At 36.6% G+C, this 144,179-nt stretch overlaps 1 protein-coding gene and 1 long non-coding RNA gene across 2 annotated transcripts; one reads left to right on the plus strand and one right to left on the minus strand.

Moving 5' to 3' along the window:
• Positions 1-9,083: 9,083 nt before the first annotated feature.
• LOC144617218 (uncharacterized) lies at positions 9,084-97,459 on the plus strand. Its single transcript, XR_013557471.2, has 9 exons — positions 9,084-9,189; positions 49,119-49,165; positions 53,052-53,336; positions 64,002-64,135; positions 78,127-78,260; positions 78,659-78,766; positions 85,766-85,836; positions 96,156-96,192; positions 97,425-97,459. It is a non-coding gene; the product is annotated as an uncharacterized LOC144617218 (long non-coding RNA).
• PLPPR4 (phospholipid phosphatase related 4) lies at positions 47,819-90,137 on the minus strand. Its single transcript, XM_060626641.3, has 7 exons — positions 89,381-90,137; positions 67,115-67,300; positions 59,606-59,735; positions 57,348-57,543; positions 55,660-55,717; positions 54,712-54,885; positions 47,819-51,683 (listed from the first exon to the last, which is right to left on the minus strand). The coding sequence occupies exons 1-7, from the start codon at positions 89,600-89,602 to the stop codon at positions 50,358-50,360; spliced, it is 2,292 nt and encodes a 763-aa protein (XP_060482624.1). The 5' UTR covers positions 89,603-90,137; the 3' UTR covers positions 47,819-50,357.
• Positions 97,460-144,179: the final 46,720 nt, after the last annotated feature.

Raw genomic sequence — 144,179 nt, forward strand, 5'->3', positions numbered from 1 at the left:
TCAACCAGAAAATGCTATCAATCTGGCTCAGCAGCAAGTGGTCATTCATCTAAAATATGCAAGTTGCAACTCCATTTGGTGACACAGGGAAGGAGATGAGCCTGAGGTACTGATGTGTGGCTGTTTCCCAGTAGCATTACAATGCTACTGGGAACACGTTGTGTGTCTGAGTAAAAAGACAATTTGTTAACATTCGACATTAACCTTTGCTTTAAGAGAAAACACATAAATTTTTGATGTCATTTCAATGAACACCTTAGTAACTGGAAGAAAAAATAGTTATATTATACTGGAACATCAGAAGTAAAATGTAATCTGAGAATTTTAAGTGATGTATATAGTAAGTGACTATAGAGATATTCATGCACCCCATGGACAGTCAAGTTTTCATCAAATTATACATAATAAAACTCAGAGAAATGAAGCATACGTAAACTCTTGAGAAGTTTCCAAATAGAAAAGGTAGCATTGATTTTTTTTCCTAGGTGCTACTTGTGAGTTCTGCTCTACTTGTGAGTAATCTTTTTTTAAAAATCTTTGTCCATATACGTACTATACTTCTTTATCCAAACCAGTGACACAGCTTTATAAGACTCTGCTCCCTCTATTTGAAGTGAGAAATTGAAACAAGTAGAAAAGATGAGTTGAAAAGCAAAAGAAATATGAAATAAATTGTTACAAGGAATTCAGTAAGGTCTCAGGTCCAAATGTAATTCCTTTTTCATATTTTAATAGTAAAGTTTTAAAAGATAGAATAAACATGGAAAATTCAAATGGATAATTATTGGCAGTAAAAGAAAATGAGTCAAAATCATTGGGAATATTAAAATTTATGTTCTTATATTCTGGTTTCTCTTGATTATTAAGTGTCTACTTTCCAACCCTTTGCCTAATCCCCCTATTCTTAGAAAAGGTAGATGGCTAAGAGAAAAAAAAGTATGTGTGATGTTCTTTCTGCCTTAATGGTAGCTTCCTAGTATCCTTCAGCCTCTACCTCTTAGAATGCTACACATCCATGCCTTGTGAAGAACTCAGTCTCCTTCAGACTCTTTCCTTCTCCCAATCTAAATACAAATATATTCTAAATTCTTAGTGCCATCTGGGGCTCTTGCTGTATCACACTGTATATCATATTTCTGTGTCTACTATTTTTACCCAAGAGTATTTAAACTATAAAATATAATAAAGTAAACATTAAAGGGAGCCTAAGTGTGAGAAAGTAAGGAATATAATGTCATATAATATCAACATTTTCTACACTCTTGTGGACCACACTCAACAGAAGAGACTCAGACTTCTATTGTCTTTGTTCTATAAGTCTGCCCATCATCTTATGGCTCACAGATCCATCCCTCCCAACCCCAACCTGTCAGTTCCCTGAGGACACTGTTTCTGCACACAGAATTCCCGTGGTGCCTCTTTGCTCCTACACTGGCCCTAACTAGAAGCAGGATAGTTATTCTTGTTCCTCTACTTCCAGCCCATTGTTCCTTTTCTCCACTTAAAGAATCCCAACCTCTTTTCAATGCATATCAAGAAACAACAAACACTTCACTTGGCCAAACTTCCCTTTCCAGCTTCTGCCTCAGATCTCTGTTTTCTTTTACTGAAAATTTCTTGGTAACCTTATATTTCCTGCTGTCACTAGTTCATGTCTCACTCTCTGAGAAAACCATCACATAGGCTTTCGAAGGTGGCATGAAGCTGCTGTCATCCATCAGCCTCTCTTATGACTTCATATAACCAAATCAAGTCTAATTTCTCATTTGCTCTACTTTCTGTTTCATTCAACACAGTTGAGGGGCACCTGGGTGGCTCAGTTGGTTAAGTGTCTGACTCTTAATTTTGGCTCAGGTCATAATCTCATGGTTTGTGAGATCAAGTCACATGTTGGGCACCTTGCTGGGTTTGGAACCTCTTGAAGTTCTCTTTCTCCCTCTGCCCATCTTTTGCACATGCTTGCTCTCTCTGAAAAACAAAACAAAACAAAACAAAACAAACACAAAACCACACAGTTGACCACTCCCTCCTTGAAATCCTTTGTTTACTCAGCTTGCAGGACACTCAACTCTTGTGGTTCTCATCCTATCTCACCAGTCTTTTTCAATCTTCTTTTCCAGCTCCTGTTCTCTTCACCAATTCTAAGTTTTGGAGTGCCCCCATGACTTAGAACTTTTCTTATTTCTAAATTCATTCCATAGTTGATCACATGTAGACACCCAACTTTGAATACCATCCACTTACCAACCATTCCTATCTGAATTTCTGACTCATATGTTTAACTGTCCACTCCATAACACATATTCCTGTCAAAAACAGAGCTCTTGATTCTTTCCAAAAACTCTCTTTGTCTTTTCATTTTTGTTAATGTCATTCCTCTTCCTCTATTTGCTCAGGCCCCTCCTACACCTCTTCCAATCCATCAGCAAACCCTGTTGGCTCTACCTTCAGATTGTATCCCGAGTTCTACGCTTCTAACTGTGCAACTACTGTCATCCTTCAGGCCATTATCATTTCTTTCCTGGATTGCTGTAATAGGTTCCTAACTCACTCCTCTGCTTTTGACTTTGTTTCCCTGATGTCTTATTTCCTCATGGAAACCAGAGTGACACTTCTAACATGGAGATCATATCATGTCACTGCTGAATCTCCAGTACCTACAGTACTTTCTGACACATAGTTGGCACACAACAAATATTTGTTGAATGGATGAAAAAGAAAGGTTCTTTAGGGAAAAAGGTTAAATATGGTTGTTAGCCCCAATATGTATATATATTTTAGCTCCTTTGGGAGCCCAGTCTCATAACCACTCATAAACTGCCTTCCTGAATTTTTTAGACATCATTCACCTTCTATCATTCTTCTTTAACATCCAACAGATTAGCACCCCATATATAATATTGAGAGTAAACTTGTGGTTTACCACAATATAGGGCTTGGGTATTGATGTCCTCCCTTTCGTTCACTACCATCCACTAAGGGAATTCACTGACAAGTAGTTCATTAAGGTAAGAGGTAATGTATTCTCATGGTACTTCAAGTTACTTTTCAGAAAACAACATATTTGTGCTGCAGTTCAAGGTGTCAGACATGTAGAGGCCATAATGTAAATCAAACTATACTAGGTGGCATCATAGAGGTTTGGGGAAGAGGATTTGCAGACCAGTGAGAGAACTTGTGTTGTTCCTCAAATCATACAACGTACTTAACACACCAACATGGATCAGTTTTTTTTTTAATTTTTTAAAAATGTTTATTTATTATTGAGAGAAAGAGAGAGACGGAGTATGAGCATGGGAGGGACAGAGAGAGAGGGAGACACATGTCTGAAGCAGGCTCCAGGCTCTGAGCTGTCAGCACAGAGCCTGATGCGGGGCTCAAACTCACAAACCACCAGATCATGACCTGAGCCGAAGTCAGATGCTTAACTGACTGAGCCACCCAGGCACCCCATCAACCTTTTTTTTTTAAGTTTATTTATTTATTTTGAGAGAGAGAAAGAATGTGGAGGGGCAGAGAGAGAGAATCTCATGCAGGCTCTGTACTGTCAGCACAGAGTCCAGTGTGGGGCTCAATCTCACGAACATGAGATCATGACTTGAGCCGAAACCAAGAGTTGGTTGCTTAACTGACTGAGCCAGCCAGACACTCCTGTATCATCAGTCTTAACCTTGACATTCATTATTCAGAAATGTGGATATTTTAGGAGGTTAGCATTCAGATTGGGTTCAGTAGTTTGTCATTTTTCTAAAGTGCACATACTACAAAATATGAAAAACCAAGGTCTCTTTTTCCCAGTAAAACTAAATTTCTGTAATCAATCCACTGACTAGTTAATTAACAAGAGTGGAATTAAGCTCTCAGGCCATGAAGCATTTAATTTGCCTTGGAGTCCTAATCTAGTTAAATGCCAACCCTCCAGGGAAAGACACTATCTTCCTGCATTTTAGTCTTGGTAAACTGGAATTAGAAAGAATAAGGAAGCCCAGAAAGAAGAAGTAGGTTTTGGCCCAAGCAGCCCTTTGGCAAGATTGAACTGTATGCTTACATTTGATGATCTCAGTTAATTACTAAGAAAAAAAAGATTTAGGAAAATCAATTTATATATTTGAAAGTCCTCATCTATATAACGCAAGGCAAACCAAATTAGTAAAAATACCAATACAGGTTTGTCTCAATATTTTCCTGTGACCTTGTAGTAATGAATGGGAAAAAATAAGAGAAAGCTGTTGCCTTTTCACTAAATCTATTTTAAGATCATGAATTACTTCAATATATAAGAGAAAAGCAAAAACACTTTTCATTGTGAAACAATGGTGCCAAGATTTTATGGCTCTAGAGTCATCCTCCTGAAGAAAGTTCAGTCACAAAAAGAGCAGACAATTTAAAGTCTATAATTAGCACTCTTCCCTTTATTTTTGGCTGTATCTGATGCTAGGGGACCCACGGTGAACCATGCCAGGTCTCATATTCAGAGAGGAGTAGAGTGAAGGCTAGTGTTCTGTGCGGTACCAACAGCAGCTTCCACTAAATTTCGTTTGGGATGCCAACTTTAAATGTTGCTGAGTTTGACACCAATTTAGTGATATTTAAGAAGCTTGCTTTGTGTCAATACCTTTCACTTTCTTTGAGTCACTGTAAAGAATGACACATCTGCTTACCAAGTAAAAGTGAATGGCAGTTCATGCCAGTCAGAAATTTATTTAAAGAATTTAAAGTCTTTCAGAAATCTACCATTCTTTACTTAAAGAGATCTATTTCAGTCCAGTGGCAGAAATCATGAATGCAATCAATTATTGAAAAGAGAAAGTAGCATGCTGCTGAAAATGTACAGAAAAATAAGAAAATAAAGGGACTGCTGTAATAATATAAAGGATTGTTCTCAGGGCCCAGACCCAGCACCAAACAGGATTATTATCAGTGAGCATGAGATAGAGCCAAAGACTCCTTGCTCACAGTCTGGCTGAGACAGAGGAAGACGGGGACATGAGAAACAAGGCAGGAGATAGTGGATTGGAATTAGTAAGGCCAGCATATAGATGAATATTAAACCACGTGCTTGTTTGTGCAGAAAGTAAAGCACAAATAAAAACTATGGAAATAAAATACTATTTTGCCACAAACAGAAACTGAATCTTGAGTTTATCCTTGCCAAGTGCAAGATAGCGAGAGGACAGCTCAAGAACAGACTGAAGCATATAATTTGATTTTAAAAAGTGAACACAGTTCTCTTTCTTTGAGCTCAGATGCTACACATGCCAAGGGAAATGATCTCCCAAATTTCAAGCTTCATCACTGAAAAGGACTAGAGGGTTGTATTTATACATTAACTTTGATTCTGCAAATGAAAGTTTCCTTTTGGTAAGAAATAAACAAACCGCCCATCAAAGAGCATTTTGTTTGCTCCCCTGAAGATTCTAAGTACAAAAAGGATGGACCACTTTTGTTTCCTTTAGGGAATCAGGACAGCTTTATCAGTCTTTGCATGTGGGTCTTTGAAGTAGGCAACAATCACATATTCTTTCTGTCTTTCACATGGGAAATCTTTGGCCGTTGGAGTTAATGGGCCTCTGAACCTCAACAGTAGTCTGTTTATACTACTACAAGGATCCACTGATTTAAAATGCTCTAGATTAGAGTCTTAAACTCAAGGATTTTGTTAGCTTGGCATGTAGTACTTAAAATACTATTTAAAGATGCAGATGATGAAAGCATTTGGGCCTTTTGTTGGACATATGTCTTGAAAGGCTGAAATTGGAATTAATTTCAATATTTGAAAGATGACTTACTTTTATCTGGGCTTTTCCCCAACAACTTCTAGCATGAACATTATAAATGTGTACAGTCTTCAGCATGAATAAAAGATTATCATCTTTTGGCCCAAGGGAGAAGTAAGAATTTTAAGAGTATATTGATGTATATTCAAAATGCCTATGGGTATACTAAAAAAAGAATACATTAAGTTGTAGTAAAGTGTCTTTAAGGACATTAGGTTAGTGCTGAAGAAGGTGGAGCTATGCTGTATCCCAAATTTGCTAAAAGTCGTAGTCAATTCTTGTTCTGAATATTTTCCTAGTTAGTGATTTTGGTGACAGTGACACAAGATAGATGGAATCTTTCTTTTCCCCCCTCCAAACTGCAAATCCACCTTTTACCACTGCTAAGTATGTTGTTTCAAACAAGTTAAGTTGTCTTGGCTTCCTTATTCCTAAACAAAGATGATATCACTTATCCTAGAGTGTTGTTTGAGGATTACATGAGAAAAGAGGTGTGTAGCAGAAACTGAAGCTAAGACTTGCATGAGATTTTATGTGCGTAGGCGATATTATGTCATCACCCCACCTCCATTAGATGTTTGCATTCTATACGGTCTAATTTACTGTACTGAAAATGTCTGAGGCCTGGTTACATCCTATCCTTTGCATATGACAACTCAGACTGCAGAGAAAGAACTTAAAACTTGCTGATTGCTACAATTTAGCTTTGGGCTTATGTAGGTCCAATTGATATACATGGGTGAGGGGGGAGGGGGACACAAAGGTATTATGAATAGATAGCAGAGCATTATTACAGGGACCTTTGGAGGAGTTCCTCATGAATGAGGTAGAGATCTGATGGTTTCAGTCGGATCTCTACCTTCTGAGGTGTCCTGCATGTATACCAAACAAGCTCCACCTTGGTTCCAGGGAAAGCTGTAGGGCAGGGGCCAAGAAGATGTGGATATCTGATGTGGAACAAGAGTGTAGTGGGTTCACCATTAAGCAAGGATCAGCTTCTGGCTGCAGATTTGGCTGCAGGCAATGGTACAGAGGTTGACAAAGACAGCAGTGAACACAGAGCCACAAGCATTGCTCACCTGCCCTCCTTAGAAGCTCCAAGACAGTTAGATGAATGGGGAGCAGCAGCTGGAACTTATCATTAAGTGGATGCAGGGGAAAACTATTTAAATGACTGAGCTTAGTGGGGCACCTGGGTGGCTCAGTCGGTTAAGCAGTTAAGCATCTAACTCTTGATTTTGGCTCAGGTCATGGCCTCACAGTTAGTTGGTTATTTCAACCCACCACTGGGCTCTGTGCTGACAGTGCAGAGCCTGTTTGGGATTCTCTCTCTCTCCCTGTCTCCCTTTTTTCCTCTCCCTCTGCCCCCACCCCCAAAAATAAATAAACTTAAAAAAAATGACCGGGCTTAGCATTCTACAGTAGGTCACATTTGGACAGCTCATGGAAGGGCCACTGAAAGTTCCTGGTGATCATCGTGGAAAGAACTCTTAGAAAGGTATCTAGAATTCTTTTAGCATCATGAATTGGCATTTCCTTATAAATGTGACCCTATTCGTTTCACTAACCAGTGAAGCCCAAGACATGCATATAAAAAATATAGTCCGGGAATGGCACCGAGCAAGCAGTTAAGAACCAGATGTTGCTGTTATTATTGTTGTTGTTATCAGTTTTTAATCCTAGCATAGTCCATATCTACCATTTCTGTCAACATATATTAAGTGTGTTAAATAAACTTTTAAAAAATGTGTCACAGATCACTCCTGAGATCTGTACAGCTCTTCTGTAGCAATCTGAAATTATAAAGTTACTGCACAGAAAGTATTATATAGAAAATGAATTCAGAATCAAGGAAAAAGGCAAACCTGGCTACATCCAGTACTTACCATCCTATTTCATGTTTGTTCCCTCCATGGCATCTGTCAGCATTAGTTTAATGCTACTTTCCCACTATTACTGTCAATGGCAGTCTATTACTATGATCACCAAAGCCATGATCCTGGTGCTCCTTCCGTACTGGGAGTGGGTTGTTGAGTTGCTGTGCACTATAGCATGAGATGTGGTCCTTATTCCTATCCTTCCTGGACTCACTTATAGAATTTGTGCTTCCTGTCTGCTCTGTGTGATTAGAGGTCCTGGTTCCCAAGGGACTGAGGGTGATACTTCTAACCAGGGGGCATAACGAAGGGCCCACTAAACCCCAAGCTATGGCTTATGCCTATTTATTTAGGGCCTCACATACCAAAAGTTATCAGGCAAAGAAATTAGATGCTCCACTGGCAGATAATGGGAGTCACTATGGTGTCTCTTGATGCTTTTATGCCCAGTGATAATAGCAAATGGGCTACTCCAGCAACCACAGCCTTGACAAGGATTTTGTATTTAGGGGTTTAGACACCGTAGTTTTGAGATAGGTTGGCATCATGCCACAGGGGCAGCAGACCTGGACTAGTCAAAGTGCTGTCTGAGTTTGATTATAACCTAAAATAGGTGGTGGAGGAGATAGGTAATCAGTGTAAATTACAGCCCCAACAAATACAACAGTGCAACAAGAATTGTAGTTTGTACCATTAATCTTCCTACTGTCTTTTTTTTTTTTTTTCCAAAAGAAATTGTGACAGTTATCCATTTTAAATATCTGTGGTGGACTGAGGATTGAGTACATTTAATTTGGATCATGAGTGTTTCAAGTGCTGGGCTGTAGCAAAAGCTGTCAGTCGACATTTATGTCTCCCTGGCACAAACTCTATACACATTGATGGCTGCAAACATCTGTCAGCAATCTGCCCGAGTACTTTTTCTGGTTGAAGGAATGTGCTTGGCTTGTGTGCAGAATAGGCTGGAAATGACTCAAATTAACAACCAACTTGTGGATGGAGTTGGTAGAGAAATGCCATAGTTTCCTCACGTCTCAGATAGAACAACTCTGAGGGGTGTTCTACAGAGTCTCTCAGAGGACCTAAGAGAGAGCCTCAATTGCTCACAATAGGGAACTGTTCAGTAATGTACCCTATTTTGGCTTTGTTCCCTTCCCCGTCTTACTTTCTCATTCCCTATTGGTGCTCCTTGGAATCATTTCCCCAGCAAATTATTTTCATACAATTCTTTGCCTCAAAGAACCCAACCCAGGACAAGTGACAAAGCAAGTCAGAGTTTTGAACCTCCTACCACTAAGGGTCTAGTAGAGGAGAAAGACATTACTCAAGTCATTACATCATAATTGTAAAATTGCAATTGTGACAGTATTGCGCATTAAGACAATTTGTATGTGTGTCTGTGTGTGCGTGTACTGGACTTAGGAAAGGTCTTCCCCAAGGAAGAGATCTTGGAGCTGATAAATGCTACAGTTTCCTCATGTGAAATAACTATAACTATATATTATAATAGTGATTAGAACACTGTATGACACGTGGTAAGTACAATACAAGTGTTAGGTACTATCAACATTATTATGATCTTCTGATACATCAAAGATGAAAACCGATGAATTTTAAGATGGATTATTGTCCAGAAACTTTCATTTTATTTTAGTATATACAGCTGCTGCTTTAACAGGGCTAGTGGAAGGCACTGTAGCAGAAGGTCTGGAATCAAATACAGGCCTCAGTGCTTGCCTCTGAATAACCTTGAGCAAGTTACTTCACTCCTGTATTCTTTTCTTTTCTCTATTATGGAGAGGGAGCTAATAATAGTACCTACTTCACCGGGTTATTTTAGGAGAAATGAGCTATTATCCACTAAATACAGGTAAGTAGGTGACATATAGTATGCTTTATAGCAGTGGGAGCTACTCTGATATGCACTTTTAGCCATCGTTCTCATTAGTTCATTCTTCTTCCATTGTGATCCTCTGATAACATTTCAATAAGCATCTAAGATAACACTTGGGAATAACTTTTAACTTTGGAAGAGCCCTTAGTGTAGAAAGCCCTGCCTTTACTACTGTGATACAAATTTTATATTTTCTATGACTTTAATGTCTTTAGATTAAAATGTCACACTGCTACTGTTGTATTATCATTGCAATAAGGTCCTTATGAAAATGACTCTTATTTTGTGTGTCTATGAGCGAAATAATCACTCTGAAGTGAATGGTATTGTCACATTGCTAAGAGCCTCTCAGGTATTTTATGCTTTTCTCTTTGGCTTCAATGATTTCATCATAATTACTACAGCAAAATACCACATATTTTGCGCATGAGCCTAAAACCCTGTGTTCTTATACAATTATCTTTCAAGGACTGATTGTAATGTTTCATGAGGTAGAAGAAAAACATTTTTTTTACTTGCAACTTGTGTTTAAAAAGAGAATTATGAGTACTCCTATACAATTTTTTATTAGAGCACATTAAATTTTTGGCAAGCATTGTTTATTTATTGCAAGTGGCCTTTTTTTCTTTAAACTCTAATATGATACTGAGATATTGGGAAACAATTCCCCTTTTAGATCAGTTCCTACTGTTATATGCTTTTAGTGCATTTCTTTGTGTATACACTTTACTTTCTCCATTGTTTTTTTAAATTTCTTTAAAAATCAGATTAAAGTTTCTCACTTTTAGATAAGGATCTATGAAACTGAAGATTGTTTTCTAATTGAACTTTGCTCTACTAAACAACTGGGCATATGTAATAGTATTAAGATGATAAAATTTGGTTTGAATAATAATGTACATTATTAATATATCCTAACATGTTTTCCTTCATGTTGCAAAAATATTCCTAATATATTTGGTTTAAGAAATTTTCCTATTATTGACTCAACTTTCTAGCTCCAAAAGGAGATTTCTAAAATCGATTGATTTTGCTTTTGATACTTCAATAGTTTCTGAAATCCCTTTTGGTTCTAGTATCTATGACACTTAACTGAAAATACTTTGAAAAGAGCATTGTTGAGTTTTTAATACTAAAAAATGTGCATCAAGCTTACTTTAATGTTCTTGTGTTGTATCTGACAAGTTACTCCAAATCTTTAATGGCTTGATTTTTATAGAATGTATTTGTAAAAATTCTTGGAAACATCTAACTCTCCTTTAGCATTATATTGCATCTTGAGTGAGCAGGAGGTGTGGTAATCAGTCTCACTGTGAGTACTGTCATAGAGTCTAGCCTGAGGCACCAATAGGTACAGAAACGTACCCTTTACTATGAGGTTTCTCTGGTCTGTCCATTCAATATACATGACTGAATATTAAAAGAAGAAAAATCCATGTGTCCTTTAAATAACCTTTAAGCTTCAATATATGTAAATTCATTGAGTAGTCATTTCAGTTTTAATTTTTGTGAAAAGGCATTTTCAAAGATGGAACATCTGAAATTCTATTTCAGATCAGTTTGACAAATGAACATTTGCCATCAGTTTTGATGATAGAGAACACTACCTTGAATCCCAATGAAGAAAACGTATTCCCTCAAAATAATTACTTTCTTTTCATAGTGTACCTGTATCATAAGAAAATTGTGTTCAGTTATTATTATAGTTTGAATTCTGTCAGTAAAAATTATGTCAAAATGTGTCTTTTCTTATAAGAGTGCCTACATAATATCTTTGATTTTGCCTCTTGTCCTACAAAACCTAAAATATTTACTATATGACCTTTTATGGAAAAAAGTGTTATGACTGCTGCTTTAAGGAAATCATTGTGGTTGTAGGGAGGTGAGGAATCAGGTAAGATGTTAATGCAGCAGTTTAGGAGAGAGGGGATGGTGTTCAAAAATGAGTAGGAGAGTCAGAGTGGTCCTCTGCCTAAAAAAGAGAATGCTGAGTCTTTTCCATGTCTCCGTGGCAAAAGGGGGTGTAGGATGAGAGTCATATTCCCTGATCTGAAAAAAGAGATGTTAAAACAACCACTAATAAAAATTGGAGTTGATAATAGACAACATATATCAAATGGTTCTTTTTATCAGGTACTGTTATAAGAGTATGACATGAATTAACTTATTCAGTCTTCAGAATAACCCTAAGTGGTTCAAACTATTTTATCTCCATTTTGTAGATGAGGTGTCTGAGGTACAGAGAAATTTAAAAACTTGCCTGGTGTCATAGGAGCAGTAAATAGAGACACTGGGATTTGAACTCAAGCAGTCTGATACAAATACTTAGCCCTTAGGCACTGCTACACTCCCTCCTCCATAAACAAGGGAGGCAGTTAGCTCAAGTCCTAGATGGCTATCTTCTGAGGCATGTTTGTTTTACGGCCCCCTTACCTAGTAGAACAAGGGGAGAGGAGTAGGGAAGAGATGGCAGGGAGGATAGAGAAAAGTGTGAGAGAATTCTGCATTTTCAATGCTCAGTGTTACAAGGATGGAGGAGGGTTATGTAGACTCTGTGGAAGAAAGTTGGGTTGTAGTTATCTTGTGAGGACCTGATGGCAGAGATGCCTGCTGAGATTAAGATCCAAAAAGCAAGAGGTAGAGAGAGAACTGGGGGAGGTTAAGCTGGAGAGTATCTTTTATATCAGCAAACTGCAGTGTGGAGACTCCTATATATTTTTCTGAAGAACCCACACATGTGCCCTTGTTAGGGGGTGGGGCAGAATTAGGACACCTGCCATGGTGTTTAGTAACACGAGGTATTTTTTAAAAGGGGTCTCTTTTTCTTGAACATGTTTCCTACCCCACGTCACCTCCAACAGTGAAATAAATGTAATGCAAGCAAGATTGGGTTGTTGGGGGTAGGCAAGGTGGGGGTGCAAACTGGTGGTGTGAGAGAAGCAGAAACAGAATGAGGGTAGGAAAAGATGGGAAAGATAAAACCAGCCTCCTTCTCACTTTAGTTCCTTTACATTGTCTCTGAGCCTGTCCAAGCTGAGGGGAGGCCCAAATTTTTTCCTACAAAGGCATCACATACTCAGAGAGTGTGAATCAATTTTACTATGGAATAATGCCAATAAATAGTTCTGGTTCTACAGCACTGCTGCAAAAGAATTTCATGAAACAAGTTGGGGCAGAGCATCTTTGGTGGTAGTATTGACTTTAAGTCATGTCATATAAATTCTCTTTGCAAATAAATTTGCCATGATTTTTAAAACTCATCAATGAAAATTCGTGGCTCTGCTCACTGTATAATGTCGCTCCCTATGTCTATCCTTAGTTTCAATCTGCGACGAGCCCAAACTGATGGAGACAAAGGTAAAGTGAAGTGAAACAGCCTGATCTGTGCTAACGAGCTGTTCATCCTAGAATCTGGGAGAACCGAGTCTGTGTAGGACTTGAAGAATTATTATCATTATTGCTCTGCCACTTAATATATTCACCAAAGCAGTAAGATCAATAAAACTGGGGAAATTGGAGGTGTGCTCTTAATATTCAAAAAGCCAAACTTTCTCATCAAATTTCATCCATTCAAGCAATGTCAAAATATTGTAAACACTAAGTTCATTCATTTATTCAACAAAATTTTATTGAATGCTTAGTATGTACCAGGCTCTGTTTTAAATACTGAGGTTTTAGTAGTGAAAAAAAATTAAGCAAAATTCCTTTCTCTCATAAAGCTTATATTTAGTATATATGGGTAGGGGTGGTTGGCAGGAAGGAGACAAAGAGACAGACAATAAACAAAACATGTAAGTAAATTATATACTATGCCAGAAGGTGATATATATTATGGGGGGAAATTAAAGCAAAGTTGGGAGAGTAAGGCTATGTAGAGAAATGGTTTGCAATTATACCTGGTTTTTGTCCAGGTAATATATGTATAAAGCAAAATTACTTTGCACATAGCAAAACATCACACAAAGTCTACTTGTTTTAATCAGTTGGGAGAATCACAATATAGGCATCTGTTTTTCAGGGTGGGAACATGTAATTTTGTAATGAAGAGAGTACAAAGGGACAGAACAGCCTAGCTGAGCATTGTATACTCACCAAGCATCTCTGCACCCTGGTCCCTGGTCTTCCAATGAAGTGATAAAACTATTTCGTTGGAAGTGAGTGTTCTCATAGTGCTTGTAAAGGATTTAAGGAAAGGTTTAGAGTGGAAGACTGAGGTCAGATACATTTATCTCTATACTAGTTTTCCAAAGCATCCAAATATCAAGGTATCCATCCATCCATCTATCCATCCATTCCAAATTATTGATTATGTATCATATCCCAGGAATTTTGAATAAGTGCTGAAACAATTATAGAGGTGTTCATGTTCTAGGTTGAGAAATGAATAATAGGATTAATTAGGGGTTATGTTCTAGAGATTTCATTTGGTGCTACTATTTAAGGAAAATGTTTGAAAATTTCATTTGACATTAAAACAAAAATACAAATGATCCCTTAAGAAGTGGAACCCTTGAAGAGTATATAAAAGCATATACTTTTTATATAGTGTGTGCAGAAGATCTTTAGTTTAATGGTAAAAGTGATGAGCCAGTATAGACTTCCATAGAAAATTTAATTTCAGAGTGTGAGAAGTATTATAAAAATAAAGCTTAAATGGAAAATAAGAGGGCTTAGCAGTTGAAATATCATCTAAATAGTATTAATAGTAAGAAGAATTCTAATTATTGATACAATAAAAGCCATCTTTGAGTAGAAATAGTTTTATTTCATTTAGTGTCATTTTTAAGATGGCCCTGACAGCTTCATATTAATATACCATTTTCAAATTCCTGTGTTTATAATCATTATAATCTCTTTAAAGGTAAATATTGTAATTATAGAAACATTTAATAAATGTATTCTCATATACTTTCAAAATACTCAAATAAAATAATAGTTTCAGTTGCCACAATTAGTTTAGTTTTCTATATATCTGTTACATATACGTGTACATAAAGAATATATAGTTTGGGTAACTAGTTTGTAAAATAAATGGTATTACACTGTGAATATTGGTCTATAATTTGCATTTTTACCTTATAGTTATACCTTGGAGATCCTTCCACATTGTCTAAATATGAATATATCTTATTCTGTTCAGGAGCTGCATTGTATGACTTTTCATAATCTTTTTGTTGTTGTTGTTGATGGGGATTTAAACTGTTTTCAATTTTCAGTGTCACAATGTCACAAAGAATGTCATTGTATATGTCTTCTTCCACACACAGATAGTTATTTCTTTAGGGAAGATATTAAACAGTACAATTGCTGGGTGATAGGGTGTTCATATTTGAACTTCTAGTGGTACTGATGAATTATTCTCTAAAAGGACTGTGCCAATTTACATTCCTATCAATAGTGTATGACAATATCAAATACCCCCAAAACCCAACATATAATAGTATCAAACTTTAAAATGATTTTCTAACTACTATGGTTTTTAAATTGATTTGTATGAGCTTTGTATCTAATGTGGGAAATAATCTTTGTCCCATTATAAAGACTGAAAAATATGCTCTTTTCATCTGTAGCTTATCTATTCTGGATATTAATCCCTCTCTGTTTGTTATATAAGTTGATAATACATTTTCCTCAGTCTGTAGCTTTGTTTCCTAATTTTTAATTTTTTTCAGAGTTATGCAATCATTTAATGTTTACAAATAACAAAATATAAAATATTATACATATAATTTAAAAAGTTTATGATATGAATGAAGTTCATGTGATTTAAAAAGTTTATGATATGAATGAAGTTAAGTGAAAAAGAAGGATATGAAGTTAAGTGAAAAAGTAAGCTGGGGCTTGGGCAAAGAAAAGCGGGTCTTACTCTTCCTGCTGCTAAAGTTTTTTGCTAAAGTCTAGGTTATTGATTCTTTTAAATTTTAAAATATTCTTTAAAAATTATTTTAATTTACTTTTTATTTTATTATTTTTTTACAGAATTTTTTAATGTTTATTTTTAAGAGAGAGAGAGAGACAGAATGTGAGTGGGCGAGGGGCAGAGAGAGAGAGGGAGACATAGAATTCGAAGCAGGCTCCAGGCTCTGAGCTGTCAGCACAGAGCCCGATACTGGGCTCCAACTCACGGACGGTGAGATCACGATGTGAACCGAAGTCGGACGCTTAACTGACTGAGCCACCCAGGTGCCCCATATTTTTATTTTTAAAACTTTTTATTTTGCTCACCCAGTGCTCATCACCACATGCACATTCCTTAATCCCCATCACCCATTTCACCCATGCCCCCATCCACCTCCCCTCTGGTAACCATCATTTTGTTCTCTATAGTTAATAATCTGCTTCTTGGCTTGCCTCTCTCTTTCCCTTTCTCTCTCTCTCTCTCTTTCCCTTGCTCATTTGTTGTGTTTCTTAAATTCCACATATGAGTGAAATCGTATGGTATTTGTCCTTTGACAGGCTTATTTTATTTAAAATTTTAAATTGTAGTCAAAATTATGAACTTTCTCTTTATGGCTTCTGTGTTTTACATATTATTTTTAAAAGCATCTTTTATTCCAAAGTTATAAACATGGATTCCTATGTTTCTTATAATGTGTTTGCGGCTTTGACTTTTACCTTTATATTTTTAATCCAAGTGGATTTACTTTTGCAAAGGTATAAAATGTTCAACTTAATTTTTTCTCTCAATTTACTGAGAAAAAAATCTATTCATGACTATCCCCTCCCCACTGAGTTATTTTATTACCACTATCAATTATTGTGCAATTATCTATACGTGGGCCTATTTCTGCAATCTATTGTTACAATAATCCATTTATCTCTTCCTGAATCAATACCATAAGGTTTTAGTTTCTACTTCCTTTTGACTTTACACTGCCTGCCACTTGCATGTTAATATTAGCAAACTAAATACCATGTTTCCCAGAAAGGATCCTGGCATAGAGTAGGAGTTAAATTGACATTTATTGAATTTTTTTCTTTAAAATCTGAGTTGCCTTTGGCAGACTAAAAAAGTAATGTATTTGATGATAAGAGAAATTGGCTTCTTTATTCTCTTTTGCTGCATTTCATCTTAAAATTTTTGGATTACAGTAAACCCATTTTATGAGACTCCTCCTAGGGGAGAAGCTAGCAGGTCATGACTTCTGCATTTGTAGATAGCTGTGTTTACAGAAAGATATAGTGATCTAGAACCCCCTGTAGCCCTTTTTGGTTAAGGGTTTAAAGAAACCCCCATTCTTCCTTTTGATTGTTGTCATATACCTTTAAAGAAAACATGATTTAGACATGTTAAGTAACTGAGAAAACATTGTTTTCAAATGTTTTATTGATGATTTTATTTTTTATTTTTTAAAATATTTATTTATTTTGAGAGAGGGAGAGAGAGAATGCGCTCATGTGATGTAGGGCTTGATCGCATGAGCTGTGAAAGTATGACTGAGCTGGAATCAAGAGTAGGGCACTCAACCAACTGAGCCACCCAGGGGCCCCATTTTATTGATGGCTTTAAAATTTAGGTAAATATCTGCAACACAGCAGAATACACAGCATGAAGTAATCAAAATTAAAATAATTTTAAACTTTTACTAAAAAGGTCTATTATGTTAATAAGAATATTGTGAAAAGATGCCCTGAAAAAAGGCAGAAAAGGAGATAAACCTAAGGAGAGTAGGGGCAGAAGCAAAATAACCCTAGAGACAACTACCCTGTTAGGCAATTAAGTCATTTCTCATTGTTGGGAGAAAAGTAATTTTATTTTTATTTTTTATTAACTGTAATCTCTTTATAAAACCATTTGGATTTAGGTCAGGATAAAGAGCAACTTACTTCTAAGTGTTTCTGAAATGCACATTAGAATAAATGCTTAAGTGAACTAATTAATGAGTAATAACATTTCCCCTCTTGCATTCTTATAAACTTTCTTTCTTGTTAGTCATCATAGAACTGTTTGGTCTTTATATTCTATATCCTTTTGGAATTACTGTGATAAAGAAATAAATTTGATATGCTTGATATTGTTATTCAAAGAAACAACGACTACAAGTGAATACGTCATTGGTCATTATAATTCATCAGGCATTATAGACAGTAGGAGTTAGATTATGAGTAGTAGGTTGAGAAAAGCAAAGGTCCCTGTAGGCTGGGGCTTGGGGAAAAGGAAAGTGGGTCTTACTCTTTCTGCTGCTAACGTCTTTTGCTAAAGTCTAGGTTATTTATTCTTTGTAAAAAATTTTTTAACATTTATTTATCTTTTTTGAGAGACAGAGGATGAGCAGGGGATGGGCAGAGAGAGAGGGAGACACAGAATCTGAAGCAGGCTCCAGGCTCTGAGCTGTCAGCACAGAGCCTGACGCGGGGCTCGAACCCACAAACCATGAGATCATGACCTGAGCCAAAGTGGGATGCCTAACAGACTGAGCCACCCAGTCGCCCCTAGGTTATTGATTCATAATCATGTTCAAGGCCTAACTAGAAAGAGCACTTTGTAAGCACTTGGAAATCCAAATGTGATACGTATGGCATTGATAAACTTCATTTTCTTTGGTCTTGCTTAGTCTTGCTCATATTTTGTAAGATGTCATCTAGCTATTGCTATATATATTTCTTTAAATGGGAAGATTTTTAAGGGGAATTTATTTCCTAGTAATAAAAATTACTTTTTGAAAATCGAATTGTTTCAAAATATTGTTCAAACCTTAAACTGACTTAGTGTTTAGGGGTAGAGTGAAAATCTATTTTATTTGCATATGTTGATGTATGCTACTAACATTTATTTAATTTTTTTAAGTTTTTATTTAACTTCCAGTTGGTTAACTCACAGTGTAATATTAGCTTTAGTTGTACAATTCAGTGATTCAACACCCACATACAACAGCCAGTGCTCACTACAATAAATGCACTCCTTAATCCCATCTCCTGTTTAACCCATTCCCCCACCCATCTCCCCTCTGGTAACCATTACCAGAGAACCATTTGTTCTCAATACTTAAGACTGTTTCTTGGCTTTTCTCTCTCTTTCCCCCCCCCTATGATCATTTGTTTCATTTCTTAAATTCCACATATGAGTGAAATCATATGGTATTTGTCTTTGTCTGACTACTTACTTAGCTTAGCATAATACACTCTAGCTCCATCCATGTCATTGCAAATGGCAATATTTCATTCTTTTTTATGGTTAAATAATAGTCCATTATATCTATCTATATATCTGTATCTATATCATCTATATCTATGTCTATCTATATCTTTATCCATCTTCTTTATCCATTCACCAGTTGATTGATATTTGGGCTCTTTCCATAATGTGGTTATTGTAGGTAATGCTGCTGTTAACATTGGGGTTTATACTACTGCCATTTAAATCATCTTAACCCCATAGTGCTCAGCATTGCTATTAGATATTATTGAAACTTTAAAAAATTCATCATCAGATTTTGTTTCAAATACTGATTAAAGGTAGAATATGACAAGGATATACTTTCTTAGTCCTAGTTACAAATACATTTTTCTTAACTGAGTGTTCATATAGATTTGGAGAAATTAATGACTCATCAAAGCCTTTCCAAGAAATTAAACTAAGAAAATATTTTCAGACTTGTCATATTAAACTTATTAGGGAATCAAGTATATTATCCAATAATTAGAATTAGACAGAGTCCAGTGCAGGAGGAAATAGTGGATATATAATCTCTTTCATCTTCTAGCTAATTATTGGCCTGAGAAATCTCTTGATCTTCTTTATCTGGGAGCTCAGACTCATATTAAAACTTCAGTTACAGCCTAAATAACTTCCTAACACTGCTATAAAGAGAAATGTAAAAAGATGGATAAGTATCTTACAAGTCTGTACATTTATTGTTATGAACTCCTACCTCAGTGACCAATTTATAAGAAATATTACCATCACTGTACTTGATACCTTTAGACACTTAATAATATGGTCCATTTGGAGACAGCTCATACTAGTTGATTGTGCTTAATGTAACCACATTCCCTCATTTCAAATGAAAAATGATTATGAAATGTCATTGTTTGGAATTTTCTAAGTATCTATAGGATACAGAATTGTAAGTATAGTCTAAAGACTTTCATCTATGAGCATATTCACTCAAATATTTGAGTTCAAGTATTTTTGGTATTCACTTACCCATTGGAGGAATCCACATTTTCAAAGAAAAGAAATACTTCTCTATGGGCATTTCAGAGTATGGGGTAAAAGGGTTTGACTTCAGTAACAAACTTTGGCTGGCTGATTATGCATTAACAGGATAATTGAATGAGCAGCACTGGAGGTAGCTTCTTAAATATAAAAATTGTTTGAGTTTGGAAAGTTTCTTGTAAATTCAGAATTCTAAATGTGAGCTAAGCAGGGTTGCCACTGCAATCTTGCGGTAGTTGAGTTGATTTAGACTCATTCCTAGAACCCATTCATCAGAAAGAACATAAATCCTAGTGCACACTGAGTAAACATGCTTTGTGGTAAGTTATGAGTTAATAGTTGCAATTTATCAATCAGTCACTTGTGAAATTTGTTTTGCATCAATTCCACTAATCCTGGTCACCTTTAATGAACAAATTAACTTAATTTTCTGAGCTTTCAAAGTGGTGGGCTCTTTATTAGACCATGCTGCTCTGTGCTGAGGCCTTCCTTGAGTGGTAAACCATCTGTTTACTGAATGTGTCCTCTCTATACCTGAAGTGAGATACTATTCATTTATTCATTTATTGACCATCTTTTAGCAAATGCTGTTCTAACCACAGAGGATACAGCAATGAAGAAAATCGACAAAGTCCTTTGTTTATGCAACGTAGGCCCTAAAGTGATATTATTATAAAATAATAAACATAAAAGTCATTGAAAATCTTTTAGTTTAGTTCCCTCATTTCAATAATCAGAAAATGAATGCTTGTAAAGGTAAAATCTTCTGTCTTCAATCAGGCAATTAGTTAATAGTAGAGCTGAGAGTTAAAGCTCAGGTCTTCTGTTAAAAAATAAAAATAAAAAAAAAAAAGCTCAGGTCTTCTTACTGGCTGTCAAGAAAAAAGAAGATGATAAAAGAACAACAGTGGGGTTTCCACTGACTGCTGAGTCCTTCTGGTAAGGAGGAATGAGTGTCACTGTGGCTTAAAATAACAAGATGACAATTTAGTTATGAAAAAAGAGGAGTTCAAAATATAGACTCAATTCAATTACTGTGACACTAAGAAAATTAATCTCATGACTATTTGACTTAAGAAACAATGCAATAAATCTTGTGTCCACAGGGCTATAAATGAACACATTTTTTTTTCTGTGTTTTCCTACTAGCCCCTAGCAAAGTAGCAAAAAGCAAGACTTTGAAGTTCAAGTCCCTGGATTTACCTGCTGCTCTCCACTGCTTAAAAAGTGGCAACTATTTACTTCCAGGAAAGTTAAGTGCTTTTAGAATGGGTTCAAACTTAAGCAACCATCAACTTAATATAAATTGCAATATGCATAAGATGTTATATATAAACCTAATGGTAACCAAAAATCAAAAACCAGTAGTAAGAGATATGCAAAAAATAAAGAGAAGGGAATCCAAGCATATCACTAAAGAAAGCCAGAAAACCATGAGAAGAGAGCAAGAGAAGAAAAGAACAGAGAAGAAATACAAAAATAACCACAAAGTAAGTAACGAAATGGCAATATGTACATACCTATCAATAATTACTTGGAATATAAATGGACTAAATGCTCATATCAAAAGACATAGGGTGATGGAATGGATGAAAAGCAAGACCCCTGTGTATACTACCTACAAAAGACTCATTCTAGACCTAAAGACATATACAGATTGAAAGTGAAAGGATGGAAAATCATTTATAGTGCAAATGGAAGTGAAAAGAAAGCTGGGCTAGCAATACATGTATTGGACAAAAAAGACTTTAAAACAAGACACAAAGAAGGACACTATATAATCATGAAGGGAACAACCCACCATGTAAATATTTACACACCCACCATGGAAGCATCCAAACACATAAAGCAGCTAATAACAAAGGAAGTGATCAATATTAATACAATAGTAGGAAAATTTAATACCCCACTTACTTTGATGGATAGATCATTCAAACAGAAAATCAACAAGAAAACAATGGCTTTGAAGGACACATTTTGACTAGAGGGATCTAACAGATATTCCATCCTAAAACAACAGGATGCATATTTTTTTTCAAGTGCACATGGAACATTCTCCAGAATAGATTGCATTAGGCCACAAAACAAATCTTAATCAATTAAAAAGACTGAAGTCATACCATGTATCTTTTCTGACCACAGTGCTGTGAAACTAGAAATCAACCACAAGAAAAATTCTGGAAAGAAAACCAAATACATGGAGGTTAAATAACATGTTATTAAACAATGAATGGCTCAACCAAGAAATTAGAGGAAATAAAAAATACATGAAGACAAGTGAAAATGAAAACACTATGGTACAAAATCTTTGGTCATCCTTAGTGGGAAAAAACTGAAAGCTTTCCCCCTGAGATCAGGAACATGACAGGGATGTCCACTCTCACCGATGTTGTTTAACATAGTGTTGGAAGTGCTAGCATCAGCAATCAGACAACAAAAGGAAATCAAAGGCATCAAAATTGGCAAAGATGAAGTCAAGCTTTCACTTTTTGCAGATGACATGATATTATACATGGAAAATCTGATAGACTCCACCAGAAGTCTGCTAGAACTGATACATGAATTCAGCAAAGTCACAGGATACAAAATCAATGTACAGAAATCAGTTGCATTATTATACGCTAATAATGAAGCAACAGAAAGACAAATAAAGAAACTGATCCCATTCACAATTGCACCAAGAAGCATAAAATACCTAGGAATAAACCTAACCAAAGATGTAAAAGATCTGTATGCTAAAAACTATAGAAAGCTTATGAAGGAAATTGAAGAAGATATAAAGAAATGGAAAAGTATTCCCTGCTCATGGATTGGAAGAATAAATATTGTTAAAATGTCAATACTACCCAAAGCTATCTACACATTCAATGCAATCCCAATCAAAAGTGCACCAGCATTCTTCTCAAAGCTAGAACAAGCAATCCTAAAATTTGTATGGAACCACAAAAGACCCCGAGTAGCCAAAGTAATATTGAAGAAGAAGACCAAAGCGGGAGGCATCACAATCCCAGACTTTAGCCTCTACTATAGAGCTGTAATCATCAAGACAGCATGATATTGGCACAAAAACAGACACATAGACCAATGGAATAGAATAGAGACTCCAGAATTGGACCCACAAAAGTATGGCCAACTAATCTTTGACAAAGCAGGAAAGAATATCCAGTGGAAAAAAGGCAGTCTCTTTAACAAATGGTGCTGGGAGAACTGGACAGCAACATGCAGAAGAATGAAACTAGACCACTTTCTTACACCATTCACAAAAATAAACTCAAAATGGATAAAGGACCTGAATGTGAGACAGGAAACCATCAAAAACCTAGAGGGGAAAGCAGGAAAAAACCTATCTGACCAATTTCTTACTTGACACATCTCCAAATGCAAGGGAATTAAAAGCAAAAATGAACTATTGGGACCTCATGAAAATAAAAAGCTTCTGCACTGCAAAGGAAACAATCAATAAAACTAAAAGGCAACCAACAGAATGAGAAAAGATATTTGCAAATGACATATCAGACAAAGGGCTAGTATCCAAAATCTATAAAGAACTCACCAGACTCCACACCTGAAAAACAAATGATCCAGTGAAGAAATGTGCAGAAGACATGAATAGACACTTCTCTAAAGAATACATTCAGATGGCCAACAGGCACATGAAAAGATGCTCAATGTTACTCCTCATCAGGGAAATACAAATTGAAACCACACTGAGATACTACTTCACGCCAGTCAGAGTGGCTAAAATGAACAAATAAGGAGACTATAAATGCTGGTGAAGATGTGGAGAAACAGGAACCCTCTTGCACTGTTGGTGGGAATGCAAACTGGTGCAGCCACTCTGGAAAACAGTGCAGAGGTTCCTCAAAAAATTACAAATAGATCTAACCTATGACCCAGCAATAGCACTGCTAGGAATTTACCCAAGGGATATAGGAGTGCTGATGCATAGGGACACTTCTACCCCGAATGTTTATAGCAGCACTTTCAACAATAGCCAAACTATGGAAAGAGCCTAAATGTCCATCAACTGATGAATGGATAAAGAAATTGTGGTTTATATACACAATGAAATACTATGTGGCAATGAGAAAGAATGAAATATGGCCTTTTGTAGCAATATGGATGGAACTGGAGAGTGTGATGCTAAGTGAAATAAGTCCTACAGAGAAAGACAGATACCGTATGTTTTCACTCTTATGTGGATCCTGAGAAACTTAACAGAAGACCATGGGGGAGGGGAAGGAAAAAAGAAAGTTAGAGAGGGAGGGAGGCAAACCATAAGAGACTCTTAAAAACTGAGAATAAACTGAGGGTTGATGGGGGTGGGAGGGAGGGGAAAGTGGGTGATGGGTATTGAGGAGGGCACCTTTTGGGATGAGCACTGGGTGTTGTATGGAAACCAATTTGGCAATAAATTTCATTAAAAAAAGTCTTTGGGATGCAGCAAAAGCTATTCTAAGAGGGAAATTTATAGTAATACAGGTCTACCTCAATAAGCAGGAAACATCTCAAATAAACAATCTAAACTTACACCTAAAGAAGCCAGAAAAAGAATAACAAACAAAACTCAAAACTAGTAGAAGGAAGGAAATAATCAAGATTAGAACAGAAATAAATGACATAGAAACTAAAACAAAACAAAACAAAACCACAATAGAACAGATCAAAGCAACCAGGAGCTGGTTCTTTGAAAAGATTAACAAAATTGATAAACCTTTAGCCAGACTTATTTAAAAAAGGAGAAAGGACTCAAATAAACAAAATCATAAATGAAAGAGGAGACATAACAATCGACACTACAGAAATACAAAGGATTATAAGAAAATATAATGAAAAATTATATGCTAACAAATTGGACAACCTAGAAGAAATGTATAAATTATTAGAAACATATAACTTACCAAAACTGAAGCAGGAAGAAATAGAAAATTTGAACAGACTGATTACCAACAATGAAATTTAATTAGTAATCAATAAACTTCCAACAAACAAAAGTCCAGGACCAGATGCCTTGACAGGTGAATTCCGCCAAACATTTAAAAAGTTAGGGTGCCTGGGTGACTCTGTCAGTTAAGCGTCTCAGTCTTGGTTTTGACTCAGGTTATGATCCCAGGGTCGTGGGATTGAGCCCCTCATCAGACTCCACTTAGTGTGGAGCCTGCTTGAGATTCTCTTTCTCTGTCTCTCTCTCTCTCTCTCTCTCTCTCTCTCTCTGCCTTTGCCTCTTTACCTGTTCATTCACCCTGTCTCTGTCTCTCTAAATAAAAACAAAAACAAAAACAAAAAAAGGAGAGTTAATGCCTATTCTTCTCAAACTATTCCAAAAAAATAAAAATAAAAGACAAAGGAAAGCTTCCAAATTCATTCTGTGAGGCCAGCATTACTCTGATACCAAAACCTGGTAAATACATGACATAAAAAGAGAACTACAGCCCAGTATCTCTGGTGAACATAGATGCAAAAACCCTCAACAAATATTAGCACTCGAGATCTAACAATATGTTAAAAAAAAATTATTCACCATGAGCAAGTGGGATTTATTCCTGGGATGCAAGGGTGATTCTATATTCACAAATCAATGTGATGCATTGCATCAACAAGAGAAGAATAAAAACCATAGGATCATTCCAATAGATGCAGAAAAAGCATTTGACAAAGTAAAACATCCATTCATGATAAAAACCCTCAACAAAGTAGGTTTAGAGGGAAGGTACCTCAACATAATAAAGACCATATAAGAAAAACCTTCAGCTAATGCCATACTCAATAGTAAACAACCAAGAGTTTTTCCCCTAAGATCAGGAAAAAGACAAGAATGACCATTCTCACCACTTTTTTCAACATAATATTGGAAGTCTTAGCCACAGCAATTAGACAAGAAAAATAAATAAAAAGCACCCAAATTTGTAAGGAAGAGGTAAAACATTCACTATTTGCAGATGACATTATACTACATATAGAAAACTCTAAAGACACCACCAAAAAACTAATAGAAATGATAAATGAATTCAGTAAGGTTGTAGGATACAAAATCAATATACAGAAGTATGTTGTATTTCTATACACTAATAATGAAGTAGTAGTGAGAGAAATTATGAAAACAGTCTCATTTACAAATGCCCCAAATATAATATAATAACTAGGAAAAAACTTAACCAAGGAGGTGAAAGACCTATACTCTGAAAACTATAAGATATTGTTCAAAGAAACTAAAGATGACACAAATAGAAAAGATGAGAGAATAGGCTTATGGATTGGAAGAACAAATATTGTTAAAATGTCCAAATTACCAAAAGCAATCCACAGGTTCAATGAACTCCCTACCAAAATAGCAATAGCATTTTCACAGAACTAGAACAAACATACTTGAAATTTGTCTGTAACCACAAAAGACCCTGAATAGCCAAAGCAATCTTGAAAAAGAAGAACAAAAATAGAAGTATCACAATCCCAGATTTCAAGATATACTACAAATCTGTAGCAATCAAAGCAGTATGGTACTGGCACAAAAATAGACACATAGATCAATAGACAGAATAGAGAGCCCAGAAATAAATCCACAATTATATGGTCAATTAATCTATGACAAAGCAGGAAAGAATATCCAATGGGGAAAATACCATCTCCTCAATAAAAGGTGTTAGGAAAACTACACAGCTATGTGCAAAAAGAATGAAACTGGACCACTTTCTTACACCACACACAAAAATAAACTCAAAATGGATTAAAGATTTAAATGTGAGACCTGAGACTGTGAAAATCCTACAAAAGAGCAAGGGAGTAATTTCTCTGACATTGGCTGTACCAACATTTTTCTAAATGTATCTCCTCAGGCAAGGGAAACAAAGAAAAAATAAACTACTGGGACTACATAAAAATAAAAAGTTTCTGCACAGCGAGGGAAATAATCAACAAAACAAAAAATACAACCTAATGACTGGGAGAAGATATTTGCAAATGATATATCTGATAAGGGGTTAGTATCCAAAATATATAAGGAATTTATACAAAACAACATACAATAAAATAATTAAGAAATGGGCAGAAGACATGAACAGACATTTCTCCAAAGAAGACAAACAGATGGCCAACAGACACATGAAAAAATGATCAACATCACTCATCATTAGGGAAACGCAAATCGAAACCACAATGAGATATCAGCACACACCTATCAAAATGTCTAAAATGGTAAACACTAGAAACAACAAGTGTTGGTGAGGATGTGGAAAAAAAGGAAGTCTCGTGCACTGTTGGAATGCAAACTGCAGCCACTGTGGAAAAGAGTATGGAGGTTCTTCAAAAAATTAAAAATAGAATACCGTATAATCCAGTAATTCTACTGCTGGGTGTTTACCCAGAGAATATGACAATACTAATTCAAAAAGATATATGCACCCCTATCTTTATTGCAGCATTATTTACAATAGCTAAATTATGGAAGCAGCCCAATGTCCATCGACTGATGAATGGATAAAGAAGATGTGATGGTACACACACACACACACACACACACACTCACACACACACACACACTGTGTGTACATTACTCATCCATAAAAAAAGAGTGAAATCTTGCCATTTATAATGACATAGAAGTTTAGAGGGTGTAATGCTAAGTCAAATAAATCAGTGGAAGAAGGATAAATATATGATTTCACTCATTTGTGGAATTTAAGAAACAGAACAAATTAACAAGGAAAAAAAAGAGACAAACAAAAAACCAGACTCTTAATTTTTGAGAACAAACTGATGGTTACCAGAGGGGATGTGGATGGGGGGATGGGTGAAAAAGGTGAAGTGCATTAAGAATCCACTAATGATGAGCACTGAGTAATGTGTAGAATTCTTGAATCACTATATTGTACACCTGAAACTAATACAAACACTGTATGTTAATTATACAGGAATTTTACAAAATTAAAAGAAAAAAGTGGATGGACAAAAAAAGTAGTGAATATTTCCCTTCCCACAAACCTATTGAGAGGATCAATGAGATAAATCTGTGCATAAAAACACACTAGGAAAACTAGGAAAGTGTATAATAAACTAGCTAAGCAAATATCAGGCATTCATTATGCTTAAGGGTCTATAAAGTCTATGCAGAAGTTCCCTTAGTTCAAAGCATCCGCTAATGCTTTTTCCTTGCTTCTTAGTGGACTCCTACCAAAGGCTTCCCTGTAATTATATTACAACTTGGGGACCCCTGGTTACAATTGTGGGGTCAGAGAAGTTTGTCTCCATTCTCCCTCAAGCCCTTTGTTAGGAAAGTTTTCCTTTTCAGTAGAAAATGAATATAAAACTCAGGACAGAGAACTTTCTGTTAAAATTCTTATAAAAATATCATGAGACACGTGAAGCTCTTTTTTTAAAAAGTGCTTCAGTTTTGGAAGGATATGCAATTATCCTTTATTTTAAATTCTCTCATTGTGCAGATGAAAATTTCTCAAGCAGCCACAATCAATAGTGCCACACTGTAATTTAAGATTGTCTCATACCTCCAATCTGATAAGGGTTGGGAACAGATTTCCTTTATTTTGTTTGCTTATACCTCTTTCCTGGTAAGATTTCCATATTTTCTTTGTGTTGTAATTTGTATTGTTTTAGATTCTCCCATGGTTTCTACAAATAGTTATTATTACTGGAACTTTCTGATGTAAGCAGTTTCTAATTTTCCCTTATATATAATTTATCTCTGTGCTCTCAGAAGCTTATACAATATGCTGACTCAGATTAGCAGTGGTCAAATTTAAGTAAAATCAGATACCATTTTAGGTATTAAAGCTATAGATAAAGTTTGTATCTAAGTTCTGCTTCTTTCATGCAATCTAAGAATAGCATATTCAAAAACTCTTCTAGGAACTTGAATGTTTACCAGTCTCAAGTACATGATAGCCATACTTAAAAAACTAAAAATTTGGGGCACCTGGGTGGCTCAGTCGGTTGAGCGTCTGACTTCAGCTCAGGTCATGATCTCGCAGTTGATGAGTTCGAGCCCTGCATCGGGCTCTGTGCTGACAGCTCAGAGCCTGAAACCTGTGTCTGATTCTGTGTCTCCCTCTTTCTGACTCTCCCCCATCATGCTTTGTCTTTCTCTGTCTCAAAAATAAAGATAAACACTAAAAAACAAAACAAAAATTATTGGTTCACATCTCTCTATTTCCTTTTCTGTCATTCTGATTCTTTAAACCTGCATAAATTGGACTTCAGAGTGCTTTGAAGGAAAGACAAGTTTTGAAAAGTTAGCTTCTTGGGCCAGGGCCCATGTCTTTGTATTAAGTACGTTCCAGGTACATGAGCTGCCCAGTAAATTCTTGATGATATAAAGTAAATAGAAAAAGAAATGGGAAAATACTTTGGAAATTGAGGGTGGGAGAGCATACCAGAAATAAAAGTAATTCATAGGTCTGAAAGTAAATCTTAAAAAGCAGAGATATATGAGCCATGTGATGAGATTCAAAATAGAACTTAGAATGCATCAAAGTTCAGATTATTTAATCAATGTTCTATTCTATAGGGAAATTGGGATCTGGAATATATGCTCAGCAAACTAGTTGGGTCCACACGTTGACAGAAGCAGAATCCAGGGTTCCAATACAGAGCCAGGAGACTTCTCTTTTAGAGAAACTGGGAACATCTTGAGAGAAAATAGTGGTCAGGGGACCCAAACTACAAAGAGCCTGGGTGATTGAGAAGGCGGTACTGTCATGGAAATAAATAATGCAGAGCAGGGAGAAACATGATGGCAAATTGTATGTGTCAGAGTGAAGCGTGGAGACTGACATTGTAACTTCTCTTCTGTACTTTCTACTCAGACATCTAAGAGGTCAAAGGCATCTGTATAATAGGATGGATTCTGATGGTCAAGATGGGAAAGCTATCCTGTAGGGGAACACTACCTGAGGAGGGTGAAGAGAACCAAGACTATGAGTGGAATACAAATTGTGGAACAGAAGTTTGGCCTTAGGACAGACACAAATAGGATAAGGCATATAAAGTCTATTCAAGAAAGATGCCCTAAGCTTTCTATGACTTCTAAGACTTATGGGAAGCAAATAGTTTAATATTAAATAAAACCTCACTTTAAAGAGGGTTCCTATAGTACACGACATACTTTTGGGCCAGTGAAAATGCTGTTGTTTTCACTTAGAAGGTAATATTTCTGTACTCTAAAATGCTCAGAGAGATAAAGGACTGGACCATGTACAGAGAAGAGTATGTCAATCTTTAAAAGAAGTCCTAGCAATGCATAGTTACCAAAAGGCCACTCTTACTGGCATATGCACAGACCAAGGAGCAGGGTGCAGCCAGTCAAAAAGCAAACTGGAGAGAAAGTAAATGGGAGCCTTTTGATCTACCTAGAAGTTGACAACATTGCAAATATGGCATCAGAGATAACATTTACATAACTAGAGCACTAGGGAAATAATCTAGTTTACGGTAGGGATATGTCTTGTGATTTCTAGTTTCTAGAACTACTCATTTCCTCACAGATATGAAGGTCTGCTTTGCAGCAACAACCACAACCCATTCTTTTAATCATTGCTCTTCTGATAATTTTTCAAATGAAATACTATGTGTATGGAAATAAATGGAATATATTCTGCTGTAGCTATCTACCACTTGTCTGAACAGATCGAGAAATGGACAGCATTGCTAATATTTGATTATTGATACTGTGTTTTCTTTGCCATACTTCCAACAACTATATATTTTAAAAACACTGCTGTAGGCATTCCAAATATTATTGTTTGAATAAATGGCTGAGTTTCTTTAGCACCAGAAATATATATTCAAGCATAAACTACTGACCATCAAAAATAATATCTTTATGATGTAACCAAATCTCATTTTTGTTATAATGAAAGATACTTTGTTTAGTACAAGGTATAATTACTTCACTTATTAGGCATCTGATAAGGTCAGCTTATGCTTTTAAATACGAAGGAAATGAATAGTCTGACAGACATTAAATGTCTGACATACATTTCATTACACAATCTCCCCTGCAATGAATGCAAAATCCATTCATCAATGGAACATTGTACTGAATGCAGTAAAATGAAGTTACTTTCTTGAATCTTCTTTATGTGATTGCAATCATTCTCTGAAGAAACCTCAAAAGAAGTGATTCGTGTGAATCTGAACTTTTAGGAGTAATTTATATGTGTCTATCCTAACACACTGTCAGGAATATCTAACTTACATTTGCTATATTAAAAGGGCACAGACAATACAACTTACTGATTTGTGTTATGAAAACCACCCAGAAAGTACAATGCTAATGATAGTCACAATCATATTCTAGAAGAAAAGGAAAACTTGACAAGTATTCAGACGATATTAGTATTTCATTTCAAATATTCTTTTCTGGAAAAATAGACATTTTTGAGCATAATGTTTTTTTTTATCTTTCTGTGCCTTTATGTACAAGATACCTGCAGATTCTGATTAAGCTGAAAAGAGCCCCTTTTTCTGTTGAATGCACAATCATTTTTACATATAAAAAGCATTTAGGAATGAGACCAAATATGGTATAAAATTACAATATTTTCAAAGCAGAGAAAATTTCATAGGTTTCAATCAAGCTGTAGGCTTTTCTTTGTTGACTAAAAGTAATTAGGGTGGTAAGGATTGATTGATTGATCCAACAACACAGAATGAGTTCACTGGGTGGGCCTGGTGACTGAAAGATATTTTGAATAAGGTGGACCTACAGAATTTAAGGAGCTCATAATTCAATGAAGATTATATCATGTGAAAATGTATAATACATCTTAAATGAAGGAAAAGTTGGAGTTGATCATTTTTGTTTAAAAATATTAATATGTTACTTACTTTGTGGACTTAGAGTCTGCACTCTGTCTCTAGGTATCAATGCATTAACTGAGACAGAAATGTACAGACTCATATACATTTATTGTCTCTCCCAAAGATTTGGTACATATTTAGATTATTCCCCAAAGTGTACAAAACTGTATTTATGAGATTTATAAGATATGTGGGTAGAAAATGAAAGCATATATTAGTAAGTCTTTAAATATATATTAAAGAACCAAAAAGCCAATAGAACTAATACAATAGTGCAGGTAGGGGGTTAAATGCTAGATAAATATGCTAGCATTAGCAGCATTAATTACAAGAAGGAAACAGAAAAAAACTGGAAAAATATTCCACATACAATAGCACAAAAACTATAAAATTCTGCAATTTTTCTGAGCAGGGAATAAAATGTGACTTTACTGTTAAACATAAAACCGAGCAGAGTAAATGTAGACATTTCCTGTGTTTCTGAACGGGAAGACTAAATGTTATATAGATGTACCTTGTTCCTGAATTAAATAATAAACTAAGTGGAAACAGTAATGGGGATTTTATGGAACTTCAGGCTGATTCTAAAGTTCAAACAGAGGGGTAAATAAACAGAATACTAGCACACACCTGAAATATACTACTATATGTTAAAACAAGCAGATATCAGTGTAGGAATAAAACAAACAAATGAAGGACCATAATACAGGGTCCATGTGTAAAATATATCCATGTATATTTGAAATTTAATATTTGATAAATAGGGCACTTAAAATTATCAAGGAAATGATAACTACCTATAATTCAATTGACAGTCTATAAAAAATAGAAACTCACCCCACAATAAACACAAAAATAACTTCCAAATAGATTAATAGCATAATATACTTTTAAGATTATTTAAGAATAAAAAAGAAATACAAGGGAATGTTTTTATAATCTTGTAATAGGACAGGCTTCCTAAGTGAGACACAGACTCAGAATCCACAGAAACCACTGACCTATTTTAAATTTTTTGGAGGGGAGGTAAACTCTAGGCCTAATGTGGGGTTCAAACTCGTGGCCCTGAGATCAAGAGTTGCATGCTATCTTGACTGAGCCAGCCAGGCACCCCGTTTTATAAATTTTTGTTTGAAAACTGACATATTTGACTACATAAATTAAAATACCTGTTTGGCAAATGAAACCATAACATAAAAAACATTAAAAGATAAAAAAATAGATTGGAAGATATATGAGATGTATATATACATCATATCATATATTAAATTTCAAATATACATGGATCTATTTTACACATGGACCCTGTATATATCTTAAATATATATAAATATAAAAATCTATTATATATATAAATAAAACCAAGGAATAATATCCATAGATATAATAATAATTTCTACAAAATCATGTTGAAGAGTAGTATAAGAAAAGGAAAGCAGTCTGGGGAGTGTGTATGTGGTTAATAAATGTTATTTAAAAGGTATCATGAATTTTCACTGGAGCCTGAAATGAAAAGTATGTCCCAACTGTACATTTTTCCGTTTAAATATTCGAGTATTCTCTCCTTTTGCCATGTGCTTGCCGGCATGTATTTAACTGAACTTTCAATTTTAGTCATCTATTTTTACACCCTGACAAGTATAAGATGTCTGTTTTCCTAAATCTTGATTTATATGTTATTATTCTAGAAATTCTCCTTATTGCAGAAGGGTATTCAAAAATTGAACTTTCATGAGCCTATTATAAAATGACTATTTATAGGTAGGCAACTGGCAGAGTTACCATAGAAACTGAACCAGCAATCAATTCAGAAACCATGAAAGTGTAAGTAAAGATGTGAGTATTATGAATAGAAAGCAATAAAACACAAAATATCTCATAATTATTAGGGAAAAATGAAGAATAGGATATTTTTCAAAAGATGGTAACAGAGGGAAAAACAATCTACAATTATACTTTATTTAAATTTGTGTAGCTGTAATGAAGCTAGGCATGCTCTCATTTTAAAAGATGCTGTGAAGAAATCAGTCATTTTAAGAAAACTAGATAAATATAAAACTCATGTACTTTGAGAAGCCTGTATAATAAGGCAAACAATATTAAACCTATTTCAAATGCAATGTCCAAATCATTTTGATTTGGTAGATATCTTGACCTAGACCCATGTCTTCCACAACTACCACTGCACAAACTTTGTACACCTTTGGAAGAGTCCAGGAATCATATTATATGACCATCAAAGTGATAAAATCCCTTGACAATTAATTGTGTAGTTATTTTCAGCTGACACATTTGGCGCACTAATGCAGTCATTCCTGAACTCATGATTGTGGCTCACTGATAAGATTACAGTAAGAATTACAGGTAATGCTGGTGGGAATGGAATTTAGTTTTCTTTTTACCTTTTTTTTTAAAAAAATATGTTTTAATTTATCAAAGATAAAACAAAAGAAAGCAAATATTCCATTGATAAATGTTTTAATGAATGAACTTTTCTCGAAAATCTGTGGATATCCAGTGCTTTACAATGAAGTTGTATAAAACGAATGTCAGAAATTTAAGATCCTTCATTCACTAAATTCATATCAGTTATGCACTAAATTCCAAGGCAAATTGCAATTTAACTTAACATAAACCAATGTGAGTAAATGGATATTTTCCTAAACAACAAAAACCATTTATAACTTACTAAGGAACACAAGATAATTCATATTTCTATGAATATTTGTTTAAAGGCTTCTCAAAAGTTTACCTGCAAAACTTGCAAAAAGTTTACTTGTTTTCCTGTATGTCTATTAAAAGAAAAAGAAAATGATTAGAGTGCAAGAAGTAGATTTTAAATTATACCAGATATCTCCAATGGTCCAGAGTAGGAGGATTATGATTCAATATAGATTTGTTCAGCTTCGGAAAGCAATGCTTTCCATTCCCAAAAGGACATAACTCAAGTAGCTACCACCACTCTCAGGGAGTTGTAAGCCTCACTAGCCTGATTCAAAAAGGATTACATAGGAATACACGGGGATTACATGGTCAATTATTAACCTCAAAAATTATCCCCTTAATGAAACATTAAACTTATTATTTGACTCTGAAAATGTTAATGATATCCCATTCATTTGAACACACAAAGAGTACATAGTAAGTGTGAATGAAGAGTCCAAGCCATTTTAACTAAATGTAAGGAGAAAAAGAACTGTGGCTGGCAATTGTAGGCATAAGAAATCCTGATAGTGAAGATACTTTGGTGATGACTTTCATGAATCAAACTAAAAACCATGGGAAATATTTCTTCTATTTTTATTTGAACTTTTAATTAAAACAAACAGGAACTTTCTGTGAACAAATTCTATTGCTACAACCCAGTGAGTTTTTACCATGTGAACCTTCAAATGTCAGCAGCACACACGAATCAAAGAGTAGAACATTGCCAGCATTCCAAAAGTTAGCTTCATGTCTCTTACCAGTCACCCCCACTCCCCATCCCCCACAGCTAGACATGATTCTGACTTCAACCCCCATGCAATAGTTCTGTCTGTTTTTGAAATTTATATGAATAGAATCATTCTGTATATACTATTTTATCGATGCTGCTCCTTTTATTCCATGTTTCCTTAAAGATATTCATCCAAATTTGGCATATATTTGTAATTTTTCCTATTTTTTGTTATGTAGTATCTAATTATGTGGCTATGTCCCCACTTTAAAAATCTGTTCTACCTTGACAGACATTTAGGTAGTGTTTATTAGTTTTTATTTACAAATAGCGCTGCTCTGAATATGATTGTACATGGCTTTTGGTCAACATATGTAAGCATTTTTGTTGGGTATATACTAAGGAAAGAAATTTGGATGAGTCATGGAGTTTATACACATTCAGCTTTAGCCATTACTGCCAAACGGTTGTCCGAAGTAGTTTTACCGATTTAAATTTTCACGAACAGTGTGTGAGAGTTCTGGTTGTTCCACATCCTTGCAGCATTTGGCATTTTCTGTCCTTTTCATTTAGTAATTCTGTTGGGTGTGTAGTGAATTCTCATTGTTTCCAATTAACACTCTCCTAATATGTAATGAAATTGGATTTCTTCATATGTTTGTTAGTGACATGGAAATCCTCATTGTGAAGGACATATTGAAACAGTGATTGCTTCATAAGGGAAACTGTAATTGGGTCTACATTCTAATGATTCTACATTTTAGTAAATACTCCTGGTGGTGATTTTTCATGCTAATATAGGGCAACCATTGCACTAGGCCGTATTCACCATCAGGAGATGGACAGTGTTTTAGTTACCATTGAATTTCTGGTGTCTAGCCCAGTCCCTTGTTTTAGATCATTGGCTTTGCCATATATATATATATATATATATATATATATATATATATATATATATGAACATTTAAAACTATAAATTTCCTTCTAAGTTCTGCATCAGCACTACTTTGGCTATATCCTGATAGTTTTGGTATGTTGTGTTTTAGTTATCATTTAATAAGCAATATTTTCTAATTTCCCTTGTGATTTCTTCCTTACTCCATCAGTTATTCAGAAATAAGCTGATTAAATTCCAACTATTTGGAGATTTTCTGGATATCTTATTGATTTTTTAATTAAATGCACTTAAGGTATTAAAGCATATGATTTCAAATCCTTTTAAACTTACTGAGACTTGTTTTATGGCACAGCATATCATCTGCATAGGGAGTGTTTCCCAGTGCACTTAAGAAAAATGTATACTCTTCAGTTGTGTGTAAAGTATAAATATCAGGTCAAGTTTTGATAGTGTTTATCAAAATGTCCATGTTTTTAATACTTTTTTCTGCCTGTTCTATCAACTACAAAGAAAAGAATGTTAAAATCACCACCTCTGATTGTGGATTTAATTTCTCCTTTCAGTCCTGTTAATTTTGGCTTTACATATTTTGAAGTTCTGTTAATAGGTGCATTTACATTTAGGACTATTATATCTTCCTGATTCATTGATCTCTGGGCTGGTTAATCCAGTTGGGCTAATAGCAGTATCTTTAGTTCTTTTCTCCTTGAGCCAGTCAAATTCTCTGAAATGAAGTTTTCTACCATGGACCTGAGATTAGTAGCCTACCTGTCATCATTCTGAGATCCCAATGAGCAAAAAGATTGGGTTTTCAAAATTCAGTATGTGACTGATACACTCGCACTGAACTTGAAAGTTTTAATATGGATTTCTGCCCCATTCTGGTGTATGTTTCCAAGGGACAGACCTCTTACCCTCTCAAATAAATCTCTGTCTCATCATTTCAAGGACATATCTTCAGTTTTCTGAAGAGGTAGGGAACGGAAAATGAGGAAGAAAATCTGAAGGCTCTTGTGACTCAAACAGCCTCTTGTTTTTAACCTCATCCTTATTTCCATTTTAAAGGTAACTGGTGCTGCAAATTCAGAATTGTGGGACAGGGTGGTGAAGAATAAATCAGGTAGCTTCTAAGTTTCCAAAATTTTATTGCAGAGCTAATAGTTGTATGTGAAGGAGTTAGTTGTCAAAACTATGCAAATTAAGGGGTGCCTGGGTGGCTCAGTTGGTTAAGCATTGGACTCTTGGCTTCAGCTCAGGTCATGATTTCATGTTTTGTGAGTTTCAGCTCCACATCAGGCTCTGCACTGACAGTGTGGAGTCTGCTTGAGATTCTCTCTCTCTTCCCCTTTCTCTCTCCCCCTCCACCAGTCACACTGTCTCTGTCTCTCTCAAAATAAATAAATAACCTTAAAAAATGTTTTAAAAACTACGCAAATTAAGAGACTATTGGTGTCTACAGCTGTGTTACTGCTGATGTTCTAACATTATAGATTCATTCTTCCTTTGAGTATTCATTTGTTTACTTAAATTAAAAAATGTTTCTTCTCATTTCCAAAGGATTTGAATCAACAAATTAATTTTGGGGGATTATCAATTTCCCTTTTGAATGCATAGCACTCTGGGAAGTACAACACAGTGACATTTCCATCAGTCACTTACATCATATTGCAAAATAATTTAATCAGACCTTTCTGGCAAACCTCTGAGAAACTTTCCCATTAGGAATGGGAATGTGGACAGGTAAATACAAAAAGGAAGAGTGATTCTGCATTGGAGCACTGGAAGCTTTCAGGGTGGGCACCTAGAGCTTTGGGGGCCAAAGAAGTGCTAGAGTGAGGTCATGGGTAAAGGACAAGAAGTGACAGAACACAGAGTTCTATGACAAAGTGTATGTGGAGAGAGAAGAAATAAGAATTCAAAGATAATAGATTTCTAGAACTTATCTGTTGTTGCTATTTTAATACTTAAACCCGTTTTCAAAAGCTATAAACAGAAGTCCTAGAGTTTACATGATAATTATGGACTTTATAAAATGGAATTTTTCCTTTGATTCCTTAAAATATAGTGCAGAATAATACTGCTTTCTTATATTGATCATGAGAAGTAATTTGTAAATTACCAATTTTTCTTCTAAGTTGAATTATTTCATATTAATTCATCTTGTAAATTTAGAAAAGTTTTATAAGTTACTTATTACTTTATTATTATTTTTTATTCTTAATGCCTTCTGTCAAGTAGCCAGTGTGTTTTAACAGTTATATTTACTACAACTAGTATTTAAGAAAAAGTAATTATTTTGTATTGCCTTAATTTTCTCCTAGGATATTCGTGCTTTAGCTGGCTTTTTTCCGCTTATATTCAAATAATACCAATCCAAACAAAAAATATAGCTAATTTTCTGATTTAAAACATTTCTATTTCAGAGGCCAGAGAGTCCATGTTTATAACACTTATTTTACATATTTTATTTTAAATATAATAATGCAATGTTGTATATTATGATATGGGGGAGTATTTTTAGTGGTTGTTCTCTTACTGGTAAGGCTGCATTCTGGGTTTATTCCCTAAGAACTTGTCAATATGGACATAGGACAGGATTCAGACTTTGGTGAGTTTATTTCATTTCATGGCTAAAGACATTCAAAAGTCCAGTTTGTAAAAAGTAAAGCAAAATGCCTAATGAAAAGGAAAGTTGTAAATACTTATTGCTTATGGAAGGATTTTAGAGATGGCTTTGGAGACTGCAATTAAATTAGGGAATTGTGCTGCTCATAACACACTGGTGGTGTGAGTTCAGTTGAGCTGGAGGCAAAGCTCTAGCTCTAACAGGTTTTTCTGTTGTGACACTTGTTCCTGTGGAAACTTACCTCTCCTGTACTCTTCTCTCTCTCTTTGTATCACTTAAAAACAGGTTACAGAAGCATTGGCCAGGAAGAAACATGAAATATTCATATAGCCACTACTTAGAAGCTTTGACTAACATACAGGTGTATGTTCTCTCTTATAGTCAGTGTACATAAACCCACATGTCACTCATTATATATGCCTAACAACCTAGAACACAGGAACTGAAAGAATTTCTCCGACTTGGTAATGAGGCCACTTAATGATGATGCTCCAAGGTCTTGCAAGCCATGTGTGAAGTGGACAGAGCAGGGTTAACAGAGCTGAAGGAGGATGGTTGCTTACTGGGAAACTTTTAGTTTGGGGACAAAATGAGTATGTAGGCTCCTGCCCCGCTCCTGGTGTCTATTGATTAATAAAAATTTTAGAATACATTAAAAGCTCAGTTTAGAGATAGTAGTCATGACCTAGCTGGTCATGGATTTTGGGAGAGGCCCTTATTTTTTTCTCTAAGATATATCTAAAGTTTCTAAATAAACTATAGTGTTTCTTAAAAAATAATTTAAAAAAACAGAACTAGTAATTTGATTTACCTTTATCTTAAAAGATAAAGTGAACTCATATTAGAACAAGGCTTCTGATCAAATGTATTATTGAAAAAAAATCAGTATTTTTTTTGCTGCTGATAAAGAGTTTTCCAGGCTAAATTCCCATGATGGAATTTTGGTGAATTTAACGCATTGTTCCACCTCCCTCCAAATCTGGATGCCTCCTCCAAGCTGAATGAGTGCACATTTTTGAGCCTGATAATTCTCCATGAAGGGGGGAAAATTCCAATTTTTTTGTGTGGCTCACCATCAAAGATACAGCTGCAATCCAGGAACCCTGGGTATTAAAATCAGGTCTGTCAAGAGCTAGTTAGTGAGCTTGACAAAGTCCTTGAACTTCTTGGAGTTTTTGCCTGTCATTTTTCAAATTGAAATAGTAATATCTAGTAAGTTGGGAGGATTTAATAAAATCATGTAGATAGATATTTTTTTTCAATGCCAAGGCCCTGTAGTAAGCACTAGAAATACAATGGTGAGTAAAACACAGTTCCGGTCCACTTGGTGAGTATGGCCTATTGCAATGGTTTCCAAATGGTTTCCAAAACGTTAGTGAGAATAATCATCACCTGAGGTATTTACTAAAAGATGTAATTGTTAAAGTATGGACCACATTTAATTTCTTATGAAATGATCACTGTTTTATATGAAATTATTTAAAGCCCTTTAACTCAAGCACATGTATTTTTAAAAAATTGATCAAGAGGAGCTTGACTACTTTTGGGGCGTCTGGCTGGCTCAGTCAGTTAAGCATCTGACTCTTGATTTTGGCTCAGGTCATGGTCTCAAGATCACAGGGTTTGTGAGATAAAGCCCCACATCTGGCTCTCAGCTGACAGCACTGAACCTGCTTGGGATTCTCTCTCCCTTTCTCTCTGCCCCTCCCCCTCTCACTCTCTCTCTCTTTCTCTCTCTCTCTGTCTGTCTCTCTCTCAAATAAACACACATTTTAAAAAAAGAGAAAAGTTTGACTACTTTCAAACAAAATTTCATCAGTAACAGTATATGTTTTGGACACAGGTAAAAATTTAAATTTAAGACTGGAAGATTCAAGACATTTGGTAATATACACTGACTAATATAAGCAAAGCAAAAAAAAATTTACAGGGGAGGAAGGATTAATTAGAGAGGCAAGAGAATAAAAGCACCCTTTATTAATATGTCTTATTTCAATAACTGCATTTGGATTGGAAAGTTAATTGGAAGGACACACTTTAAGATCTTAGCAGAGAGATCTCTACTACATTTTTGTTAGTATTTTTCTCTCTTGATCTGGAAGATGAATGATCAATAGTAAAGAGAAGTACTGAAAATGTATGGAAATATATTATAAAATGGTTGTCCACTGATCTTTGTACTCTCTCCATAGTTTTGCCTTTTCCAGAATGTCATATAATTGGAATTATACAGTGAAACCTTTCAGACTGACTTCTTTCACTTAGTAATATGCATTTAAGTTTATTCCATGTCTTTTCATGCTTGATAGCTTTTTTGTTTAATTGCAGGAAATTAATTTTTAGCACAAAGTTTTAATGTTTTCACCTCCTATGTTTATCATCTCCTGTGGTTACTTGAATACATCTATATAGATGCATATATGTGGTAGTATGGAGAACAAAAGAAAGGGACAGTAACAAGAACTTTTGACTTTTCTTCATCTTCCTCCTCATTAAATCCATGTGAAAGGAACAGCATCCTATTAAGCTACCATGCCTAATAGCTCTTGATGGTGACAAGCAGAGAAGTCAGTGGTGGGCCACTGTGAGACTAGAAGAAGCAGATATCAGTACAACATGTTGAGAAGCAGCTGGTGGGTGGAAAACTCAAGATAGGATCTGAGTTAGCAACCTGCCCAGCTTTTCAGGAAGGGTAGGGATGTTGCTCAAGGTCACAGAATTGGTGAGTGATCCAGCCGGGATTGCACTCAAGTGTTCTGCATTTCTAAAATCTGTTTCTGGAAGATAGACATGTTGAATGTAATTGACAAATCTTTGCCAACTGAATAAATAAAGGAATTATTTTGGTGTACCAATAATATTAGAGATGACTTTATTTGGATTAATTAAGGTCACTAGACATTCTTAGAGGTCATGGATAATGCCATTGAGGTAGAGATGCAACTGTAGTGGGGTCAATGGTTTACTAAGATGGAAAAATACATCCGGGAATAGAAACCTGGAAATGTATTTTGAAAATGTTAAATTTGAGACAATTATAGATATTTAAGGATAGATATCAATCAAACAGGCAGTTGTGTATTTAGTTCTAGATTTCTAGAGAGGAGTGAAGAATAGAGATAAGGAAGTCACACAACATTTCCCAAGAATAGGAACCAATACATATATACTGCCACACAGTGTTTCAAATGATTTGCCTATATTTATTTATTCATCTCCATAACAACCTTAAACTATTTGCTTATTATACAGGCAAGAAAACCGGGGCACACAGTAGTTGGAGCTAGAATCTGAACACTTGTGAGCCTGATCCCAAGGACTCATTACTCCATAATTCTGGAAATAATTGTGATACCCTAAGTGGCAGATTAGGTGGGAATAAGAGACCAGTGGATATGCATGAAATAAAGAAATTACTGAAGTCCCTGGACTCTAATGTCTGATTTTGAATTTGAAAAATAATTTAGAATGCTGACTATAAAGTGGGCTTTCTTTCTTTTTCTTTCTTTCTTTCTTTTTCTTTCTTTCTTTCTCTTTTTCTTTCTTCTCTTTCTTTCTTTCTTTCTTTCTTTCTTTCTTTCTTTCTTTCTTTCTTTCTTTCTAAATGATGGAAGAAGTAAGTATTCCTTATTGGCACTTTGCTGCACTGAGATTTCTGTGGAGGTGGGAAACATTTGAACAAACAACTGTTGCAAAATCATATCTATTGTGAGGAGACAGTTTGTTCCAAGAGATCTGGCTTATGCAATGTCAACATCTGAAAAATATGCTTCAAATAAGAAAAAGGAGAAAAATATAAATAACATATACTTGGCTTCAGAGTCTTGGAGGCAATTTCTAAGAACTGTAAGATTTCAGGGCACAATCAAATGGACAACCATTTCTTTCTCTTCCAAATCCTCTCATACTTTCCTTCACATGATGAATTCTGTTATTTACTTATTTTCATAATTTTTCACTTATAGTAAATGGGACATACTGTACTCATTTAATGAACCTTATATTTATCAAGCACCTGTTGTGCTAAGAGCTGCTTATAAAAGCTTACAATTTAATGTGTAGTAAATATTCAATGCCTCATCAGTCAAATTGATTAATAATACAAACTGTATGATTAATGAATGCATTGGTCATGCATAACAAGCATTTATAAGTATAAATATTTCATTCATTCATTCATTCATTCATTCATTTCAAATGTTTACTGAGTGTCCAACCTATATGGTAGGGGATGTGCTAAAGACTAGGGAATAAAAAATGAGCAGGAGGTATTCTTCTCTGCCCTCAGCATCCTTACATCTACGACTTGTGTGATTTTGAGTAAAGTCTTTCTCGTGCATTCTACATTTCTCATGTGTGAAACATAGTAACCACAGTTATTATACCTAGAAGGATGAGTGATATGTCAAGTCCCTTCCAGCCCTAAATTAGAATAAAGGAAAAATTGAAAATAAAGGAATATTGACATTTAGCCTTGAAGGACAAAGGGGATTTTATCTATCTATCTATCTATCTATCTATCATCTATTTATTGTATGAAATTTATTGTCAAATTAGTTTCCATACAACACCCAGTGCTCATCCCAAAAGATGCCCTCTTCAATGCCCATCACCTACCCTACCCTCCCTCCCACCCCCATCAACCCTCAGTTTGTTCTCAGTTTTTAAGAGTCTCTTATGCTTTGGCTTCTCTCCCACTCTAACCTCTTTTTTTTCTTTTTTTTTTTCTTTCCCCTCCCCCATGGGTTTATGTTAAGTTTCTCAGGATCCACATAAGAGTGAAAACATATGGTATCTGTCTTTCTCTGTATGGCTTATTTCACTTAGCATCACACTCTCCAGTTCCATCCACGTTGCTACAAAGGGCCATGTTTCATTCTTTCTCATTGCCACGTAGTACTCCATTGTGTATATAAACCACAATTTCTTTATCCATTCATCAGTTGATGGACATTTAGGCTCTTTCCACAATTTGGCTATTGTTGAGAGTGCTGCTATAAACATTGGGGTACAAGTGCCCCTATGCATCAGTACTCCTGTATCCCTTGGGTAAATTCCTAGCAGTGCTACTGCTGGGTCATAGGGTAGGTCTATTTTTAATTTTTTGAGGAACCTCCACACTGTTTTCCAGAGTGGCTGCACCAGTTTGCATTCCCACCAACAGTGCAAGAGGGTTCCCGTTTCTCCACATCCTCTCCAGCATCTATAGTCTCCTGATTTGTTCCTTTTGGCCACTCTGGCTGGCGTGAGGTGATATCTGAGTGTGGTTTTGATTTGTATTTCCCTGATGAGGAGCAATGTTGAGCATCTTTTCATGTGCCTGTTGGCCATCCGGATGTCTTCTTTAGAGAAGTGTCTATTCATGTTTTCTGCCCATTTCTTCACTGGGTTATTTGTTTTTTGGGTGTGGAGTTTGGTGAGCTCTTTATAGATTTTGGATACTAGCCCTAACGAAGGGGATTTTAAAACGGGGCACAAAGACTTTCCAGAGAGTTAAAAATAAACCAACCACACACACACACACACTCACACTCAGGTGCCCACCCCTCCTCCCTCCTCCCCACACACACACACACAAATGAGGAAGCCAGGCCTCATGCAGCAGATAGGTTTGTATGGAGAAGCAGTGATATATAAGGCTCCATAGGTCCTATTGTGAAGGGTCTTGAAGCTGGTATGGCAGAACTGATCCTTAGCCCCCAGGAGCCATTCTCATCCTTTTTCATCTAATTAGAGAAGACACAAATTTTTAGATGGGCCGGGGCCTCTCAGCTAGAGACTACATCCCCCGCCTCTCCTCCCGCCAAGGAGATCTAATTTGCACCATTTGGGTAGATTGCACATGACATATGAAACTTCTATGTCTTCTTCTTAAAGCTGCTTATCTTTTAATTCCTCCATCCCACCCCACCCCTGCTGGGAATTATGGCAAATGGAGACATTATGGAAGTTGTGTGTTACAGATGGCAAAACCATGTCTCCATATATGGGCTACTCAAATCTGTATTGTCTTGTGAGGTGGAATGGTACAGTGTGGAAGCTTTTGGTAGTGGCTTTTTCACTCAGCATAATTCCCTGGAGATTTATTCAAGTAGTGTGCTGTCAATAGTTCATTTAGTTTTATTGCTGAGTAGTAGTCCATGATTTGTTTAACCATTTACCCATGGTAAAACATCGGAGTTGTTTCCAGTTTTGGGCTATTAGTAATAAAATGAAGATGAATATGTAGGTACCATTTTGTGTGTGCATGTGGACATAAGTTTTCATTTCTGTGGGAAAATGCCCAAGAGTGTCGTTCCTGGGTCGTATAAATGTATACAAAAAAGTTTTGTTTTTTTTTTTTAAAAGAAATTGACAAATTGTTTCCAGAGTGGTTATACCATTTTACATTTGCACTACCAATGGATAAGTGATCCAATTCTTCCACATTCTTGCCAGCATTTGGTATTCTTACCATTTTTTATTTTAGTCATTCTTATATGTGTATAGTAATATCTCATTGCAGTTTTAATTTCTATTTCCTAAATGACTAATGATGTTGATCACCTATTCATTACTTATTTGTTATCTCTATATCCACTGTGGTAAAATGTCTCTTCATATCCTTTTTGTTAAAGTTTATTTATTTTTGAGAGAGAATGAGAGAGTGGTGGAGGGGCAAAGAGAGAGGGAGAGAGAGAATCCTAAGCAGGCTGCATGCTGTCAGCACAAAGCCTCACATGGGGCTCGAATTCACGAACTGTGAGATCATGACCTGAGCCTAAATCAAGAGTTTGACGCTTAACCGACAGCCACTCAGGAGCCCTTCTCTTCGTATCTTTGTTCATTTTTTTTTTATCTTACTGTTTTACTCTTTTGGTCTTTAATATTTACTGTTGTTATTTTACTGTTGTTTAATTTTTACTGTTTTTATTATTATTTGTTGAGTTCTGAGGATTTATTATATATCCTAGATTTGACTCTAAAAACATGGCCCATAAAGGGAGAGGATACATTGGACCTCATTAAAATGTGAAACATTTGGTCTTTGAAAGATCCTATTAAGAGGATGAAAAGATAAGCTATAGGCTGAAAGAGATATTTGCAAGCCACATACTTAACCAAGGACTGGTAGCCTGGTCCTAGTCCTAGGTCCTGAAGATTTTCTCCTATATTTTTTGCTAAAAGTTTTACAGCTTTACATTTACACTTAAGTCTTTGACCCATTTTGAGTTAATTTTTTAAAAGACTTTTTATACTTCCAGAAGTATCTGTGGAAATATCTGCCATTATTAACTTTAGATGCAGATTGGGAAAGATTGAGCTGAGAGTGGAGTGAATTAGATTTTCCTACTACTCAAAGATGGAGCATCTTTTCTCAGAGGGGCATCTCAAGCTAGAAGGTATAAACCACAACATGGAGGGAAGGGGGGAGAAAGAGTTCCTAGTACAGAAAATAAATATCTAGCTTTCTTCCTAAAAGGCAGTACCTGGGTGCAAAATGTCCTGAAGTGATTAAGGGAAAAAGGAGATTTTATGGGAATACAATTCTCATACTTTGTCTTTTTCAAATTCATTTCCCATTTGTCAATTGTACTATTTTGTAAAGCTAACATTAAAGTTTAGATAGGGTTTTCTCAAAGTCAATGGCTGAGAATCTTAAGGTAGGGGGAGTAAAGGAGATAAAATGGGCATTCAACAAATTCGTTAAATGGAATTTTACTCAGTTCTCCCTCATTATCATGGACTACAGTACACAATCACACACAATTAAGAGCTTTCATTGACTAACAACTGTATGGACAGTGAAATAAAAGTCATTTCTAGATCAAGGGACTTATTTAGATATTCTTTTGCAATTAGAAAGCATGGTCACTGGGGATTTCCTGTAACTGGATCTTATCTGAAATATCATACTGTTACTGAAAGCTATATTTTCATCCAACTGGAGCATTTGATCTGAGAACATTTTAGAAGATTTCTAAAGATTGAAGTCAGGAGACACATTCAATAAACAGAGGAAATGAAATGTACAGTCAGAAATAGACTATATCCATTTTCCAGGTTATATTTTCCTTTTAGAGTAAACCATTTTAATTCCTTTTGATTTCCTTATAATTAAATTACTATCTGAACCATGCATGTATTTCTTATATTTCCTTTGAACTGTAACATGGAATGACCCATAGATATCAAGTAAGTATCTGTAAAAGACAGAAATGATATACCCCCTATTGATAGCTTCTTATGTACATAATCCAGAATGCACTCACCTGATACCTGATGAGAAAGGTACTAGGATCAGGGGTACAAATCACCCATTTTGACATATTATATAATGTTGACATATTATGAAATGTTGATGTAGACTCTTAGCAACCCCATTGTATTGCTTATTTTAGCTTTATGATTAAAGATGACAATTCTCATTAGTTAGTCATGTTAAACCAGCAAGTTATTTCCTATTCTCTTGTCATTAGTTTTTGCTCTCTAGATAAAATACTTAATAATAATCCATAGAAATTTAGAAAAGACTTTAGGATATCTTTTAGAGGGGATAATAGAGCTGAACATCCCCATATTAGAGGTAAAAAATCAAGACCTAGAGAATATTAACATTGCATTTCAACTATTATAAGATGCACATTGTAATTCATATGATCATCTCTAAAATCAATGTGTTGTCTATAATGAATAGTGTCTTACCATGGTTGTTTGCCAGGTGGAAATCATCATGTAGTTGCTTGTTTATGCATGAACTTGTAGGCATTACTGAACAACTGTAACTTCACTTCAGTAAGTGGGCCACTTCAAGATCATTTGACTAAAGCATGAGTCCTATTGTGGCCTAAAAACTTGTGTTAATACCTTCTAGTGAAACATATAAAGTATCAGCAGTAAAACTCATAAAACAGATGCTAATAGCTTGGAAAAACAATCCTGGAATTAATAGTAGAGCATTCTTTTAGAGAAAATCGGGCACGGGGGGTAATAATATGGAAGAAAAGAGGCACATCAACTACTCTTAGTCAAAAATTGATTCAGCGCAATTGGCCCTGACGTATTTTTGTTTTCATACTTTATAACATTGATATGTAAAAGATCTATGCCTAAGTAAATCTAAAAGAGCTCCTTTAATAAGCATAAAATAAAAATTCTAAATGATGAGGGAAAATTATGGCATAGTTTGACCAACTTTTGTTAGTCAACTCTCTTCTAAACAGTTATGAATATAATCAGTTCTGATTCATTCTTATTTCTTCAGATGTTTTCCTATAAGCCAAGTTATTATCCATTCATAGTCTGAAGTAAAAAATCAAAATGTTCCAATTTTGATGAAGAAATCTAATCTTTATTTCTATGATGTTAGCACAATATACTCACACAATAGCTTTAATCTGTACTTAACAAAATACATTATAGCACTTTACAAACTTTATCAGTTTGGAAAACATTGCATAACATTTTATTAAACACAATACTTTATATATATTATATATATTTTCATAATTTTATTTACTTTAAAAAGATAATTACTCTCTTTATTCAATACTTGGTTTAATCAGTAAAGCACAGCCTAACAAAGGAAGAAGTGCTCTCATTAGCAAATCAGATAAATAGAACACTAAGAAGAGATACCACCTGTTAGTCTCATTTATTTTAAATTAAGGTACCAGTGGAATGTAAACAAATATTTTTGTAATTTTTTTTTACAAAAGATGTATTATCAAATATACATGCAGAGGTCTGAGTTCTAGCGACTATCATTATATTTCCTTAACAATGTGGTACAATTTGTTCAGTCATTAAAAACTGTAGCCTTTGGCACTTTGAGTAGAAAAAGAATATATCAATATTTATGTAAAGAAAAAAAAACCTTCAATGACTAGAGAAGTACTTTAAAATCTTTTGTTAAGAAATAGGAAAGATTAGGAAATATCATACTGCACCTGAAATGCTGCAGCTTTATTATTTTTTCTTCAGAGTACTAAAACCAGTCCACCTTCCTCTCTATGAAATGGCAAAAGCCAGTAGGAGTGCCGTGATGGTGGCGGTGGTGAGAAGTGGGGAAGGCAACATTTTACTCCCACTCCCCTCTCTGAGAAGGAATTGCCAGAAGGGATATAGTTGAATCATATTTTATTGCCAGAGTTTTCAATTCTGCTGGTTTCAGCTAAATCCCTAATGCTCTTAGGAGGTTGGTTAACTCTAGAAAGCTTTGCCCTTTTCCTGTAGAAGTTGATAATGATGTGATAGTCTTTATCTCTTAACAACCCCTTCCTTCTGTTCTCACTGAAAACAGATCAGATCAACCAGCTTTGTTGTTACCTTTTATCCCCTTGGCAATCATCAAGTGTATATTAGAATTCTTAAGAAATGGTGTAAAAAAGGTTTGATACTAAATTCCAAGAACCAAATATTTCTCCACACTTAAATTTTTAAGTTGGAAAACACCTCCAAATGTTTTGGTTTTATCTTCTTCTTATTGATAATATTTGTTTCCTTTGATTTAGGCTGAAGGCTTTATTCAGGATAGGTAGCAAAATTGTTGTTTGCATATTAAGCACAAAAACTGTGTCTATTTAGATATTTTGAAGAAATACATTCTTAATTTATATTGTGAGATACTTTCATTTATCAATTTGCATTTTTTTTTCCAGATTCTTCCTGTTGATGTCCAATTGACAAAAATATCTTAGGGAAGAAGGTAAAACCTAACTACTGTTGCTCTGATTTACTGGTTATTAGAATACAAAAAATGACTAATCTGGAACAAAACAGAGTTTTTGGATTACTGATTAAGATAGCAACCTAAGCCAGCTGGTTGGAGATGTCCAAGGGTAGACTCAACCAACATTGCTGGCAATGTAACCCACAATGTCAAGTGTTGGTTCAGATTTCTTGTTTATAAATTCACAGCAGTATATTTTGCTCAAGGAATGTCAACTGTTATTCTTGCTTTAAAAATAGAAAAACATATCTATGACATCAAAAAAATAATAAATAAAGGAGGAGCCATAAAATGCAAAATATGATCACAACAATTTTGAAAAACTCTAAAACAATGTATTTTTTGAGTTATGCAAATTTACTCACTAAAAAACAGAATCATTAGTAGTACCTACACTTAAATAAAAAGTAAGCAGCAAGAAAAAAAACTATGTAGAAAAGTACTAGTTATTCCCTTTCACTGAAAATATTCCTACACATTTTTTGTTGTTGAAGAAAGCATAATTTTGAGGAAATGCACAAAACTTTTTCATTTTTTGACTGTGACAGAGCCACTACAGAGAAGCTGCGGGGTGTCCTATTCTAACACAAAGCAGCCAGCATCTTCTTAATACAGTAGCATTTCTTTGACAAGGAATTGCACGCCACTATTTCACAGCTAAATAGAATTTGAGAGTTTACATGGTATGTGTACTATAATAATCAGCACCACCCTTACTGGGCTGTAGGCGCAGATTCTGCAAAATGAATATATAATACTGCATGGCCTCTGCTGTAGGGAATCGTGTTCTGGATTCCCACAGCTAATTATAAAGAAAAATCCCTAAAGTTGGCACATTCAGGAAGTAAAATAGTATACACTGAAGGAAACCACTTTCTTCTGATACTGCCTTCTGCAAACCTTTTGAGTTTGAAGATAGGTCTTAAGATTCTTCACCTTATCATATTAATTAGGTTCTTGCATTGTGCTTTTCCCTCCCCTTGATGTGAAATCTACAAGCTTTGCGTGTAGTAGTTCTCAAGAGTCATTGAGCTCCGGGCTGATGGTAAGATGACCCAGTTTGATGAGAAGGCTTCCCAATCCACTGAAAACAGAGCACAGAGGGAGAATCAAGACATGGTCTTCTGGGGGGGGGGGGGGGGTCGCTCAAGGGATTGAATCCCATCACTCAATCCTTATAAGCCCGTGTTGGGGAGGTTCCCTTGTAGAAGATATTTCTCGTGTTTTCCGGGCTGTTACTTCTTTCAGGGATTAAGATGATGTTGCCCTTTCTCCGCAGGGTAGAGTCGCGGGAAGAAGAAACAGACAGTGTCTCTGAACCAATTTCACTGCCCTCTACTGGGGTGACACGGATAGTGGTGATTCCATGGTGGTGATGCTCATTGTTATCTATGTTGCTTCTCTTGCGATCTCCAGAGCCAAAACTGTCTTTCAGGGACTCACAGCTTTCTGAGTCCCTGTTGAGATCGTTGAGCTCGTAAGTTTGGCGAAGGCTGCCCTTTTCAGGGGCTTTCCATTTCCAGGAGCCACTACCTTCGCCTTCGGTAGATGGGATCTGTATGATGGGCCTGTTGTTCTCCGGGTGAGCCTCAACTCTTACGATCCCACTGGGTTCGTGGTCTGTCAAGGTTTTGTAGCGGATGGAGCCAGTGCAGGAGACAGTGCTGCCTTCGGTGTTCTTGGGGCTGCTTTGCAGGACACCCTGCTGCTTGGACATTGCTATTACTTGCATTATTCGGGGCTGGTTGTTGCTTCTATTACAGGCCACGGTCTTCTCTGCAGCTTTCAACCACTTGGCCCGAGCAGAGCTGCTTTTGGGAGAGGTGCTTATGTTTTCCTGCGTCTCCTCGGGGATGTGCACTAACTGCGAGGACCCAGGGCGGGACTGGATGGACACTCTTGGTCCTCCAGGCATGCTATTGTTACATCCGGGGACAGTGCCAGGCTGGATCTTGAGGTACTGATTGCTGGGAGGATGGTGGTCTCCATTCACCCCTACTCTGGAGGGCTCTGAGCTTGACCTCATTTCTATGGATCTTGGTGGTGACTGTCCAGGCTCAGTCTCTATAACTTGCAGGGACAACTTGCGGCTTTCATTCTTATTCTTCCACTGGGTGAGAAGCTGCTTTGATCGAGCAGAATCCATAGAGGCATGAATGGTGGCATTTCGTCTGACAGGGTCTTCTACGGATGGGGTGTTGGCTCTGGGTAGGGTATTGCTAAAGGTAACCATGTTCTCCTTCCCCATGGGACTCCGTGGAGTGATGATTTCTACATCAGCGTTTGCCCTTTTGAGGTTTGTCAGTGAGCTGGCATCTCTGTGATTTCGGTTGAGGATGCCTTCTGTGTGAGCAATTCCATCACTGCTGCTGCCATTTTTAGCAGATAATACTCTGCTGGGGTCTTGGTTGAGGTCTGTCAGAGACCTGAGGGCTTCTCTGTGCTGAAACATACTCTCTTCGCTAGGCAGAAAATTTCCCACAGCATACAGGCCCTGGTATTGGAAAGAAACAAGAACATCATGCACTAGAAGACATGGTTACTAAGAGTTTGTCTTAGAGGACCCACTGACGCATATAAATAAGGTATATGCTGTCTATACACCGCTGACTAATACAAATAACAAAAAACCAAAAGTACAATTACTCAGGAAGTAGTTTGTAAGTTATATCATAAATCGCTGAACTAACTGTTCAGAAATAAGGAGCCCGTTATTTTTTATTAGTTGGATTTCCTCTCCTTTCTCCATCCCACTGGATGTTTTTGTGAATCTTATCTATCCTCTGTATGTTTTGAGAGAAAACAAAAAGACAGACAATGAGAGAAATAAGACATTCTTCTGCTTTTCAAAGCATTTCATTTTTCTGGATTTAGGAACCTCTTGTTGAGTGACACCTTGAATAGCTTAACTGATTTATTTTACCTTCCTTTTTAATCACACCTTATGATGGGAAGCAGGAGAGGTGTGAAAAATATGAAACACCAAATCATTCATAAAACATGTCATCAGGTTTTGCAGTGAGGTCAGATACAAATGTTGTTATGACTCAGATCGAGCACAGCCCTGTGTGTTCAGTATTGTGCAGAATTCTCAGAAGACAGGGCAGAAATTGTCACTAGTTTGGGGCACCCACATTCTTTTTTTTAACTCGGTCTCAAGTTTGGAAGTGTATATTTGGTCAATTTAGTGCTAGGACACTAAATTTGAGCTAAATTTTATTTAATCTTGCTTTCATACTTAACCTACCAATTTTGTGTTATTTTAGATTTGGGGGATACAAATCTGGATAAAGTAAAAATTCAGATTCAGAATTTTTACTTTTTACACGTAGAAGACCAAATCCCTGATGGATTTTCAATTTCTAAGATGCTTAGTTTGGAGATAAGAGCAAGCAACAGATACCTATTTGGGTATTAATTTCCATGAATGGTAGCCACTGTCTACCATTTCAAATCAAGCCAAAAGAATCCCATGGAATCAACATTTTATAGAATGCTTAACAATTTAAAACAGCATTGGCTTAGAATTGGTGAATATGCAACCTCAGGGCATAGCATGCAAACAGAAATTAAATAAAGTCAAGCTTCTGCCTATCCAACCACTTTAATCCCGGTTGAAATTTTCTTCTAAATAATATCTATCTATGCTCTCGCTGCCAGATTTCCCAGGATGAGCAGGCCTACCTAATGTTGTATTAATAATTGTAATAATTGTTGTAAGTTTAGGAAAATCATCCACTAGACTGCAAATAACCTCTGCCCGTATTGTTCAACATTCAGTGCCCAGCATTGTGCTTAATAAATATAGTTGCTTCATCCTTGTTATAACATGAAGTAAGTAGTTATTATTCTCATTTCATAGGTGAAGAAACAAGCTTCTTAGAGACTATGTAACTTGGCCAAATGTCAAGGATATTTGAGATTCAAGCCCAAAATCTTCAGACTATGGAGCCCATGCTAATTCCAGGACACCATGAAATCACACACGTGTGAAGGCAATTCTTGAACTATGGGGATGCAGTTCTCAGTCTTCTTATTCTGTAACACACATCACCAATCAACATTCGCATGAGAAACCCAAGCTTATGCCCAATTCCTGGAATACTATCTTTACCTGGATCACATTCTCTGCCACGGAAGAAAGCATGTGAGTAAGCATGAGATTTGAAGTAATAATCTTGACCATGATAGTTTATAAAAATGAAAATTAATCACTGCTTGCCTCAGCACTTTTACTATTTTTTTGTAATCATTTTCTTGTAACACCTTCCACAGTGCACCAAGATCACGTGATTGAACTGCTGCTATAGATGATTTTCATTTCTCTACCAGCCTCTCTCAGTTTCCTTGGTTATTGCCTCTTCCTCTCTGTGCTGCTTGCATGTTGGTGTCTCTTGGCTTTTATTCTTATTACCTAACAATTTTATATACCCCTATAACTATAATGGTGCTTCCTCCAGTAATATCCATGACTTCCAAGTCTATCTCTCCACTATCAATTGCTCTTTTGAGCTCCAGACCCAACTCTTCAACTGCCTGTCGATCCTTAAATTGAGCTGCTTCGACCAACCTGCTCCCTCCATTGTTTACCTGGTCTGCTAGACCAGAAGTCACCATCTGCCCAGTCTTCCAAGCTGGAAACTGGCCATTATCTCTCATACTTCCTGTTCCCTCACCTTCCATTTATACTTGCTTTTTCATGCGTCCATCTTTTTGCCTGTGTAGTTTCTTCTGCTTGAAAGTCCTTCCTCCTTTTCTTACCCTAAGAAAAAAATTTCTTATTTCTTAAAAACCACATCATGTCTCTGAAGGCTTCCCTAACTTCCTTCTTCAGTCTGCTATTCCAAAGCATTTTGTTCACACCCTATTATATCATTTAACATATTGTAACCATCTGTATTTTTATTAGTCTTTACACTGAAGACTTCTTAAGACTATATATTCTCACTCTTCTGATGCTCAGTATAGTACCTAGCACAGATCATATACTGAATAAATGTAAAATGAATGAGTGAAAGAATTAATGCATGAAATGGATAATCTCGGTTTCCTTATGCTGAGAATATTTCCTTTGAAAGAAGATCAGGCTTGAAAATAGAATACTGCTAAAAAATTCAGTATTAGTTGGTGCCTATATATCCAGATGCTACATTTGTGTTGTTGGGCAAATTATATAAACTTCTCCTAAACCTTCACTGTCATGAACCTTACTTTCACTAATATTTACTTTCCTCATCTATAAAATTATACTAGCAAAAGTAATCCTTGATTCTTTTCAGGGTGTGTGTGGATGAGGATAAAATGCAATAATCCTAAAAGTAGAGTTTCTAGTCCATGGGAAAAGTTAAAAAAATTATTTTGCTGAAAGTAGGATGTGTGTTTTGGCTTAGAATGGAGAGGCACCCAAACATTTTCTCATGAATATAAACTACATTGCAAGTAAATTATTACAGTACAAAATGTTCAGTGCAAGTTTTCCATTTAAACTGTGGTTAATCAAGTAAGAATAATAAATTATTTACCAAGTACAGAGCAATTCCTCCTCCTATTAAAAAGCCACAATAGACATCAACTGGGTGGTTCTTATACTGAGTTATCCGTGTTAGCCCACAGATGATCCCACAGATGATAAATGTGAAGACCAAGAGAGGTTTCAGAAGCTTAGAGGAATCCGTTAATGTGGAATTGAAGTACATCTTAAAAATGAAAGAGATGTGTTAAGTATGTTAGAAAGGTCATTTTACTATTAAATTGTAATCAAATAAAAACTTAAACTCAAAGCCTAACTGGTACACTCAACATCAATTTTACTGTTCCATTTGCCCTGTAATGGTTATGTTCTATACCTGAAAAAAAGGAAATACATAGCAAATTCATCTAGTAAAAAACAGACTTACATGAAACTTTGAAAAATAAATTGAAGCCGTAAAATTAGCCAGATAACTGTTTAGTTTCCACGTTACTTGTCACATAATTTCAGTCTACTTTTCTCACATAAAACCTGATGGATTATTGTATTAATCAGATATGATGATGATTCATTGCATATCATTTATCAAATTTACACTGACTTTGAACTGTTACATAAATGCTGAAAGTAAAGCATGTATGTGTGTGTGTGTGTGTGTGTGTGTGTGTGTGTGTGTGTTGTGCTTAACACAATTCTTTCAGTTTCAGATTTATAACATTCATGTAGCTCACGGTACCCTGCCATGAGGTACAATATTACATTGAAGGAATACTGGGATGAATAAATATTATGACTGTGTAGAAAAGTTCTTTTACTGTAATATTGTTTCCAGTATCACCCAGTTTCTGCTCTCGATGCAACTGTGTTGCAGGACTGCTGTACTAAAGTTTACTGCTCTTTTATTACACGGCTATATAATCTAATTAGTCACTTGGACACCGCACTCATTTCTCTAATTTTCTCTAGGACACAGATTGATGAAAAAGAGCCAGTGACTTACCGAAACGTACACAGCAGCAAAGGCAGCGAGGGTCGCATGTTGAGAAGGGAATGATTTTCTGCCAAAGGAAGACAGTCAAATTATGTCTTCTATCTCAGATCCACTGCTAACAATCATCTTGAGAACACTGGGTGGTTAAAACATTCAACTTAAAAGCCTCAAGGCAATAAGTGATAACTTTAATTTCTGTTTAGTTTTCTGGAGAAAGATCTGAGTGATAAAATAAACACTGCTAATCGCCATTAGAATGAAAGAATAGTAGTAATACACTTCTCAATATCAAGTGCCAGCTTTGCAGATGATCACTTTGTTACAACACTGGAATGATGGTCGAGAGTTGAAATGGATTGGAAAACATTATATTTGTTCTTTGGTATTAGAATTATGTCAGTTTAAAGTAAAGGTCCATAAAACCTAGGACTTTAAAGCTTTTAAACTTTTTCTATGCTCCTAAATATATGGTTTAATTTACATAAAACTTTAAAAGGCAAAATTATTTTCTCACAGCAGTGAATCTAAGTGTATTTTTTATACTCTAGAAAACACAAGAAGTCCAATCTTAACAAAATGTTTCCCTGCATTTTCCACTTTAAAATAATTATCATCTCAAGAATTGCTGAGAATCTAGTTAAATTTAAGAAGCAAGGTGAGAGAGGAGGAACACAGGATATGAGAGATACTGAAAAGGACAGGTGAAGAAAAAAATAGAGATTGATTTTAATGGATAAAAAAAAATAACGATAAAATTCAGTTATATTAAAATCCTCCTAATTATTTGGTACCCAATAAAAAGGTTTACCATTTAATACAGACAAGATATGTAAAAAAGGATTGAGAAAGAATAGAAGAAGACACAGGTCTTAAAAGCAGCTTCAAAATTATTGAATGGGCCATGAGAACTTGAATGTATATAATTACATAATATCAGGCTGTGTTCTTCAAGAGTACTTACTAGCTTATTTTTGACTCTTAAATTGATCTTAGGAACTCACTAAATGACATGAAATTCTTAGAGCAAAATCGTTCATTGCCCTTTGTCCTTCTGCAATTTATTTCTTTTGAACTTCCAAAACATTACCTTTTGCCAAAAAGCTTAATTTTTACTTTATTCACTGAAAAAAAAAAACCTTAATGCATTGGTATTTTCTTGAGGTTTCCTGTCTTTTATTTTCTAAAATGCAAGGTTAGGAGCTATAGTGATCTTTTGGGTTTATTCAAAGAAGATGTATGTGTAAAACTCTACCAAACAGAAAATTCACATAGTGTTTAAAAACTAAAACATATAAGGGAGATGTAAATATAGATATTTAGTCTACCACATAAGTCAATACAGGACACGTATTAACTGTAAATCATGACTAACTATAATATCCTCAAATAAACCAACTGTGATAACCTAAAACCATAATGAGTAAAGGGTAGATCACAAAATGTGAGTAGAATTTGGTGATATGAATATTAGTGGCAGCAATGTGAGGCTGAAATTTGGAGACAGACGGAAGATTTGGAAAGAGCCACCAATGGGTTTTCTATGGTATAACCACTAAAGAAATCACTGAATTGAAAAAAATAAATAAATAAAACCAAAGTCATTATGACTGAAAAATGTGGGCCTAAAATGATACCCCACACTATTAATGAACAATGAAAACACTGACATGGAAAGTTTTTAAGTCTCAATTTCTAACCTGCCACTGTTGATCACTGTAAGGTCAGATCCTGAGCAAATATCTTCCACAATGTAGGAATTTTCTTTGCAAGACACATTCAGGGAGGTGTAGTTTGGCTTGCACACGGTTAGAAAGTATGGCGCCTGATAGCCTGTGGAGAGCTGTATGATATCTGTAATGAGAGCTGTAGAGCACAGTCCAAACACATGAACGCCTACAAGCAGAGGGAAAGAAATTGTTACCAAGTTAGCGCCTAATGCTGATATTGCGCCATCATCAACCATGTTTATCACACATTAGTGTGGCAACCTTCAAATCTGTTGTGATTATTTTCTCTGAGTTAATTTGGAGAAAACAGTATAGAAAATTCCTAAACCTTTAAACCGGATACTTGCTGCTAAAATAAGGGCAATCAGGATCTCCAAGTTAGTCATTTGAGGTATTTTTGTCATTTGGGTTAAGCAGGACCTATTCTCAATATCATTGCCATTGGTGTCTTGTAAGACCCCCAGGACATATTAAGGTGGCCAACTGTGTGATTTTAGAAGGATTAAATACAGGGGATGAAGCAGAATTCAAAATGATTTAAAATTGCTTCACATGTTTGAGCTTTCAGGGCTCGCTCTCTCCAGTAGTTCCTAAACCCTACAGAACTGGTTCCAACTCCCTACAAGCTGTAGTCATATCAGGAATGCTAATTAAAACAGAGAAGAGGGCAGGTGGGTCCTGTCGCAGAAACAGTCATATCTTGGGTCCGGGGCTGTGGGAGCCTTCCTGCGTGTTTGGAATTCAGAAATGATGTTCTTGTATCTCCTCACCCAAATCCTATCTTTCTTTTGTGTCCTGTGGCCAGTCTCAAACCATAAACTCACAAATTCTGATGCAGGTCCCTTGCCTGGGAGTCTAGCTCTGCTCACTCACCTGCTTCCTCTACATGGTCTTGACACCCTGGATTCACTCTGAATTGACATCCTGGATTCTTATTCGTGATTTTTCTCATAGAAATCATTGCAAGAGGCAGCTGGGCAATTCATCAGTAGACTCCTCCAGACCACGGTCACTGGCCTGCATGTTACCTTGTTTTCCACTTTCCTTTTCTGCTTATCCCCATCTAGCAACTACTCTCCCAATTCCTTCTCCACCCTCTCGACTGGGGTTCATGACACAACCTTCATTTCTGCATTCTAATTCCCAGAAGTATGCAAGGTCTTAGAGAGGAGTTCGCTTCAGTGGGGAAGCCCATCCATGTCTGCCTTAGGAGAATAAGAATCTCCTGACCCATGGAGGATGAGATTGCTGACTCTGGGCACTGTTCTCTAGGGAAGGATGGACCATCCTCAAAGGCATGAGGCTTTTCACAGAGGTCATATGCCCCCTTGTCCACAGAATTTTGTTACAAAAATTTATTTTCCTCAGATCAGCTATGTGTCCTTAAGATTTCTGTCCTTGCCTCAGTTTGTGACCCTGCTAAAGGGCCTTTTTTTGTCTTACCATCTCCAAGTGCCTTGCTTAGTGGAGCAAGTCTAGGGCATGACTTAGACTGGACTTTTCTTCTAGTGGGGAAGAAGGTTGTACTTCATTATCTTCTAGCTATTAAATGAAATGACCTATTCCTTTGAGCTGAGAGGTTACAGGTAAATTTTTTACTGACCTATTGGAGAACAAAAAGGCCTGTGACTCAAACATTAGGATAGTCTCATGCTAATCAGAAGAGATGAAGGTTTAGATACTGGTTAGATTCAGATGTTGATTTTCTATAGGCCTTATAAAAAATAAGAGGCAAAGTTAGAGGATATAACCAAGGATAAATAGCCATGATTCAGCTCTCTCTATGGTGACATTTCCATGTGCAGTAACTTCTGGATGAAAACACTCCAGGAGAATTGAAATGGAATCACTGATGTGGCTAAACTAATTTCTGAAGAGTTATCTATTCATAATGGCCTGCTGACATTTATTCTCCACTTTAAAAAACGAACACAGATCCAGAGAAACCATTTTAAGGTAAATTTATGCTTCAGCCACAGCTAAGACAAAAATATACTGAAATGTATGGCATGTTAGCTCTCAGAACAAGCGCTATAACTGTAAATAACCCATTACAGATACAAAGCCCAAATCTTAGTGTTTTAACAGTTTTTTCGTATAATGTAAAACTCATCATGGACCTGAAATTATACATCTAAATTATAGCTTTAAAGACTTAATATCTGTAATTAAATATAACATTTCTATTTGAAAAAAAAATTCCTTTCTTTGTGGTTCCCCACACTCACCAACAAATCTGACAGCTCTTCTAAGGAAGGAGTTGAAGTTGCAGCCTCCGGCATTAATGTTGGGCTCCAGTCCAACCCCATTTCTTCTTTTGGACAGGCAACAGTAGAGAATTCCTTCCCCTACCATAATCTGTAAAGACAAAGCAGTGTTCAGAATGGACTCAGTGGGTACAAATGAATTCTACCTTATCTCTTAACACATCATCAGTTCAACAAGGTAAAGATGTAGTTTTCTTAAAAGCTTTAGAGATGTGAGCAAGTTCTCTTGAGTAGTTGAGGGAGCAGTGAGAAGAAGCAATCAGGGCACTGTAAAGAGCTCTGGTTGGATCTTCTGGGTGCCTATGTACCAGTCAAGGCTGTGGTAACATCCTGGCATTTTCATGCAGTTGGAGCACTCAGTCTTTGGCCTTTTTGCTCAATGACACCCAGGGTCGATACCTACTTGATTAATTGCATGATGACTGATCCTGCCCTAACCCTTTGAGTCTTGGCATTTCATTGCTAAAAGCACAAAAACAAGATGACTGGTGGGGATGACGAGGAACAAAATAAGTACCAAAGTTAGGATTAGGAAATTTTACTGGCATATTATTTCAATAAACCAATTTGGGATTGAGCAGAAGGTTCAATCCCTGGAAAGTATGCACAGGGTTAGAAAGGTGCTATCTAAAGCCGAGCGGCGTAATAAAAATGTCTGTGACGATGGAAATATTTTCCATCCTGTCCAGTAGGGTAGCTACTACCCACATGTGGCTACTGGGCCTTGAAATTTAGCTACCTTCAGTATTTAAAATTTAAATCGATTTAGATTTAACATAAAATAGCCAGGTGTGGCTGGTAGCTACTTTATTGGAGAATGCAGATTACAAGAGAATTTAGGTGAGCAGGGTGTTATTCCCTAGGTATAAGATTGCAAAATGTGTTTACAATGGACAGTGAGCCATGCTATAGTATCAGAAGGATTAGGTTAAGATAAAGAAAAGTATACTTGCTGTAGGATTCCAAAACATAGGACATCAGGGAAGGTACCCAATGCATTTAGGCATCATTTCCTTTAAGAAGCTTTCCTTGAAATACCCCACAGCATCCTAAACTGAATTAGGTCCCCTTCTTTGTGGCTTCCTCAGCACCTCATCCTTCCCTCTTAGCAAAGCTTGGTTAAAATGCACTTGAACAGTTTATTTTTTTGTCTTTTACCTGACTACAAGTCTCTGAGGGATGAGACATTTCTTATTTACCTTTAATTCTCACTGTCTAGCACAATGCCTGGCATTGTGGGATTTGCATTTGTTACCCTCATTGTGGGATTCTTGTTGGCTAATTACCCTGGGCATTCAGGTCATTGGTTATTCTATACAAGAGAAGTAAGATTTGAGGGGAGCCTGGGTGGCTCAGTCGGTTGAGCATCCGACTTCAGCTCAGGTCATGATCTCATAGCTCGTGAGTTCAAGCCCCGCATCGGGCCCTGTGCTGACAGCTCGGAGCCTGGAGCCTGCTTTGGATTCTGTGTGTGTCTCTCTCTCTGCCCCTAACCCACTTGCATTCTGTCTCTGTCTCTCTCAAAAATAAATAAAAGCATTAAATAAATTTAAAAAAAAGAGAGAGAGAAGTAAGACTTGAAATTATGAGTTTTATTTATGAAGAAAATTTTCAAATATTTAAGATTATTGTGCCTAAGAGATTATTATGAAATGCGACATTGATTTGTAGATATGTGTGGAGCTGAGGAAAGTTGAGTTACATGAGACACCAGAAGTCTCTTAGATACAAGTGATGGTGTCACTTTAAAAGTCATGGTCATGATTAGGGGCTCAAACAGATTTCCCAAGGGAAACTTCTCAGTTTTCATTACTAGTGTAACATTTATTTTATGAAGTTTTTAAAACTATAGTTTTTTTTAAAACTAATGACAGTAAGCCTACGACCTTCTGCTTTGAATGTTCAATCTGCTATATTTAATTCTTTAGGTATTATGGTATGTGTACAATTACAAAGAATCTTAATTTGTATAAAAAATAATTTTCTTAATGGAACTCTACCAATAATCACACGTGTGTGAAGATCACGTGGCATACATGATAAACATCTTTAAAATCAATCTTACAGAAATCATCAAAAGGAGGGGTTTTTTTCCTCAAATAATTGAACAGTGAGTTAATTATACTTCTTGAAAAATGTCATCCTACATTATCACTGTAAGTTAGACACAAGAAACACAATAAGTTCTATATTCTGCACAGATAGATGTGACATGATATTCCACACACAAAGCATAAGATAACGGGTATCTCAAATTCATCATTTCAAGAACATTAACCACTCATTCCTGAAGTGCATTGTTGTATGGTTAAAAAATACTGATTTCATCTTCACTTTCTCAACAATAATTCTGTGAATAATTTTCCCCTATTTTCAATTATATGTAATGATTCACATTTTGCCCATGAAAGCTAAATTATATACACATTTATTTGTATAGTGCTATTAGGGAAATGTATCTTATCACACAACACAATAGTCATTATCTCAAATGACCTTGAGATTTCAGGGGTTTTATTTTAGTTGTGTAATATGCTCAAAACTCGTATGTCAAGAGAGTACTTTAATACTCTTTGGCTTGATTATGGATAGAGGTTTCTTGTCATTATTTTGACATCACCCACTGGTCCTCTCTAAGAAACACATCAATTTTCTCCTCATACTTCTATTCATTTAACCTTGAGCTATATGTCATTGCATGAATTTTCAAAGTGGCTCAATTCTGTTTAAAGATGGAATTCTCCTCAGGGGGAGGGGAGATGCTTCTTGATTTATTTCTAAATGCACCTGCTTGTTTCCTCTTTCTGAATGGCATTGCTGTTGTGCTAAAATATGGTTTCAGAGTTTAGCCTTTGACAGTAAAATTATTTGTTGCTTTTGTCATTTGTAAATAGAAAACAATTTGTGACAAGCGTCTTTTCACAATATTCTGTTTAGCCTGTACACAAGCCAAAAAAGAAATGATAATTTTTTTGGCTTGTCCAATATCAAGGGCAGGTTTTTGGAAAAGATTCTGAAGTGACTCTACTTCAGAAAAGGTATAGTGAGAAATATATTGCTTTTTATTAATCATATGGGCAGTGCCCTAAGAATAGCCACCAGAGGAAGCACTCCAATCTTCCTTGTGAAAAAAACAAAGCACAATGACAAAAATATAATATTTATCATAGTATCTTCAGTGTTTAAATTTGCAGTGAATGTCTTTTGGAAACCCTAATACATTTAATATTCTACCTTTTGATTGTATAGTCTCCCAAAGCTAAGGTTACCCTCTAGGAACATAATACAATTCCAATAGAATTCTTCTATAAAGTTAGATATACTTATCCTTTAAGAATATGTAATAAAATTTTACTTCCAGGGAAGTGAAAATATACATCCTTTTCTTTTCATATAGATTTCATGAAGATTTATGGTACTCTCTGTTGTTTTCCCTGGGACACAGTCTCCAAAGGACTGAACAAAATGCTGGTTTCATTATCACTTTAAAGTAAACGAAAAGTGAATATTAAGGATGAAATTTTCCAATTTAAGGGCAATTTCAGAGACATAAAATGTATTTCACAGACATGAAAGGAACTTTTACAGTTTCTCATTCAACATCACAAAGCCAAGTTATTTTTAAAACCTCTCAAAGGATTTTAAAAAATCTGAAAAGCAAACACTAAAAGATTTATAGTTGAATGCCTATATAAGAACATCTGTCGATCTTCTTTTGTTTATATAAAGATTCTTTTAAAGAATATTGTGGGGGTGCCTGGAGTGGCTCAGTCGGTTGAAGGTCCGACTTCAGCTCAGGTCATGAACTTGCAATTGGTGAGTTTGAGCCCTGCATCGTGCTCTGTGCTGACAGCTCAGAGCCTGGAGATTGCTTTGGATTCTGTGTCTCCCTCTCTTTCTGTTACTCCCCCACTTGCACTCTCTCTCTCTCTCTCTCTCTCTCTCTCTCTGTCAAAAATAAATAAAGATTAAAAAATTTAAAAAAAAGAATATTGTGGACATGAGTTTTGGGTTTGTTTTTTGGTTTTTGTTTTTGTTTTTTTTTTGTTTTTGTTTGTTTTTTGTTTTTTTAAAGAGAGAGAATGCACGTGCGCAAGAGCAGGAGAGGGCAGAGAGAGAGGGAGAAAGAGAATCCCAAGCAGGATCTGTGCTATCAGGGCAGCCCTACTTGTGTCTTGATCCCACGACCCCCGAGATCATGACCTGAGCTGAAATCAAAAGTTAGACGCTTAACTGACTGAGCCACCCAAGGCGCCCCTGTATAAAAAAAACAGTCGATCTTCTTTTGTTCATATAAAGATTCTTTTGAAGAATACCAAGGACATGAGGTCTTTGTTTTTCTTGATCTTCTCTCCAGGTGAATGGGTGAAAACAAGAAGTGCTTCTCTTCACAGAAGTGGGCTTCAAAAGCCATTTTCAAATGAAAGATTGCTCTTGCCTCCCCTCCTGTGCTCACCACCGCATTTGCAACAGGTTTATGCTACCATAGAGGTAAAAGGAGAACAGCATCCTTGAGAGTTGGCGGTTAGAGTCTACTTGTTATTTTTCACCTTCAGGAAAAGAGGGGAAGGAGGTTACAATTGTTAACTATGTAGGAAGATTAGAGGCAGAATTATGAGTCTAGAACAAGATGACTATAGACATAAGACCAATGTTGAGAAAATGAATGTTTTGGGAGAAGGCCCTAAAAATAGAGAAGGGAAAATGAAATTGGAAAGAAATCTAGAAGAAGCATGATATTTGAAAAGAAAGATGTGAAAACAATATTTGATGGCAGCAAAGTCAAGATTTGTTTTACCTTTGAGTGTTTACACAAAGCAATGAAACCATGTGTAAGAATCACTGACACCCTGGAATATCATGGAACTCCAAGTGATATGGGGCTATTTAGGGACCCCAGGGTATAAATATTGCCCTAGTTTGCCTCTTGTTCCATTAAGAGGCATGCAGCCACTAGAGAGGCCCTGTGAAGACCCCCAGATCCAGTGGGTTCTTTGTGGGAGGAACTGGCACTGGGTTCCCCAGGTCAACTTTGGTGGGAGGCAGCCATGACAGATTTCCCCTGTCATTTCTCAGGGCTCAAGAAAGCAAGCTTTGGCTTAGAATCCCCAGAAAGCATCTCTAAATTGCATATAGAGAATTTATTATGGGAAATGAAGGAGTCACAGATGCAGGGACACCGTGATGAGGCCAAGGTCATTGTCCTTAGGACATGTAACAGTGTCAACAAAGGGATCAATATGGGCTAAACGGTGCCAGCAGCAAGTGCCACAGTTAGACTTGCTCTCTTAGCAACTTAATAAAATACCCTGGGGAAGGAAGGCTTCTGGATATATAAAAAACAAATCATTTCAATGACTGAATATCAACACAATCTTTTCAGCAGAGTCCTGAACATTTGTACAGAATTTAATTTCAAATATTCTATTATAATAAACTTGGGGATTATACCCTAACTAGGAGAAATGCTTCCTGGTGTAATAGTGTAAAGCATATATCCATTTTGCTCTTATCAAATGACTGATGATATGAATTTTTTAATAAGTCGTTAGAAAAATGACAGGAAAATGCTATTCTGAGTAATACTGCACTTTAAATATGTTTTATTAGTTTGAGTCTCAGCTATTTCTAAGCACATCATGAATAGTTCCAATTACCCTGGCGTTACTAGAGTTCAAATAATTCATTAACTTACAAAGTATTTTGAGTATGAAAAAGTTCTATGGAGTATTAATTTTGGATTCTACCTTACCTTCTGAGAATATTTTGTATAATTTATTTAGAGTGTAAACATATGCTATGATTTTTAATATAGGGGAAAATTTTTAAAGCAAATTCATGGCTACATAAAAGTATAGACTTTGGAAGGTTTATGCATAGATTCTTTTTCTAAAATTGCTGATGTGCTGAACCAGAATAGGTCAGTTCATTAGGGAATCCTATAAAAACTCCATTCAAATACAGCTTGTCATTCAAAAACCACTTCCTCTGATATTCATGGGCATGATAAAGGCAAATTAAAAGTTCCTACTGGTAGAAATAAATATTATTAACCTTGAAACCTGTTTTTTGTTCTTTATGTAGGATTCTAGGGGCAGAATCTTCTTCCAGAAGAAGCCTTCTGGAAAAGCTTGCCTAGTCTTATTTATTTATTTATTTATTTATTTATTTATTTATTTATAAATTAATTAATTTTTAAATTTGCATCCAAGTTAGCATACAGTGCAACAATAATTTCAGGAATAGATTCTAGCGATTCATCCCCTATGTATAATACCCAGTGCTCACCCCAACAAGTGTCCTCCTTAATGCTCCTTACCCATTTAACCTATCCCCCTCTCCCAAAACCCTTCCAGCAACCCTCTGTTCTCTATATTTAAGAGTCTCTTCTGTTTTGTCTCCCTCCCTGTTTTTATGTTATTTTGCTTCCCTTCCCTTATGTTCATTTGTTTTGTACCTTACATTCCTCATGTGGGTGAAATCATATATTTGTCTTTCTCTGTCTAGTCTTATGTATTAATGAATTAAGAAAAAGTGTGTTGGGGCACCTGGGTGGCTCAGTCGGTTAAGCCTCCGACTTCAGCTCAGGTCATGATCTCACAGCTCATGGGTTCGGGCCCTGTGTCGGACTCTGTGTTGATAGCTCAGAGCCTGGATCCTGCTTTGGATTCTGTGTCTCCCTCTCTCTCTGCCCTCTCCTGCTCACGCTCTGTCTTTCTCTCTCTCAAAAATGAATAAGCTTTAAAAAAAAGGTTTTTTAAAAAAGAAAAAGTGCATTTATTCATAATGTGTAAGTTAGCAAACTAAAAATAACTATGTTTTTAATTCAATTCCAGTAGGTTAGGGCATTATTTTATATTACATGTTTAAAAATGCAAATGCCTGTTTTGAATCTAAAGTATTTTATTTGTCTCTGTGTATGCATGTGTGTGTGTGCATGTGTGCATGAGCCAGTATGCCAGAAGTGTGAGTTGTGACCTTTTTACTTTACAATTGCTAGTGCTCAATGCTCCTAATCAATAGAAAGTGCTAACCCAGTAAACATGGAACTGTAAGCAATATCTACATGCATTTTGAGAAGAAAGTCTCTTGGCTGTATAATTATTTGGTTTTCCCCTCCAGTTTTCCAGACTTCAGATACCAAAAGAACACATTAATTAGGAAGTATATCAGAAACATCATATTAGCCATTCAAGAGGAATTATACAGTTATTAACATTTTTAGAATCATTTATAAAATTAAACATTAGAGACCCATCAATTTTGCAATCATATAATCTTCTATAACTTTGAATGCCAGTAATTTTCAACTATAAAGTCCCATGATATTTTCAAAATATCTCAAAGACATGATCTCTCTGTTCCAAGATTTAGAGTTCACCTTTTGTTTATTTTTAACACATTTATTCCACAAATGTGGCCATTCTTAGTTTTGGGGACTGACAAACATAATTTGGGGGCAATTCTTACCGTAATTGCAGGTCCGGCGAAAGCCAAGCTAAGCAACATGAGGAATGGAATTGCCTCTTGGGTTGGTTCAATATATGGCATGCTAAGACTCCGATCATAGCAGCTAAATCCAGAGTGCACAGGTTTGAAGACATCTGTGAGTTCAAGGAAATACAGGCTAACCACCGATGATGCCAATATAGGCAACTGAGAAAGAAGGATATAGAAGAGTAGTTTATTATTGTGTATGGGTCATACATAGGATCAGTGCATCTTTAAGTGGAAACAAATGGCTGTCTTCTCTCACCACTCTTTTCCGGTCTCAGAGTCAAAGCCCTTCATGAGTGTTCTTGCTTCCTCCTTCAAAACATATCTCCAATTCACCTACCTCTGTCACCAGCCTATGAGCCTGTGTTGTCCCTCACTTTTGCTCTTGGACTGCCTTCTGGTCTTGTACTCTCACTCTTCCCCTCCACACCCTATCTATCCATTTTCCACCCAGCAAACCAACAGGTCTTTTGAAAATACTTTTGATCATATCACTCCCTATTTCAACCACTCTGGTGCTTTCCATTCTACTCAAATACCATCTGAATGTCACATCATGGAATATAAGTTTCTGCATGAACTGGCTCTTGCTTCAGTTTCTTACATCTTCTTGTACAATGTTTATACAACTCCCCAAGCCCCTGCCCACCACAGTCTAATTGGTTTTCACACTTTTCCTGAAACAGTCCAATTCATTTCTACTTAGGGTCCTTTACATTTGCTCTTCCTCTGGCTCTTTGTACAACTGGCCTCTTCTCATCATTTAATGATGACTTCCTGTACTTTCTTACTAAGGTAGCCCTTGATCCATCCTTCTCTCGACCCTTATCATCTTGCTTGATTTTCTTCATGGCACCAATCATTAACTGAAATTACCTTGTCAATTTAATACTTCACTTATGTATTTTTCATCATCCCTCCCTCCATTTGTGCTGAAATACACGCTCCATGAAGTGAGAGTCTGCCAGTATTATTTATTTATTGCTGAGTCAGGGCACAGAATTGTTCCTAGCACGGGGTGGGCCTGTAGTACATCATTTAATAATTTAATATAGCAATAAATACTTGTTGATGAATGACTAATTGAATAAATTAATAAATCTTAATTTATTATAATAACTAGACTAGAGTTACCAGATTTAGCAAATGAAATTACAGGTCACCCAGTGAGATTATAATTTCAGATAATCATTGAGCGATTTTTAGTATAAGTATGTCCCATGCAATATTTGGAAGATACTTATACTAAAAATTGTTGTTTACCTGAAATTCTAATTTCACTGGATACCCTTTAGTTTGTCTGGTAAACCTAAATTACACACAATTTACCTTCTAGACTTTGTGTTAGGGATTCAACTATTAATTCACTCAACCTACAATATGCCAAGTACTATGTCGATGCTAACTACAATATGGTGAACAGGACATGGGCTTGGCCAGCAAGGATCAAAGATTAAGAGAAAATACTGCATGTATATTGATGCTAGGCCTTTCAGAATCTGAAAATTCAGTTTATGTCACATTATTATTAAGAACTGTTTAGAGCACATGGGTGGCTCAGTCGGGTAAGCATCCACTTCAGCTCAGGTCATCATCTCCCAGTTTGTGAATTTGAGCCCTGCTTTGGATCCTTTGTCTCCCACACCGCCCCCCACCCCGCCTCTCTCTCTCTCTCTCAAAAATAAATAAACATTTTTGAAAAAGAACTGTTTAGCTTAAGGCTTTGTTACTTGTAGAAGACACAATATTTATTTGACTAAACAGGGCAGATTTTTGATGAAGACATTATTGATCATCCATTATTTCTGGTTGTCCAGTTAAAAATATAAGTGTAGAAAACAGCATTATGCCTTCTTTTCCCAAGGGTCTTTTTGTAATGAGGTGAGAATTAGGTTTAATGGAACAACTAATTATGTATAGAGATTTATCTGGCATTGTCCTCCTGTTTTTCAGATTGATGCTTTTCAGTAGAGAGAACAAAAAGTACATCAAATCACTTCTATTTCTTGCATTAGAACACATGATCATTTGATCACTCCAAATATGTGATCATTTCTCCTCACCACTCCCCTCTCCCATAATGCATGAATGGTAGCTTCAGTCTTGACCAATAAAGCAGTGCTTCATGTGCATATGTGTGATTGAGATTTTCCACTTAAATCCACTTAAATATATTTTAGTTTTAACAACAATATTTCATATAGTGCTTACTATGTGCCAGTCACTTTTTTGTTTTAGAAATCTTAAGTAATTTTATTAATTAATTTTAACTCATTTAACTTAAGACTTTTTATTATGATATAACATGGGTGCTATTATTATCTTTGTTTTTCAGGTGAAGAAGTCCAGTCTCCTTTGGTAAGTGGCAAAGGTTGATTCTGAGCCCAGGAATCATAGCTCCGGTCTTATTTCTTAACCAGTATTCTATGCTTTTTTTCCCAAAAATGGTAATAAAGTTTTAGGATAATGAAATTTTAGGTCTCATACAGATATTTTGTAAATGGGAATCAGGTCTGAAACCTTTGACACTTACCTAAATAACATTTGATCTTCTCAGTTTAATATACTAATGCCCCAGTAAAGTGAGTTTGATGTCTTCTGCAGAAAGGTGAACAAAACTTAACATGTCCAATCTGAAAATTAAGTAAATCTTCTCTACTACAGATATTATTTGCCATTGAATTTTTTGGATGATTACTTTAGAGTCTGTTTAACTGTACCAGTGAAGACATAACCATGAAATGAAAGTACTGTTCCTATAGTGTGTGTGTGTCTGTGTGTGTACCCGTGTGTGTGTAAATAGTGTGGACACTCTGAATTCAACATACTGTGGTCAAACCCAATGGGGTCATATGGTTTTCAAGGCACCTAGGAGGTTCTAATATCCATTCTTCCACTCATTACTACCAATAGGACCTTGGAAATGTTTTTCTTAAATCTCAGTATTTTTTTCTATGAAATAGGTACACTGATAGTAGCCATCATCACAGGAAGTTGTAACAATTAAATGAAGTATTGAAAGTAATTTTCAATAATATATGGAATGAAGAATATTTTATAAATGTTAGTATTATTATTATTGTTGTTGTTGTTGTTATACTTATCAAATGTCACCTTTTCCATAATGCCTTACATGGTAATATTTTTGAGAGTAATTTCCTCATTCTTAATTCCCTAGTACTTCTTTTTAGGAAATTTGTATGTGTTCTTCTTTATTACAGTTATCTGCTATAGGTTAATTGGAGACTTTGCTCTGCTTCCCCAATGAAAAGCTTTTTGTTTTTAAATTTTTTTAACATTTATTTATTTTTGAGAGACAGAGAGAGACAGAGCATGCGTGGGGGAGGGGCTCTGAGCTGTCAGCACAGAGCCTGACGTGGGGCCCACGAACTGTAAGATCATGACCTGAGCTGAAGTCAGACGCTTAACTGACCAAGCCACCCAGGTGCCCCCCAAATGAAAATCTTAAAGTGGGGGTCTAATCTTACTCACCTCTGTATTTCCACTAATAATATATATCAGAGTGAGTTCCAAATATATATGTATATATATGAATATAATAAATTCATTTTTTGAATGAAAATAATTTCCTTCAGTAATGTTATGTACCTTAGTCATTTCAGACATTAGCCTTCTTGAAACTACCAATTTTTCCAGTGACACCATTTTTCTCCCCATGTATTAATATTGTTTACAGTTCTATAGAAACATGTTTCAAGACCCTCATCTGTTTTCAAAATATTGATAGTCATATTTTTCTTCTTTTTGGTGTTTCTTTCTCTTTGTATTCTACTTCAATTTTGTATTCTTTGTATTTTATTTATTCTTTGTGTTCTACTTCAAATTTGTTTTTAAGAAAGAGTGATTTGAACAAAATATTTGTATTTGAGGAAATAGTAATTTTATGCATTATTGTCCCATATGGTATTTTACTGCCAGACAATGTAATGAATTAAATTAAAATCATTACTTCTTTTTTTATAATGCTCACTTTTAAATACTTGTCTTCAGAGGTATCCTTCATTTCTTGAAATACTCATCAACAAAACTTCTTTTTGAATGGAAGAACTTTAGCAGATGGTATGTACTAATTTGGGCATAGATGCAGAGTTGATATATAAAAGCATAGGCATCTTCGATTGCATTTAAAATGAGATTTAAAAAGATATTTTAAAAGATCTGTATAAGCAGGCATTAGGAATTTTATTCACTAGTTATTTTGTAGCAAAGAAAAAAAAAAGCATGAACTTGCTATTTTTATGCAGCAATACAGAGAAGGGAAATTACCTGACGATTAGCAAAATGGTTTTTAAAAAATAAGAGATTCATTCTTATAATTGCCATCTGCTAAGGAACTTTCGGTAAAAATAATAGAAGCAATTTTTAAGAGTAAATTATAACAGTTTTAGAAGACAGGACAAACAAAAGAACTGTGTTTCAAAAGATTACAGTTGCTAGATAATATTGATTTTTTCAGGTCAATTTAAAAAATACAAATTGACAGTCTATCAATTTTAGCAAAACACTTTATGGAATCTATCAATACATTTTATCTAGGTCAGATAACTTACTTGCTTTTAGCGTGTTAATCATAAGAACCAACAACTTTCCTTCTTATTTGGGAAAATTTACTTTGCTCTTGGCCTAGAGTAATACAGGTCAGTTCCATTCTTTTCCTTTTTTCATAGCCATTGTGAGTGCAGAGTCTCAAGAGATCCTCTTAAACTAGTGGAATTATAGTCACAAAGGGACAATTAACATACAATATGTTTATTTATTTTATTTATATTTTAAATATGTTTATTTATTTATTTATTTATTCAACAAATAGCTACTGAGAGCCTCCTAGCGCTTAGGCCTTGTCCTGTGTTCTGGAATATGGATGGAATGAAACAAAGTCCTTGGTTTTTTTTTTTCTTTTTTTTTTTTTTAATGTTTATTTATTTTTGAGAGAGAGAGAGAGACAGAGTGCGAGTGAGGGAGGGGCAGAGAGAGAGGGAGACATAGAATCTGTAGCAGGCTCCAGGCTCTGAGCTGTCAGCACAGAGCTGGACGCAGGGCTTGAACTCACGAATTGCGAGATCATGACCTGAGCCAAAATCTGACACTTAACGACAGAGCCACCCAGGCATCCCCAAAGTCCTTGTTCTGATGGAGATTTCATTGTAGCTGAGGAAGGCAGGTAAGAATTTAAAAATTACAATATGAGAAAAAACATATACTATAAAGAAGATAAAAGAGAAGGCTGTGGTAACTCAGTGCCTGGATTGCTATTTTAGATCAGAGAAGATCTGCCTACGTAGGTGCCATTTAAGCAAAGGCTTGACGGGGCAAGAAAGAAATAATCGTATAAAAACCAGGTAAAAGCAGAGTCAACAGGGAAAAGTGATATAAGAAGTCAGAGAGGTGCATTTGGGGCCACACTTTGCAGAGAATTGAAGGCTGTGGGTAGAGTTAATACTTACTTTATCCAAAGTACATTTGGAAATGCTTTAGAGAATTTAAGCAAAGGTGTAATATGACTTAAAATATTATTTTACGAACATCACTCTGGCTATTGGGTTGAGGATGGATTGAGGTGGGTCAAAAGTAGAAGCAGGGTGAAAATTTAGAAGGCTCACCAAAACTCAGCAAATACTTATTGAATACCTAGTACATGCTAGACACTGCTCTGAATGTAAGGAAAATAGCAGTCAACAAAACAGAAAACTCCCTGCACTCATGAAGCTTCCATATGCTAGTGGATGCGTGGCACTTGCAGTAACCCAGGCAAGAAACGATGGCACATTTACTCAGGTGTAGTGGTGGAGATACTCAGAAGTTGCCAGATCTGGATATGATTCTGGAGACACACAAGACTTGTTGATGGTCTGGTCACTGAAGAAAAAACAATAAAGGCTGATTTCAAGGATTCAAGGCTTGAGCAATTGGGTCAGTAGCATCATTTACTAGAAGAGGGAAAGGTGGAAGAAGCTTAAGTAGGAGAAAGATAAAGTTCTGTTTGGGGAATATGAGAGTTGAGATCCCTCTTAGTTATCAAAATGTAGCTGTCAGAAAAGAATAAGATGCCAATCTAGACCAAGGCTGCAGGTAGAAAGGTGCATGTCATTGATACAGGATGCTTTAAACATCACACTCACTTTTGAACACTTGCACAAGAAATTTCAGCGCTAAATTACTTTGGTTTTAATATGAACGATGGCACAAGAAGTCAAAGAATGTATTGTGTATATTCCTACCACTCATATGCAGGACATAATCCACAAGAAAAGAAACATTTTCTTGTGTGAATAACAAATTTTAAGTGGGAGGCTGGGAACCAATTCTGGTAAAGTATCTCAAAATCATATAAAATGTGAAAATTAAAACATTTATAAATATATTGAAATCAAGTTAAAACTGAAGAAATACTAGCAGATCAAAGGAAGTTTACTAAAGCTTGTGCCACAAAGGAGGTTGTCATAGGTCAACATGGTGATAGTAGAATTTTTCACTTCCTACAGTTTATGTATACAAATGTATATGTATATATATATGTATAATGATATTCCTTAGTAATTTTTGCCTTGTAGGTAATACAGATAAATGTCTCCTTCAAATACTGAATAATAATAACTAATAATATATACTATAATATAGTATAGGACTTCATAGTTTATAAAACTATCTTAATTGTAGCATATTCAGATGAACTACAATGAATCTCCAAAACATGAATTATGAGAAAACACACTAACACATAGTGTTGTTAAAGGAAGGAACAGGTCAAGAATGAGTCTACAGTGTCATTCAAGGTCTAGGTATCTAAGCTAGTTTTCACAGATAGAATGGCTGTGGCTTAAATGGCATGCATAGGTACAAATTCAAACAGGGCAGCGTGACAGAGGGAAACCAAGGCCAGTCTCACCACCAGGAGAAGCCAACCTCTCCTCATTTATTCCACTAGCTTCTGGGATTTGGGGCAAGTCACTTAACCTCTCTGGATCTCTTCTGTTCTCAGTGAAGTGAGGGTCTGTTTACATTGCCATCTAGTTCTAGAATTCTCTACATCCTGGCATGATTTCAGAAACATTCCAACCATTTCTTTTACATGGTCACTACCCTCTATAAAGTATTATGTCTTCTGCCTCTGGTCTCTGCACGATTCACTTCATTCTGCACGATTCATTTCATCCTGCACAATGCTTCTAGGCTGATTTTCTAGAGTTCATGTCTGATCATGCGTTTAAGAGTGTCCCACTAATAATAGAATAAAGTGCAAAATTTTTTTTAGAATGGCACTTATGACCTTTTATCTTATAGCCTAATCTGCTTTCTTGTTTAATTTTGCTCCATACCTACTCTTCACTCTCCCAACCCACGAAAAACCTTTGTTTCCATTGCACTTTTATCTCTAAGGACATGTTCCGGTCTCTGCTTTATCTTACATTTCACGTTTGTGTCCCATAAAAATTTTCCTCATAAAGGTCGAGATGACCTTCCTCATAAACGTCTCCATGCTCTTCATTCAGAACTGAAGACTCTACTTATGTACTCCATATCTAGTTCATTTTAGGACCTGTATGTCTGCCTTGAATTACAATGCTTGTATATTACCAGCTCTAATTTTAAGATTAGGTACTTAAAAGTGAGATCTCTGTATTCACACAGTGCTTTCAGTGTTTTAGGTGTCCAGTAAATGTTCGCTGAATTTAATCAAAAGAAATCAGGACATTAGTATTAAATAAACACAAAGCATGGCCAATTTATTAACAATCACATAGCATATATGTTGAGGATGTAGGTGCCAGATATTGTGCTAAGTTCTTTTATAGATTGCTCCATTCAGTCCACACCTTGTAAAGTATCTATTGGTATTCCTAATTTACAGATGAGAAAACTGAGACAGAGTAGGTTACATAAACTGTCCAGGGGTCACAAAGCTGGTAATGGGAGTACCCACATTCCTTCCCAGGTGCCTAAGTCCAGGAAACATGCTATATATACAACTTCTTTGCTAATGCGTCACAAATTGCTTTCCCGCTCAACATTGGTACAATGGCTGCAATTGGCAAACGGGAGGAGGGTGTTGCAGGAAATAGGTGCCTTTTGAAAAAAAAGTCACCCAGTTCTTCACCCTTACCTCTTAAACAGTTTCTCTACCAGTTTCTTTACCACTCAAACACGAAAATTGCCTCTTATGCTCAAATCTACTACTCATCCTTTCTAGAACTCAGTTCGCTTTCAGTTACTAAAAATAGAATTTATGGAGTGGCAACACATATCTAAGAAGACAAGAACATTTCTTGGGTTTTTATTTAGGCAATTCCCCATAAATTATCTAATTTAATACTCATAACCTCTTTGAGAATTTTAAGATAAGTTTTAAGAAAAGACCCTGCCCTAGATAAGCTAAACAGCATGCCTGGCTTCTAAGTACAAAGCCAGAGTGGGGAACCTAATCTGTTAAATTCCTAGATGCACACGCCCCACTACACCCTGCTGCCATCCTGGCACATGTCACCATCTGGCATTAGTCTAGTGCTTTTCAGGAAAGAATAGCCCCAGGCTTCAGTGGAAATGCCACTTAAGGACAGAGGCCAGAGATGGCCATGTGTACAAGGGGTTTAAATGGCATCAAGAGTGAAAGGTGGGAGGCACTTTTCAAATCACGCTCTTAATCATATGATATTCCAGGGTCTTAAATGTTCTTCCCTGTGCAGTTTCTCTGATATAATTTTAATTTTTTTTTTTTGGCAGTATCTTAAGAACCTTTAATTGTATCTTGGATGTTGCCTGCTTTTATCTTCACTTTTGTTTTCCCTTGTAAGTAACTTCTAGTATAAAATTCCAGGAATTGGGCACCTTTAAAGCTCCAGATGCTTTCCTGTCTTTAATGTTTCCTTTGGATCTCTTTTGCTAACTGCTTCTTTCACAGTGATTATCTTATGGGATAGCAGTTGTTCCTTCACTTTTCTCTTTTATTCAATGATAAGACCCTTGAGAACAGAGAAATGTTCTTATTCACTTCTTTATCCCCAGGGCCTAGCATAGCAAAGGACATATTCAGTAGCCTCAATGTAGAATAAATACATACATGTATGGGTGGTTTGAAAGAGATGTTAGTGTTTACATAGATCTTGTCATGTGGCTAATACAATAAAAGAAAAATCCCCATGTTAAAAGATCCTTGCCTACCTCTACCACAGAACATGCTCCTACTGCAAATTTCTAGCATTCTAATGATTTTTTTAAACATTAAAGAGCACAAGAAAATTAAACTAAGTCCTTCAACTAGCAACCGCAGTTAATAGGGAAGAGCAACCAGACCCAATATATATGTTAGGTTTAATGGGAAAACTCTGTCTTATGTCTTTATATCCAAATATAAATTACATCTTTATAGCTCTAAAAGCACTAATTACAATCATTCAGTGATCAATTAGTAAAGTTTAAAATAATAATACACGTCTGTTTCATTACCTGAATATTGATTCAGCATTAGGCTTGGGGCAGTAAGCTTTGTAATCACCGATTTTAACCTTAGGTTTGGAAGATTTGTTCCCCTTACATAATTAGACAGTGAAGTATGTGCATTGTCTTGGAAAGCATTTTGTCTTTCAAACCAAATTAGACTAAGACCTGAGGCTGGAGACCTGTATTTCAATTGTTAAAAGTAATTGCTTTTAAATCTTTCTACAGTTGTAATTTCTTTTCCCTTAGAACATATACCTGACTTTTAGAAATATGGAAACAAGTAGCAATTTAATGCTACTAATATTTTCCAGGTACCATTTAAAGTAGTTTAAATTTCTGAACTCATGCAATCTTCACAAAACCTGTTAGGCACTATTACTGACCCCACCATACAGATGAGAGAACTGAGGCACAGATTACAAGACTTGTGCAAGATTATACAGCTGTTTAGCTAGATTATAAACTCAAGAAACATAGCACCTTAGTTCATGTTTGCAACCGAATTATACCCACTGCCTTTTGCTAAAACTACCACCTCTGACCTTTGCCTTCACAAAGATGTTTAGAAATAAAAAAAAAATACATTAATATAAAGTACATCTTATCTTTATATACTATGGATGCCACCTTACAATTTCTGCTGGGAATTGTGCATGTATTTTTTGATGTCTCCTTGAAAAATTAAAATCTTAATATACTTACATTAAATGACATTTTCACTATTACTTATTTTATTCATATAGAAAAGCATACCTATTTTCACCTGAACAGTCTTACAAAGGAAGTACATAGTACATTTAGGGTCCAATAAATACATCCTAATATGAAACAACACAGGGTAAAAGAAAAATATATAAATATTGTCATGCAATAATGTCAGGGAAATGAAATGTAACTAAAAATGACACATTTGAGATATGGAATAATAAAACCAAAATTCTGATTTTGAGATCTAAATTGACATACAATTTTACTGACATACAATTTTATGTTATATACATAGACATTATTGAATTAGAGATATCAGTATTTTGAAAAAAAATTTTAGTTGCTTACTAATTGAGGTATCAATTTATCATTAAACCATTTTATTTAAGCACTATAAAAGTTTATATTTTCTATTATGTAATAATTATTTGATCTATTTAACAAACATTTATTGAGTGTATACTATGTGCTTGATATGTTTTATTTGATGTATCAATTATCCAGCAAAGGGATTTCCAATCTATTTTTTTAGATTCGAACTTAACAATGTCTCATGAGACTCTCTCTCCTTCAAGCTTGTCTCTTACATACTTAGATGCATACTTAGTTGCACATTATGAGTCAACCTTCAAGATTAAAGATTTTCCAAAGCTGCTAAAGATTTTATTTACTTTAATGTACCTGTGAAAGACACCAATGAATATAAAAGAAATACTGAAGGTGTTTTGTTAATGTGAGACAGAACACTGATAAGTTTTATCTCCCAACATTCTAAGGCTGTGATTAAATTAAATGTAATTGTATCATGTGCTTCTTTTTAGATGCATCGAAAGGCAAATACACTGTAACATGGGATACAAGTACATCTGACAAAGAGGCACATTTTATTACTAAACTTGGAAATGAATTAATCTAATTACTGCTGATTGCTTGACCAACACGAAAACCTAAGAAGGTAAGTGGTTTGCACCAAAAGTCAAAAAGCAAATGAGATCATTTGTGTGTGTGTGTGTGTGTGTGTGTACAGGTTTGTGTGGCCTTTTGCAGACTTATAGAGTTTCACCTGATAACCATGCACAGATCTTTTGAAGGTGGCCCAGGAGGATGGAAATGTCTCTGAGCTGGAGGGATCTTGAAGCAGTGTTGTGGCTAATGACATTTTTAAGCAACCTCCCCACCCATTTTGAGAAGTAGCCATCCATTAGAGATTTGTTTAACCCTACTCATATGCCAAGATTTGAGCAGCCTCTGATTATGGCAACCCAGCCATCCGGGATGTGTAGCTAAGCAGCCCTATCATGCTGTTGCCTCACTGCCCAAACTCAGTCTCTGCCCCTCTGTTATGCTTAACAGCCTCTGCTTAGATTAGAAATTGCTGTCCTTACTATGATTTTTCATGTGGCCTGGAAAATGAAGAAAGAACACAGAAAAGAATGTGAGACTGCAGCACAGCTCACTAAGGTATTTGTGCTTGTTGGGGTCATCTCCTATTACCCATCTTTCCTCTCCTCTGCTGTGTTGACCTCTGCAATCTTAAAGTGAAAGGGTGGTGGTGGAGGAAGGGACACAGCCTGTTGAGTCAGGTGGGCTGGGGGTTTTGGAATGAGCACTCTGTAGTCTTATAGCCCCACAGAGCGGGCATCTTCTGGGAGGTGCTGCCCTGCGTCCTTCTTAGACATGTTGGAACACATATTTGAGCAATGAAGTCTTAGCAATTTCTTCCCTGTTTCGAACTAGACCTAAAGGACCATTAGCCTTCCAAATCAGCCAGAGAAGCCTGAGGCCAAGGCTAAGATCAAAGCTGAGGCTCCGTACAAGTCTCTATTTCTCTATCTCCATTAATTAAGTTGACAGACTTCTTGACCAATGTAACATTAATACAGCACAAATTTAATAAGAGCCTATTATCTGCTCCTTGCTATTTCTATTGCTCTAGATGGTGGAGTTAAAAAAAATGAAAAAAATTATCTTAATTATCTCCTGGTTTAACTATCTAAAGTGTCACTAGAACCAATATTGTCCATGAGACTTAAACATCATTGAATCTAGCATCAGTGAATAAATTTTTTTCCTACATGTATGAAATTCAACTGAAGGCTAGACACCTAATGAGAACCTAGGGTGGAAAAGCTTCAAATGTTTGTCTCTCTAGTATACATTACCCAGTAGGTAACTACTTATCTTTCTATGTTTTCCTGAGAACCCCAAATCTTTACAGTTGGAAGCTTTTTATATTTGAAGCATGCAAATCTCAGTTGCTACAATGCAAGTGTCTCTAGATCATTGTACAGGAGGCAAAAACACTTATTAATACTTTAAGGCATACCCAACTGTCTCAATAAAAATTCCAATGAATTTCACCCTAATAGTCTAAATGAGGTCACTTATTTCCAAAGATTGGATTATCCTTTGATTCATCTTTTCTTGTAGGACATGATTTTTTTAAATTTCATAGATGGCCTAATTGAAACATGGGAAGATGTATAATTTGCACCTGATAGCTGCTGCTGCTGAGTTCATATATGGTACCATAGAATTCCGAAAAGTCAAGAATGGCAGGGTCTCAAAGAGTGTGGACTGACCAACATCCTTAGAGAAAGGACTTGCAATAGAGTGTTAAACTAGTATATAGAAGTTGTTCAATAAATGTGGATTTTCTTCCACTGACAAGGTTAAGTAAGGGTAATCAAAGCAAATGCTTTCCATTTTGTGTGTGTATGTGTTGTGTGTGTGTGTGTGTGTGTGTGTGTGTGCCTCTATCAATAAAAATGAGTGTGCAATCCAATAAGCACATGTTTTATGTATTTATGCATTGAAACAAATTATTACTGTATGCACATTTTAAAATATACCAAAATATGTGGTATGAAAAATCAGAAAAATAAACTCCTTCCAAGGAATCTAGTAATGTCTGAAGCTACATAGAAAGTTTACTTTAGATAAGATGATGAGTTGATAGGTGTTGGCAAATGGGAAAGAGAAAGCTCATTTACTAAGCATTCCATTTCCATTAGAAATTGTTAGCCATATTATATAATTTGTACATAACCAAACAGTCACAAAAACTAACATGTCCACAGTATTTTCACCATTTTACAAAGGTGGAAACTGAGGCTTGGAGGAAGTGAATTACTGGCCCAATCTTTGCTAGCATGGGTACCTTATGTAACTAAAAGTGTTTTCTCTGAAAATTAAAACAATGAATTCTTTGTTTAAATATCACCTCTCCTTGAAGTCTCAAATCTTAAAAAATCCATAGGTATGCCTTAGATCACAAAATGAGTATAATTAAGAGATGAGGACTCATAGACCTTGGAGACTGATTTAATCCTTCCCTGTTCAATAATCCATGAGACAGGGCAACATATTTGATGCGACATTCATCAGCACTTACTTTACAAATAAAAATGTCTCCCCTAGCTGGAAAGAGAAAGTTAAAGATGAATTTATGTTCATATTAATGCTGTTTTATTCCATCTATTCAGTGAAAATTTATTGAAATTCTACTATGGCCTAGGAAGTATGCCAATAATGGTTCCATATTATTTCCCCTAATTTAACTAAAAGGCACATAACAAGCAATCAATAAATATTTATTAAATGAATAAATGTCATGAAGGTACAAACAGATTACACCCTGGTATTTCATTGTAGCTCCCCTTTTTGGAGAGTAGTTGTTCTAAGATCGGTCTCTTTGGATTCTGTGTATGTGGACCTGGTTTCTGAAGCATGATTAAGACTTCATAAAATGGCAGTTTTACTGCTAAGGCAATTGAACAGCCCAGGTTTTTGGCGAGGACATTATATCATAGACAACATATTCACACATAGTTCTGTTATTCCCACTCCCAAACAATAGTCTATTAAATAAACTGATACCTCATTTACCTTTTCCTTAAAATACACTGATTTTAATTACCTAGATTTCTTCTTTGCTTTATTCTATACCTAAGGGGTCTAATGTCAGTTCTAGAAAAATGTACAGAAGCCATCTTGTTACAGCAAATAAGAAAGCAATTATTCCCCTTTATGTTAATTAACATAAATTCTTTGTGATTTAAAAACAACGAAAGAGTAATGGACCTATAGGGCAATTGATTCAGTATCTAATTACTGATCAGGAAAAACACCTCCATCTTAACTGTGTCAGAATTAGCATCTTTATCCTTGGCTTCCACATTCCAAAACCCATGACCATGAGGAGATTATTCCATTGCATAGTTACCTGGAAGTACATTTCTCAGCTAGTTAATTCTAGAAGAAACCATAGAAAGCTAAGATGCTCATAATTAGACATTTCACACTTTATTTTTTTCCAATGTTTATTGTTTATTTTTGAGAGAGAGAGAGAGAGAGAGAGAGAGACAGCATGAGCAGGTAAGGGACAGAGAGAGGGAGACACAGAATCTCAAGCAGGCTCCAGGCTCTGAGTTGTCAGCACACAGTCCGAGGCAGGACTCAAACTCATGAACCGTGATATTGTGACCTGATCTGAAGTCAGACATGTAACCGACTGAGCCACCCAGGCACCCCAGACATTTCACACTTTAAATACAAACTTTCTTTTCTTTTCTTGTGGCCAGCGTAGGAGAATAGGACTACTTGGGTTTCAGGCACATTCTTGGACCTTCTTGCGTCTCAGTTACTTAATTTGTAGAACAGAGTTAATATCTACTCCTCAGTTGGATTTAAAGGATCAAATGAGACAATATATGTGAAAAATTACACTACGCTATAATAGAAAATTCAAAGTTACTTTGTTATTGATGATATAGATTATATTCTTACTCTTTAATGCATCCTCTTTCCTTTTCTGTCTGTCAGAGACCTCATGTAAAGCAAGTAATTGTGAAATTATCAGTGGGGAGTTAGGCAATGAGAAGGAAAAATATCACTTCCAATCTTATGATCTATAGCTGTAACCATGCTTTTATTTTTCTTAAATGTCCGTATTCTTTTCTTTTAAGTTTTATTTATTTGTTTTGAGAGACAGACAGCATAAGTGGAGGAGGGACAGAAAGAGAGAAAGAGGAAGAGGGAGACTCCCAAGCAGGCTCCACACCATCAGCACTGAACCCAATTCTGGGCTTGATCCCGTGGACTGTGAGATCATCACCTGAGCTAAAACCAAGAGTTGGATGTTTAACCAACTGAGCCACCCAGATGCCTCTAGCTATAAACGTGCTTCTCAAAGAAGCTAACAATTTGAAAAAGCAGAAGATCCATCATCCATAATGGCTTTAACATATTGATTATTGCAATGCAGTATCATGAAATGTGTGCCCTAGGTATTTAGGTACAACTTTCAAACAGCTAGCACAATTTGCTCACATGCAGAATTAGAATGACCTGTATTTTAAGTGTTATAATCCAGGGGGAAATTTTCTAATATGAGGAATTCTAGAAATAGTAATAATTAGGACTGAGCACTAGAACAGGAGTCAGGAGACTCACGTTCTATTCCTGACCTTACATTAACCGAAGCGTGTCTTTAGGTAACTCAGTTAACCTTTTCAAGCTGCAATTTTCTCCTCTGTGATAGAGGAATCAAACCAGATGTTCTTGGAGTGCATGATTATTAGACTTAATTCTGTAATACAACATTGCTTTAACTTTGTTTTTTAAAGAGAGGTTGCCTGAAAAAAAGCCTGTGCTGTGCATAATATTTGTAATACATTCCCAACATAAATAGTAACAACTGTGCCTTAAATGCTTTTTATTAACAAGCCAGTTTAGACAACCCAAATGCCTAAAGGAGTCTCCATGATTTGCTCACAGATTGGATCTCCATAACCCTCACGTGCACTTCACTCCTACCGTCTATATTTTCTCCTAATCCCCCTTGGCCTGGCCTCTCTCTGTTTCTGTTCTCTTTTGGGGATCCCTTCTTCCAAAGAACTGCAAACTCTCCTTTTCTAAGCTTTATTTCAGTTCCAACTCCTCCCTGTCACTCCATCCACAGCTGCTTGTACGGTCTCCACAGGAGACTCATGGATGTCCTCTGTGCCTTCCCAAAGGAAGCACTTTTATAGGTGGACAGATACTGTGTCATCTACACCTCCATGTCTGGATGAAATAACTTACTATGAGAAGGAGATAGCACTAATGGAGCCAAGTGTAGCAGATGAATAAAGAGAACAACTTTATTCTACAACTCAAAGGGAACCCCAGCCAGACATCTTCCAAGTACCTGCCTTCAGACACCATGAAGCTAGCCCAGGCATCACAGAGCCCAGTATCCCCATCCCATTGCATTTTCACATTTAGCCTTCTCATGAGAGCAGGTGTGAGAGAGGGCGGTGTGATGGCAATGTGAGAGCGAGATGGACCAGCACTCAAATCCTGGCTGCTTCACTTCACTGCTGTGTGTCTCCAGAAATATTTAGCTCTCTGAGCTACAGTTTGCTGATTTGAAAAATAGGGATAACAGGGGTGCCTGGGTGGCTTAGTCGGTTAGGTGTCTGACTCTTGATTTTGGCTCAGGTCATGATCTCACTGTTCATGAGTTCGAGACCCGTGCTGTGCTCTATGCTGACAACACAGCCTTTTTGGGATTGTCTCTCTTCCTCTCTCTCTCTCTCTCTGCCCCTCCCCAACTCGCTTTCTTTCTCTGTCCAAATAAATAAACTTTAAAAAAATTAAAAATAGGGATAATAATACTTTCTTGGTACTACCTTAATACAATATTAATACTACCTTCTAGGGTACTTCTCAGTATTTTTTTAAATGTTTATTTATTTTTGAGAGAGAGAGAGCACAAGTGGGGGAGGGACAGAGGGAGAGCGAGACACAGAATCAGAAACAGGCTCTAGGCTCTGAGCTGTCAGCACACAGTCCAACGCAGGGCCTGAACCCAGGAACCATGAGATCATGACCTGAGCCAAAGTCGAACACTTAACCGACTGAGCCACCCAGGAACCCCTAGGGTAGTTGTCAGTAGTAAAGGTATCATATGGACAGGGTCTGTCACATAAAGGAGGTTTGAAGTTGATTATTCTGTTTTATTACTATTATTATTATCATTATTTTCAATTTCCTTTGAGGTCTGTAGAAGCCAAATATTTTTTTTCTTGTTAGAGAAAAGTAGGGCAAAGAACATTATGAGTGACTTGGCCATGGAGACACAGTAGGATAGCGTTGGTGCTTAGGAATAGCACAGATTTTCCTAATAGCAGGTTCTGCCTATTTCCAAATACTTGGTATTTGTGGGAATGTCCTCATTTAATCTCTCTAAAACTTAGGAATCTATTATGTTCTCCATTTCCTTCTTGTTTCTCATCAAAAGACTTTGCATGTTGTGACTCTAAAAGAGGAGGAACGATTTGTTAGCTCATCTCTGTTGGCAATGTTTGCAGTACTTTTTTGAGCAGACTCTCTCTCCATGCCATCTAGAAAAGGGAGAAACCTACAGCTACTATTTTGGTATGTGCAATGCACAAATGTGATTTTGTACTTCTTACGGATGCCAAAGTTTATGTAGAAGAAAATAAGCTAGCTATATTTCTCAGCAAGGGGATCAAATGAGTTATATAATTTTCACATAGATCATGAGCTAGAACAGAAATCTTGTGAATTAAGGTTTGCTACAACTAAGAATCTGTGGACACTCTCCAGTGGGCAGGAAAAAAAATCAGATTAATGTTTTGTCAGGGCACGAGAATATCTGCACATGGTGTTCAGACTGACCATGGTGTTCTGACTGATACAGGGTATCTGTGCTCAAACAAAGGCTTTTGGAACTTCTCCAGGTAGGACAGCCACTGAGAAACAATGGCTTTTACTCCTGAACACATTGTCTGGTTACCAGCCCTATAGTAATTAGCCTGCATTAACAAAATCCTGAAACATACCCATTGTTAAGTACAACATTCAAACTAGTGAAAACTATCCATACAATTTCAAGTTTGCAATGTTTAAAATATTCGAATATGTAAGGCTTCAGATACTATTACTTTATGCTTAATGGAGAGAGATGATATTTTCACTCCACCTATGTTTGTGCATGACTATGTGTGTAGGTGTGTGTGTGTGTGTGTGTGTGTGTGTGTGTGTGTACAAAGAACAAGAATTTGAAACTATGTGTATCTGTAGCCCTATAAAAATATCTTTGCATGTTGGTTAAACATAGCTCTTCTATCTCCACAAAATAAACATTAGATTAATCATAAAAATGTATGTCATAAAACAGAACATTTAAATGAAAAGAATCTCTTTCCCATTTACTTATTAAGAAATATACCTTGTGGGCTTAGAAGTATTTGTCATTTGTTGCCATTACATGCTGAATGGATGTGAACCCATTTCTTTAAATAGGATGACTAATGAGAACAAAATGGTGAGTCTGAGCATAGGTACAGCCATTATGATGGCTTGCATAAAGAAAATGCATTAGGCACACACTCAGCTTTATCACATGTACTACTGGGTGATGAAGCCTGAAAAACCTTTCACTAATTCTAGGTATGCTGTGGCTGCAATTGTCATCGTAAGTGATACAACCACCAGTTGGAGAGTGCTTTGGAACTTTAAAGGTAAAGGAAACCTTTTCTTCAGTGGAACATTCTCTTTTAACCTGCTTTTCTGTTGAACCTGATAAGGCTTTGGATGTGCTTGTTTGAGAGTTCCTTTCAAGCTGAACAATGCCAAACCGAAGAAACAAACTTGTTCATAAAGTGAGGTATCCTGCTGGAAATCATCATGTGTTTTTAAAGTCACCATGTAATATTCATGTATTTAGTTACCGTCAACCATAAACTCCTTTATCAGCAGACAATTGGCAGTATAAACCAAAGGTGTACAAAAAATTAATGCTCTCCAGTAATTTAATGTTTGCTTAACATTGAGTTTGGTGGTGATGTTAGAGGTTGAACACCTCAAGCCAGCACCCACGGGATATAATCTCCATGCTCTGACACTCTGCACATAGTCTGCCAGGGTCTCCACCCTTTTCCCTGTTGTGGGGACACTAGCCACTAATTAGTGAGTCAGTGTGGGGAGTATACACCGTCCATCAACCCTTTGCACCTAGAGGCAGCCTGAGCTGGGAAAGTTGGTCTGTTATCAGGAAAAACTGTCATCTTTATCAACATGCCGTTACTTTAAACTACATGTTCCGATGTTTACTAGTGGGAGACCATAGGCCGTAACTTTACCTATGTGAATATTCTTTCAACATGTTGAGAGAGACAGGTGGTGCAGTGGTTAGGAGCACGTGTTTTGAATCAACACTCAGCTCTACCTTTGACCTTGCTTTTAAACCCTGGCAAGTTGTTGAATGTCCTGAGTTTCTGTTTCTTCTTCTCTGAAACAGACATAATAACGGCATCTTTCTTAATGAGAACCTTTAAAAATTGAATGAGATGGTGCACGTAAAGCATTTAGCTTTCTTTATTCTTAGTATCTATTAAGTGCTTCGTAAATGGTTGCCATCATCCTTGTACAAACTGTAAATAGCACTCAGTTAGTTATTCTCTCCATTCAGACAGGTCAATTTCAGGAATGCTCCGGAATCCAAACCAGCTCTGGAAATTGGCAAAGAGGTGGCTTAAATTTTTGTCTGAAGTAACAGAGAAAGGCTTGAAATAAGTGCTTTGGGCTGATCTGTGATGGAAGATTCACTCATGTTTCACTTTTCTATTTTAATTACTAAGGTCCTGGGAAACTATGTTGTAAAACAAAGTGTCATTATTCTAGAGCATTTTACTGACATATTAATTTGTGCTATTTATTCATCCTCCAAAGGAGATATAAAGCTCATTCTCACTGGTTTCAAAATGAGTCATTCCAAAGAAGCCTGGTAGGGCATCCTGTCAACCCCTTAAATAATTGGTGTACTAATGTCTTCTCCCATTTTCTAGAGGCTCTTTAGTGGTTCATCATGCATTGAAGTTTCAGGGAGATAATTTGCAATCCAATTTTGTGGCTCTCCCTTTGAAATCTGTTACCCCCAAGATGTAATGTCATTAATGCTCAGTCAAACTCCATGTGCAGTCTTCAAGTAATTGTTTTATAGCTTGCCTTGCTAAGGAATTTGTAGAGGGTATCTGAATAGGTCAAAGGGAATGTAATGATTTGGGGGCTATTTCCATTCATAGAAAAAAAGTAACAATTGTGAGATGTTTGTTCCTAGAGACAAACTTCATTTTCAGGTTTTGGTTTTTTGTTTGTTTTTTAGTAGGCTTCACACCTAATGTGGGGCCTGAACTCAGGACCCTGAGATCAAGAGTGATCTCTACCAACTGAGCCAGCCAGCTGTCCCAATAGACACATTTCAAATGCATTAGTGCACACACAGACTCTTTAAAGGCATATTCTTAATTCTCTGGTTTGCATCCTCTTTCAAAGAAGTATTTTCCTTGAAGCCATACAGCCGCAATCCGTATGTAGTCAGCTTGTAGCTGACCTCAGGTGTGCTCCATCCTGGAGGTAGAACCCAGAAATGAACTGATTTCTCCTAGAACACATAAGGGGTCCAGACGTGAATGAAAGTGCTTTAAACCACAGTGGATTAGCAATGCGACAAGTGGCCTGACATGATTTAGCTTAAAGTCAGTTATCCCATTTTCTATTTATTTTCTCTTTTCATCATGGAATCCTCTGCTGCCCACGTTTTTCTTGAGAAAACTCTCTGTTATATTTCAACAAAATTGTCTAAACCATGGCCTCAAAATCCCTTGTGAAAGAGAAAGGGCAAAAATAAATGACTCAACTAATTACTTTAAATAAACAAGATATCTTTTTTTCCCCCCTATGGATCATGGATGAAGGAGTCACCCATCATTTTTCTGACACTTATGCAAGTCACATACATCTTTCTGATAACTGAAACCGTTTTTAAAATTTAGGACACCCAAGACAAATTTGCAAATATACTGTTCTGTACAAGAAACAATCTGACAGTGTCCCTTCCCCCAAGTTTCAAGGCTGTGGCTGTCCCTCAATATAGATAAGACTCACAATCAGCAAATACAGAGTCTACTGTCTGTACTTGGAAGTGCTAAACCTCCATATTTGGCTGAAAAGACAGCCAATGAAGGATTTTTTTAACTCAGCAACAGTCTTATAATTCTCTATGCAATCAGACTTCAATTACAGAATATACATTTGTGCCTAAAACCATCTAATTTCCCTAAACCTACCCAATGCATCTCTTTTTTTACCTATGACTTAATAAACCTCTTGTTTAAAAAATGTCTTCCTAATGCAATGGACCATCGTGCATGGAATCACTGTACCTGTCAATCTTTATAACCCTCCCATAAATTGTTTCTTTCTTAAATACTGCATTTGGGTAAGTTAGAGGTTCATTATCACTACAGCTCCATGTCAGTCGCTTATCTGTAATACTGCTCAGCACAGAAAAAGTGGACATGTACAAATCATGCAAAACCAGATGATGATTTTAAAAATACTACAGATATATACACACATATGTACATACATAATACATATATACACGTATATGTGTAATTTTTGTTAACCATGGAAAAGGGCCAATAGGTTGATGCCTAGGGATGCAGACCCAATTTTAGAAGCAGATGTGAGCACCATAGAAATCATAACAGGGGAACGTTTGTTTGTTTGTTTGTTTTTTAATAAAGCAATCAGTGATTCTAATGCTCTATAAACATCCCCAGACCTCATACATTCTGAGCATGGCTGTGTGCATTTGCATTCTTAGCAAAAGCTCACAGAGTTCTAGATACGTACTTGCAGACGCAAAACACACATCCCAAAATATCGGCATCATGGCCCCTGTGGGCCGCGGACGCTATGCACACAGGCGCTACAGGAGGGCCAGGGAACTAGCCCCACATTCACTCACACAGGTATCTCTTCCCTGCAGGCCACCTAGCAGCGACACCGCTAGTGATAATCACCCCTGGCTGGCAGACACTCACAGGGACACTCGGGGGAGCTCCGGAGAAACCTAGGGGAAGGGGGAGGGTCGGGCATTTTAGGGCAGCGGCGCGCACCCCGGCACAGTGTCCGCGCCTCCAGCACCGTCCAGGACCCGAATTCGCTCCGGAGCTGCCAGCGAGATCTGCATTACGCCAAGGCGCTGCACCAACTCACCTCCACGAAATAGAAGCAGGGCAAGAGGGTCACGCTGTCCTTGATCACTTTGCCCTTTGGCCTCTCCTTCGCCGACATCCCGGCCGCCTGCCGGGGTCCGCGTCCTCCCCCGGGCGAGGTGTGCACCGCGCAGCCGAGGCGAGCTGCCTTCTCCAGCCGCAAGCGCCCGGCGCCGCTGATGTCACATTCCCCGCGGGCACCGCTGGAGCCAGCGCGTTGCATGCAGCGCCCCCGCCTCTCCCCACCCCTCTTTGCAGCAAGAGGCTCCCTAAACCGGCAGGACTCCTTCCTCCCCTACTCTGGCCCTCGCTCCCGGTTTTTCTCCACCTAGAGACGTCCAGCTCCCTCCCACAAGCTGTTGCTGCAATGGCTTCCCCTCCCTGCCACCCTCCCTCTGCTCTCCACCGCCCTTGCGAGGCTTCGCGCTGTCAGAGCTTGACGTCAAGAATCGGAAAAGGGGGGACGCACCCCTGGATATTGCAGCAGAGAGGCTGAGGAGCTCAGACACCCACACCCGCCTGGAAAGCCCCCTGGGCCACTCGAGGAACGCTTACTTAAGGATTGCTGGAGAGCAGAAGCCCAGCTCCTGCGCACTGGCCCACGGCATTAACACAGACCTCTACCTGCGTGAAATTAAAACTTGGATCCCATACTGAAAAGTAGGCCGTGGTGGAAACTAATTGAAGGCTGGCTGCTCTCAAGGAAGGACGGCACGGCCCCTTTTAAGGACTCTCTGCTTAGGAGATTCCCTGGCTCCCTGCAACAGCGACTCTTCCTGCTGATGAACACCATCACCTGTCTGGGGATGGTGAGGGTTCCCTGCAACGATGGGGCAGATGTGTGGGCATACCCATTGAGCCCAGAGGCCAGGACATGTTCTGACCTCAGCATCACACGTCCCCAACAAAGCCAGCATCACAGAGGCACCTCTTCAGACATCAACAATCTAAAATAAGTCCTTCACCTTGTTGGCAGTGTGCCTGGCTGGTCTCAATTTTGTAATGATTTTGACAACTTAGAAGGGTCAAGTAATACAGAGGGGGGAAACACACAGCAAATAAAAAACACTGTATTATGTAATAAGAAAGATAGCTCACTTCCATGATGATGTGCCTCTGGTCATTTCCAATATCTTATAAGTCTCTATTTGAAGCATCTGACCACCAATGCCAACATTCTCAGTCCAATTCCTATTCTCTCATGACCTCATCTGAACAGTTACTTCTCAAATGTCCCCTCCAAATACCATCACATTGGGGGGGGGGGGTAGGGTTTCAGCATAGGAATTTCGAGGGGACACAGATATTCAGTCTATAGCACACTCCAGTAGATCTTTGACAGTGTGGAGACAGTCTGATTTTCTTTTTCTTTTTTTCATTTTCTTCTGTCGGGCTTGGGTTCCAGAGCCCCACTGTACAAAACTCCATTTCCACCTCCCTATGCACCACACTTCACTCGCAGAATCCCAGCCCAAACTAAACCCAATTACCTGCCCTCACCGGAACAACTGAAGGTGGGTAGGGAAGAACACACAGCCATGTGGTCTTGTCTCACATTAGACTGATGACCACAAACTTCAAACAGGCCCTAATATCCCACAATCCTAGTATTTTTCCATAGTCTGTTCACTTTCTACTCTCCGAGGAACAACTCACACCTTTTACTCTTTATTCAAATCTTGTCATTCTCAGCTCACAACTTAACTCATTTCACTCAGAAAGCAGAAGTAATCAGAAGAGAGCTGTATTATCTTCCGAAGCTGATGAATTGCCCCATCCCTCACTCTCCACAACTACAACCATCTTTTTCCTGGACTGGCACAACAGCCTCTTAACTGTTCTACCAGCTTCTACTCTTGCTAGCCCTATGTCCTACAAATCGTTTCCTTTACAGGAGCTGGAATGATCTTTTGAAAAGTAAATCCAATTGTGTCATTCTTCTGCCTAAACCCTCTAAGAACTCTCCATCACACCCAGGAGAAAAATCTAAATTCCTCACATTTTTCTTAAAGCCCTGTCCAGGGGCCCTGCCTGATTCATGGACCTTACTGATGTTGCTTTATGCCTTAATGGTCTGACAGTCCCAGTCTAGCTTTGTACTCCCTCAGGGACTTTGCACTTCCTGTTTCTTCATCCAGGAATGCTCTTCTGTCAACACTGTGTGGCTTAACGTCTTACTTAATTCATACCTTTGCCCAAATTTAAACTCCTTAGGACTACTCACTCCACCTATATAGCACTAATCACCTCAGGCCTCCATTACTCTTTATCCTTACTCATTATGTTGTTTTTCTTCATAGGACTTACCACTATCTGATAGTTTAGCAAGTATTTATTCGTCAATTTTTATTGACTTTATCTCCCACTAGAGTGTAAGCTCTAAAAGATTAATATGTCCTGTCTGGTAACTGGAATTGTGCCTGGCAAATAACTGTTCAGTAAATATTTGTTGAAGGAATGCATGAACCAATTAAATTAAATGATGGAGGTGAGTGGGGGTTTGGTGAAAAGAAATAAACAATGCATATAAAACCATCTAACATGGTTTCATCCACATACTAAATGTTCAATAATTGTTAGTTGATCCTGCTTACCAGTCATCTTGCTATTAATCAGTGACTATACTTCTCATTACTACCAAAATTCTCCCGCGTGTGTTTTCTGTTTTCAACTTTCTTAGTACCTCAACAGAATTTGCAATTTGTGGTGGCGGTAAAAAATAAGTTGGAAGATTTTTTAATTTATCATCCTGGAAACTCAGCTCTTCTATATAAAGAGGAGGTGAAACAGAAGGCTAAAACGATAGCCCCCTATTTTTATTAGCCAAGAACTAAAAGCGTGTGAGAAAATATCAGAGATGCATGCTGACCACACCTCAATAATTCAATAAATTATTGAAACATTAGGAAGGTACTTTCCTTCTCCTCTAGGTGGTCAGACCAGCTTGATCTGACCACATGGTATAGGATCAGGAAATGCTTCAGAATTCAAAGCCAATTCCTGTTGTAAATCTTTTATCCCTCCCTTGACCAGATGCTCTTTTCTTCTATCCCACTTCTTTTAAAATATTTTCTTTCCCCTCTAAAATCATTTCACAAAACAATCCAGCTACCTCATACAATCCCTCAAATACTAAACACAATAGTAATTTTACATTGAAGTAAGAGTGTGATGTATTTTTTTAAAATGTCTTTTACGTACTTTAACTTTTGATGTTGAAAACAATGCAATGAACAAGGCAAATTCTTTTATAGAATACTCTTGTAGAGAGGATTCAGAGATGGAAAACATTAAGTAGTAAAAGGTCGAACCAGAAGAAAATGAGATTTGGAGTCAGAGACCTGAGCTCAAGTCCAGGATTTATAGTTGAAGTCTGCTCTCAAGCAAGTCACTCCAAGTTTCAGTTTCCTAATACATAAAATGAGAGATGTGTTGGTGCCACCTGACAGCAGCACTTGGGAGCTCAAATGTGACAATATATGTGAGAGCACTTGGGATGTTATCAAACTGGTCCATCCATTCATCTGTCCATCCATTCAACCTACAAATATTGATTGACCCCTCCCCACCACTATGCAAGAGGCACTTTTCTTCCTGGATACCCACTGGATAAAATAATAGAATACGGTTCCTGCCCTCACAGAAACCAGAGTCTAATGCACGTGAAAAGGGAGAAGACACAGGATAATAAATTCGCCATAACAATAGAAAGCACTTACATGATGCTCACTACAGACAAGTCACTGTTAAAAATGCTTTGCACCTTTTACCTCATTTAAAGCTTACAACATCTTTAAGAACTGGATACCATTGTGTCATATTTTTCGGTTATAAGACCTGAGACTCAGAGAGGTTAGCTATTATATTTAAGGGCAATGACTGAAATTAGCTGAGTTTTTGAACCCAGTAGATTGCCCCAAGCTCTGTGATCTTAAGGGCCACACACTCTGCCTCTGGTAACAAGCATATAATTACCTCTTGTGATGTACACTACTGAAGAAACATTTAGGGTGTGGTTGTAATTACTATGGAGAAACTTCTTAAGTGTGGTGGCCAAGGAAGGCTTTGGGAAGAGTGGACCTTGGAGCCACTTCCAGCATTGAGGCTACTAGAGGTGGTCGGACCTCCAGCTACTAGAGGACAATCCTGAACTAAAGAATGCTGTATTCCACATTCACCATGTACGTCCATATTTGGGCCAAGTGCAGAACTTGTGTGTTGAATGTTGCTAGTTGTAAGTCTTCATGATAATGGCGGCATTAAAAACAATTTAACATGCCTCACAGAACTTGAATATTTTTCACTGGAAATCCTATTTCAGTGCATTCAGATGAAAAACGGCACCCATTGAACATGCAGCGCTCTGACATTTCACAAGACAGAGTACTTCACGGCACAAATAACCTGGAAAAAAATATGCCTGAAAATGCATTTGACATGATTATTAAAACTGTCAGAGTCCTGAGATAAGAAAGAAGTAGTTTTCCTATGTGTTGGTTTTGGGTGCTCACAGCCAAATACAAACTCTTTTTCAGCTCTTTGGCAAGTATTCATCCTTGGGATATTTGTCTGACATTTATCTTTAAGGTTGAAAAAAAGTATATTTTATTTAGTAATGTATTTCTCAGACACCAGCCCACTTCATAGCATTTTCAGGAGACAATGTAAGATATTATTTCATTTTTCTAAAAGAGAGAAGGTTAAAAGAACTGAATGTATGAAGGAGAAAAATAAGCAAAATGAGGAAAGTTCTGACAGATAGGAAAGTGATGTTCTAATTCTGGCCTCATCATTGATTGAAGAGAACATCTTACCTCAGGGACTTGGTTTCCTCACCTAAAAAGAGAGTCAGAATGGTAAAATGAACATCTAACAAACATCTTATTTGTCCAAGACCCATTGTTCCTTCTTGTGATAGTATCTTGAATTTTCATGAAGAACTGTCCACTCCTGCAGTCAAAGCTGTAATTTAGGTGTTCAGTCCTCTCCAGGTCAACTAGGGGAGTGGGGATGGGGCGCCAAGTGAAAACAAATGGAATAAATTCCCCAAGAATTGGAATTTTGAAGGGAGTGATTGCAAGATGGAAAACTCTTGATGTTGATTCATGGCAGCTGCAGAGAGAACAGCAATTTCTTTTGGTCTTTCAATTCTCAGAAGTGACATGTTCTTTTCCTTTGAGAAGTATGACTTTCTTCTTTCTTCTGTTTCTTTGAAAATTTCCCATATCCTTTAAAATAAATTCTTGCCTCTGTCTCTCTCCCTCATCCCCTCTCTCTTTCTTTCATAAATTTAGCCAGAGTCCACGTCTGTGGCTGCAACCAAAAACCCCTAAATAATACAAAGGGATCACAAGACACTTATTAACTTAAGGATTAACTTAAGAACTTAAAAAATAACACCTAACAGTATTCTCTGGCAGGAGATAATTTGTAATTGGGTTTTACATTTTCTACTATCAATGACTTTTGCCCACCATGGTCCCTTGTGGTTCCCTACCAGGGCATGATAAAAGGTGACTTACCCAGTTCTAGTGAGTCCCATTCCACAGGAATATACATTTGCTCTGAGAGTAGTGGTAATCCCAAGATATCCCATAGTGGTGACAGCAGGAACCAAACAAAAAGTTGCATTGTGGAGCTTTGCTATGGGTGTGCATTGACATACTGATGTGTTGAGAATGGGTTACAACTACCCCCCAAAATACTTATATTTTAGGGGTATGGCAGGGTCTGTGCAAGTCCTTCAGTGCACGTTGCTTCTGTTTGTAAGCATTCTGGTTAGGGTGGAGCATCATATAACAACATGCCCAGAGAGCTGCAAGCCATCAGAAATCGATGTTCCACCCCAATGCACTGAACATGGCCAAGAACTGGAAACCAACTGGACATGCCATCCAGACAGTCAGTGGCAGAGCATGTGAGCCACAGACTTTCTCACCCCAACGTAACTTTCATGGGGTGAAAATGCCCTAAACACACTCATACACATTTTGGAAATAAGAGCACCATTTTTGTTTTGACATATTTGATATAAAAATTTTAATTGGATTTAAAATATCCAAGCGATCACAAGAAGGGTGCCTGGGTGGCTCCGTTAGTTAAGCATCCTACCCTTGATTTCAGCTCAGGTTGTGATCTCATGGTTCGTGAGATCAAGCCCCTCTTCAGACTCAGTGCTGACAGCACAGAGCCTGCTTAGGATTCTATCTCTCCCCCTTTCTCTGCCACTTGTGTTCACGCTGTCTCTCAAAAATAAATAAATAAGCTTTAAAAAAGTGACCACAAGTAGTTTACACGTTACTTTGGTCAATGAAAGCAGAGTTGTTGGATTTGTCCAATCTAATTTCAAATGTTGTTATATTTTCAATGCCTGTAAAGCAATGATTTTAGATTTGTAACAGCTACTTGTGCAAAGATTTTCTTCAGTGGTAACTATCACAAAGTTAGAGAGATCAAAATTAAAAATTTTGATCAGAAAATGTATGTATCCATTCCTTGTTACAAAAATCATATTTTTGGAAGTAAGCTCAAGTTTCTCATTAAAAAAATTGAATAGATTTTATTTGGAAGTTTTATATTTAATGTATTCCCCTAAAATTTGATTTGTCTTCATGATTACACACCATAAAAATATAATTAATTTTTCCCACTAAGTTTTCTGTAGCTGCCCTTAATTTTCTTTTACTTTACCATACTGTGCTGTATTAATACATTGTTTTATGTATGAAAAGTTTGAGAAATACATGAACATAAATTGACTATTCCTTTTCTTTCAGTGTCACACTGGGTAAAAGGTTTTCTACTATCTTACTGGTAAGTAACAAGCAACAACTAATTAAAGTATAAGATAGAGCCAACAACTCAATATAAAAATCTTGCCATCATCTTGGATTTATTCATGCCTTTCATCCCTTACATTTAGTCTCCAAATCCTTTTGAATTTCCAGTGAAATTTTGTTCTTTCATATTTGTGTCTTCCCTATTTCCATTGGCATCAATTAATGCCTGGTTTCCTGCAAAAGTTTGCTCTGTCCCTCAAGCTCTTTTTGCCATACAACACCCCTCTAAATAAAAGATCTACCAGACACTCTTTATCTTTGTTGAACAGCCTCATTTCCCCCTCTGCAGACTGTGTCCTCTCTTCTGATGAACTTGTTTGAGCCATACTTGGACCATGTTCACTCTGCCTCTGAACCCTCTCACATGCTGTTCCCATCTCCTGGAATACACATACATCTCACATGCTCTTCTAGACCTCTGTCTGAACAACAGTGGACCTTATTTTGTACTGCACAATGTAGCACTTGATTATGACCTTGATTATTTTATTTGATATATTTTAATCTAATATTGTATTCCCACCTGTAGGAGTGAATTGGGGGAATGACATATGTCATATTTCTTCTATCCATCCTCTCCATTACATTTCTGCTCTCACTATTTTGTTCAATTCTTAATGAAGAATTATTTCTATGATGTTATAATAGCTTCTGGGTCAATTTCCCTGGCTTTGTATCTTCATTTTATAATCAACTATTCATTTTTTAAAATTAATAAAATGTTTATTTATTTATTTTGAGAGAGAGATAGAGATAGAGAGCAAGCAGGGAGGGTGCCGAGGGAGAGGGAGAGGGTGAGTCCCAAGCAGGCTTTGCACTGTCAGCATTGAGCCCAATACCAGACTTGAACCCACGATCCGTGAGATCATGATCTGAACCGAAACCAAGAGTTGGATGCTTAATTGGCTAAGCCACCCAGGAGCCCCTATGATCAACTCTTTAATTTTGATTTTAATTTTATTTCTCCCAAAGTACAATTTTGATCATGTCACTTATTTGCTTAAAAACGCTGCAATGTTCTCCAGTCTCTTGGCTGGCATTTAAGGGCTTCTTTGGTCTGGCCTCCACCAATCTTTCTGTCTAAGCCTCCACTGTCCCCTGTGTAGACCCAACATACAATCCTTGGTATAGTGTTTTGTACATTTCAAGACTTTAGTGAATACTTTTTGAATAAGTGAATTCCATAATTTTTAGTCTCCCCTACAGTGATTGGTATAACCCTGGAACAATAAAGATTCTGAGTAAGTGCTTTCATTAATTTAGGCTTTTATGATTTATGATCCTGCTGGGATAAGCACACACTCTCTCTCCTTTCTCTTCTCTCTCAACACTTTCAGCACATTGGCAATTTTCACAAGAAGTGTGAAAAGTGTCTGACACACAAATAAGAATCTATTTTAATTAGTCCAGAATGACTCCTGTTTTCTCAATCCTTCTGTAATTACCCTTTGATTGCATACATTTTTTATAATAATTAGTCCAACATGAGAATTTTGAGCCTCCCTCTGGAGCTACGGAGAAATGTGCTCCAATCAAGCAGATCTGCATCCTCTGATTTCTTCCCAGTGTGTAGCCAACCATGCGCTCTTGTAAATACTGCATCTGAAATTCTCCTAAATTCTACTGAAGACTCACTTTCCCTGTGAAGTTTTCTAGCCTTGTCTCTAGGCTTTAGGAGCTCCAAAAATTTTCTAGAATCCCAATGTTAGTGGTCTTTTTTTTTCTCTGAGCACCTGTGCACTTAAGTGCCTCTTGAATGTATCTTTCCATCTATCTTGGTTTCCTTGGCTATTCAACTCCTCTGTAGACTGGGAATTTCATTTTATTTGTCATAAAAAACTAAAAGTTTTCTCTGTTCCCTCTTAATTTGAATGTCATGATATAATCATTATGTTTTTTTTTATTGAGGTGTAATTGACATATAACATTAGATTAGTTTCAGGTATACAATGTAATGATTCGATATTCATATGCGTTCCAAAGCAATCACTGCAATAATTCTAATTAACATCCATCCCTATACATAATTAATTTTTTTCTTGATGAAGAATCTTAAAATCTACTCCTTAGCAACTTTCAAATATGCAATATTTCAAATATTCCATCCAGTATTATTAACTACAGTCACCACACTTATGTTTTATAAACAATTATAAGAAAAATTAGGACAGGAGTTCAAAAGATTTTAGAAAAAATTATTAAAAGACATGGGAACCAATGTAAGATGATGTAAAGCAGTGGTTCTTAACTTTTGCTGCCACTCACACCCCTTTTATCCTTACAGTGTGCTCTCGAACACTTATGAAAAGAGCTAAAGCAATAGAGTTCTTAAAATTAAGATGTTGCATAACTTTAAACTAAAACAAATAGAATTACAGTTTAATTTCAAAGTAATATATAAACTACATGAAAATTATATACTTAAAATAATTTTTACCCCTTTAGTTAATTACATCTTTGATAAAAATTTGTTCATTAGTAATTGGAAAATAGGTATATTAATTCTGGACTTTGTTCTGGTGTACAAAATTAATGCAAAGTTGATTTCACACAGGTATGGAGTCACAAGTGACAGATCTTTGCAAATGTGGAGATGGTTCTCATAAACTCTAGAATCCTTAGATTCATTGGTTCACCCTTTAGATTGAATTATATAAGTTACTGATTTGTAATTGAGTAAACTATTATTTCATCAATTGTTTGTCTTTTGTAGATCTCAGGCATTGGAAACATCTGGTTCTTTGGTTTACATCCATCCCTTCCTCTGAGGTAGGACCTCTTCTCCAAATACAAGCCAATATGTTGTCCTGAGGCATGGAGGCATTTACTGTCACAGAATTCACCACATATTGGTTATGGAGTGAGCACATGACTGAAGTGAGTCCTATCATGTATGATACCCTATGGTCTTCCAGTGGATATTTGCCCAGAGATGGTCATAAAACCAATAGGAGCCTATCAGAATACCCTCCCAGGGGCTTTCTAACTAGAGTCAGAGGGAAATGTTCCCTTTCACCCCTTTTTGGTAGCAAGGCTGTGACAGTGTAAGTCCCAAGCTGCCCATGGTCCCGTTCCTTCTGCCAAATGAAGAAAGTCTCCTAGTAGTAGAAGAGAATAAAGTTGACATGAAGGGAGAAGAAGGTACAAAAGATACAGATTCCTGAGAGTTTTGAGTTCTTGAATTCAATGGCCACAAAGACAGCCGCAACACAAGCTTCTCTGAGATTCAGCTATGTGAGTTGATAATCACCTCCTTTCCAAGCCACTTGTGCCTGTTGCTTTTCTTTGAGTTCCTGTCACTTATAACCCAAAGTTTCTGTGTAATACACACTCTATAAGATTGATACTAATGATATTGTAAGAGCATTTCTCTGGGAATAAAGTATGAGGTGTTACTAGTCAGTGTCTAACTGATTTCCAGCCATAATCCTACCATGCCATCATCCTGAAATGTATCCTAATATACTACAAATTAAACCTCAACACAAGTTGTTTACCACTGCATAATTTGCTGCCACCCACAATTTTCAGGAAGAAGTGATGACAAAGGTGTCCATGAACCCCTCATATACAGTGATTGTGGAGCTTCACTACTTGCAACTATGCACATCTTGTCTTTGTACACGACTCACTGGGGTTAACTGGGATTGACAAATATTGATTCGCGAACTTCAGATCATGTGATGGACCAGCACATGTGAGATGATGATAGAATAAAGTATGGGGTACTGACAATTTAAAAGAATCGAGATATGCAGTATTGGTCTAATTTGCATTTTAGATAACTTAGCTTCCATTCAATTTAGAAAGTCTAGCTCTTCCAGGAAAAGCTTCTTGCATCCCAAGAAAATGATCTCACACCTGAATAAGAGCTTCTTTTAAACAGGGCTAAATTTTCCTTTTGTAAAGTGAAACTGCATATTTATTCTATAGGAGAAGAAAGAAGTCACCTTGGAGCAGATCTCTGCTTTGAAAAGGGTTGGCATGGGGAAATGTAAATTGAATAGGACTCACTATCCTTAGAGAAGGGTATCATACTTTTGTTGCCAGGGGACTACTTTTCTGTTTTCTTTGATATGTTGACAGATGAATCAGTTTTATAAAAAGCTAGGGTCTTTGTGGAAGAAAAGACCCAGACCCTGACCCCAATTTAACAATTAAGGGTGAAAAAAAATCAAAATTAAGGGCAACTCTCAAGGTGACCTATGGTGTCCCTAAACAAGAGATCTTCTGGCAGGAGGAGACATAAAGACTCTCAAGAGGAACTCGCCAGAAGGAAAAGTATTTCTGGTTTCATGACCCGAATCTAGAATGATAGGACCCAAGAATTGTTAAGGAAGAGCTAGTTCTGGAGGGATATGTAACTAAGTTTGGAAGTCCCTCTGGACTTGGCCCTGGCATGGTGCTGTGCTTTGAGAACAGTGGATGTGTGTAGGATTGTGAAATGAGAAAACTCTTGCTTAGTCTCCAAGTGGGCAATGCTGCAGACTGTGCAGGATTCCAAGTCACCATGAGAATCTCAGCAGCCTGGGGCTAACTTGCATGGGATTGTGGAGGACCAAGATCTGGCAGCAAATGGAGCCAGGATGCCACAGAGAAAGGTGAGGCTTTTGGTTCTCTGTCTTCCAGCATTGTTCCTTCCAACAACAAGTTAGCTTCTGGGGTCCTGGAACCCTCTTCAGCAGGAGTTGGTGAGCCACCATCTCACAGGCCAAATCCAGCCTGGTTTTGTAAATAGTGTTACTTGATTCGTGGGTTGGAGGTCCGTATCAGGCTCTGTGCTGACAGTGTGGAGCCTGCTTGGGATTCTCTCTCCGTGTCTCTCTGCCCCTCCCCAACTCATGCTGTCTCTAAATAAGTAAATAAATAAACGTAAAAAAATTATATAAATAGTGTTACTGAAACACAACCACACACAGCCTTTCTGTGTTGTCTATGCCTGTTTTGATATTGCAGTGGCAGAGTCGAGTAGCTGTGACACAAGATTATGTAGCTCACAAAATGTAAAATATTCTCTTGGGTTCTTAATGGAATGCAGTGCTGACCCCTGATATTCAACAGCTTTCAGAATTTCCCTTTACCCCATCTATCCTAATTCTCACTAATTCTAAATTTTAGTTTGACTTTACTCTGAACCCACGTGGTTCATCTTACTGTCTCCAGAATAAACAGTGACATTTTCCGGCATATACCATTTCTCACCAATCGCTCTCATGGCAGAGTTCTTAAACAACCCTCTATCCCACTGAAATATCTGTCTTGACTCTTTAATGTCATATCTGTGGATGTGAATTCACAGAGCACAGTGAATTTGTGACATGACTTCATATACACAGGAATAATGCAGACACAACAATGTATGGTTTATTTTTCACAAAAGATTTGACAGAAATTAAAAATATTCCTTAATATGCCATAAAATACAGTAGAGAGAATTTTAATGTAATATTTAAATTTTAGACATCCATTTGCCTTTGTAAATACTATTCAGAGGAAATTTTAAACCTTCAAATGTCATAAAATGGCAAAAGCCACATTATACAAATATCTTTAATTTGTTCAATCTGTGCTGAGTTCTTTCAAGGTTATTTAAAAATGGCATGCAAATTAGAGTAAATTAACCAATATTTCAGAAAAAGCAGATGGAACCTTGGTCTTAATGCCATTTGAATACTGAAACCAACTGTTGTATTGATTAGAAAGGAAAATTACTAGATTTAATGAAAATAATGTTTTTTTCTATTGCTGATCAGCTGCTCATTGACATCATACACAACTCAATTTTAAAATTTGGGAAAAAATTTAAATGTAACAATTGAAGAAATACTTATTGAAGGGCTATTCTATATATGGTACTGTACCAGGTACTGAAGGGATAGAGATAAATTAGCACAGTTTTGTTCTAAACAAGTTTACACTATACTAAGGGAAGTTATGTGAAATCAAATACTTAGAAAACAGACACTACTCTACACGATTTTTTTCTCACATGCTTCTTAAAATAATATGAAAAAAAGCTTTTCGTTGTCCATTTTATATTAGTATCTTAAAATTTAAGGTATGTTTAAATTAGTACAAATGATAAAACTTTGGCATGTTGTAAATATTGATAGTATTAGATAAATCTGTTAGAACATGTGTCCAGTGGAATCTAAATGCCATTGTGATTTGATATCTACCATCATTCATTTATAATATAAGTGAAAAAAAGATGGTTTCAGTAATGGTTACTTAGGTGACTTGACTAACACTTGCTGAGAATAAGCAAAAGAGCTAGACAAAATACAGAAAATATCCTCCTAATAGCATTGAGTATGCAAGAAGTTAGTGAAAAATGACCAATCTTGGACTAGTGAGGGTGAACGCCACAGAAAGGTGAACTAGAGTTGTTGACACTGGGGGCATTTGCTCACGGAGAGGAGGCAACTCAGCCTTCAGTGAAGAGGACTAGGGTGACTGGGTGGGAACACCCAATAACACATCTGGGAGGCAAGCTGTGATTTGGGGCAGATTCTCAAAGATGGGAAATTGAGCATGAGCTCAGCAACTGCCAAAGTTGGCAATAACCTATCCCTGTTATGAGCAAACACCTCAGAGAGCTGAATTCTGGAAGCAGGATGTAAAGATTGCTCTAGGGACCCCAGAGACAGCATAGAGATTCCTCAAACATTGATCCTGTATTTCAAGTGTCCATAGGTAATTGAAGAAGGAGATAAAATCCTTTCTGAAGAAGATATCACACAAAGTGGCAAACTTTGTCTAAAAGATGTTTTTTTTCCAATAAAATTGACCATCAAATAATTTGAAATGTCAATACATATAATAAGTTTGCATGAGCCAGAATCATCAGAAGCAATAGATAGACCCCAAAAAACTCCAAATACTGGATTTCTCAGACACATCCTTGGGTAAAGACACTTATTCTGCTTATGGAGATAAAAGTCAAACTTAAATTTTCTTCAAGGGATTTAAGTGTGCAGATTTGAAGAGGAACTATCTGAAAGTTATATAATTGAAAAATTATACAGATAGGTTTAACAGCAGATTAGACCCTTATGAAAGTATAAGGATGGAAAAAGAAACATGATTAAAATAGCATGAAAGTCAAGAAAACATCAGATATGTCTCTCATGTTCTAAAGTTCTTTCATTGTATTGAAGGAGGGTAAAAAGAGGAAAGAACAATGTATCAGGTGAAGAAAAGTATACGAGGTAGAACAAATAAAAACAACATATGAAAATGGAAGATAAAAGTACATAACATACAATGTATAATGTATATATTACATAATTATTTATACATAATTGAAGGCTTTCAAGTTGACTGTTATTTATTTTAAATATGAGGACTGGTACATCGGATTTAAAAATTAATTATGTCCTATTTACAGAAGATTTTGAAAATTTGAAAAGGTAAAGACAAGAAAGAGAACACCATATAAAAACTTGCCCAAAGAAACTGACACAGCTGTATTAATTTACAATAGAATAAAAAGTTATCAAGTTTTTATAGGAATTAAGCTAGAGGTTTTCAAGATCTCTACATTAAAAGCTAAAATGCTTTAATGAGAGAAATTAAAGTCCTAAATAAATGGAGAGCTATGCAATGTTTATGGAGCAGGACACTCAATATTACAAAATTATCACTTCTCTCTGAAGCTGCTTATAAACTTAAGGCAGTCCCAATAACAATTCCAAAATATTTCTTAGAGGAACTTGACAATTTGATTCTACAATTTATATGAAAAGAATTTTGCCTATCTTGAAAATGATTTGTTAACTAGACATTAAAGTTATTTGTTTTCTCAATTTCTTATGAGTTTATCAAAATATGATTATCAAGACATAGCAAATTACCAAACTATAACTTATTCATTTAATTAGAAGCACTTTGTCTATCAAAACAATTTTATTTTTTATTTAAAAAAATTTTTTTAAGTTTATTTATTTTGAGAGAGGGAGAGTGAGACAACAGGGGAGGGTCAGAGAGAGAGAGGTAGAGAGTGGATCCCAAGCAGGCTCTGCACTGTCAGCACAGAACATGATGCGGGGCTCGAGCTCACAGACCTTGAAATCATGACCTGAGCCGAAATCAAGAGTCAGAGGCTTAACTAACTGAGCCACCCAGGTGTCCTTATCAAGTGAATTTTAAATAATATAGTACAGTAAAAGGAATTCTATAAAATTAGAAATTATTTATTTTTAGAGTTTGCCCATTAACTTCAAGTAAAAACTTATATGTTTGTGCCAAATCAATTTTCAATGCCACTCAGAGTATTTAAAATATAAAACAAATGAACAGAGAAATGGACATGAGAATTATTACACACAAATGGATTAATAGTTTTTAATGGTTAAAAGTGATTACATTTACAGTTACGAATTTGAACAGCACATCACCCCATGAAGTTAAAATGATCCTAACTAATCGAAGCCAACTGTTTAGATTCATCATATTAAATTCTAGATTGTATCGTGGGATCTGATACATTACAAGAGTCAAGTTGGGTGAAAATTATATCTGTCTTTTGTAAGGTTGAAAGAATGGTACACTTCTCATTCTCTGGAACTATGTTGAGCAGCTATGTAGATGAGCCTGGCTTAATGTACTGGTTGACGAGAATCACGTAGACCTCTTGTGTCAGTCAGTCAGTCCCTAGCCAAACAGACACAGAGCCACCCAGGTCATTGGCATCTGATCACAGACCCACGAGAGAACCCAATTCAAATTGTCAAACCTCAAAATTGTAAGCAAAACAAATGGTTGCCACTAAATTTTGGAATGATTCATTTTACAGCAAAAGCTATTTCAGTTGGAATGATTTTGCCTGGGATTCTGTATACAAAATCTTTCTTCTTTCCCAAGTCTGCTTGCAGCTTTTTAAATAAGTTCCTTTCTGCTTAAATTAGCTAGGAAGGGTCTCTGTTGCTTGCACCTAAGAACTCTAATACACGTGGAATAAGATAGGCTTTTGATATTCTAGTGCATTTTTTCATTTCCAGTAGTTTATATAATCTCATGACCCATTCTTTTATTCAGAATAGCTAATCTATTATATCCTAACTTATTTGGAGAACAGATATAATATATTGCAGTGAAACAAAAAGGAGGTTCTTGGTATAGAAAAGAAATTTAGAATGAGTAAGAAAAAGTGTCTCATTTCCCCTGACTTCTCTATCCTGCTTGGCACTCCTACCAAGCCCAGAGAAAGATTCTATGGTCTTGGAGAAAGAAAAAAAATTAGAAATGGAGCAAAGTGAGCTTATTTATTGGTGGATCTCAATGAAGAGGCTGAGCTCTGACCCCTTGCACCTAGACTGACACTTACGAGGTTATAGGTTAATAAAAACTCACATGGGTTGGCAATCTGGGAGCAGACTTTACCTGCAAAGCTCAGAGGGGTATTAAAATTTCAGCATTTCAATAGTCAACCCAGGAGCAGTAAAAGTGTGCATAAGATGGGTCTAAAGAAATGAGTCCGACAGTCTCATACAGTCACCCAGAAATTGCCAATCCCTCATGTTACTGAGGCACAAGGGTAAACTTGTGTATCAGGGAAGGCATAAAACTGCCGTTTCTCAGTCTATGAATTGCAGGAGGAATCAATGGCTTTCATTTGTCCAGGACAGCTCAGACATGGCAGAAGAGCAAGCAGGTCTCCAGAGGCCTCATGTTCTTCTTATACAAGGGACAGCCCAGCCATAACCAGCATGGCTTCTCTATCCAAAAGGAGGGCAAAAGCTCTAACTGTGTGGGGGGCTGGGTAATGTAGTTTTAAGGTGGGCACATTGCATTTCCCAACAAAATCACAATTCTGATATTTGGGTAAGCAATTAGCAGTTTCTGTCAAGTGTGCAGGCAATTTGTGAACTCTAAGCAAGAAATAAATGTAAGACAAAGTTTTTATATTTGTAAAATATGCTTTCTTTGAATCAATATCAGATGTATTTACTGCCAACAGGATATAAAATTGGAAGAAAAATTAAATGTTACCTAATTCAGTCTAGGAACTGGATGCAGGATTTTTTTTCCTTAGCATTCTGACATGTTTACTAGCCTCTACTTTATAATTTCTAACATTAGGGCTAGAAAAGCATCTGGGTAATGACTTATAACATAGCTTAGCATATTTTTAAGAAAACATACCTGTGAGAACCAAAAAATAAATGGTGAAATCGTGAAAACACATAACATTGGAAATGTTAGAAAGTTTTCATTAGAACCAGGGTGAAATTACCATTAACGGAGAAAAGTTATTAGTACTTTACTTACACTGTATTGCTTTGTCTCAGGAAATCAAGTAATTCTTCCCATTTGAAAGATGGAAAGAAACTAAATTCTTCTTTAATTGCATGGCTCCTGGCTAAAGCAATAGTTTTTGGGTTTTTTTTGTTTTGTCTTGTTTTTACAAACCAGGAAACTGAGAGGCTATACCATTTCTTTGAAATTGCTACTTTTTATATAACTGTCCCCATAGTCTTATATTCCTTAGGAGACTACAACTCCCAAAATGCAACAGGGAGAGATTTGCAATGGTGCACTGCGTCCTAGGAAACCAATTCCCCAAAGTAAAATACTGTGAGCAGAAACAGGAAGTTGAAAAAGCCTAGATAAAAGTGCATGCTGAGGACTGCAGTTTTTTCCTGGATTTGATTACCTTATTATGGGAGAGAATCAGACAGCTCCTGCACAATGACAGCAGTATAGTAGCCATGCACTTATACTAGCCCTCCCTTCCTTCATTCATTGAGCAAATATTTACTGAACATCTATCACAAGCAAGAACAGACTAGGCATAGGGAATACAGCTGTAAACAAAAAGACTAAGTCCTTGCCCTTCAAGAAGCTACATTCTAATGGAGGGATAAGGACAAATACGAAAATAAATATAGCATGTATTGAAGGTGATGGAGTAAAAAGTAAAGAGATGCTAGAAGAAAGGCGGGGCTGAATGAGGAGCCGTTTACATATGGGTACCAGGGAAGGTGAATTGAGAAAGTACATTTGAGTAGGCAGTTTACAGGAAGACACCCAGTGGCCCAGGTTAGTTTGTATGCTGAGAGGAAGCCAGAGCACTTTGCACTTGCGAATTCCCTCTCTACCTGGCATGTTCTTCTTCTCTAAATTACCTGCATGTTTTCTCCCTCCGCGCCTTTAGCTCTCAGGATGAGAAAGCAGATCATCTGTACACAAAGAAGAATCAGAGCACTGATAATAGGTTTCTCAAGAAGAAATGGAGAACGTCTGTCTTCAGTTTTTGGAATCTGAGATAATGATGTTTTTGTTTCATAAATCATAAACTTAAGTTTTTGCAACCCAAAGCACTGCTAAATGATAGGGCTAGGAAGTGGTGTATTCAAAGCCACCACCTGCGGGTCTTTGTAAACCTCTGAAGGCACTAATGTTTTCCTTTTGTAGGGCTTCCATGCTGCATAACCACAGGGAACACTATTCATAGTGTATTCTATGTCCTGACCAGAAGTGTGCAGCAAGACGGCTCTCTGCCCACTGCATTATTATGCAATGACACAACAAAGACAGAAAAAGCCATACACAATTTGTCCTACATTTACAATTTGTCACTCTCTCACTTCTCTTCCCCGTAGTACTTGGTATTTATTTTCATGATCCATTCTAGCACCTGTGGTATAATTGTTTATATGCATATTGGGACTTCTCATTAGGTCGAAGGTTACTTGAGGACATGCATAGACTATTAGTCATCCTCGGTCATTCCTCGGTCTTAGATAAATCATTGATAAGTTACTCAATAAATTTAAAATTTAGTTAAGCCTTATTTCCTTTTTTTTTTTTTTTGGTCCACATATTTCTGAGTCTAAAACATGTGACAGAATATAATTAAGCATCAATGGCCAAAACAGCTTCAAAACAGTTGTGTCCACTTATTCAAAGCATGCTTGTGAATGGCCTTTCATCTGAGTTAAGTAGCCATTCTTTTAAAAGAAGATGACATTGTAATTGTAAAACCATACATCTGGCCAGACACAGACGGTCCATTGTTTTCCCAAGGCCAACTAAAGAGCTTTTCAAGTTGTTTGTTAAAACCATTGGAAGTAGAGTGTTTGAATTCAGTTTTGGCAACAAGAGGTATGAGGCAAAAAAAAAAAAAAAATGCACCAAAAATTTTAATGGTTCCTTTTCTAGGCATCTTATATTCTTTATTCAAAAAACATATGCTCAATTAATAAGTATTTAGTACGTAAAATTTAACAAATCTAGGAAAACACAGAACAGTGCACTATATTACAATTATTAACATATTAGTATATATACTCTTTATACTTTGTTAGATATTTGAGTTATCAAATGTTCTTTATCATAAACACTATTTTTGCAATTATTTCTTTAGAATTAATTATAGGAATAAGGAGGGGTTTGATTATCTAGTAGATTGAAAACACAGTACATGGTTCTTAGAAAGTTTGATGTGCTCACAATTTTGGATGAACAAATACCATATGAAGTTATCCAGCCTCCTAAAGTCACTGTGGTGACCGGAGTCTGTAAGGCAGTGGCTGTAACAAGCTTTTGGCTTTAACAAGACAAAGCCCAGTGGATCTCAGCAAGTACAGTCCATTCATTCTATTGTACCAAAAATGATACAATGGGCATAGCAGGCAAGGCCAGTGGAGATGGGTTTGAACATCAGGGATTATATCATTATGAAGGGCTTTTTAATTATCTTTTTGGTACTGGTAGGTGGAATCAAATTTGCTCTCTTTATTTGATTCTTATCTAGAACTTCAGGCCAAAACTTTATAATATAAAGACAGATAAGAGTCACATAGCTCTCAGAGCCCTACTGCATGAGATTCTAACTTAAATGTGGAAGGCCAGGCATAAGTAGTTGCAACTTGGATTGCAAACCCAAATTCTATTCTTTTTTACCCTGTTTTGAACTTCATTCAGGGTCAAGAAGGGACCCTTTTTGCAGAAGGGCTAAACCCTTAAGGTCTTGTTCTGAGTCTCTTAACTTCATCAGTAGTGGGCTCATGCTGGCTATGGGTTGGTTTTTAATTTCATATGTTCTATTTCTGTTTTGTATATCAGGGACCCAAAGTTTAATGTTTTAGTAAGCTTGGGCTGCAATAGCAAAATAACATAGAGTGGCTGGTTTAAACAGAAGAAATTAATTTTCTCATAGTTCAGAAGTTTAGAAGTCCAAGATTAATGTCCAGCAGACTCAAATCTGGTGAGAGCCCTCTGTGTGAGATATGGACAGGCTACCTATTTCTGTGCCCTCTCATGGTGGAGAGAGAGGGGGAAGGGGAGAGAGAGAGAATGAGAGAGAGAGAGAAAACTCTCTGATGTCTCTTCTTATAAGGCATTAATCCCATAAGATCAGGAACTTGCCCTTATGACTTCATTTAACCCTAATTACTTCCTTATTCCAAATTACTTCCTTGGTCACCTGGATGGCTCAGTTGGTTAAGTGGCTGAGTCCTGATTTTGGCTCAGGTCATGACCTCAGGGCTTGTGAGTTTGAGCCCTGCATGGGGCTCTTGCTGACAGTGAGGAGCCTGCTTGGGATTCTCTCTTTTCCTCTCTCTCTCTGTCCCTCTCCTGTTCTCTCTCTCTCTCTCTCTCTCTCAAAATAAATAAATTAACTTTAAAAAACCCACAAAATCCAAATTACCTCCTATTCCAAAATAGTCACATTATGAGTTAGGGCTTCAATATGTAAATTTTGGGGAGACACAATTCAGTCTGTAGAATTTGGGTTCTATCACAACAGGATTTAACAACATCATAAAAGGGGGACCAAAGAGATATTTTTTAGATTCAGAGACAGAATGAAGTCGATACAATTATTATAATACCTGATAGACTGAAAAGGAATATAAACAGGCTGTAATTTGGGCAGTGTCTCTAGGAATCAAGTTTGCTTAGATTTTCCAGGGGAAACCAGATTGCTTTGGGGAAAAAAAGTGCAAATTGGAAATTAAAGCAAGGATGGAAGTGGGTGAAAAAACGAACAATAAAGTAGTTTCCTTTCTGAAAGGGTTAAAAATTTTAATGACCAGGTTAGAATTTTGGAAGTGACAAAGTTATAAGTAATGAAAGAGAAAAGAAGATAAACCCAAATCAAATAGCTCCCAAAGATGACATTTCAAAAAAGAGGAGATTATATTCATTAATAAATCAGAAAGGATGGCTAAAGCCAAGTGTGACATAACCTAAGAGAATCAAGGCAACATGTTGGAAAGCAAATGACTCTCAGGAGGAATCAGATACAGGAAATTATTGGGAGGCACAACCTCAAAACTACAAGGATAGAATCCGGGATAAGAATGATTGAGCAATCATCTCCCTATGGTGGAAAACATGGCAGAGCAACATATTACGTGGGGAATAAAACAGTGAGTGAATTTTCATAATAATTGTAGCATGCCTTTGGAACTAACCTTATTAATTTTTCACCCAATTAGATTTTCTGAAATCCATTCCATTTTCCCAGAAGGACACAGAATTTTTGTATTTAGGAAGTGGGTTTATGAGGGTTGAAGCTGATCCATTCCAATAAATTCCTGATGCCTTCCTCCAGAAGGATACAGATGGATTCTTTGTTAAGATATAGATTATATAGACAGATATTTATATTTGCTTTTAAATTTTATTCTGCCACTACTTTTATATTTTATTCTGCCACATTGAAATGTTAATACTTGCTCATTGGTTAATTTTAAAAGTTGAGATGCAATAAACAGACTGTTAAATATTCTCACCACATAAATAATTATTCACTGAAGAATCAATAATATGATTGTGTTTATAAAGAAGAAAACATTATGTTATACCATTTTATTTTTGCTAATCAAAGGAGAATATTCTGAAGAACAATTTCATATAAATTATCTTTTCTCACTCCCTATTATTTATTTATTCAAAATTTTGTTCAAAATCTTTATTTTGGTTTATGTTTTTGAATAATAGTTATTTAACAGTTGTCATATTTCTCAGAATTTTTTTAAATTTCATATTTTATTAGCTGACAAGATTTATTTAGTATGTTAAATAAAAATATACCTTTGTCCTATCATTAAGATACTTTCAGATTCTTAATTGAACGTACAATTTGCTATTCAAATCCACTTTTTTCTTTAAGTCATTCTGAGGGTTTTCTGACTTTCTCTTTTAATTTAAGCTAATTTCTAGGCTGGATTCGGCACCATTTCTGGAATTTCTTTTCCTCACATTTTTAGTTAATTACATTGTTTCTTATAGCACACATCCTGCATTTTCTTAAATATAGTTCTTATTTTGTTGGAATATATCCCAAAGTAATTTTTTTCCCAAAAAGAGTTCTGAGATAAACCTTCTGTCTAAACTTTTTCAATGAATTTTTTAAAATATTTGATTTATAATTCAATGTATATTGTTTTAAAACCATTTTCCTTTGGAAGTGTGGAAATGGTGTTTTATTGGAACTTTGGAATCACTGCTCCATGCAGTGTTGCTTATGACCAATGATAGTTCTGGTTCTTTTGTTGATGTTGTGAACAGGGTCACATCCCTCCAATATTAATATGTTGAACCTCTAAAGCTCAGTGTGACTATATTGGGAGATAGGAACTTTAGGGAGATAATTAAGGTAAAAGTAAGTCATAAGGTTGGAACCCTAATCTCATATGACTGATATCTTTATAAGAAGAGCGACAGACACCACAGATCTCTCCTTCTTGTACACTCAGAGAACAGGCTATGTGAGGACACAGAGAGAAGATGGTGTGTACAAGACACGAAGAGAGACTTTGCCAGAAATCAAAACTGATGGACCTTTGATCTTGAATTTCTAGATTCCTGAACTATGAGAAAATAAATGTCCTTTGTTTAAGCCACTCAGTCTGAGGTATTTTGTTATGGCTGTCTGAGCTGACTAATATAGGTAATTTTTTCCTTAGCATTTTCAATTTTTGCAACAGTATGGTTTTTTTTTATGTCAGAAAAATATTTATTGAGCACCTGTTATGTGCCATGGTATTTTTTTTATATTAACTTGTTTTATTTTTTATTTCTTTTAAAATTTACATCCAAATTAGTTAGCATATAGTACAACAACGATTTCAGGAGTAGATTCCTTAGTGCCCCTTACCCATTTAGCCCATTCCCTCCTCCCAGAATCCCTCCTGTAACCCTCAGTTTGTTCTCCATATTTAAGAGTCTCTTATGTTTTGTACCCCTCCCTGTTTTTATATTATTTTTGTTTCCCTTCCATTATGTTCATCTATTTTGTCTCTTAAAGTCCTCATAGGAGTGAAGTCATATGATTTTTGTCTTTCTCTGACTAATTTTGCTTAGCATAATACCCTCCAGTTCCATCCACATAGTTGCAAATGGCAAGATTTCACTCTTTTTGGTTGCCGCGTAATGCTCCATTATATATATGTACCTCATCTTCTTTATCCATTCATCCATCGATGGACATTTGGGCTCTTTCCATACTTTGGCTATTATTGATAGTGCTGCTATAAACATGGGGGTGCATGTATCTCTTTGAAACAACACACCTGTATCCTGTGGATAAATGCCTAGTAGTGCAATTGCTGGGTCATAGGGTAGTTCTATTTTTAGTTTTTTGAGTAATCTCCATGCTGTTTTCCAGAGTGGCTGCACCAGCTTGCATACCCACCAACAATGCAAAAGAGATCCTCTTTCTCTGCATCCTCGCCAATATCTGTTGTTGCTTGAGTTGTTAATGTTAGCCATTCTGACAGGTGTGAGGTGGTATCTCATTGTGGTTTTGATTTGTATTTCCCTGATGATGAGTGATATTGAGCATTTTTTCATGTGTTGGTTGGCTATCTGGATGTCTTCTTTGGAGAAGTGTCTATTCATGTCTTTTGCCTATTTCTTCACTGGATTCTTTGTTTTTTGGGTGTTGAGTTTGATGAATTCTTTATAGATTTTGGATACTAACCCTTTTTCTGATATGTCATTTGCAAATATCTTCTCCCGTTCTTTCAGTTACCTTTTAGTTTTGCTGATTGTTTCCTTCGCTGTGCGGAACATTTTTATTTTGATGAGGTCCCAGTAGTTCATTTTTGCTTTTGTTTCTCTTGCCTCTGGAGACGTGTTGAGTAAGAAGTTGCTGTGGCCAAGATCAAAGAGGTTTTTGCCTTCTTTCTCCTCGAGGATTTTGATGGCTTCCTATCTTACATTTAGGTCTTTCATCCATTTTGAGTTTATTTTTGTGTATGGTGTAAGAAAGTGGTCCAGGTTCATTTTTCTGCCTGTCTCTGTCCAGTTTTCCCAGCACCACTTGCTGAAGAGACTGTCTTTATTCCATTGGATATTCTTTCCTGCTTTGTCAAAGATTAGTTGGCCATACGTTTGTGGGTCCATTTCTGGGTTCCCTAGTCTGTTCCATTGATCTGAGTGTCTGTTCCTGTGCTGGTACCATAGTGTCTTGATGATTACAGCTTTGTAGTATAGCTTGAAGTCTGGGGTTGTGATGCCTCCTGCTTTGGTTTTCTTTTTCAAGATTGCTTTGACTATTTGGGGTCTTTTCTGGTTCCATACAAATTTTAGGATTATTTGTTCTAGCTCTGTGAAGAAGTTACTTTGATTGGGAATGCATTGAATGTGTACATTGCTTTGGGTAGTATCGACATTTTAACAATATTTGTTCTTCCTATCCAGGAGCATGGAATCTTTTTCAATTTTTTGGTGTCTTCTTCAGTTTTTTTCATAAGCTTTCTATAGTTTTCAGTGTATAGATTTTTCACCTCTTTGGTTAGATTTATTCTTAGGTATGTCATGGTTTTTGGTGCAACTGTAAATGGGATTGATTCCTTGCTTTCTCTTTCTGCTGCTTCATTGTAGGTGTATAGGAATGCAACCAATTTCTATGCATTGATTTTATATACTGCAACTTTGCTGAATTCATGAATCAATTCTAGAAGTTTTTTGGCAGAATCTTTAGGATTTTCCATATACAGTATCATGTCATCTGCAAAGAGTGAAAGTTTGACCTCCTCTGGCCTATTTGGATGCCTTTTATTTCTTTGTGTTGTCTGATTGCAGAGGCTAAGACTTCCAATACTATGTTGAACAACAGTGGCGAGAGTGGACATCCCTGTCTTGTTCCTGACCTTTGGGGAAAGCCCTCAGTTTTTCCCCATTAAGGATGATATTAGCATTGGGTCGTTCATATGTGGCTTTTATTATCTCGAGGTATGCTCCTTCTACCCCTAGTTTCTTGAGGATTTTTATCAAGAAAGGATGCTGTATTTTGTCAAATGCTTTCTCTGCATCAATTGAGAGGATCATATGGTTCTTGTCCTTTCTTTTATTGATGTGATGAATCATGTTAATTGTTTTGCAGATATTGAACCAGCCCTGCATCCCAGGTATAAATCCCACTTAGCCGTGGTGAATAATTTTTTTAATGTATTGTTGGATCTGGTTGGCTAATATCTTGTTGAGAATTTTGCATCCATGTTCTTCAGGGAAATTGGTCTATAGTTCTCCTTTTTAGTGGGGTCTCTGTCTGGTTTTGGAATCAAGGATATGTGGGCTTCATAGAAAGAGTTTGGAAGTTTTCCTTCCATTTCTATTTTTTGGAACAGCTTCAAGAGAATAGGTGTTAACTCTTCCTTAAAAGTTTGGTAGAATTCCCCTGTATAGCCATCTGGCCCTGGACTCCTGTTTTTTGGCAGATTTTTGATTACTGATTTGATTTCTTTACTGGTAATGGGTCTGTTCAAATTTTCTATTTCTTCCTGTTTCAGTTTTGGTAGTGTATATGTTTCTAGGAATTTGTCCATTTCTTCCAGATTGCCCATTTTATTGGCATATAATTGCTCATAATATTCTCTTATTATTGTTTTTATTTCTGCTATGTTGGTTGTGATCTCTCCTCTTTCATTCTTTATTTTATTTATTTGGGTCCTTTCCTTTTTCTTTTTGATCAAACTCTCTAATGGTTTACCAATTTTGTTAATTCTGTCAAAGAACCAGCATCTGGTTTCATTGATCTGTTCTACTGTTTTGGTTTTTTTTTTTTTTTTTTTTTTTTTTGGTTTTGATAGCATTAATTTCTGCTCTAATCTTTATTATTTCCTGTATTCTGCTGGTTTGGGTTTTATTTGCTGTTCTTTTTCCAGATCCTTAAGGCGTAAGGTTACGTTGTGTATCTGAGATCTTTCTTGCTTCTTTAGGAAGGCCTGGGTTGCTATATACTTTCCTCTTATGACTGCCTTTGCTGTGTCCCAGAGGTTTTGGGTTGTGGTGTTATCATTTTCATTGCCTTCCATATACTTTTAAATTTCCTCTTTAACTGCTCGGTTAGCCTATTCATCCTTCAGTAGAATGTTCTTCAGTCTCCAAGTATTTGTTACCTTTCCAAAGTTTTTCTTATGGTTGATTTCGAGTTTCATAGCGTTGTGGTCTGAAAATATGCACGGTATGATCTCAATCTTTTTGTACTTACTTAGGGCTGATTTGTGTCCCAGTATATGGTCTATTATGGAGAATGTTCCATGTGCACCGGAGAAGAATATATATTCCGCTGCTTTAGGATGAAATGTTCTGAATATCTGTTAAGTCCATCTGGTCCAGTGTGTCATTCAAAGCCATTGTTTCCTTGTTGATTTTTTGATTAGATGATCTGTCCATTGCTGTGAGTGGGGTGTTGAAGTCTCCTACTATTATGATATTACTATTGATGAATTTCCTTATGTTTGTGATTAATTGATATATATATTTGAGTGTTCCTACATTTGGTGCATAAATGTTTACAATTGGTAGGTCTTCTTGGTCTATAGACCCCTTGATTATGATATAATGCCCTTCTGCATCTCTTGATACAGTCTTTCTTTTAAAGTCTAGATTGTCTGATATAAGTACGGCTACTCCGGCTTTCTTTTGTTGACCATTAGCATGATAGATGGTTCTCCATCCCCTTATTTTCAATAAGAAGGTGTATTTAGGTCTAAAGTGGGTCTCTTATAAACAGCATATATATGGATCTTGTGTTTTTATCCATTCTGTTACCGTATGTCTTTTGATTGGAGCATTGAGTCCATTGATGTTTAGAGTGAGTACTGAAAGATATGAATTTATTGCCATTATGATGCTTGTAGAGTTGGAGTTTCTGGTGGTGTTCTCTGGTCCTTTCTAATCTTTGCTGCTTTTCATCTTTTCTCCCCTTAGAGAGTCCCCCTTAAAATTTCTTGCAGGGCTGGTTTAGTGGTCACAAACTCCTTTAATTTTTGTTTATCTGGGAAACTTTTTATCTCTCCTTCTATTTTGAAAATGACAGCCTTGCTGGCTAAAGAATTCCTGGCTGCATATTTTTCTGATTCAGCACATTGGATATATCCTGCCACTCCTTTCTGGCCCACCAAGTTTCTGTGTATAGGTCTGCTGCAAACCTTCCCTTGTAGGTTAGGGACTTTTTTTTCCCTTCTGCTTTCATGATTCTCTCCTTGCCTGAGTGTTTTGTGAATTTGACTATGATACTCCTTGTTGATAGTCAGGGGATTTTTTTAATCTAATGAGGGTCCTCTGTGCTTCCTGTATTATGATGTCTGTGTCTTTCCCCAGGTTAGGAAGTTTTCCACTATGACTTGCTCACATAACCCTTCTACCCTTATTTCTGTCTCTTCCTCTTCTGGGACCTCTAGGATTCTGATGTTGTTCCTTTCTAATGAGTCACTGATTTCTCTAATTCTTAAATCGCGCTCTTTTGCCTTAATCTCCCCCTTTTTTTTTCTGCTTCATTATTCTCCATAAGTTTGTCCTCTATATCGCTGATTGTCTGTTCTGCCTCATCCATCCTTGCCGCCACTCTATCCATCCATGATTACTGCTCAGTTATAGCATTTTTAATTTCATTCTGGCTATTTTTTACTTCTTTTATCTCTGCAGAAAGGGAGTCTAATCTATTTTCAACTCCAGCTAGTATTCTTATTATTGTGATTCTAAATTCTGGTTCAGACATCTTGCTTGTATCTGTGATGGTTAAATCCCTGGCTGTCATTTCTTCGTGCTCTTTCTTTTGGGGCAAATTCCTTCGTTTTGTCATTTTGAAGGGAGAAAAGGAATCAATGAGGTAGAAAAATTAAAATTAAAAAAATTAAAATTAAAAAAATATTAAAATTAAAAAATTAAACACACACAAAATCTAATAAATGATGCTAGATCCTAGGTGTGTTTTGGTCTGGGTGTTGAAAGTGGTTTGACAGATTAGAGAAAAAAAAAAGGGGAAAAAAAGGAAAATCGTTTGAGAATTTGAAAAACTGAATACACTGAAGTAGACTTAAATGAGATGATGGGAGTAAAATAGAATTTGAAAAAATTACACAAAAGTAAAGAATATAGTAGAAAAAATTAAAGAAAAATATTTTTAATAAAAATTAAAAATAAAAATGAATTTTTTCTCTTTCTGTGTTCAAGAAAAAGAAAAGAAACGAAATAGAGAAAAAAGAGAAAAAAGAAATCGTTTGAAAATTTGAAAAAGTGAATACATTGTAGTAGACAAATAAAATGATGGAAGTAAAATAGAATTTGAAAAATTTTTCATGCAAGCAAAAAATATGGTAAAAAAATTAAAGGAAAATATTTTTAATAGAAATCGAAAGTAAAAATGAAGTTTTCCCCTTTCTGCATTCAAGAAAAAGAAAAGAAATGAAAAAGAGAAAAAAGAATAAGAAGAAAGAAAATAAGGAAATCATTTGAAAATTTGAAAAGGTGAATACACTGAAGTAGACTAAAATAAAATGATGGAAGTAAGATAGAATTTGAAAAAATTTACACAAAAGTAAAAAATACAGTAAAACAATTTAAAGAAAAATATTTTTAATAAAAATTGAAAATAAAAATGAATTTTTCTCTTTCTGTGTTCAAGAAAAATAAAAGTAGTATAAACGAGAAAAAAAATAGAAAGAAAGAAAATTGAATAGGTGGACCTAAGAGATTGAATTAGGACTGAAATTACTTCATTTTCCCCTAGAAGTCAGTCTATGTAGCGCTTTATAGTCCATAAACTAAGCCAGCGGTGAGATTTGTGTTTTTGAAGAGCACTGTTGGCCCAGTTGAGCGGGACTCAGTGTAACGTCTCTGTTCTCCACTAGATGGCGCTGTTAGCCTACTGGGGGTGGAGTGTTGCGGCGCTCGTAGGTGCGTATGCGCATGCGCGGTAGTGGTGAAAATGGCGTCACTCAGGTACCAGGTCTCTAATAGAATTCTGTTCTCCCTCATCAGCAATCACACACCCAGTCTGTGTCTTCAGCTTTCGTCCACTCCCTGCTTCTTCACTGTCCGTGACCAAGCCCCGGGCAGTACCTCTCTCCCAAGTTTTGTCTCAGATGCGGCCGTTTTCCCCGGCCCCTTACTTCAGAAGGACTGCGGCTTTGACCTGTTCCGCCCCTCTGTGGGAGGGTCTCACCCAGCAATGGCAGAATGTCAGCTGCACCCAGGAACGCTTGCTGGACCCTGCTGCTGCCGGTGCCCCGAGACTGTGGCCAGGTGCCAGCCCGCCCCAGAAAAAGTTCGCGAGATAGTGTAGCAGCAGCATTTCAGGGACTTTGGAAAATCACAACACGCATCGGGCACCAGGCTTCACCCTTAAGGACCTTGTTCCAGCACCAGCGAATGTGGCTGTTTTCTGGGGTCTGCTGGGACCAGGTGGCTTCGACAGTCTCTACCAAATGTCCTTCCGGCAGTGGAACCGCTTTTCCCTGTGTGGCCTGAGAACCTCCCGGACCCCACTCTGTTCCTGGGGATTCGCCCTTTCCACCAGAGCACCACCAGGTATGGAGCTGCGGAGTTGCAGCCTTTGCGCTCCCCTTGTTTACAGTCTTATTGGAATGTAAACCCTCTCCTTTCTCCCTTCGTAGTTTAGTCCCTGCGGCTGTTTCCAATTTTCCACTTTCTCTTCAGCTGCTTTTGGGGAAAGGTGCTTTTCCTGTATTCTCCCCTGCTGTAGTCTCCGTCCTCTCTCCACCTGCAAAGGCGGCCCCCTGCCTGCCGCCGGCTTCTCTCTCCCCAAGTTCACCTCTCCGCGCCACGTACCTGCTGAATTTTGTGGTTCAGGTTGTGCAGATTGTTGTGTTAATCCTCCAATCAGTTTTCTAGGTGTGTAGGATGGTTTAGTGTTGGTCTGGCTGTATTTCATGGACATGAGACACACAAAAAACTTCCATGCTGTTTGGCCATCTTGGCTCCCTTTCTCACAATTATATTTATATAATATATCTTTTCATCTCCCCAACTCTTTCCATCTGAAAAAAAAAGCTTTCAAATCTGGGCACTTTTACTTCTACAGGCTGTTTGATGATGTCTTTCGTTCTCTTGTTTTTATTCTTTTTATGAAATTCCTATTACACAGAAGGTGACCTGAATCTTTTTCCCCCATGTTTTACATTTCCGTGTTTGCTCAATATTCTGGGAGAGTTCCTTAACTGTATTAATACTCACAATCCTAACTTAGCCATCAGCCATGTCCTTTTTTTTATAATTTAACAGTTCTATTGAGTTTTTTAAATTTCATCAATGACATTTTTAATCCCTAAGCTGTTAATTGTTTTTCTCAAATTTCCCATTTACCATCAATGCCCCTTTTTATTTTGTGAATGCTATATCCTCACTTTTTTCTGAAGATGTTTATATATAATATATATTCTTTTTTTACCTTGCATAATCTGCTACATCTAAGGTCAATTTTTCTGTTTATCTTTATCTTTTTCTTTCATCTATAGATTTTTTTCAAATGCTTCTTCCTTGGTAATAAGGAAGTCTGTTGATTTGGTCCAGATACTCAAATACTCAAATGTCATTTTCCTTAAATGAGAGGGCTTACTCAGAGTTCTGATAAGAGAGAAGATTTTGGAGGCAGAAAGGAATACAGATTGTTGGAACTGGAAACAGGTAAGGAGGCCAGGCTTTCCAACAATAGCCAAAGTAAAGAGGACTTCACTCAGAGTAATTCAGAACATTCAGGTACCTCCCCTTTATTTCATTTTTAAATCTTTGCTTTTCCTGTTTCCTAACTGAAGTATTGTCTCAGTTCTTGAGATTCTATTGGGGCTAAATCTATAGCCCTTTGCTCTTTATTTACAGAAGAGCACTGGTTCAACTGGAGTGGGCATAACCAATTTGTGGCAAGTCTTCCCTGACTATTTTGATGGAAGAGCTACCTGCATTAGCCCATTTCTGCATTTCTGCTCTCTGTCCCAGTGCCCCTTGATCTGTGACTCTGGGATTCTGGTGGAAATAATGACTCTTACTTGTGCTTCAGCTTTCTCCTGGACACAGTTGCCATTGCAGTTTCCTCTGTCCTACTTTCTCTCTTAATACAATCATGTTTGGGGGCACCTGCGTGGCTTAGTTGGTTGAATGTCCAACTCTTGGTTTCAGCTCAAGTCATTATCTCATGGTTTGTGAGTTCAAGCCCCACATTGGGCTCCATGCTGCCAGTGCAGAGCCTGCTTGGGATTCTCTGTCTCTCCCCCTCTCTGCCCCTCCTTGACTTGTACCTGTGCTCTCTCTCTCTCACTCTCAAAATAAATAAATCTAAAAATATAATCATATTTGCTTTAATATTTCCAGACATTAGAAAAATTGTTACCAACTTTTAGCACCTTCTTTAAACACCAATATAGAATTATTTTCTTATTTAGCCTTTGCAATCTCAATGGAATCCTGTCAACAGGAAGAATCAAGTGCAAGTTTTCAGCCCACCATCTTGATTCTTCCCTAAGGACAGTTTCTAGAAATTTTAAATGAGTTTTAAAATATAATTTTCCCTAGTTATGGTTGTTTCACCAGGGAAATGTTGTTACTTCCATTCTGTTAGTAGTTCCCAATCAATGTTTGTTTTAAGCCTTTAAGTTTGGGGGTGTTTGTTATGCAACAAAGGGTATCAGAGACAGCTGTTATTATTATTGTCATGATTGCTATTACTACCTTTGCCATTCATTCACTAATAAAGATTATACAATGAAAGAAGAAGATGCTACATGTATACCTACATATTTAACAATTCAGTTGATGATTCAAAAGATATTCATAAAATATTTGAAAAAGGGAGACAGTTAACTAATTTTTATTATAGATATCCTGTGGGACAAGAATTTCATAGACGTTATTTATTTTCTAAGAGCAATGAGGTATGAATAATATTCCCATTTTACATGTGGAGAAATTTAAGCTCAGAGAAGTTGAATTTGGTCCGTGACCATCTCCTTAGCAAATCAAAGTTAGAGTTTGGGTTCCACCCAAGAATTTACTCATTTCAGAGTCTATGCTTTTCTTACAGCTTACTGGAGATCAATTAACAACAACAACAAAAAAGATTACAAGCAAGTGTATGGTAGACTAGTCAAAAATATAAATGTAAATTTTACAAGAATGTATATTAAGTCCATGTAGACCTATGTGGCCTTATGGAGGTTTAATGAAGGAAATAGGAATTGAGTTGGCTCAATAGTTATTAGTAGAGAATGGGTTGGTGGAGAGCTTTATTTCTGAAAAAGCAACACACAAGAAGGAAAGGAGCATGCATTCATTGGTGGGTACTGATGGGACATGTTTAGACAGAACAAAAACTTACCTATAATAGGTATTTGATAAATATTTTGGAGTTCATGAAATAATAGTTACAGAAAAGGTAAAATAGATTCAATGGGTCCATCAGCACAAGCTTCTTGCTTGTCTGAGGAATGTGAACTTTATCTAAAAATGAACGGGAGCCCAGAACAAGAGAGGGTAGTACAAGAATGACAAGAAAAAAATATTGTTTAGATAGGTTAATTTGGAACCCCTGTTATGTTCGTGATGAAAAAGAGAGAGCCTGACAGCAGGAGAACCAGATACCTGGATCTGAGGTGTAGAAATGAAAGACAACTGATCAGGAGAATAATCTAAAATATGGATCAAAGTAAGCAATTCATAGAATTTTGTGACTAAGTATAAAGCAAAGAAATAATTAAAAAACAGAAGGAAATTAGCAAACTTGCAGGGACCCATGGTAATATTTAGACTTCCTTTAATCTGAGCCCTTAGACCGAAAATGAGGACATTCAAGAAGAGGGTCTATTTAGGGGAAAATAGTTTAACTTAAAGATGTACGGAAACATTCAAATAGATATAATGTCTGGTATTTGATTAACCCTTTACATTTGTTTAAAGTGCTTTTTATTGGCTGTCATATCATTTAGTTATCCCTGGAAGTCTATGAGCTTCAATGATGTCTATTGTGCATTTGAAGAAAGGCTCCAGAAAGTCTAGCTGACTTGTCCAAAGTCAGTAATAACTATTTCAGGTAAAACCAAACAAAGGTTAGTATTTAGGTTAATTCTAAATCCTACCTGATTAGAAGGTGTGGTTCTGAAAAATCTCCTGGCAGATATGCTTAGATTGAGTCAGACATTAAATAAGAACCATGCTTAACTGCCTTCTGCTGTGTGACCCTTGGGGCCTAGAGACTAAAACTTCCCTTTGGTCAATAATTGAAATAAGTCATTACAAACGCATTTCCTGGTGATAACAATGGAAATCAAATGTTATAAAACTAAATCAGTTGTGGCTTCTCACATAAGTGCTTATGTTTGTATGGTCTGACTGGAATATGGTCTTGCTGATTTATGGTATTAATTTCTACTATTGGAGTAGATTATTCATTCACTCCTCTGAAGGCAACAGGGTAGTCAGATTGTCCAATGGAAATTCAAACTATTTGCCTGAGCAGAAGCAGAGATGAGAATATGGCCTTTAAACAAAAAAAGGTCACTTTAATATGACATAAATCGCTTGGTTTACTTGCTACTTCAATCCTGTTTTGTTAAACGGCTTTTTGTTTTGTTTTGTTTTTTTGTTTTAACCTGCTACCAGAAAGATTTATCCATCTCAGTCTTTTATAAGTTGACACTTGTTTGACCCTCAGTGTCCAGGTTCTGTGTCATCTATGAATTTCCAGTGGGCTCTGCAGATAAGTTAATGGAAGCCTAATCTGCTCTTGGGAATCTCATGGAACAATAGGGGACTAAGTGCCTAAGTAAATTGCTTGCCTTTTACCTGTAGGCGAGGGATTTGCTGATATTAAATAAATAATTCTGAGTTGGAGCTAGAGTGACTGGGGAACTGAAAACATAAATCAGAGAAAGTAAGCCTGAACTGTTCACCAAAAGATAGGATGGAACCAGGAAATAGAAAGGACCAGGGAGCTATGAATAAGAGAAATCTGAAGTTTTAACAGGGATCAAGCATTTGCAGCTAAGGTGGGCTTTCAAGTATTTTCCATAAAGTGATATGTGAGAGGACAACACATGTAAAACCTGGTAGCAAGAAAAAAAAAAACAAAAAAACCTTAATGTTGTAAGGTAAGCAACATTTTCTGGTAGGAAATAGCTTTTTATATATTACATAAAAATAAAGTCCCCAGGGGAGAAACATTTCCAATAATGAGAAATGTATTTTTTTATGAAGAAATGTTGCCCATTGTTGGATGTACCTAATTTTAATAATACCTCCCTTGTATTGAACTGAATTTCTCCCCATCAAGTGGGGAGGTGGGCCAGGTATCTGAAAGTGCTTCCTAAATGATAGATCTTCAATAGTTGATGGCAGCTAGAGTAGATCAATTTAAAATTTTCTCTAAGTGCTTTCTTCATCCCATTAAATGTCCTCATGTGATGTAACCCTTTCTCTGGGATCGTTCAGTATGTTAATATTTTTTTAGATGGCACCTTCCAGTATAGCAAGCAATCAGCCTTTCTCACCTTGGTCCAAATACCACATCACAAGCAAAAGCAGATATAGTACATGGTTAAGGTAGTGGGTGTTAGATTCAGAATTTGAAAGACAGCTCGGCCACATATTTGCTTTGCGTCCTTAAAAAAAAAAAGCAAATGATCTTTTCTAATCCACTCTTAATCTACAAACTGTCAATATATCTTTGTCGTCCTAAAGATTGAATGACCTAATATATGTATCACAATAGGTACTGTTATTATTAATAATAATCCACTGCATTTTTAGCAGTTTAACACTGTCAGCGTGTATTGGCTTGATGTCTATTTAAACCTCCTTGTTTTTCATGTGAATTGCTCTCAAGCTATCTTACATCCTGCACTTTTGAAATAGAGTTTTTAATTTATAAAAATGGATTTACAAGTTTTCTGATTCCATTTTGTTTTTGTCAGTTAAGCCCATATTTGCCATATATTTAAAAGTGTATGGATATTGATCTATCATCTTCTAAACTGGCTATTCCTGAAACCATTATGGAATCTGCAGATTTCTTTCTTTCAGTGCACATTTAGGGAGCATCTTCTATGAGTCAAGTACTAAAACAGACATGAAAGATAGAATTAAAACAAATACAGTAAGTGTTGTAAATGAGTTATTGATAGAACAGATACTAACTGAACTCATACTCTGTACCTACAACTCTGTTAAATATCTTGAAAGTATTATCTCATTTAATCTTCATCTTGCCCTCTGAGGTAGGTACTATCACTATCCCCTTTGCAGAGAGGAGGAAACTGAGTCTTTTTGGCTGACTCTAAAACTCTCTCTCCTAATCACGAAATCGAAGGAGATGAGGTGAAATTTCCAGTGCTCTGTGGGGGATGAATGGCAATAGTGGCACATGTTTTGAGTACTAACTTCATTCCTGGCTTAAATTTTCTCACTTTGCCTCAATTCTCTTTTCTTGCTCTAAATAATGTTTTCATGTTTTAGTATAGGTATCATTACAGGCTGTGTCAAATTTCTTTTTGGAACAAGAGTAAAAGTAATCATAGTGTCTGACAGTGTCTTCACATGTTCAAGCCTGGACCAAAAAGAGAGTCTTGGTGGATATGAGTGATTTCCTTAAGTGACATAGATCTACTTCCTTGGTTAGCATTATTTCATCAACTACATCTCCATACAACTCCACTATTACTTGTTTTTATTTTTCTCCATGATATCACAAAAGACCATGCAATGTTTTCCTGAAACCTACAAACATTTGAACTTCTGCGACATTTCCGTCATCAACAACTTTAGATACTAAGAGAAGAAAGGATTATAGTGTTGGATTGCTTTTTAATAATTCCACAAAGAAAACAGGTTGTCATTCTTTGTGTTTTTAAGATATACCAACCATCTGTTTGTGTTTTAGGTTTTTTATTTTTTTTCAGAAGCTTTCATTTGTAGGATGATTTTCTTATTTTCAAGATATATGGTATTTTGTGTTGCTCTGAACACAATGAACTAGAGCATCCTTGCTGATAAACTTCCCTCGGGGACCAAAAGGGGTACTTTGGGAAGCACCACTAACTCTTAAAGCCTATTAGGGCACTGCTCCTGAAATTGCTTCTTGGAAGCTGAGGAATAAAGAGCCTTAATGACTTAAAGTAATAGCTTAAGAAATGATACCTTGGTGATCCAGGAGTGTTTCACTTGCAGGCAGGGTAGAACTTACCTACCAGCTCTCTGTCTAGGAGTCAAGCTCTGTGATTTCTAGACCAGACTCTGCCATTAACTGGTTGTGTGCTGTGGCAAATCATTAACATTTCCAGTTCTCAACTTCTGCATCTGAAAATAAGAGGACTGGATCACATTATCCCCAGGAGTCCCTTCCTGCTCCAAAAGTCGTGATTAACAAAAAAAGACTCAGCATTAATAGTGAAATTAAAGGGTTACATGGCAATGCTGTATGTGTGTGTGGTGGGGATGGGGGCAGGGAGGAGATACATATACAAAGTAGAGAACAGATCCATAGAGGGATATTGTGAAAAAAGAGCATTTTTCAGAGGGCATGTCTCAAATAATAACCCACAAATAAATTGTGACAATGTATTCTGTTATACATATATTGTGTTCAACATGATATATGTATATAACATATATACATCATATAAAACATATATATATATATATATAACATGTACAAAAAATATATGTGTAAATACATATATGCACATAGGAATATAAAAACACTTTCTGCTGTATAACACAGTCAATTAAGTGTCACAATTTGTGGGTTATTATATGAGATAGACCCTCTAAAGCTCTTTTTTCACAGTATTCCTCCATGGATCTGCTCTTTGCTTCTTGCTTATTTCAAGAACCTTTACAGATAGGAAGTTCTTTTATTCATCACAGACTGGTTCCTTCTATCAGTTATCATGGATCAAAGACTTGAGGGTGGCAAGGTCAAAACAGATTTGAGACCCATGGGATGGCTATAATGCAGTCAATAAAAATAAATAAATAAAGTACGTAGAACTCAGTCAATAAGTTACAGTTAAATCTTAACCTAGGGAGTCACTCGACTTTCTTAGGTTTTGAGGACCTCAAGTCGACATTCTGAAAAGACTGTCCACACTAATAAATTTCACTGATGTTGCCGTTTTTCTTGAGATTCCCCTCCAGGAAGTTGCATGTGATTGAGCTTAACTCATTTCCTGTGTGTGTACACTCAGGAGACTCCATCACTGGCCTTTCATAAATGTGTGCTTTACACTGTAACACAATTGTCCTTCCCTGGATGACTCCTGGTAATACCAGCTCTGCTAACAAGCATTCTGGAAGCACTGAGGGTACTATCCTGTATTCTACAGGTTGCCAGAGGCACTTTGCCTAAAAACTAAACTTGATATTTTTTTTTTCTTTTATTTCTATCACTGGGCTGAGCTTCTGAGAATGCGCCCACTATAAGCTGCTCCAAAACTTCTCTTCCCCAAGGGTTGAGTAATTAGTTTATCAGGAAGCTGTTTTCCTGATGTCTCACAGATCAGCTCACAGTACATATAAAGGCCACATGGATTACATATGATATGTGAAGACTTAAAGATGATAATTCCAGGTATGCAAAAGTGCTTACAACATGGTTCATAAAAAGCATCAATAATCACTCAGGTAACATTTGTAGTAGAAACATAATAATGGTTCCACTCTTTAAATTATTACCTGCATTTGTAGCTGTTGTTTTTAATGTTGAAGGGAAGGATGATTAGAGTATTTTGCATCAACCATAGCTGAGATTTAACACCAAGATTAAAATTTTACACTTTCCTAGGAAAAGATGATACATACTACATTCCTTTCAAACCTGGTTTCAAAGAACAATGCATTCTTTGAGAATGAATAAAATAAAAAGTAATTTCTTACTATTTCATGTATGATTTTTCATTAAAAATATGACAGAAGGTACCATATAAACAAAGTGGAATTTTAACAACATCCAAGGGAGCTGCAGAAAAATATAACTTTGAATAGAACCTCTGGTGCAGTGTGAGTATTTATACCAACAGCATACACTAATAAGATTCAACAAGTGTTCCTGGAGCAAGAAACCTGTTAACCTCTCCTTGTTTTCAAGTCAAATTAAGTTTCACAAAATGATGATCATTTATTTCATTTGATTCTTAATAGTAGAAAATACAAGAAGTGTCCAAACTGACCCAAACTGGCATTCTGAGAACACTGATTCAATGTTGGTAGCTTAGTTTCCATTGTGATAAAAGTTACCCACCATGATATTTCCTGGAAGTGGGTTAAATCCATAATGGCATTGGCCATTATGCAGTTGAAGGGAAATTATGGAGTAGAATCTGTCTGCACAAATCTTGAGTAGGAGGAGTAAACGTTTCATAGCACACTGTGTGATCCATGTCCATCTGGTGTTCTGAAAAAAGAAAAGCCAGAGAGGTCCACAAAATGTGCTTGATGGCACATTAGAGAATGAGAAAATCAGAAGATAATACATATTCATATTTTTGTTGTATTACAATACCTATTAGCAAAGGACACCAGACTGAACAAGATATAATTTCATTTTGTCTAAAAAATTTTAGAAATACTTTTCTTCTCACCTGATGAAGGCAAACATGCTGTTTCCACATATATTTTATATCTTAATGTTAAAGAAGTTTCAATTCCAAATGAAATTATGACTCTAAAGGTGTCAGGTGACCACTTTTCTGTAACCATCACCAAAATGCTGATACATACTTTTCCTGCTCATGATTCCAATCTGAATTGTTTAATTTTATTGCATTATTTGTATATGTAACATTTTGACATAAAATGCTCAGTGCAACAACAAAAACCACTTGAAAATACAGAAAATCACAAAGTACCTTTACTCCTATTGCCAAAAGATCATCACTTTAAACATTTTGATGAGTCCTTCTAGTATCACATATATGTACACATTCAAACTATAGATACATTTCCCCCTGAAAAGATTGTTTACATATTACTTTGTAGGCTCTTCTCTCCATTTACTAATATATAGTATGGACATTTCCCCATGACCATAAATATTTAGTTATAACTTTTATATCAATATGTTTAGAAATTAACTTTATAACTAGATGTTATAAACTTGATCTTCATTTATTTTATTTATTTATTTTTCTACTTATCTGTTTATTTGTAAAATGTTTTTATTGTTTATTTTGAGAGAGAGAGAGAGAGAGAGAGAGAGAGAGAGCAGGGGAGGGGCAGAGAGAGAGGGAGAGAGAGAATCCCAAGCAGGCTCTGCCCTGTCAGCTCAGAGCCTGACATGGAGTTCCATCTCATGAACCATGGGATCATGACCTGAGCTGAAATCAAGAGTTGGTTAATTAAGCGACTGAGCCACCCAGGTGCCCCCATCCAGTCATTTTTAAAAGATCATTTGCTTCTTTGCTGGATGCAACCCTATTGCTCCATCATTGGGATTGGGATGAAGAGATACCACTTCACAAGATCTCCTTCAGGGCGTCTGACATCTGGCACCTGGGACACACCAAGAGGGTCTTCTTCCCCATTCTGCCCACTCGCTAAATGATAGGCAGCACGTGGGCAAAGTCCTTGTGAGGTGCTACTCCCTGGGACAAACCCCTGGATGGTTGGAAGAAACCCAGGATTAAAGAAGGACATTTCAGTCTTCAATTGAAGTGGTAGGTTGGAGCTCTGCTTTATGTCAAGGCTGTTAGGGATCAAGCAACAGCAGCTGGGAGTGGGTAGCAAAAGACCCACCCATCTGATAGAGGAAGGCTTTGCATATTTCCAGGCAAAGTCTGATAAGTTTTCATTTTTTGAATACTTCACTCCCAGTTATGGCTTTCACTGAAAAAAGACTTTTGCCGAACAAATTAGCAGCACCCACACTTTCAGGGATTTTGTCCCGATTTTGGTGTCTAGTCCCTTCCTCTTCCAGGCCCAAATTCCAATTGTGGTCTAGGTGCCCCAGAATCTCTGGTCACCAGGTGCCGGCCATTTGATATTTTCATTCCTACAAAAGCAATGTAGAAATACGATGTCTTTCTCAATCACCTTGTAAGACTCAGCCTAACCATCATCTCTACCACATCTATTCAATTCTCCACCTCTCTTCTGAGTCCTTTGAAATCTTTTATTCCTAATGTCTACTATAGTGCCCAACTCACAGTAGGATATCACAGTAGGATATCAATAAATGCTTGTGGAACTAACGATTAAATGAATGAAGGAGAATGGTAAAAAATTTTTTTAATGTTTATTTTTTAGAGAGAACAACAGAGTACAAGCAGGGTAGGGCCAGAGGGAGAGACACACAGAATCCGAAGTAGGCTCCAGGCTCCAGCAAGGTCTCCTTTGAAGACTAGAACCCTGGCTAAGGTCACAGGGTAGGTATATGAGGGCCATAAAGCTAAAGCAACAAAAACAATTTTGTAAAATTTGGAAAAAGTTTCAGAGGTAAAAAATTGAATAAGATAAAGATAGATCTTTCTCTACATGTTACTCAACTATACTCTCAGAGAAAAGAATATATGAGAAGAAGAAAAAGTTGCCAGAACATCCATGTTGATATGGATTAATTTAGTTCCTGTACTAATCATCCTCCACTTCATAAATAAGACCTCCAATTTGGGTATCAGAAATATAGAAAGGGGCAAAGAGACTGAATCCTGGGGTGGGAGAATATGACTTTGCTTACTTTCACATCTTGTTATTGAGAATGGTAGTTTTCAGTAGTATAGGTATTCTTTAACATGAAAAATTTCAGCAACTACAATGGATAAGATCTTAGGAACTGTCTCAAAAAGCATCACAGTGTATGAACAACTCTTTATCTGATGACAATACTCATTTACCTTTCGCATTCATGTAAGTTAGTTACATCTCTTGAGACAAGAACATTTCATTGCTTTTTATATTGATTTGGTGAAAAAAAGGTTTTTCCCTTCTGGATTTCAAATCTGTCCTCAGAACACTGGAGAAGAAAGCAATTTTGGGGGGCATTTCTCAATATGTTGCTATTATTCATAAAGAAGTATAAAATTTAAAACTAATGGTGAAAATGCTTAAGTGTTAAAGACCACCAGGAGGCATTTTCTCAATTAACATCTAAGTGATACAATCACATGGAACTTTCTGTATAATTTTCACATTGAAGAGTCTATTCAAGCCTGTTAGAGAGGATTTTATATAAAATTTAGAAGACTTTCAAAGCAACACATTTATTTTGAATAACATGATTTTGAAAACATTCTGTTTTTTCATTGGCGGTGTTAGTCTCTCAATGTTTCTTTAGTTCAAAGATTTCTGACAAATAGATAGGAAACCAAACTTATTTTAACCCCACAAGTGGGAAATAATCCTCTAAATGCAGTCATTGTCTTCATAATTCTTTTAATCTAATATATGTGAAATTTCCTCCGCAGTAATAATATATACTTATGGCTTTCTTTTTGCGGTCTAAGGAGTGAATTAAAAAATAACTATTGTTTCTTTCTTTTTTGAGAGTCAGAGAGAGCAAGCATGAGCAGGGGGGAAGGGAAGAGGGAGGGAGGGGGGGAGAGAGAGAGAGAGAGAGAGAGAGAGAGAGAGAGAGAGAGAGAATATTAAGCAGGCTTCACATTTAACCTGGAGCCCTACACAGGGCTCAACCTCATGACCACAAGATCATGCCCTGAGCCGAAATCAAGAGTTGGATGTTCAACTGACTGAGCCACCCAGGTGCCCTAATAAAATATTGTTCCTATAATGTATATATTTTCTCTGAAAATATGAAAAAATGGCATATTTGGAAATTCAGGAACATATGGCTAGGCACAAGTCAATAGTATATAAAACCTATCTTTTTAATAGATTTCAGATCTTGGCAATACATAAATACATATCAAGCCAAAACCATTATAATTTTGAACCCCAGATGGAAGTTGTTTATGAACAACTAGAACATTCAGCTTATTTATAGTACAGAAATCAAACACTTGAAAAACAAAAAGCAATTACTGTATCTCCAACCATGTAATGACCATGTTAGACAGAAGAATCACAAATTTAGCTTCATCATTCTTAAATCAAAAGCTGGATTGTAGAGATTATGGCTGTGTTTGGAAAATTAGAGAAAACTAACACTTTCAGAATTACAACACAAAAAGACAATTAAGCTACTACCATTATTCTCCAGAACAATAAAGTTCCACTTTGGAGAAGACACAAAAGTCATCAGAGAAATATTAAAATAAAATTCATTAGATGACAACACATCCGTCTCTGTTTCTTTCTCTCTTCTACGATAAGGATCTTCTTATATCTTCCTTTTGTTTCCAATTTTCCTTTTCCTTCAATGTCACAATTTCTATACCTTTTTATTATTCATTCATTTTTTCTTTATGCATTCTTTTTAGTTACCATGCGATCTCGCACTGTTATTTCCCTCCTTCCTCCTCTCTCATTCTTCCTATTTGTTTCTTTTCAATTCTTTCTCTTTGTGTCTGCAGAAATAAGACCATTGGAAGCCTCCAAGGAAACAGTTTTCTGTTCAAAAGAAGGAAGAACTTTCTAAATCGGAGCATTAACTGAAATAGACATGAACAACTTTTCTAGGAGTGACCCTCTCTCGTTAAGAGATACAGAAGAGGAGGATGAAACTGCTTATCTGAAAATTTGTAGAGAAATCTTACATTAAATAGAAGATTGAGTTAAGTGGCCTCTAAATTTCCCTTCAGCATGAAAATATTATTTCCTTAATTCCATTCCTTGATCAGAACAGGTCAGGGAACCTCCCATGAGGCCCTACCACTCAGCAGTGTTCACAATGGTAAATGATCATTCATGTCTGGATCCCCCACCCCATCCCTTGTTTGGGAAGGTGGGAAAGTCTTCCTCCAGGACAACTGAACAAGTACTGGATTTGGCTCATGTTAGTTCCATTTTCTTTTCTGTTCTGCTTTTCTATTTTATCATCAATTCTGCACTTTCTCCTTTCCTTTGCTTTATTCGCTTTTCTTGCCACAGGCCCATCTCCTCTGCTTCCCTGTCTCTTCTTGCTCTGTTCTCTTTTTCATCTCTTTTCCTTTATTCCTTGCCCCACTCTTTCTTCTTCCTTTCTACATTCCTCTACTTGCCTGGGAAGGCTTGCTTTAGGACTTGACATTCAGTCCCAAGGCTCAGAAGCTCTTAGTCATTAGAGAAGGAAAGAAGATACTCTCTGGCCTCTTTCAGAAACAAAGATAAGTTCTCAAGCCTCCCTCCCCCCTTCCCATCCCCTTCCCCCCTTTAAATATTGATGGTATCACACTAGCAGCCTACTAATGTAACTTTGGCTGGCACTCTGCAGACGCAAGGAGAGCTGCAGATCCAGTCATAGGTAAGAGGCTTTAGACATCTTTTCCTTCTATCTGTTACTTGCTCTTCTATAGTCCCTGCCCTTCAAGCTTGCCAAGGACAGAAAAACCCATGTGTGTTTCAGTAGATTTTCTGTCTAGGGAGAAACTCCACTTCCCATGTGAGCTGTAAATTTTTCTGATGCTTATCAGCAGGTGCATAGGTTACTTTGGCAGCAGGAGGAAAGGTCAGGCCCTGTGCATCAGGAGGGGCAACTGGGCAGCCAGGATTCCGGGTATTGATGTCTCCATGCTTCGGAGGTGGAAAAAGGAGCGCATTTGGTGTGGGGCCCCCTGCTTTCAAATGTTACTAATTCACACCACGTCCTGATGAACTAAATCTGTGGCTACCTCGCTCTCTGGTTTGACAGTGCCCAAAAGAAGGGCAGTGTATTTTCTGGATTCTAATGCAGTGCCATCAGGTCCTGGAGAATTATGAAACAGCTGAGTGCTTAAATGTGCACCACTTAATTATGTGCCACATGTAATTTCAGAGCAGTTCTATTTATAGTGAGACTTTATTTTTAAAAAGCTTGTATTTCGGAGTGGGAGGCGATGCAAATCATTTTAGGCCCTGTAATGAGGCTTAAAATGTGACTCAACGGAGCTGTAAAATTGGCTAGCACTTCAAATGGGTCACATTCAGATCAAGATGGCAAGGAGGACATTAATGGCACAAAAACAAACTCAGAATTCAAAAATTTGAGACTCCCTTGGTCTATGTATTGGGTGTGTCTATGTGGATATTATGAGAGTGTGTGTGTGTGTGTGTGTGTGTGTGTGTGTGTGCGTTTTGGGGAGAGGAAGTTATTTATTAGTAGTAAAGATAGACAAGAAATCAGAGGAAATTCAGGACATCTAACAGAAAGTCAGAATTGATATAAATGTCAAACAAGGTCAGACTGAGTTAAATGCATATTCAGGATGCAATTCCAAATGGGAAAGACATAAATGAGATGTAAGTGTGAGAGCAGGGCAGGAGGGATAAAGCTCAGACCACTTAAGTGAAGGAACAGGCTTGTCTGGGTTGTCAATTAGGAAACGACAGCCAGGGAAGAGGGGAGATCTCCTCTAGTCAGGTCAAAGTGTGTGTATGTGCATATGTATGTGGTATAGAGTATGACTAAAAAATGATCCCCCTTTTTTCTCCTTCACTAAGTGAAGAAAGTTTGTAATTAATTTGGGGGCACCTAAAGAGTACATTGGCCTCATCTAACAGTGACTATAGCCCCCGTCAACAAATAAAGGAAAGCAGGTTCCTTTTCCATTCCTCTGTCCCCATGTGGCCCACACCCTGCCCACACACTGACCTCAAGCTCTTACACAACTCAGCTAGAAACACAGAGATCATGCATAGCTTTAAAGTTGGCACCCACCCACATAACTGGCTGACCCGAAGACTAGGTCTGTGTGGGATGTGGTGGTCAAGGGTCACCTATAAAACCAGTCTCATGATAATCAGTTGATTGAATGTTTCGATTTTTCTGGGTGTGGCATTGTACTGGGGGAGACATAGCTGCTCTATTTTTCATCTCTCCTTAGCTGTTTTCCCTTATGCTTATTTCCTACTCACTCATGCATTTACCATCAGCTTTAATCCTTACACCTGCTTTTAGGCACAAGCACATTTCCTAACCAAGAGTGAACTTTAACTCCTACATCCCACCCATGTCCCCACTCTTGGTGCCATTATTCTTCACTCAGTGCTCTCACACGCATGCTTGCCAAAGCAAATAATGTCAATAGCAGGGAAAAAGTCTTTTGCTGATAAACAATAGCCAAGAGATTAAATAAATGTATTTTCAAGTTCTAATACAATACCTTATGAAAACAGCAATGAAAAGATTGAATTTAATCCAAGGATCCACAGCAAAATACCTCCTTTTGAATTAAAAAAAAAAGTCAGTACCTTTAGATACAGATTCAGGGCATTGGTTGGTGCTTTGAAAAGACTGAATTAAATCTTATGGGTGACATTAATTAGTTACTTCCTTACTATTTTTTTTTAAATTTTTTTAACGTTTTTTTAAATTTATTTTTGAGACAGAGAGAGACAGAGCATGAACAGGGGAGGGTCAGAGAGAGGGAGACACAGAATCTGAAACAGGCTCCAGGCTCTGAGCTGTCAGCACAGAGCCCGACGCGGGCTTGAACTCATGGACCACGAGATCATGACCTGAGCCGAAGTCGGCCGCTTAACCGACTGAGCCATCCAGGCGCCCCACTTCCTTACTATTTTTTTAAAAAAATACTGATGAAAAGGAGTATTAATCTAAATATTAGTATCTAGGGGCGCCTGGGTGGCTCAGTCGGTTGAGCGTCCGACTTTGGCTCAGGTCGTGATCTCGCAGTCCATGAGTTCCAGCCCCGCCTCAGGCTCTGTGCTGACCCCTCAGAGCCTGGAGCCTGCTTCGGATTCTGTGTCTCCCTCTCTCTCTGCCCATTCCCCACTCATGCTCTGTCTCTCTGTCAAAAAGAAATAAACATAAAAAATATATATAAATATTAGTTTCTAAATTAATTTATTGTCATATATATGACTTAGCAATAAATGATAATATAATAATAAGAATTGCTACTACTAATAATAGTAGCATCTTATTTATTTAGGGATTATAAAATCTTTTTTATTTACTTAAAAAAAATTTTTTTTAATGTTTATTCATTTTTGAGAGAGAGAGACAGAGCATGAGCGGGGGAAGGGCAGACAGAGAGGGAGACACAGAATCTGAAGCAGGCTCCGGGCTCCAAGTTGTTAGCGCAGAGCCCAGTGCAGGACTTGAACTCACAAGCCTTGAGATCATGACCTGAGCCAAAGTCAGACGCTTAACCGACTGAGCCTCCCAGATACCCCAAGGGATTATAAATTCTGTGAAGGCAGGGGTCATGTTTAATCATTACTTAATAAGTGTTTAAGGAATTCTAAATGTTTTTCAAACATATGCTGTCTTGGTCCTCTTAACAATTCAAGGATTCTGTCCTATTCATGCTTAAATCTTTTATGTGCTTGGTGTTGCAACTGGTAAATAGTAGAAATTTAGCAAATATTTGTTGGCTGAGGGATTAGTAGGGCAAGTATTAACATCTGCTAGGTGAATTCAGAACATACACCTACAGCATGACCATCAACTGATAAACTACCACCTTCTATAGGGAACAAATATCATCCACTCCTAAAATAATATATTTTACCTTAAATATATGTAAACTATGATCCTAGGCCAATCTTGGACTTTATTATTGATAGGTCTTTCTCTAGAGGTTGCTGGAAGGATAGGGTTGTTTTTTTTTTTTTTTGTACTATTCATATATTTATGAGCATTAAGATTGGAGAAGCCATAGTTGGATACCAAGAAGAATTCTGCCTAGGACTGACATCATACAAGTTTGGCATTTATACATTTATACTTGGAATGGTTCATCAATCTTGCCATGGATTACTGAGATAATGCATGGAGTTTCTGATAATGTTTGCTTAAGAGTTCCAATAGGTTTGAAGTCATGTAAACTATTGTTGATGAGCATGTCTGTCATCTTTCAAAGAATTCCCAGAGGAGATGATGGTGCCCCTGTAGGAGCAGTGATGAGGACAAACACCAGGTGACTTGTTCTGTGAGCAATCTTTTTGAGCCCTAGTGTCTAAGCCTGAGAAAATAAAACCTAAGCCTGAGAAAATAAAAAGTATAGTGCCTACCTCAGATGGCATTGTGAAGGAGACACTAAAACACTTTATAAACTAGAAAGTGCAGCATAAAATCAGTTTCAGTTATTATCTATAAAATAGAGGTCACAATTACTCATCTATCTTAAAAAGTTGGTTTGAGAGTCAAATGAGATAATATGGGAAAATATTTGAGGACAAGATACTTTTCAACTGCAGAATGAAACTATTATTTAAATGTCCTCGTCAAGGACATCAGTATCTTTTTCTCACAACTAAAAATGAGGGTAGTTCTTTCTAGAGAGGTCCATGGTACCAGCACAGAGTAATTATCACCATTACATGCTCATTGATTGAGTTCTGTAAGCTGCTTCTTTAGGATCCATTCTCTTTGAACCAATGGACATGATATTTAAAAAAATGCTGTCAGAGTTATAAAACCCACATGTCAAATAAGGTACCTGTTTTCTTAGCATCACTTGCATTTTTTAAAGAGTTGCTAACTGCAAAAGCTCTCTCCTTAGAACATAAGTCACTGTAATTGGAACTTTGAAAATAGTAAAGTAGCTAGAACAATGAATAAAGCACAGTTGGAGAGTTTCAAGTAGGGCAGTTTGTGTTTTCTCTAGGGCCTTTGTTAGGAGGAATTAGGAAGTCAGACAATATCGATAACAAACACATATCATAAGAAATTCAGTTGCATATCAGTGATTCTTTGGGAGATAAAAAATCCTTTCTTGAATAGACTTCAATTTTCCACAAACATAAACAACAAATGTTGGTTTGATGATTCAGTATTTACCTTCATAGTTTCCTAAGTCAGACTAACCTCCAATTTTGAGAAGCACGTATGTGATACTGTTTTTGTAAGTAATGCCTCCATTATCTTCCTTGGCTCTGAGCATGCTGGAAAGAGCAGCTAAAAAGAATCCATTTTGTTTTCCTATTGAGGGGTTCTGCAAGGTGTAGGAGAAGGACAGACCATGTTTCTGACTGGAGGTGTGGTCTCCTTATGTTACCTTTCCTCACACAGTGTCCCTTCCTTATCAGACATGGCAATAAGAGAGGTTGACTTTCACGCTCTCTTCCTGACACACTGAGTTCTGTGGTTAAGAATCAAATCTGTGTTTAAGACCATGGACACTGTGGATACAAATATGGCATAATAGATAAAGAAGTGTCAGAAAACACTTTTCTTTAACAGAGAGCATCTGTCTTTGCTGCTGGTTTCCTTTAAAAGTATCATTCAAAGGCCTAAGAATACCTAGCTTCTACAGATCTGAGGAACCGGGCCCCAGCTTTCCTCTTGAATGGCTTTTTGAAGTCAGCACAATCCCAGTTAATTGTACAGTGCATAGTAATTACTTTGCAATCGAGTAAAGTTTCTTTGTGTGCAAACTACATGGAAGCAGGCAATTTAGATCCATAGTATTATCAGAGTTAATCTTATTATGTAAGGTTGATTTTCTTTTCTTGGGCTTGACCCTTTTTTTAAAAAAATATTTATTTATTTATTTATTTATTTATTTATTTATTTATTTTGAGAAAAAGAGAGAGAGAGTGTGTAAGTGGGGAGGATGGGCACAGGGAGAGAGAGATTCCCAAGTGGGCTCCCCACAGAGTCTAATGCAGGGCTAGAACTCATGAACCCTGAGATCATGACCTAAAGTGAAATCAAGAGCTACCCAGGTGCTCCTGGGCTTTACTTTTATAATTAATGCCTATCACTGCTACTTCTCCCATCCAGGACCATTTCTAAATTGGTTACTGTGATAACTCCTCATTCAAGTAATTGGTAAATCTCATAATCTATCCCTGACACCTCTAATTAGCTATTAGCTAATAGCTATTAGCTATTAGCTTTTATCTTTGAATCCTTGTTTCAGGCTGTTCTGAAAATCTTATTTTTCTGCAGGCGTATTACTTTATTAATTCTATTTTTTCCTAAGATTCAATACCTTCCCCGGATTCTTTGTTTCCGTGTCCCTTCTTTATTACTCTTCTCCACTGTGCCTTTTAGGTTCTCTTCAAGCCCACTCACCTAACCTACTGCATCCATCCAGAGGTTGTTCTTTTATCCAATGTCAATTGCAAAGTGATTCCATTAACATGTAAATGACTCTGGTCACAACAAGCTAAGGATGTGTTTGCAGTGGGGTTAATGAGCATGTAGCATAACAACATGCATCACTTAAAAGGGAGAACATTTATTTCTATTTATTTGTGTCCTTAATTTCTTTCAGAAACATTTTGTAGTTTTCATTGTACTATGTCTTATTTCTCCTTGATAAAGTTTATTTGCATGTATTTTATTATTCTTGATGATTCATTTTTAAAAATTTCCTCTTAGGATAGTTGTTAAAATATGTAAACACAACTGATTTTTTGTATGTTGGTTTTTATCTTGCTACTTCACTGATTTCATTCATTAGTTCCAAGAGGGGGTGTGTGTGTGTGTGTGTGTGTGTGTGTGTGTGTGGCATCTCTAAGGTTTTCTACATGTAATGTCATCTGCAAACAGATAATTTCACTTCTAATCTTCTTTTTTTGTATTCTTTCAAAATTTATTTATTTATTCTGAGAAAGAGAGCACATGAGTGGGGAAGGGGCAAAGAGAGAGGGAGAGAGAGAATCCCAAGCAGGCTCCACACTGTCAGCACAGAGCTTAATACAGGGCTGGAGCTTACAAACTTCGACATCTTGACCTGAGCTGAAATCAAGAGTTGGACACTTAACGGACTGAGCCACCTAGGCACCCCTACTTCTTTTCTTATTTGGATTCTTTTTATGTCTTTATCTTGCCTAATTGCTCTAGCTAGCAGAATACCATGTTGAATAGAAATGTCAAGAGTGGGTATTCATACCTTGGAAAGCCCTCAGTTTTTCTCCATTGAGTGTGATGTTAGCTGTGAGTTTTTCATTTATGATCCTTATTATGTTGAGGTAATTTCTTTCTATTCCTACTTTGTTGAGTGTTTCTATCATAAAAGAGTGTTGAATTTTGTCAAATACTTTTTCTGCATCTCTTGAAATGATAATGTGATTTTTATCCTATATTCTGCTAATGTGGCATGTCATATTGATTGATTTGCACACATGGAACCATCCTTGCATCCTAGGGATAAACCTTGATTGGATCCTTATGTCACAGTATATAAAAAAAAATCATCTCAAAATGAATTAAAAACTTTGGAACCATCCTTGCATCTTAGGGATAAACCTTGACTAGATCCTTACGTTAAGGTATATTAAAAAATCAACTTAAAATGAATTAAAAACTTAGAAGTAAGACCTGATGTTCTAAAACTCCTAGAAGAAGACATAGGGGAAATGTTTGAGGACGTTTGTCTTGACAATGATTTCTTGGATATGACACCTAAAGCACAGGTAATAAAAGAAAAAATAAACAAGTAGCACTACATCAAACCAAAAATCTTCTGCATAGCAGAGAAACCACAGACTGAAAAGACAACCTATGGAATGGGAAAAAAGATATCTGTATATCATATATTTGATAAGAGGCTAGCATTCAAAATATATAAGAAACACCTATAACTCGGAAGCAAACAAATAAATAACTCAATTTAAGGAAATAGGCAAAGAACCTGAATAGACATTTGTCAAAGAAGACATACAAATAACCACATGAAAAGATGCTCAACAGCATTAATCATCAGGGAAATGCAAATTAAACCACAATAAGATATTGCTTCTTACCTGTTTAGGATGGGCATTATCAACATTACAGAAAATAACAAGTGTTGGGAGGGATGTGGAAAATTGGAACCCTTATGCACTGTTGGTAGAAATGTAAAATGATGCAGCCACTATGGAAAACAGTCTGGAGGTTCCTCAACAAAATAGAAATGAAAATGCCATATGATCCAGCAATCCTACTTGTGAGTACTTATCCAACAGAATTGAAAACAAGATCTCAAAGAGATATTTGCACTCCCATGTACATTGCAACATTGTTCTTTTTTTTAAATTTTTTTAATATTTATTTATTTTTGAGAGATGAAGAGACAGAGCATGAGTGGGGGAAGGGAGAGAGAGGGGGAGACACAGAATCTGAAGCAGGCTCTAGGCTCTGAGCTGTCAGCACAGAACCTGACACAGGGCTTGAATCCATGAACTGTGAGATCATAACCTGAGCCGAAGTCAGACACTTACCCGAGTGAGCCACCCAGGTGCCCCATCAGCATAGTTCTTAATAGCCAAGAAGTGGAAAAAAATCTGAAATATCCATTGATGGATGACTGGCTAAAGAAAATATGGTATATAAATAGCATGGAATATTATTCACCCTTAAAAGAGAGGGAAATCCTGTCATCTAATCAATCTTGAGGACATAATGCTAAGTGAAATGAGCTAGTCATAGAAAGATAAATACTGCCTGATTCCACTTACATGAGGTATCTAAAGTAATCATAGTCATAAAAACAGAGTAGAATGGTGGTCACCAGGGGCTGGGGAAGGGATAAATGGGGAGTCACTGTTCAAGGAGTATAGAGTTTCAGTTATGTAGAATGAAAATGTTCTAGAGATCTGCTGAACAACAATATGTGCACAATACTTCCTTGCATACTTAAAATTTGTTGAAAGTAGATCTCATATCATGAGATTTTTTTTACTGCAATTACAAAAAAAAGAAGAAGAAAGAAAATTCATCTCTACATTTGATTGGAGAAATAGATCTAAAACTGGTTGGGGTGGTAGTTGTTGTTAGACTTGTCTTAAAATCTGAGGTACTATGATTTACCAAGAACAAAAATTCTATTTTCACAAAAATTTTAACAATAGCAACGTCTTAGTTCAAAAACAATATTTTTTTTGTTGTTCATAAATGAGTCTGCAAAAGCTGACATTAAAGAGACTAACACAGCTATTGTCTAAAGGCAACAAGGAAGCCACTGACTATTCGTACATCTTTAGGACAAGAGGAACTACTCCAAATCTCCCCCACCCTGAGGCCAGGGAACAGTGGGGTGGGTTCACGACATGAATAAATAAATATCTTAGTTCTATAATCATGGCTAATGGCTCCCTGCTGAAACTCGGGCTCCCTAGGTGGTCAGTTGGACTCTACCTGTGTTAGGGAAATATAATCAAAAACAAAATCTTCTCCCAACCCAGAAATCCTCTCCCTGAAGGTAGTAGAGAAAGAAAACACTTTTCTCTTGAATAAGCATTAAATCAGAATGGGATGTGCAGTCACAGGCAAATGTTAAGAGCATGCAAAGACAAAGAAATCTCCCCCTTTCATATAGCCAAGCAGATATTACCCATTGGGTACATGTTTTCAAGCTACACAATGACCAGTACTCAAGAGGACTTGACATCACTATTTGCCTCATGTAGTTCATCCTAAATTCTCCTGGAAATTGGGGCAAACATCTTTGTTAGCTAATTGGCTTTATCCAGAGGAAAAACAAACTTTTTTATGTTCTCTGATTGTAGGTAGTTTTGTTTTGCAACTTGGAGCAAGGCGCTGCTACAGTTAGACTCCTACTGCCCCACAGAAACTGGGAGACAGAGGTACTACCTCCCTTGATGTTAACATCTCAGGGATGGCTCCCAGGTCCTTGAGAAAGATGATCCTGGGTTATAAAGCTGGCAAGAGGCCTATCAAGTCTTCAAAAGGATTTCTGTACATTTCAAAGAGATGAGAAAACACTTACAATTATAAGCTTCCTAAGGTAAATGCTCTAAGGAAACTGAGGGTATAGAAATCTGCCCCCCCCCCCCACATCACTGTTCTCAACAGGAAGAATTATTTTTTCTTATTTTTCATGTGTATTTGTTCTTATATTAGAACTGGCAACTTGGAATTCTCAAAGGAAGCCCCGTGTATTGCAGGGTTTTCGGGGATCATGCTGAGCCTCAGAATTCAGGAGGGCCCACATGCCTCACTGGGGTAAGGTGGAGGGGTCTAGGCAGCACCATATTCCCACTCTAGCCATGGGAAGAACCAAGCTGGGTCCTGGGGTAGGATGTGGGGCGGCCTCTTGCCCTTAGCTGCCTACATCTCTTCAACACGGCTTTCAGAATCTTATGCAGTGTCTGATGCTGAGGCCTAGCTGTGCTCAAAGAGATTTTGTTAATAGTGGTGTGTGTGTGTGTGTGTGTGTGTGTGTGTGTGTGTGTGAAAGAGAGAGGGAGAGAGAGAGAGAGAGAGAGAGGGAGAGAGAGAGAGAGATATTTTTATGGGGATAAACCTAGGTCTTTGGGAAGGGTTCTTTCTAATAACTTTAACTTTGACGGATGTGCATTGTGAGTTAATATGATTTTTATTTCAAAAAACACTAGTTTTGAATCCTACCTGAAACTGTCCTTATAAGAAGTTTGATTTTTTTTTTTTTTTCAAAAAGTGATACTTCTTCTAACTAGTTCTTTTTAAAGTCAATTTAATCAAACAGCTGAATCCTAGGCCATAGGCTTTTAAATCACCGCTTACTGGAGCAGATTCTTTTTTTTTTTTCAGTGAGTTTGTGAGAATAAATCTAGCTGTCATTTGAGATGAGGGTAGGTAACAGCCTTGTCTCCATCCTAACTTTCTCTGTTATACAACACTACAGTACTGGATCGGTTGCTCATTAAAAGCATTTAACCCAGACCAAGTGATAATAGCAGGTGTGTGTATCATAAGACAAGATCAAGTAACATCACCCCCATATCAAACTCTGCTTTACTTTGTTTAGCTATCACCACTATTGGTTCTTGATTTCCTACAGATCAAACGAAGGTGAATGACAGCTGTGTTGGAATGACAATGTAAATTGCAATGTGCAAAGCCCAACTGAATGGGAAAAGCTGCGGTTAAGGGGACAGCCATTATGAAGGTCTACACTCGGGATTGGTTTGGATTTCATAGTATGAAACAAATATATGTTAGTGTAAAACTGGTTAGGGCTTTAACTACTTTGTGATATCATGTGTCAAGTTCATTTAGCAAAAGCTTCAAGCAGTGAGCAGGTATTTAATTACCAAGTCTTAAGAGACAATATTACATTTCCAAACTATTTTAGGTTTAGGCATTAGAAAATGTAATTATGTTCTTTACATTATTTCCTCACTGGGAACCACTTTCTTCTTATTCATTTATAAAGTTCATCAGAAGTTTATTTGCATTTGCTCCCTTTCCAGATCTTCTCTCTCCTAGACCCAACTGTGCCTTTTAATCAATGTACCCTTGACTTCTTGTGTCATTGAAGAGAAGTTTTAGCAATTCATAACTTTCATACACATCCTTAGTCATTTTCTGTATCTGATTGACCTACCTAATAAAAAGTAATAATTGATTATCAAGCAATGAAGCAATAATCTGGGAATTTTAGACAAGAAATGAAATGTGAAAGATGCCTGCTATTCTAGGTCTCTCTGTATATTTTTTATCCTCAGATAGATTTTAAGTGTCCTAATAATGTGTCCAGGTTTTCCATATCCATCTCTCACAGTGACCATTCAAGTGCCTGAGGCACTGCTCTGCACAGGTAGATGCCCAATAAATGCCCTGTTGACAGAAAGAAGAAATGTGCCAGAAGCAGATCCCTAGCTTAACCCTACATTATAAGGAGGACATGACTCTGAATATCAAAAAAGTGAGATGGGAATTTTTAAGATAATTAATTCATTAAGATGAATTAAATCAGCTTATTAGAGCAGTTGGCAATGTGTTCTATTATGGACATAATGAATGAG

The sequence above is a fragment of the Panthera onca genome, chromosome C1 (assembly GCF_046562875.1).
Source record: "Panthera onca isolate mPanOnc1 chromosome C1, mPanOnc1 haplotype 2, whole genome shotgun sequence".
Lineage (NCBI taxonomy): Eukaryota > Metazoa > Chordata > Mammalia > Carnivora > Felidae > Panthera > Panthera onca.

Bases quoted from the DNA above. Each gene is read 5' to 3' on its own strand.
- PLPPR4 (XM_060626641.3), bottom strand. From the start codon at position 89,602: ATGCAACGCGCTGGCTCCAGCGGTGCCCGCGGGGAATGTGACATCAGC. The intron at 67,301-89,380 runs GTGAGTTGGTGC...CTTCTTTCTCAG, and splicing joins CCTGCTTCTATTTCGTGGAG to TTGCCTATATTGGCATCATC. The intron at 55,718-57,347 runs GTTAGAAATTGA...TTCCTTTGGCAG, and splicing joins ACAGTGATCAACAGTGGCAG to AAAATCATTCCCTTCTCAAC.